The sequence below is a fragment of the Atractosteus spatula genome, chromosome 11 (assembly GCF_055471065.1).
Source record: "Atractosteus spatula isolate fAtrSpa1 chromosome 11, fAtrSpa1.hap1, whole genome shotgun sequence".
Classification (NCBI taxonomy): Eukaryota; Metazoa; Chordata; class Actinopteri; order Semionotiformes; family Lepisosteidae; genus Atractosteus; species Atractosteus spatula.
In genome coordinates, this window is record NC_142716.1 from 42,628,250 (window position 1) to 42,771,952 (window position 143,703).

Consider the following 143,703-nt stretch of genomic DNA (forward strand, 5'->3'; position numbering starts at 1 on the left):
GCAAAGTTGCTTGTTTAGGTGATGAAAGTCCAATCTTCAGCATTCCTTCTGATTTAGAGAGGTTAAAGGGAACTTAGAAGAGAAGTGTGGTGAATTTGTATCGAGCATTCCACAGAGACTGACAGGTAGCTAAAAAAACAAAAAGAGGAAATGCCGAAATAAATGTAATTGGTTCCTTAAATCTACCAAGTTTGTGCCTGAGACAGGAGTAAGACTAGCAGTATGTGTGCCACAAGAGACTGGGACAGTGGCATCTGGGAAATATATGAGAAGGAGATCCCTGTCACTATTACTGGGTAAGTACAGTATACAAAACACTTCTTCTGATCAGAACTTCTCATTGTAATCACTGCTTGGGCTACCTGAAACCTCACTTTGTGAGTGGATATTTTGTTTTTTGTGCACATAAATAATTCCAGTTAATGTCAAACACACCAAGCATGCAGTCATGTACAGTCTGCTTTATTTTTTATGTATTCTGCATGTTCTGTAATTAAAAATGCAAACTGTAAAAAATCCATTGATAATTACCTATCTTTCGAAATACCATAGGAGTGTAAAGAAAAGGGCTAATTAGTGGAAAAAAACACCACATTATGCAATGAGTATCAACTGACATACTGTATTATGTGGCAGAGATAGAGTATATAAGAGAATATATTCTTGCAATGAGGCACACATTGGCACTGTGACCATGACTTAGGGTATCAGAAAAGACAATTGCAAATATAGAGTAGCAGCAATATATGTTTTAATTGTTATACAGTATATGACAAAGATTTTAAATAAATCGGTTTGTTTTGTAATTACATAAAACATCCTTTTGAATATAATTGAAAATATGTTATTTTTGTAAAGCCATTTCATTTGATTGCCTTGCTCAGACAAGAGTAAAGTAAATAATTCCTAAAATGAGTAATGTGTTACACGGTACAGTATACAGTATATAAACTCAAGTATTGAGAACAGGATCAACAGACATATGAAGAACTATTATATATCTATTGCAACTTCTTGGACAATTCTGTGAGATATCTGACATGTTTCATGGAGAAACCTCTGTGAGGTGTGTGCATGTGTAGCATAAGAAGTACTTCATCAATGTGTCCGTCAAAACTCAAGTGTATCCCCAGCAACAGCTGCAATGTTTTCCCTGTCATAAATTGTTTTTCGTGGGCTAGTAAAATTAATATGATCATGATCCTGTGTTATTGGAAGAAAAGCTCCTCATGAGAAAATTGTGACTGCACTTGATCTGCAATGTTACAAAAATATAGAACTGAAAATTCAATTAAAATATCTCTTACTACAATAAGACATATAATCTACTTGCATTTATATAACTCATCCTGCGACACTTAAACTCTGCATCGGTCTCCCACATATTTCCTCCTCAAGCTGTTCCCCATGTATACTTGGTAAGTTGCCCTGGGCCAGCATGGTTCCAAACTGGCCTGACGAAGTTGGCTTCTGCTTATTTATGGTTGTAGATTCAGCTGGGGGTTACTGTATACTGACTTGCATAACGCAACTGTGTTGAAATCTAACCTGGAGTTAGGTTCCTGCTGTTTGTAGTTACACCTTGTGATGTTTTGGTGTCATTTTTGACTAGATGAATTGAGTTGATTTGAAAACCAAATGCCAGATATTTATTTTAGAGAATCAATTCTCTCATCTGACAGAGACAAATATGACCATGGAAATTAGAAGCCTCTTGCTGCTATAGTGAATATCTGAACCTATCCAAATGTCTGTGTGCAGGAGACAAATGTAACTGATTATCTGCTGATTGATTAAACTGTCTTGATCAGTGAGAAACAACAATTGCCGCACAACAGGCCCAAGGTCTGACTTCGGGTTAATTGTTGTGGCGTTGCCCGAGGCAACAAAACCACACCACTGTGACATCAGTGTAGGGCCCTGTCATGGGGTTAGTCACTCAGAAACAGGCCTGGAGAAGCAGGCCTGTCTTTGGCCTGGGAAGTCAGGATGTCTGAGCAAGCCAAGCTGCTGTACCCATGGAGACAGGACAGCAGGAAGGATGTTTATTGCTGAGGTGCTGTGTAGAAACTGGGACAGATCCTGCAGAGAGGAATGTTTTAAACTCAGGTTTACTTGTCTTGGATTTCTGGTGGCTTTTATATTCATTTAAAAATATATATATATAAAAAGTAGAGTCAACAGAACATTCAGCCAACTCTACCTTTAATATTAACTTTCCTCTGGACTTCACCTCCACGATTTTTGGGTGTGTGGTCTTTTCTTCTCTTTAAAAAAAAATATAAATGGGTTATTTTGCACATTCTTAACTATCAACCCGAAATGCCATCTTGAATTGTGCACACACCATTGCTGTAACTCACATGTTAAGTGGAGGACAAAGGCAAATGATCTTACTTTCTAGTCAAATCTTCCAGATTCCTGGGAGAACAGGGTCACACCTGGCTTGTCTTATCCTAATACCACTGTCAGTATTACTGAGCAGGAAACTGCTGGAATAAACCAGATCCAGAAGCTGATTCCTTTCACCTCTGAGTAATGTAAATGAGACACCCCTCCAGACTGGAGGTACAGCTTTATCTTAAGTTAATTAAGATAAAGAATTAAGACTTCCTTTGTGCTGGCTTTTTTGCACATTTTACTTTTTTGGTAAATAAAAATAGGGAAACACTAGGGATTTAGAAGTCACACACAATAATTTGTTTAGACCTTTCTGGGATTGCTGAATAGCAGTGAATAATAATAAATAATTGCTGAATAATAACAGCTGCTGATTATAGTACAAAGCACATTAGATTATTAATTTGATCTATCCATCCATTTTAGTTCAATACAGGGTCATGGTGAATCAGAGTCTATCCCAGCAGAAAATGCGTAAAGGTAGGATATATCCTGGATAGGACACTAGTGAACACACGCAAACAAGGGGCAATTTAGATAGGCGAATTATAGCATATCTCTGGACTGTGGGAGGAAAACAGAGCACCCAGTGAAAATCTATGAGAACACAGAGAGACCGTGCAAATCTCTACACAGGAGGGTCTCTAGGTCGGAATGGAGCCCAGCACCCAAAAGCTGTGAGACAGCAGCACTAACTGTTGCATCACTGTACCGCCCTTGATTCATTTCAATTATTGTCAAACCTAATTTCTAGTCAAATACTGTAGCATCAATCTATCCACAATAAAACTAAAATATTCAACGAAAATTATATTTTGGGTGCAAAAGCCTTGGACAATGTGGTCCGTAATTTTCCAGTGAAATTTCTATATATGCAGAATTTCTGAAGTCTGTGCATTTTCAAAAGGTCTTGTTGCAATAAATGCTGCTCTGTTTTTTTAAAAAGGTGTCCAGGGGATGAGATGGCCAATCTATTGGTGCCTGCAACATCCTTGTAGCATGTTGGAACACTTACTGTGTAACTAGTAATTTTAGTCTTATTTTAGCACTTCTAGCAGTAATTTTACGATTAGGTGTAAGACTGGGATTAGGAATATTTACATATACTCAAATCTAGTATCTAGCAATGATGCCGACAATTACTTTGACTGCAAACATTTTTTGTACCAGGCAGAGCAACAGTGTTCTACTGAAACCAGAACAAAACATTCTGTATTTCCATAAATGCCACTAGAGTGTGCTAAATGGTCATTGTTTTTCCATCTACGCATCTAAAATGATTTTTTTCTAATGAACATATAGTCAGAGACTGGATACATGTTAGAAGACACTGACAGCAGAATTACTACCGCGTAACTTGACAGACCTTGTCATGAGGTCAGAAGATAAGCAAGGTTGGGCCCGGTCAGTACTGGGTTAGGAGACCTTGAAGGAAAACCAGGCTTTTGCTGTAACTTTTGTTGGTGGGCTATTAGGTGGCACACCTTTCTGTGGTCCAGAAATTCCCTAAAACAAAATCACATAGTGTGGCACTGTGCTGTAGGAGGTGCAATCCTTCAGATGAGATGTTAAACCAACTGTGTGGTCACTAAAGCTTCCACTTGCTTGACTAGCTGAATTGCTGCCTGGCTAATTTCTCTGGGCTTGCCTTGGCCTGTCTAAAGTTCTCAGTTCAGTTGAGCATGCAGTCACTACTTCACCTAGCAACTGTGCATCACCCAGATGGGGACCGCCATTCAGTAGTGGATGAAATCAGTTCCCTCCTACTCTATATTTGAATCAGTCCATGGATTCAGTGACATACTGCAAGAGCTCCTTTCCAGGTTAGTACTAATGTGATTTGTACTCTTATTTATTGTGATACTGTGCTGCTACTGTATATATGAACAGACAGCATTCAAGAACTTCTCTCTACTTTAGAACATTATTTAAACTCTTATCATTTAACCCTTCTAACATGAGTGCTGTATCTCTTGTCCAGTTTTGATCAGGAGCAGAATGTTGGCTTAGAGGAGGAGCTGCAGTTGGAGCACCTGCAATGGCTAAAGGAAGCGTTTGCCAGTCACGTGCCTAGAGATCCCAGGCCTGGCGAGGGAGGGGCAGGCTGGAAGGATGAAAAGGGGTGGCGATCAAGCCGTGGACCCAAGCAACAGGCAGGCAGTATGAGCCTGGAAGAGTTCCAGTCTGCCTTGGGTACCATGCTGGGCTCGGAGCGCTGGGCCAGTCAAATGGAATTGCTTTTTAACAAGGTAAGGAGCCTGGTACAGTAGCTCCAACACCACAGGATAAGAGACATAGGAATCCTTTGATGTTTTGGGTTCGGTGTTTACTGTTGTTGGTGTAGCACTTTGGTACACATCTTCAATTTTCTTCCAAGACAGTTTTAATTATATCATTTCTTTAGTCTAAAAGGAGCTCTCAAGGAAGAATTACATTTTCTTTTATACAGATATAAGGCCTTTCATCATAACCAGGAACCTCAGAGTACCTCCCAATAGAAGGGTAGCAGAACAGGTTTTCATTAACTGAAATGTCTTCAGGGAGTAAGCTACTATTTTGTGCAAATTAAGCACAGGGCTCCAGTGCTGGATTCCAGTATTACCTTGAGCAGATATGAGACATAAGCGTTAATTAACCTTATCCCCAGGCAGATGAAACACATGCCACCTAGCACACCCTGTACTTTGCATTGGAAATTTCTAAATATTACAGTTCTTCAAACTTTTTGCAGTGTAATGTTTTGTTTCCTCGTGTCAGCTTAAAGCAGCTGTTCTAAATTTGAATTTACAATTTTCAAAATAAACACAAAATAGTGAACTTTGTGAAAATACTGTACAGTCATCATGCTTTCAAGCATTTGTGCAAATTGTGATGTAAAGCGGCCCTTCCTGCTCACTAGTCACTGTAATCACTAGTGAAATGCAATGTCCAAATGAATAAGTACAGATTGTGCAGCAGACATCTCGTCACAGAAAGATTCTGACATGATCTGCATGCAGAGTTAACAAGTAAGTAGTATTTGTCTGCAAAACAGTCTCAAAGTTGAGAGCAATATTTCTATTTGATTAAAAGAGATGTATTCACAAGCCTGCTTGTTTATAATGTAATAGGGCCACTGCACCTCACTGGATGTTTTTTGCCTCATTCTGAATCACTGACAATGACAGCAATATGGCGCTGTGCATACCTGGAAATGTATCTATTTTTTAATGTGAATTGCAGGTTTTACAAGTTACTGTGTACATTTTACTTTCATTGTGGTCTGAAATGCACTCATCAATGCCAATTTTTTCTAACTGTAAAATATAAAAATAACATTGCAGTTTGCCTTTAACTTGAGTGGTGTGGTGGTTCAGTGGTTAGCATTGCTATCTCACAGCCCTGGAGCATTGGGTTCAATTCCAGATCTGGGTTGCTAACTGCATGGAGTATTTATATGTTCTCCATGTACTGTATTTGGGTGAGTTTCTTCTGGGTGCTCCGGTTTCCTCCCACAATCCAAAGACATACTGGTAGATTAATTGGCTTCTGGGAAAAATTGGCCCTGGTGTGAGTGTGTTTCTATCTGTATGGAGTCCTGTTCAGGGCGCCTCACACCAATTTGCTTGCTGGGCTAGGCTCTGAGTCCCCTGTAACCCTGAATTGGAATTAGAGTTTAGAAAATGGATAGATGCATATTTTAAACCTCTCTGCTGGCAGGTCGATACTTCCTGTGATGGCTATGTGGACTGGGAAGAGTTCTGCACCTACCTGCTGCTACAGTACAAGGAGAAAGACTACACCGGCCGTCAGAGAGAAACTTTTCTCAGCACACAGCCAGTCATTAGACACTGTCTGTACAACAAGGTAACCTTGGTACTAACACAGACATTAAAAGCATTACACACACATGTTACAAAAACTGGCACACTCCGTCACAAGAAAAAAACTTTTTGGAAGTCTTCCATCCATACAGTACATGTATTTCAAAATGTTGATATCTGATTTTGAAAATACACAAACAGAATAATAATGGTGCATTTAAGTACAATATGTGGTGGAAAACATCTTCAGGTGAAACAAAGCTGAATCTTGGTAATGTAATCTTTTAAGATTTAAAAAGAAAAGAGTAAGAATAAAACGAAAAGAAGCCCCCTTCAGCATTCACTTTCCATGCAGTTGAAATGTGACTAAGGATATAGTTCTCCCAAAGAAATAGAAATGTTTTATTACATAGATTCCATGCATTTACGTTCATTCTGATGTTTCATGCCTTCTGGTACATCATCATGTCGTCCTGATTGTACTGTGCTTACCATGCTTTTATCATGGTAATTCACAGGTACCAGTCGACACCCCGATTTACAGGCATTGCTTTGCAAAGTGTTTTAAAAGGTCAGATTTTAAATTTGGAGGCCTAATTCACACATACTAGTGTAAAAAGGAAGCAGGGACATCCCTCGCATCATTCTTAACTTCTTTGTTTGAATTCCCATTTGGTAGCAAGAGCCCACCATCCGCATGCTGGCAGTGCCCCACCCTCAGCCACTGCGCTTCCTCAGTGTCAGCAAGGAGGGAACTCTGACCATCTGGGACAGCAACCTGCGCATTCTCAAGTCACAAGAGGTCAGAAGAGGCACTTGTCTTCATTGACCTGGGGTTCAAAGCCAAACTGGGATTTATGGTTACTTTATGCCGAATTCCCAGCTCGGGGACATGCTGTTATTATGCTTTTTTGTGCATAGAAATCCAAGTACCAGTGAAACATGATTTATACAGTTTTTGCTACTCAGGCCAAACTCAAAAAGTACAAGGTGATGAACAATTTAGATGAGTTATATAATCCAGTATGAAGACATAGGTAAGGGTCAATGATCCTGTTTAAGTGTACTGTGTGTTAATGTATAGATATTTTTTAAATTATGTCTGATATCTTGAGAATGAAAGTCATGGACATTAAATGTTTTTGGTACTTGTTGTTTGAAACCAACTCACAACTTTAGCATCACCCTCCCGAGAAGACAGTGCACCTGGGTGTTAACGCTTCACTGCTGCAGTGGTTATAAACAAATATAGACTGTATACAACAGCGATACCCTGTTTTTATTTAAGGACTGAACAAAAATGTTTCTAATGTCTACTCCCTTCTAAAGGCTTCTCCATTTGAAATGCGAGTAACAGAAAAATTAAAAGTATTTTCTGAAATCCAGGTCTCCTTGGAGTCCAGTGAGATCGCAGGAAGCAGGAGCAGGATCAGGAAATGGACTACAGATGCTGTTTGCATGTCCGATGTCCACAAGATTGCACTGGCAACGACCAGCAGGGACATCCACTTTTTTGACATTTCTACAGCCAGCTGTTTTGAGGAGTTTTACTTGTTTGGTACTTGTTTCTCTTTTCAGAAGATGCAAAATAAATATGTTTTTATTTAAAGGTGTTCCAAATTGATACCCATTCTTGTTTCTTTGCGGTTTTGTCACAGGAATTGCCAATGTGCCAACCTGCTTATGCTACTGGTATGACACCAAGGTAAGGCCCTTTGGTCGATCTTTGACAGGGAATGTCTCAGGGTACCTAGTGCTGCCTCATCCTTAAACCTACTGTTGCAAGATGTTTCAAACCATCAAAATTGACAACTCTGAACATATTAGTACTTCCATGTCCAAGATGTTTGACAGAGAAGGTACTTTACTGTCATTCCAGTATGAACACAATGAACATGCCAAGCCTTGTGTTAAAACTAGCCACTTTTAGGAGACCTTTCAAAGATGGCAATATGTACAGTATTAAGAGTACAAAGAGTATATCCATCCATAACCACTTTATCCAGTACAGTGTCATGGGGGAGCCAGAGCCTATCCCAGCAAATAATGGGCACAAGGCAGGATACACCATGGATGCGACACCAGTCCATCACAGGGAACACATACGAACAAAGGGAAACACACAAACTCCACACAGATAGCACCCCAGGTCTGGAATTGAACCCAGGGCCCCAGAGCTGAGAGGCAGCAATACTAACCACTGCTCCACCATTCACCCTACAATAGTATGTGTATGAGAAATAATTGTTTTAAGTAGTTCAGGTGGGTAGCTGTGTCAGCATGCGTAGGCTGCAAAGGAACAAGTAATAGGTTTATTCCATGCTGAAAAGAGAAGAAAGGAAACACAACATTTTGGCTGTGGAGCCTTCTTCGGGTGTGACACAGAATAAACCTGTAATTGTTTTAAACTGATTTGTTTCCAGGTAAGATTGCCTTGTCATAGCAACCATTATTTCTATTTTTCTGAAAGGCTGCATTAATTGTATGACAAATACAATGGTTGCTGACATATTATCTGCTATGAAACATTTGACAACTGTTCAAGCGCTAACAGGTGTGTTTCCTGGGTTCGCAGGCACCAGGAAGCCCTTCTGTGCTCCTGTGGGGGGATGATGCAGGGAACGTGAACGTACTGTGGTTCCTCCACCCCCATTCAGGCATGTTTGAGACTCCCTTCACTGAGGAGAAAGGACCTCAGAGAGTCTTCATGCAGGTGAGTTCAGGCAATTGTGCCCTTAACACAGCGGGTAACCTGTGGATTTTCCCTATCACTGATACTGTTGCATATAGTGTGTAACACATTGTGTGTACTGTAGTATATAGTACATAGAATATACACTTTAGAATATAATATATAGTATACAGTCACATCTGCTGCTTGGATAATACTTCTTTTATCTTTTTAAATTTTATCCATGCAGATAGCAACTCCAACTTGGGAAAGAATAATTCCACTTAGTGATATTAAAAATAATAATGAAAAACAACCGAGGGGCTTGTCCAGTAAAGCAGTGATCAGACTGAGCTTTACATGGCCCAAGACCTCCCTATTTCAAGCTTGAATTATGTTTCTAGCCAATGAGAATCACCCTATCAATGCTCCCAGTCAGCCATTCCATTTATTTCCTGAGTATTTCCTTAAGATCACATTTTCTAAACCTTACTGTATGGAAGAGCACATTACACCTTTTAGTCGTGGTGTGAAAATCATTTCAGTAAACCTGATGACATTGCTAGGGTTTTCTCAACAGCAGGCACTCTCTGATCTTGACCATAAAATTCAAGTTCACTGATTAAGCAATTTATATGTCATTAGAAAAATTGAAAAGGTGTGAAGAATCCCTCCGGTTGAGGGTCACTGCTGAATGTTTGTCACTGGCCTCATGCAGGATATCCGCGATCACATCCGGTTGGTCTCCTATCAGCTCATTCCTGGGGTTCACAGGGAGGCCATCTGCAGGATCTGCTACGAGCGCAGTGGCGATCTCATCATCACGTCATCGGGGAGTTCCTCCACCTCGGTGGTCATCATGGACGCTCACCGCAAAAAGAAGAGCTACACCTGGAAAATCAACAAGGTGAGCTTGGCAGGACATGAACATAAAAACGGTTACAAACGAGGGGAAGAAAACTAACCCAACTAGCTTGTTTTGTTGTTAGTAGCTAATAGATCCAAGGATTTCATCCAGCTATTTCTTTAAAGAAGCCTGGATATTGACTTCAGCAACATGGTGGGATAACATGTTCCATACTCCCATAACTCTTTGGATAGAGAAGAATGCCATGTTCTTGGTTTTAAAAGTCACTTCCACTAATAAAGTAGAAAAAAGACTTCAACTAAATAATTTACTAATAACTGTCTTGACATACAGTAGGTGACACTGAGATACTGAGATAATTCCCAGTGTGTAGCTGAGCATACATTTGCATATCATGCAAGGTGCCATGCAATAGGCTGACAATAGGCCACAGCAGCAGTGCTCTTGGAAAACTGGACGGTTTATGGGAGTGCTCGTTTGAATTGGACAGACACCGCCTTTTCATAACTACTAAATTTTCCTTCGTTTTAATGATGCCACCTACACATTTCTGGCATTGTTACTTACAAGACTGGGGAAAGAGTGGTACAAATAACTTTCTATCTCACACTGCCAGCAAAGTCTGTTTGAAAACATTTGACATTTGGACGGCAATCAAGGCTGAAATGGTCACACAAGGGCACCCTGCACTTGACAGCAAGTAACATCACTGACTGAAAAGTAGCAAGTTCAGCACATTTCATCTAAGTCATGAACAGATACTGAATAAGAAACAAAAAGAAACATAGGAAGGATCATGAATAATCAAACCATAACTTCACAAATTATTGCTAGTAAAGCAATGCAAACTATGTCTGGGTGTGTACAGTGAATAACAGTTAAGACAAGACAAAAACACAGTAGTACTCATGCAGTAATGAAGGAGCAAATTTTTACAATAACCTTGTTGTAGTAAAGGGATTTTAAAAAATATTTAATACAGGAAAACTGTACCGAGAGACATTAAAAATGCAACTAATGAGTATTTGAGACAAGAGATTTAATTGTAGTTTTAATGCCTCACAGTATAGCAGTGCATCTAATTATCGTTTAGTATTTGAAAATATTTGCATTGTTTCTTTATGGCTCTTACAGTTTTTTAAACACATACATATGCAACTCAAATAAATGGGACACTGAATAATTCCAACACAAATTCTTCTTTTGCGAAATGCAGGGCTGCACACATACTTGAATTACCTCCTCTGGGAACTATAAGGAATCCTGAGGGTCTGAACGTTTTCCAAAATATTGCTTTCTGTTGGCAAATGAGCACTAACTGGAAACATACCTTGATCATGCTGTGCATTTTACACAAACAATTAATAACTGATCACATAGTATGAGGCAAAACCAATTAAATAGCACAGAACACTTCAATGTCAAAAAGATATTACAATAACAATTAGTTGTTATTAATATTCCAGATGTCAAAGAATTGTTCAGTGAGTGGACTAGAGAAAGGAGAGCAAGAGAAATTAGAGGAGAGCGATATGGGGGAAATAAGGACATGTTCTTTGAATTGTTGGCTGTTTACTGGGAAATCATTTTTCTTTATTTGGACATGGAAAATGGTACAAAAGCATTCTTTTGTTTTTCCATGGATAAAAAAAAAACGTTGCTGGCAGCCAGGAGATACTTTTTTAGCAAAACAATTTCCAATGAGAATAAATCATCAGTCTGATTCAGATACCAAAGCAGTTCCCAGCATTATCCTTTAAAACCATTAGACAGCATAGGTAAACATCACCAACCAAGATCAATTAAAACTGAGCTATACTTTTAATAAGAAACACACTCGCAGGTTAAACTGTGTATTGCTCCTTGAGGGAATAGCCATGGGAAGTAAAAATGTTAGCAATAAAACATGCATTTCAGTCCTTCAATCTATTTTTAACTTTCTTCACTTTGAGTAGGAGTAGGAGAAAAACAGAAATCCTGAGAATAAGTGTTGCATTTTTAATAAAAGAAAAATCAAAGAATTAAATAGGCACTCTCTTGGACTTTTTGTAAATGCTGCAGGAATACCTAACTGTTCTGAAACTTACTGTACATAATAAATGGAAAAAGATAATAAATACAGATTCTCCTGCATTGTGCTCTGATTCTAGTATCTTACTCTTTCTTATCGATAGTCATAGAAAATCTAACCATCTACCTGTGTCTTTTCAGGGAGTCACATGCTTTGACTTCTGTAAGTCCCTGAATCTGCTGGTGACAGGGGGGGTGGATCATACTGTCCGCCTGTGGAACCAATACGTGACAAGTCGCCCTGTGGCCACTCTGCAGGGACACTACATGGCAGTGCTGGACGTGGTCATCTACGAGCCCCTGGGCCAGATATTTAGCTACTCCAAAGATGCTGTAAGGTTTTGGTTCCTGGGATTAACACACTTTAAGCACACTATTGTAAACTCTAACACTATCAAATATACACAAACGCAATAAGATTGGCCAGGTTGATCTTGAGAAGCTGGAAGTCAAGCAATAACAGTCACTTCTTCCTAACATACCAATACTGTACATTGCGATGAATACAGAAATCTCCTAGACTATGTAATGAGCGACCTGAACGATTCTATTCACATTACTGAAATCACATGCTGATTTCATGCATCTATTAATAAAAAATAATATTATCTGCAAACTAAAGTGATTCACCAGCTTCAAACATACAAGGGTTTCATGGGTAAAATCTGCATTTGGCAACCAGTCAATGAATGACTCAATCAGCCAGTCAATATCTGTTATATTTAGTGCCTAAATATCTCAAAGTACCTGCTGATTAGAAGACACGAATGATCAAAAACAAACATTGGAAAAAATCGCCCCTGTCACTGACAAAAATGTCTCTCTGTTCTGGCATTGGTGTTGGCAGGTGCTGAAAGTTTGGGACATCTCCTCACTGTGCTGCCTGAGGACTCTGCTTCTGAAGTTCCCCTGTGTGCAGGCTGGCCACGCTGTTGAGCACGGAGACTTCCCCTTCCTGCTGCTGACATCTGCACCCCATGTGCTTCTGGTGTCATGTGGGGACTACTTGGCCCTGCTGCGACTGCAGAGCGGGGGTGCTGAGGGAGACCGGCTCCTCACACACAGTGCACCGCTGTCCTGCGCTCTCTACAACCCCTTCTTCAAACAGGTCTGCACCATGCCCCTCCCTTCTTCATCTGATAAGTGCAGCTGGGAGGTAGAGCTGTTTCACATCTCCACTGTTAACTCTGCTGAATATGTAGTACATACACATTTGTATGTAGGACTGCATGTTTACATCCCAACAGGGCTGGTATAATGGATACAGTAGTGAACTGAATTGACTTCATAAGAGATGATTCCTAATTGGGGTAATAAAAAGAAAAAATCTGTATTTTTTAGAAGCCATATAAGTGTCTTTTGTGCTTTTGCTAGGTGGTTACAGGCAGTGATGATTCCACAGTTGCTGTGTGGGATGTGGAGACTGGGACGAAGTGTCTCCAGCTAAGCAATGTCCATGGACAAGAGGAGATCACATGCATGGCCTTGGACAGCACACAGCGCAGGCTGATCACTGGGGCACGCAATGGGACCATCAAGGTACAACACTGCCTACCCCCAGTCCCCATCCCTGTTCCCTTCTACAACAAACACAAGATGTCCTGCAGTCCTGCTCAAACTACTCTGCTCACTGTCAACTATCTATATGAAAGGGATAAAGCACATGGGAAATACAGTATATCCACACTGCATACTATACTATAGGTTGTTTTGCAAAACTTAATAAGGGTTGTTATGAGAGTTTATATAATACAGATGCTTTGTATAAAAGGAAAGGAAAAAACCTACAAACAAGAGGAGACCATTCAACCCATCTAAAATGTTTGGTTGCTTGTGCTGTAGATGACTGACCTAGTGATTTGAGTCCTGGAACAAGGATTCCAGTCACTTTTTGACAGAAACCAGGGTGTCATCTTCAGCAATGCGGCTGGGTGGCTTGTTCAAGATTCCTACAACTCTTTGGGTAAAAATGTGCTTCATCTTAAAATGATGTTCCCGTTAGTTTACACTTGTTTTTCACTGTTGAGCTTGAAGAGGTCCATTAAGTTTGTTTTTGTCTGCACCTTTGAAAATTTACAACGCTTCAGCTAGTCCCCTTGTGATGCTCTCAATGAGTTTATAGTATCTTAAACGTGCCGGGATCCATGATCACTTTGCTTCAAGACAAACATATTTCTTCCAATGTAGCTTGCAATGCATCTGTCCTAACACGGGAATACAGATGTAATTCACAAAACCCATGAACAGAAAATGTTTTGTGAATCACAAATTCTGTCCTTTTGGACAATGAGAGTATGATGTCTGATCCCTAGATAAAAACATAAAAATTCTTAATTTTTTAAAAAGGTCTTAATTAATACCATCCATCTCTAAATCCTTTCAGAAATACCCCTTTGCAACAACATGTTTGGGATCCAACTTTAAAATGTAATTACGCTAATGAAAATACAGTACACATGAAAAAACTGACAACAATTTTCAGACTTTTGGGCATAAGCCAATGTTACCCAACACTGCCAAATTCCATATCCCAACTAGAAGGCATTTCAGCTGTGCAAAGGCACTTATATTTCCAGTCAAAATAAAGTATACAGCACTGGAGACCTGGCCATAAGAAACAATTTATGTCAGCGGTCCCTCTTCTCCATACAGGTATGGAACATCCAGAATGGACACAATCTTCACAAACTGGAGGCTATAGCTGAAGCAGAAGTCACAGGGGTCATCTGTTTCCAGGACAACAAACTCCTGACTGTGGGATGGAGTCGAAAGCTAGCCCTTTACAGCATCACAGACCCTGGGGTGAGAGAGTGTACTTGTATACAGCACAGATTTTCAAAATTGTCAATTCGTTAACGTTAAGGTAATGTTAATGTTAAGTTAAATTTACAGTTTTGAAATTTTACATTGTCTTGGAAGTGGCAAATGTTTATGAAGCAGAAAATAATGTTTAGCAAGAACAAACACATCAACAGTATTTCATATCAAAGCATGACTGGAAAACAAGCAGTACTCACACTCCTCTCTGGTTTACCAAATATGTGTTCTGGTTTGTTGAAGTGGACAGATTTATTAAAAACATTGACATTCTCTCCATCTAAATGTTTGATGTGCAAAACCAGGCTACACAGGGAAACGTCTCTGTTCTGTGGTCTTTCAGAAGACCTATGTGCATGCAGACCTGTCCTGGAAGGGAGGCCAGGTACACTCTGATGATATCTTGGCTGTGGACTACTGTCCTTCTCTGGGGCTGCTTGCCACAGCCAGCTTCGATGGAGAGCTTATCGTCTGGACCCTGGATACACAGAGATCCTTTGTCTACCTCCGCAGGGCACCACACACAGCGTGAGTGTGGCACAAGACAACCAAGATCACTGCAGAACAGCTACAGCATTCAACACTTACAGGGATCAGACTCCTGCAGTACAAATACTCTGTTGCTCTACAGTTTCACATTACATTCTTAAATTCAAACAGATTTTTTCTTTGCTCCGCAGACTTTATCTAATTGTGTCACTCTAGAATCTAGAAGTTTACATTGCTAATAATATAAATTGCAATCCTGAAATATATTTGAAGTACATTTTAAAAATGTTACAGTGAATTCAGTGATAAATGTTAAAAGGGATGTACAAACACACAATGGAATTTGTACCAGGATACTGTGGATAATGCGAATCAATGAGATTTTTAAAAGAACAAATATTCAGATCCTTAGTTTAAATGTCTCATCCAAAGCACATCACCTCCTACAACACATTAGCTCTTATTAGGGCTTTGCTTTTGTTGGAAATTCTGGTCATGAGGGGTGATTGTCACCTACTAGTACACCAACACCACTTGCAGCAGCTTAGTTTTCCACACAGGGCTCCCATTCCATTACTGAGCAGGCTCTGCCCCACAACCTATTTATCTTGTGCAGAGACAGCCCTGGCATGACTGACAACACCTCAGATGAGCCCACCAGCAAAACGACGCAGCCCAGACCCAACTCCCGACACCGAAGAGCTCAAGCCTGGGACGAGGGGTAAAGTAAAGAGTTAGAAATTGAAATCAGAAAGAAGCCCACTTATGACTAAAACTAAGAGACACAGCTTGCACAAAACGTCATGGGGGTCTCTCTTGTGTCCTTTACACATTGGCAAGACAATGCCACTAAACTGGACTAATTCAACTTTGTGTTGTACTGAAAAAATAATGAAAGTGGAGCAGTAACCCATCTGCTACTATAGGCTGAACCCCCAAAATACAAAGCCTGCTAAGTGTTCTGGAAAATAAATACTGAATTGATGGCAGAAGCAGGTAAAGATACAGCACCTTGTTCACTTTCTCAGCCTCCCATACTTTCCATTTTCATGTGATTCTCTGCTGTCAGGGTCCAGCCTCCAGTGGATAAGCTGTTGTTTCTGAAGTTCCGTGCCGAGGACAGGAAGTGCAGAAATGGGCCGCTCCTCATCAGCTCAGAGGCGGGCTTCCTCTGTTGGTGGAGTGTGATGGGATCACCTCGTAAACACGGTAACTCAAGGAGAAGCTGCACACTGAACACTGCAGAGTCAACACCAAAGTGAATGCCAAATACACTGAGCTCTACACGGGTGAAGATGTGGAGCCCATGAATAAACTGACTGGTCAACATGTGGTATCAAAGAGGTCAATGAAAAACAACAGGAGATTAGTCCTATTTTTGATAAAAGAGGCAGGGAGTGATACAAATGTCACTGCCGAATTTCTGCAATGATTGGTTTGGCCTCTTTTAAAGTTAAATTTAACAAGTTCTGAAATCGCCCCTATCTCACCTGTTATCCCCCACTTTATAAAACAGAAGAAAATCTTTTCAAATTTTAAGTTTCTGCTTTCATCTGATTCAGTCAATCAAAATGCATCTTAAACAGATTATCACTGATGGCACTATGATATCCTATTGCAGGGCAGTTCTATGCCCCAAAGAGAACAGATGAGTCTGTTCTGGGGTTGTGTACAGACCAGGAGAACATGCTCCTCATGTCTGGGGACACTGCAGGCTTCATACAGGTGTGGGACATCTCTGAGTTCGGGCTACAGCCTGGCGATAAGGTGAGAATGCTCACAAGTCATTACATATAGTAAAAGAAGTAAAAACAACATTTAGTCCTCTCAATTTACTTCCTGTCTGTACGTATTGCACTGTCCCATGTGGGCTGAAGAATAACAGTGTACAACAGAATGGGTTGGTCAACTACATAAGACTGAAGAGCTTATGATTTTACCTAAGACATAATGTACATCACACACATATACCTCCTCAAGGACACTGAATTATACTAATTGGTTTTACACAGTAAGATCAACTTCTGTAATGTGTGTGCATTTGTAAATAAATGCTTACAGGTTTGCAGCTCATGCAATGAGGTAAACTGCTTTTATAATTATTACATTTTAAGAGTCTTTAATTTTTGAGTTTATCTACTACCATTATTACACAAAACTCCACAGGAAAGATGAAAGTGGTACCTTCCTACACAATATTTACTGTATTTCCCCTAAGCATGCCTCTGCAAATCTTAGTAGCAAAAAAAGTATACTGTACCTCAAGCCCCTGTCATAAAACAACCCTGACCTGTTCCCACCAGGCAGTCAATGGCTGCCCTCCCCTGCTGTACTGCTGGAGAGCCCATGACAGCACAGTGGTCAGCATGGAGCTGCTGCTCTTTGGCTCCCAGCTCTTCCTGGTCAGTGCCTCCTCAGACCAGACTGCCCGGCTGTGGTCCTGCAATGGGTGTTACGTGGGCACATTTGGACAGAAGAAGAAATGGAACCTGAAAAACCCCTCTACATATCAGCACCCCAGGTACCTGGACTATAGCACAGTCACTTTCCCTGCCATCTCACCTGCTGCTTAAACAGTTATTTAACTACATTACATCTACTCTAAACCCCAGTGGGTGTAGACCTCAGTGGAAAAGATTGTGAGTACCTGCAGGCATTAATCCACTTATATAGACAGTAAATTATTGTGCTAGAAAAACAAATACAAACAAAAATACTACAAACACACAGTAGTATTTGAGTCCTAATCATGTTCAGCCACACTGAACAACACATGCTCTTGAAATTTCATTTGTAACTACAAATAAGAAAAAAAATGCAACTTTTATCTCTTGTAGGTAATTGATAAAGAGTTAATGAAATTCGGAGACTAGTGTGAAAATAAAAAACTTATTTGAATGACTCATGAGATAATGGACCACTAATCCTTTAAACTCCCTGATCGAATCTTCGGGCGTGGTTTCAATCTTGGTAGCTCAGCTCTACATTGCATCACTGCAACTGCTGTGGGAATGTTCTGTCTGACATGAGTCAAAATGGGCAAAAAGCACAAAAACAACACAAAAACAGATCTAACCCCAAACAATGGGAGTGACAGACAGCAGAGCTTTCGTGATAACTGCCAAAACAGAAAAAAAAAACCCTGTCACTGCAGCCAGACGACTCAAACAAATACACTTGTAGAGTACTGTAAGTGTTGTGATGGTCTAGCAATAATTACAGTTAATTGGAACCAGATGGGGGAGCAGAGGCTGTCAGTAGGTGTGGATGGAGAAAGTTACCCATTGTAACTGGCCTTGTTATTAATGTGGTATAATGTTCCAGTTTTTTCCTGCAATTCTGTGGCTTGTCTGATAGGAGTAAAAGCACAACTGCTGGTACCTGCGGTCCACATAAAAACTTAATATTTCAACCGCACACACCCACGGGTGGCCCAGATAATCAGTCCACACTGCCTGAGAGGTACAGTGATTGCCAGCATGTGGGCACTGACCACAGCAGGAAAACAGCTGTGCCCCTCAGGGACAAAAGTTCCTGGTTATGGCAGCCTACAGTATGGTGCAATAAAGTGAAGAAATGAAATAACATAGCTGTACCTGTACTCCACAAAGTGCAGTATCAAAGACTTCTACCCCTCAATCAACAGCACTCACACCAGGTGATAAATAAACCCCCAGAATTGTAAGCAGAGTACTTTTTTGGCCGAGAAAGGAATGGTTAGTCTCCCTCATGACTCAACATGTATGCTTGATCAAAATACAGGTTGAGCCCCAGTGTCCAGAGGTTATTGGTCCAAGTCTGGGTTATGTCAGCAAGTGACTATGATGAGGATTTCCGCAGTGGTTCTGCACAAGTGGTTGAGAGGGGTTAGTCTGCTAGGGCTCTCTTGGTTTTCTGGCAAAGACCTGCTGGGTACCTTCATCCTTGCAGTGACTGAGAAATGCACTGATACTTTCAGGTATTGTGGAACTTGCAATGACTGCAAAGCATCAAACGGGTTTGTAGGTGGGCCCGATCAAGCAGCATATCTGTGTGCCACAATGCCATCTAAGAGTTACAGGAGCAGCAGTCACAAATCTGAGTTGTATACAACTTGTGATCCAGAATGGATTGAATTGGTAGAAAAATAAAAGTGATTGTCAAATTCTTACAGTATGTATAAGAACAAAAAAGAAGGCAGGATCACCTCATTTTATTTTACTAGCTTCTAGAATATAGGTCATCAGGATTACCCAGGAATATTGGAGTATGGGATTGGAGGGCACCCTCATGATCTTCAGTCCTTCTCTGTGAGAAGATGGAAGATGAAAAAGGTCCTTGTTGGGTAGAAAAGACAGGGAAAAACATAACTGAAAGCTGTATCAAAATTAAATAGTTGGTCAACATTTGGGGCTTTTCTTTAATGGTTATTTTTCTCATCGCTGCTACTGTACGTCTTGCAGAGACCCCTGGAGAGATACCAGGGAAATAGAGAAAGAGGAGGAAGAAGAGGAGAAGACTGGTGTTAGACAGCAGTCTGTCAGTGGCCTGTCTCTGAGTAAAGAGCAAAGATTGATTCAGGACGAGGCATCAGGCCAGAGTGAGGAGACAAGCTGGAAGGGTGGAGCCCAGCAAGAGGAAGACTCTGAACATTGTGCAGGCACAGTAAAACAGATCTGACAAATGTGTTTTTTTTCCACCTTCCTTACTAACACTCTACCTTTCTACATCTCTCTGTGTATCTCTCTGGGCTATATTGCCAAATTATTTTTGTTATTCCATGCCTTGCTCTTGACAAAGGGAATTTTTGAAGTTTTAGTATTTGGTCAAAGGTTAAACTGATCACAAAAAAAAATTAAACACAGGACTGTTTACTGAAGAGGCTCTGACAACCTTACATTAACGCCAGCTCTTCCCAACCATGACATGAATATCCTGTCACAAACCTATTTACATATACAGTATAAGGAGTAATACTTTGTTAAAAAAATCAAAACTTAGGTTTAAATCTTTGTTCACATTTACTTATGTCAGGATCATACAAACAGTGTGAAGAGAGCATTAGGAAGAATCTTACAATCTGAAAAAATGTCAACAGTACACATAACAACATTTCTTAGAAATACGCAGCTTTGGAAAAATACAGATCAAAAAAGGAAGAGCTGAAAGTATTTTGACTGGGCTCCGTTGAAACATCGGGAAAAAGATGTTGACAGCTCAGAGAACCATTTCCTATTGGGCATCCCACAGGGTCCAGCTGCAACAGTAAGGCAATCCAAGATATGGAATTAATAAAACCATCGGAGCAGCTCAAAAACCGGCAATATTGTTCTTGGAAAGCTTTTGCTCAATCTTTTACTCAGAGTTCAAGATTTTTTTTTTTAATTTAACATCTGTGTGTAATAGAAACTGCAGCAAAGGGGTTGTGAAGGATGTGAAAAACAGAACCTGTCAAAATATTACTGCCAGCCACAATCTGCGTGACAGCTGCAGAGAAAACTGGGACCCCTCCCTCCTGGCCAGTCAGGTCCCTTCGGTCGCTCAGAAGCCTGGCCTTTTATAAACAGTCCCACATTCACGGGAAACACAACCGCAAATGTCTTCAATAGCATAGTGCTCATTTACCATTACAATCAACCACACTAACAACTCATTTGGTTTCAGTAAGATGCTGAAGTTGGGGCTCGAGGCAGCATGTGCAATTTTAAATGCGTCACAGTGACAGGGTGGGGAAACTTCTGTCCTTAATGAACCTCATCACTGATACAGACTAACCAAGCATACTCTATCTACTTTAGGCTTGTTGTGTGTTACACATTTCCTGCACATCCAGGTGTAGATTACTTTTACACTATGAAAAGGAAATGGGCCTAACAGACACTCATTGATTTTTTTGTTCATTCATTGGAAAAAACACTATATTCTAAACCAATTTGACAAATGAAAAAGAACGATAAGCTATAAGGAGTAAGTTATAATTAACTGATAACTATAGATGAATATAAATAATACAGCTATCAAGAGAGGTTTTCACTAGGCTGAATATTAGCCATCAATTTTAAATTCTGTCACTCCTTCAACTGCGTGTGATGTTCTGTAATGGCCTCAGGTGAAAAGCAAATTAAAGTCCCCCCCACCCCCATCAGACAGACACGGGTTTGTAGGGGAACTTCCTGTGCTGTTTCCTGGTTCTTTGGTCTGCCAAAAAAAGCTATTGGTGGGAGCCGAGACAGTCCTGGAAGGAGAGTGGCAGGTTAGGAAAGCAACTTGGAGAAAAACTGTGAAACGACATTCGTGGCAGAGAGATGAAATTAGCAGGGTGTGCACTACTGCTTCTTAATGTCTAGACACAGTTTGGAGTGAATTAGGTGTCTGGGTTCATGGCTCAGATTACCTCTTAGAACTGGGTGATGTGTGTCATTTTTAAACAGATAATCCTAGTCAGCCCCAACTGCAGGATGTTTACTTCAGAGTTGCAAAACCCTGTGTTAAAATGTCTAACGAGGCAGCTCAGCAAAAAATATGGGGGAGGTTTATGAGGTTTCTTTTTTGTCTTACTGGCAAAGCTCAGGACACAGTAAAGCCTACTCAGATTAGATTAAGCAATGACAAAAAAGTTTGCAAAACATTTTTTTTCGAGTAGCTTTATCTATACGATATTCACCATTCTTTAATTCATTGATTAGTGAATGCAGTGTCCATGAAGTTGCTAAATTGGGTGACATAGGAACACAATTCTATATTTCTATGGTAAGCTAAGGTTTGTGTTACAATTTCCAGGCTTCACACAGTCTTTCATTTCTTCACTGGACTCCAGGGAGGCAGAGAGCCCAGCCTCCGGCCTCTTGGACAATCCTGCCAAGGCACCACACACCAAGGTGAGAATATACCCTGGTTCCACCTAAAATGCTGTTAGCACAGTTTGTGCCCTAAAGCATAAACCCCAAATTGCAGTGTGGTACAGTTGCTTTAATAGTCTTTAACCCAGGGTCAGTTCAGTGCAGAGGTGACTCCCAGGTTCCTGCAAGCCTGGAACGATGTCAGTGAGAGATGTGATGCTCTTCTGATTGGCCTGATAGACGCTAGTAATTCCAAATGTGATTCTAGCGTCATCAATGAAATGCCTCACAATTTTAGCCCGACACAAAGTGAGATACTATATGTAATTTTCAAAATACATTTTTTAAAAAGAGTATTCAACGAACATTCGGCAGGGATGACAACAACCAAGGTCTCTTTCATCTCAGCTGCCCTAACTGGTAATCATCCTTGACATCATTTCCCAAAGGCTATAAATACCTTGAGTAAACCTCTCTTCCTCAAATTTGTCTTATGCATCCCTCCTCCACCCAGCTACATTTGCATCTCCCCTTTAGTCAGTTTCTCTATCATGTTTGGGAGTTCTAATTTCCTCGTCTTACAGCCAGCATTGGCCCTCAACCAAGTGGGTTAAGCCAAAACTTCCCATGCCTAACCACTCAATAAATATCGTGTGGTTAGGCATGGTTTCGTTGTTCCTTTTAAAGGTAAAAATGGATCAAATAAATCAAATAAAGAGTGGAATACAGTTATTACTTAAAGAGTCATTGCTCTTTATTGAGTACTAACATATGATAATGTACTTATTTTTAAATCTGCAACACATTTTCCACAACATCATGAAATCATCATAAAAATGTGTTCTGACATGTTAATGAGGGATGTAAAATATTGAAATTTTAATGAAATCTTACGTTTCTACACTGTATCATACATTGTACAAGCTAAGGGCTTTATCATACTTTTAAAAAGGCTTAAATTATGGTAAATTGGTAGTAGTTATTATATTCAATAAATAGTAGTAATATTGAATGGAAGAAGCTTCAAGGTGGAATGAGTGCTATTTCAGTCCTGATTGATTCATATCTTGAGAACTGGGCCAGAGTCTCAGGCCTTCTGCTGTCACTTTTCCCAGAGTGCTCTGGGAGTGCAGGTTGAACAGGGTCTTCTGAGGAAGACAGTGGCTCGACTTGAGCGTCGCCTGGCATTCGGAGACATTGACTCCAGGAAGCTCGCCCGCGTTGGGAGTGTCTGCACGCCCTTCCAAGCTCTGGCTACTCCAGTGAGTCCCACGAACGAACCTTTGATCTCTTTTCCTCTTGATCTGTTCACAAATCCAGTTTCCTCTGTGCAACCCTGTCAATAACAATGACCATAAAGACTGCGGAGGAGGAGGTGTAGCATTGCTCTGTGCTCTTTCACACACAGCAAATAACTGATGGATTGAGAACCAGTGTAAAAAGAAATGCACTAATTTAGTGGACTGTCAGGGCCATCTTAGAGATTATAATAGTCATCCATAAGTATACTGTAAGTCCATGTTGTTGTTTAGCAATAGCTTTATGCAGTTAGAGAACTAGCTGGTTGTCTATCTGTTGCTGTAGCTCCATACACAAAAGGTTTATTTGTTCAGTGCTCTGATAAGAAATGGCTAGATAAGACTGTCAGATTTATAGGTTACTACATGAGCAAGAGGGAGCAAAATGCGTCTTTTTTACTGCCTCTGTTGTACTTATGCAAGTCAAGGTCTGGTATATTAGATGTACATCTAGGGCAAATCTTGGTCTCACTGGCAGAGAAAGAGAGAGTGGAAAAACAGATAAAAGATTTATTCTCTAGGCTGTGAGCAAAGAGGAATGAATGTGACAAATTTCTGATCCATTTTCTCAGCTCTTCTTCAGCCTTTGCTTGCGTCTGCAAGCACTGCTGTCAGCTATAAGACCACCACCGAAGTCTTGCAATAAAATCCAATCGGGCATTGCTGTGGCGTAATATAATAAAATAGAATAATTACATGTGTCAAACCTAGAACAGAAATGCACAAACAGAAATTAAAATGTATTTTGAAATCTTTCCTGTTGACATGTCTCTGATTTTGGAACGTTAAGGCTGTTGGGAAGAACTTTGCCCAGATCTGAAATCCTGCCGCGTTTAAAAGAGAATTGAGCAAAGAAAGCACAGCCTCCTGAGAATACATGGACATGCTGTATAGGGGGTCAACACACAATAATTCCCCCCTTGCTCTCTTTCTTCCATTAGGAATGCCAGGAGCTGCAGCTGCCCTGTGATTTACCCATGAGCCCTTGGATGCTGAGCAAAGGGCTGAAGTGTGTAAATGAGGCTGATCTGAAGTCTCTGCCACTGACAAGTCGTAGCTCGGATAATGACCAATGTGAAGACCCGGACAGAACCATTGTCAGGAGCAGGCTGCCTCTGGACTAAAGAAAGCTAAGGTCTTGAGCCACTCCACCACCCTCTTCCTTATGTACACACCTCAGCAGCTGGCTCAAGGCAGAGTGAACCACTTCAATGGCAGACAATCCACCACAGAAAACCTGTATGAACTCTGAGAACCGCTGTGTCTTTCATCATATGACAGCTGTGGATTAAAAAAAAAAAACTCTTTTGTATTTTATTGACTGAGGTTCCTCAGCAGTATATTCAGTTTCAAATCTGTTGTCATGAAATTCCTCAGGGACTCTATTTTTGGAACTCTCTTAAGAGTTGCCATGTTTGAAGAGTCAAACACTACTCACATTTGGTAAGAAAAATCACATTACTGTAGAACAGTTGATTGCCGAAAACAAACTGTACAATGTATTCCAATACTGGTGCCCCTCAAATGCAAATGTACAATTCAATTAAATTTAGGATAGAAGATTTGTGAAATGAATACCAAAGTTGCTTCTTTATATATAATTTATATTATTTATATAAACCTAGCAATATCCTTACTTTTCATATGCAGAAGATCTGAAACATTCACAGATACTTTCTTGTCTTATTATTTTATGTCTTTATGGAAGATCAAGTGAGCTCAGACAGAATTATTAATGACAAAGTCGTCATTCAGAATCTCACAAACATGGTGGCAGTCTGAAATTTGTGTCACATCTGTGAGATTATACGGTAATTTAAAATTTAAGTACAAGGTTCTTATAAAAGTTAGTTGACCCACTTCAAACAACTGTTTTGTGAAAACTATGCACTGCAGCGCAAAGACATCTGGTACGCAAATAGTTTTCCTCCCCATGATCCAACTATTGACAATGACTGTGGACCTGAACTCACTTTTACAGTAGTGTACCATGTCCTTCCATTCACATAAGCCATCATACACAGTGTTCAGACTGAGCTGATGTAGTTCCCTTGGATTTGTGTTGTAGTTGTCCATTTCAACAAATTCTCCATGGTTCCATTTGTCTGTGATCCACATATTAGTCCTCCAAAGTGCTGATTTTTAACAATACTGTTTGTTGTATTAGGTCAACTTATAAACCAGCTCTAATACTGGCACAATCCCAATCAATCCAGTAATGGTCTTGACCACCTTGTTAGTGAAGGTGGTATGTAGGGTACCTGACTGGGGTAAAATGAGACAGGTGTTGAGGACCCAGAAGGCTCAATGGAGATTTAAAATGTGTTCTACCCACAAGATCAACTACTACTGCCGGCATGGGCTCCTTATGTGGTCTTGCACAGAACCAAAGCCAGTCTGACTTTCCTGAACTTGCTCCCCAGCGTCTATTTAAAGACGGAAGTGGCTGGAACCGAGCAAGACTGAAACGGAATATACAGCCTGCCCACCCACGCTGCAAGATTCCACATGTGAGAGAAATCACATTCTACACTGCTGATAAAAAAACATTACGGTTATGATTACAAATGCACTGCAGAAATATAGTTCACAGAACGCTAATATGTTGTTTACAAGCTTATGCCTGTTTGGTGCTGTGCTTGTAACATATAATTTCATAATGTACAATTTCAAATGCAGAATGTGTTTCTTTCAATGACGCAGTAACAGGTGCCAAACAGTAGTCATTTACTATAAGATTATTATATTTTCTATGCCTTTCTTAGTAACACACTTGAACAAAAATTCTTGTCTAGTTGTGACAGGTCTTTTAGCAACACTTGAAAAGAGAAAATGTGATTTATTACTCAACACCGGGTGCAGCAGATGGGGATTTTCTAGTTCAATAGAGCTCTACTAAATTGCACATAAATAAGCAGTTCACCCAACAGCTCCTGATATTGTACATCATATCCAAATCTTAATTAAAAGTTACAGCAAAATGCATCTGCTGACCAAAATATTAGGAGGTCTCAGTCCAACAAATAGACACTCTTAATAGCAGGTGACCCATGGCTGGTGTGAAGAACATTATACAGACCTGCACCAAAATGCATATTTAAGTACATTGCAGTATCTTAAACCACTTAAGATATCTTAAGATACTGTGTATACGCAGTATCTTAAACCTCTCTCTCATATGGATCTCTCTTCAGCTTCTTCTTTCTGAGTGGATGTTATTTCTAATCCCCCAAAATACACAGGCGTTTTTGGTGGAAAAAGCCAAGATGAAATATGTTGTGCTGGCTTCATCCCAGTTTAATTTTTTTACTGCCAGCACCTCTGACGATGAATATTTTTGGCTTTTTATATCTAGGGCTGTAGTTTAAAAGAATGTTGGGTTGCTTTCCACTCTTGGAATACATACATATGATTCAGTTTTCAGATGCCTTTGCTGCAAAACCATTTTAGAAGGTGAAATGTCTCCCCTAGTCCCCCCAGGACATGACAAAACCCTCCTGACCAGGTCTCGCTCTGTTCTTTTTTAAGCTGTTTCTTATGACAGCACTGCACAGGCACACTGTCCTCAATCCACCTATCATGCCCAGGCCACGCTGACTGAATAATCAGTCTAAAAACATCGATCACCATTGATCAAAAGCAAGAATCACCAGTTCACCAGTTCTTCAGAATCACCAGTTCATTTTTTAAAACTCCTCCCCCCCATTCAGAATCACAATTAAACAAAAATTCTGTCTTATTTTCTTTGCTGCTTTTTGCCTTTTCCAAGGTACTGTACAACCAATGTATAGTAAAAAGCAATGAATCGAGCTAATTAAGACACAAAGCATCAGACTGTTCTGTTTCAGTTTTTGCACTAGAAAAATATGAAATGGTAGCACTTCTTTCCATGAGAACATTGTCTGTAAATACACACAAAAAAGCATGATCTAAGGGAATCTCTGTCTCCACCCAGCCTCATGAAACAGATGTTTAGCCACACAGCAAAAATGATCGTGCTCTTAAAATCGATAGTAATCTTGCAATCACCATCAAGAACAAGCAATAAGGAATCAGCTCAGCTATACTACTAAACTCCTCACATAAAGGGGTAGTAATGAAGTCTTTGCATGTTCTCTTCAGTTGTGCCATCTGTGATTTATCACGAGATCCTCAGCCACTACAGCATATTTAGCATTGACTGGAGGAATGACGCAGCTTTCACCAGCAACACTTTCAGGCTCACTGGCAACTTTCGGGGGTTCCTATTGATTCAGGCTGAAACCTGGCCTCACCCTGTAGTCGGAAGAACTTTTACTGAGTGAGCCACTGGAGAACCCCAATAGATTCATCCAAAACAAAAACAAAAATTAGTTAATGAACTGATACGAGAGTGGGCAACATCATTCAAAGCAGTGCTTCTCTAAATAAAAATAGCCTATACTGCAAAGTGGGAAAGGACAAGAAAAAAAAAACCAGGAAGTCACAAAAAACCACAGCTGAAGCTGCCCTCAAGAGCTGGAGTGAGAACAAGGCATGTGCCCCCTTTTAAAAAAAATCCTTTTTAAATCATTTCTCATTTACAAGGATGACCAGGAGACTGCATTTATCTTGCAAGGCATTTACTGGAGCAATTGGAATGTACAGTATCTTGTTTAAAGGTACATTACAAGAATCTCAGGTAATGCCCAGTTAGTTAATGTTAGAGTCAGATAATTTAATTGGGGGGTCCTCTAAGTAAAATCCTTTTAGCTTAAACACTAAAAAAAATGGCCTCCTATCTAACATCAAGTCCAGATGTCCATCCATTATGAGTCACTTATCCTGATCAGGGTCTTGGAAACCAAAAGCATCAAATGCAGGATGGGCTTAAAAGCAGATGGCTGCACCACCTCTGGACCTCAGGATTACAGAGTAGTGGACAGTTTAGAACAGCCTGTCACACCTAGCCAGTGTATCACTGGGAGCTGCGAGGAAGAACTTCGAAGAAAGCCCATGTGAACTCAGACTCTACACATAAATGATTATTTTTTTTCTGGCACCATATGTGTAGTAGAAGGTGAAAAAGCCCCCTCAGGATCTTGGATAGTGTGGAAATGTCCCCTATAATTCGACACAACCCTTGGATGTAGCAGAGTCTTGAAGCTGTCTTGGGAGTGATGTTTAGATTAGTGGCTGTGATCAAATCCCTGAAGGGGCAGAGGAGCACCTGTCAAACAAACTTTATGTTTGTTTGGATAAAGTCCAGTCAGGAAAATGGCTGACTGGAATGTGTGGCCTGGGAAGCCAGGAGCTGTGAGGCTGACTGGAAGCCTAGAGAATAAAGGCAGACAGGGCAGCCTGCTGCAGTGTAGCTGACAGGACAGGAATGGCGCTAACTTCAGGAGATTCTGGAAGTCGAAATAAAAGTGGCATTTCGGAGAATCAGAGTCGCATAAAGACAGGTGCATGAAGCAGGCAGGGATTGGCACTGTTCCAGGTAGCTCAATGTCAGAGCACTGTATCAGTGGAGTTTTTTGGCTTAAATGTAGTGATTAATTAGATCAATGACTAGATGATTGGGTCCCTGATTGAAAGACAAGGGATGTGCAGACAGACAGCCTGACCTAGTCCTCAGGGGCTGGGCTGGAATGTGAGTGCTCATGGGAATGTTGAAGTTACCCATGGCAACTGCAGGCAGTGGGCAGCTCCCAGCCCAGGAGTGACACCACGTTGATGGACATCTAAAAGTGAAATGAGAGATCCATCAATGTGTCAGTGCCATAAAGCAGTGACAAAAATGTCACACTAGACTTTTGTATGCTGCTTTGGTTTTGTGTGCAGCAAATGTCTTGGTGAGACCCTGTAGTCTGTGTAATTTTCCTCTGTGTGTGTGCCATTCTGAGAGCCTGAAAATAAGTGGCCAAACTGGAATCTATTTTGCATAAAGTGTTAGCCTCTGACCTCATAAGAAACCTTCGAAGAAGAATAAAGTCCCAGGCACTTGTCATCAGCTTTGACAATGAAACTATTCAGTGAAAATAGACTCCTAATAACCATAAAACATTCCACACTGCAAAGACTTGCCACAGCTCTCACGATCAGCACTTGATAATCAGAGGTCTACCCAAACTGCACACCTGGCAATTATGAATTATTCTTTGATCTATGACTGGGAAATCATTGCATCATATAAAGGAATTTCCTTCTGCAGCAGAAGATAAACATTTGTATTTCATTTAAAAAAATACAATAAGGTACAAAATATTTACTAGCATATTTAATGCTTTCAAAGTGCAGTAAAATATGTAGCGATATATGAATTATCTACTTGAAATTGTTTTGTGTTAATGGATTAACGTTTAACAGAAAGTGCTATGAATTGTAAAAAGGTCATGATCTTTTCTAATTTGAATATTTACAAATCATGCTTCTTTTCTTATTACTGTTACTTACTGTACTTGTTTTCAGTGCTATAGTACTTTAAGCACCTTGGGGCAACCTTGCTGTAAAAGGCGCTATATAAAAATAAATTGAATTCAATTGAAAATGTAATACTATGTTATTCTACAATATATAGCTTAACCATCCCATTCAATACCTTCATTATTCTTAACTGTCCCAATACATACAGTAACATTTGACTAGGTTAAGGCATAGAATTAATGTCACTAAGAAATGATATGCTGAAGATCAATTGTATTCTTTTTTTCAAGAAGAATAACACCAGGAACAATGACAACATAAGATCCACCTCTGTACATGTTCTTGCTTGACACTCCCAAGATGACAAATGGCATTCCAAACTTAGAAGTGTGTTTTGTGCCTCTCAGTTGCCAAAAACGAACATTTGTACAGCGCATACACTTCTGAGGAAGCTAAAGAGGGAAAAAAATGAGTAGAAAGGAAAGAATAGAAGGTGCTAATCTAAACCAGAGGCAATGCTGGATCTCACAAACACGCTGAAAAAACAAAGAAGAAAAACTTTGCCCTCATCGCTGGAGATCCTGGTTTGCTCATTTCCCTGTTTGCTTGCAATCCACCAGCCCTTTGATTTCGCCTAGTTCCTCCTGCCGTCTCTCTGACTGGCTCGCAGTGCGAACGGGGGCTGAGTCTACAGGGAAGTGGGAAGGTGCAGCTGGAATGTTGCCTAGGAGCTGCGAAATGCTGCTGCTGCTGCTGCTGTCTCAGTACAGTCTGGCAGGACAGAAGCGCTGGATGCCAGATCAGGAATGCTAGCAGGGGGAAGCCAGAGAGTCTGCAGAGAGCCGAACACACCACGATCATGTGGATGAGAAGAGATAGGCTGCTGGTGTCTGCCATCCTCACTACCATTCTCACTGCCGACATTTACTTTGTCCTTCTGCCCAAACTGCGGGAGAAGTACTTTGGGAATGAATGCACTTGTCGGGATTCCCCGGGCGGCAGCACTGGCGACAAGCTCACGGGTCACTGGCACAACACTTCCATGACTGCCAGAAGTCCTCCACAGGGATCAGATGGGGTGCCAACTTCCCCCGAGTCTCAGACGGTGAGATCGGGATCCAAACTGGAGCAGCTTTTCACCCACCCATTATACAACATCCGCACTCCTCGCCTAGGGCCAGACGAAACCCTGCTCCAGCCACAGGAATCGATGAGCTACTACAAGAGGAAAGTGTCCCGATGGAACAGGTACAGGGCCATTCTCACCCTCTTAAAACAACCTCATTCTAATCTCCAGGGAGAATCTTTAAACAATACATTCCACAGGTCGCAGCTCTTCCAAAGCAGGTGAAACAAGTAACGCTTTAAGCATGAAGGGTGAGTGCACAGTAATGGATGTTTGATCAAGAAAATAAAAATACCTTTTTAGACCCTTTTCTCCAAACTTTAGTCCATGTTCAAACAGTACTGATAAAAGCAGTAGCACAGCTAAAGATAAATATTAACTCTTTGCTTTTCTGGAAGGTGAATCATTCTTGGGTTCATAATTCTCTATTTGGGCAATACAATTACACTTCCTGTATTAATGTCTACCCAAAGCTGGAAGCACAAAAATACTGTCAGTGGAATATGCATACATATACGGCACAGTGGTACAGTAGGTACAGCAAGGGAGAGGGAGCAGGAAAGAACTGGTATAACTGGTGTAACAGATAACATGACTCTTAACAAAAGAGCAGTACATCAGGATCCGGCTTTTCTTTGCTGCAGGATTTCATTTAGACAATACTGTAGAAATCTAATATATGTACCACGGATGTGGAAGTAAAATCGGTCCTAGGTGTGAGTGTGTGCCCTGTGATGGACCGGTGTCCCATCCAGGGTGTACCCTGCCTTGTGCCTGTTGCTTAGCCGGATAGGCTCCAGCTCTCCTGTGACCCGGAATTGGATGGTGTACTGTAGTTAGAAAATGGATGGATGTGTGTAAAACTAAACCGTACCTAGAATAAAATATAGATTCATTGATAACGTTTATACATAGGTAGATTTATTAAAGTTCACCTTTCTTTGGTTGGTTCTTTCTCTGCACACAAAAGAACTGCAGTTTATGGGTTTTGAGCATTGATGGAGGAAGATGAGGCTGGCTGTGGATCTATAGGCCTACATCAGCACCAACGTCAGCAGGCCATAAGGATGCTTCAGGGGGCAGGACCCTCCTTCTGTATTCCACTCTTTTTGAATGATTTGCAGTAGTCCTGTAGCCTTTTTCTCCACTATCTGTACATCCTAAATCTAGCCAGTGGGTCTGCTTTTCCTCTCTCTGCTGAACAATATAACATAATCACGCATATCTCCCAGTTTACTGCTTTTCGCTCTGCTTATTTATCGGCGATGGTAGCTGAAATGTGATCTACTCCCTCTATCCTGGACACTATTCCTACTGTATACCCCCACACAAAGTTATCTTACCAGCTACTTATCTATTTGTTATTAGCCTCATCAACGAGTTTCCAAAATCTCATCCTGTGCCTGCAGGCTTGAAGTCTCCTGCTATCACACTGGTGTGAGATACAACTCGCCAGTCCAGCCAAGTGCTTAACAACCTCCACCATTTACCTTTTCCTAAAAAAAAAAACTGTCACAGGAGGTAGCAGCTCAATTATAATCTTATTGTGCACTTAATGAGCTCTTAAAAGGTCAGGGCACATTAGTGATACTAGCAGTCCCCTTCATTGGCATTGGTTTGGTTCTATTTGAAAGCCAGCAGCTAATTAGTTAATCATGGCTGATGTTCTTCACTTACTCAGGATGTTCCACAGGGTTCTGTGCTGGAACATCAGTATTTACATGATGCCCCCAGGTCATATTATTTGTTATCATTTGGGTATCGCTGCTATGCTGATGACTCTCATATCTAATTCCAAAACATCTATATACTCATACTGTATCTGTTTACCACCGCAACATTTGCTGATCTGTCTAACATTAAGATGAGGATGCAGCCAAGCTCTTAGTCTTAGGGTAAAGTGAAAGACCAAGGTTTTCCTCAAATACTCCCATCATCAGCATCACAGTATTGCTTTCTTTAATGTCGTTTTTGGCTGTGCTGAAATTTGAGGTGAATATTAGAAATGTCACAGGGACATCTTACATAATATTGTTCAGTTAAAGCCATGGTGTGACCATGAGCTATGCCTCGTCTTAATCGATTTTATTAAAGGTCTACTACTGTTATGAGTTGTTTACTCGGGTATACTATACCTAAAGTACAAAATAGGTTTCAGAATATGATCAGAATTCAACCATCTTTGTATTAATTTAAGTAGTCTGCATGAACACATGTCTCTCTTCTTCCATAAAATTAACGGGGTTCCAGGAAAACATGGAATTGCCTATCTAATTCTTTGGCATACGTGTAAGGTGCTAGATGGTTTAAAACAAGATGAAGGATTTACTTACCAGTCTGGAGGAGGCTCCACACAAAAGGTGCCTTACCATTCACTCAAAACCAATTTACAAAGTTACCCTTGGTTTCAGTAAGTCAATTCACTGCGCTTTTTCTTTCACTTTCTTTTTGCTTCTGTTTCATATGTTGTGTGCTATTGTACCATGCTTGGAGTTTCTCAAAAAGTACTAATAAATCAAATAAATACATTTACATGCTTTCTCATTGTGGTGAGGAGCCAATGAGGGCAGGGTCATTGACTCTCAGGAAGTGGCTCCTTCCTGGCACATGTTACACAGCTGTGATGTTGGTCACCAAGCAGGGACTCACTCATCTGGCCAGAATCCCAGCATTCCAGTTCAGAACAAGATACCATAAAGATTCATAATCTCTGCTCTCTGTAGTCTCTGCTATTTTTAAAGAAATGCAGCGTTATTCAGTTTGCTTGTCAATCTTGCTCTTGAAAAACAACAATAGGGGAAAAAAGGAACTGTAAAGACTGTAAAATTAAAAGCATGGGATTGTCCTGTTACAGGAAATCATTCTTTCAACTAACCTTGTTAGGTGATGTTCCAATGTTGCAGAGAAATGGGCTAAGAAAAGCTTCTCCTTGACTTTCTCTGTTCAACGCTATAAGGGTGTCCATTAAGTAGGCTAACTTACAACATCTGAGGGGAGAAGTCCGGGGCACTTTAGTCAAAATGGGACCCTGATTTCAACTCTGACTACTTTATATTGCTTTACTGTGCTCACAAGGGTGATGCAGCAATGTCACCATGCATGCCTTTGGCTCTCTGTATTTCACACACCCAGTATGCACAAGGAAACCAAACCCTGACCTGTGCTTTAGAATTACACAGCTTGCTGCACCATGAGAGCAGGAAAGGGAGGGAATTAGGTTGATTTCGCCTCTCCAGGGATCCTAAAAGTTTGTGTGATATAGAAAAACAGAGAAAAAACACGATCTTGGAAGGGAGCTAAAACCCATGTGATACATTTGAGGATCAGAAGACAAAACAAACTAGGTAGATCTTTAACACTTTCCCCATTTTAGGTTCATTCAGAAATGGTATCTGACGTTTTTTAATAACTGTGGGTTATTCATTCTGTACAAAGAAGGCATTATGACCACTCTGTCTCCTTTGAAAGAAACATAATGCCAAATTTTCTTCAGGTGTGGTACAGCAGATAGCAGATCTGGCAAATGGGATATATCCTGCACTTCAGACATCTCTTGACAGTCCTGTTAGAGTTTTTCTGCACTGTGTTAGGAGTTACTAGAACAAACACAAAAGGCAGAAGCATCAGTTTAACAATCACACACTCTCGGGATTTAAAATAGAGATTTAGAATGGGATTTTTAATATAGAGACGACCTACAAAACTACAGAATACGAAAACAGTATGTACAAACACATAATGAATTCACTTTGTGAATTGTCATATCAGGAATGAAATCCCCTCTCACAAAGTGCTATGATCAACCCCAAACTGAAAATATACTACAAAAGTACAGGAGTAACCCAACATTCAGAGTGGTACTTTTGGAATCACAGCACATGTATGGAAGACGCATGTGCAGTGTGCTGATTGCAGTTAAAATATGTCCCACTTACACAAGTCAAGTAAATTAAACCACAGACCTGGCTTCAGCAATAGTACAACACACAAGTAGTGGAATGCTTTTCCATTGTGAAGCAGGGAATCTGGATAAACATGTAAATTAGGACATGTTGTGCAATCTCTCAGTATTGTGAGAGGAGCCTGTTTTGTGACCTGTGGCAAAAATGTTTCTAATTGCCAGGGCAGCCACAAGGGACTGTAAAGCAGTATGGCTAGACTTCTTCCAAAACAAACATGCAACATTGTGCTCTTGCAAAGAGCAAAAACATGTTATCGAAAAACTGGAATTTTAATTTTGAACTTATTCCCTTCTACATTTGTCACATTGCTTCCCCTCTGCAGTACTTGAAGTTTGAAAATAGTGTTAATAAATAACTAGGGAGAAATGAGATATTTGGCCCTTCCAATTGAAAATATAGCTATGGTAATCCTGGAGTAGGTGAAATGCTTTCTGAGAAGTCAGAGCTGAGGGTTTAGAAGCTTAATCAGGAACATTGGTGATTTTAAGATTAGGATTGTATCCACAAGTGTTTGAAGTAAAATCACACAAGGTGATCGAATGAGAAAAACAAAACCGAATGACCTCAAATAAATTGCATGGAAAGTGAAAGGGGGACAGTTTGTCTCCAAACCCCATAAAAGAATAATGTTATGGTTAAACTGTGGAAGTTCTTGACCATGTCTTTGACCATACACAAATTCTAAAAAAGAGCTCATAAGCATTTCCCTATGTGTAGTCTCTGTGTAGAAAACATGTATTCTGTGAAAACATGTGAGAACTCTAGGGAAAGCACCTTTCTAAGTGTTTCAGTTTCTGTGTGGGCTCCCAATACATCGCCACTAAAAATACATCCCGTGCAAAAATGTATGTTTATCTTCAGTGGGTTTTTTTTAATTGATATAATTATCGCAATTGTGCTAAGGTACAGCATAAGCAAAACCCTTTAAAAATAACCTTAAGAAGAAGCTGCCAGTAACTGGTGTGTATGTGTGTGTGAAATCCATTGTGACCACACCGTGCTGTGGTTCTGACAGAGAGAGCTGTGCCGATTAGGACTGGCCATGAAGACAGGACTGCAGCAGGCCATGTCCTGTTTCGAGTGGGTACAACTAGTCATTTTGTGACTCACTGCATTGCACTTACTTGGAGGACATAATAAACGTGTTGCAGCATAGATGTAATTTTTGTAATCTGTCTGCGGTATTGCGTCCAGGTAATGTGCAATCAGACTGAACTCTTCCTACTCTTAATAGTATAGGGGGGAAAGATCACAGTAGATGTGAACAGTGCCAGTCTGCCCTGAGATCATCCCTGAGGCCAGCCTGTGGATTGCATTGCAAAATCCAGAAATCCAGAAATCTCAAACTAAACATGTCAAAAGATATTTTTGGGCTTAGTACAAATGACAACAGATTATTTTACAATCGTGTTTAACTGCAGACCTAAGAAATCCAAAAACAAATCTAGCCTTGTAATGGCAAAGAGGGAAAATGTATTGTGAAGTCTAAAGCTCAGAGTAGTTGTTTTTGAACACCACAAATGTCAAGAATGTACATTGAGGATGAATGGCTTTCAGAGCTTCAGAGTACAAGAAGCTAAATCAAGATGAAAGTATTGGGCACAAGTCAAAGTGTACCGCGGCCTTAAAAATTAGCACAGACTTGAGGACAAAACAATTCTATGCCAGGGCACATGAAAAAATCAGAGCAAATCAATGCTCTTCAAAGCATTACTAGTGTCCATTAGTCTTTCCTCATTTCACTGATTGTCATTTAGTTTAATCAAGCACTGAAACAACAGTAGTTGATGTAGCCACCGCATCTCTCATAAACTAGCATTCTTCAAATGCAGGTGCTCCAGGTGTTTATACAAATGGAGGAGGCCATTTGTCCCATTGAGTTTGTTTGGTTACTAACAGCCACTGTAATTGATCCAAGGATCTTGAATAGCCACGACTTGCAAAAAGTCAGGAGATCAATTTCAACAACATGACCGGATAGCTTGTTTCAAATGCCCACCACCCTTTGTTTTAAAAAATGGTTCCTGTGTTGAGTTTTTAATTCGTTTCCATTTACGTCCTATGATTTGTGTGCTCCTGCTGTTTCTGAAGTCTCTAGTGTCACAGGTCTTTGTCAAAATGAGATAACGTTTTGGTCCCTGACAGCATTGTCCCTTACACCGCCTGTGGAAATATTCTTGTGTTTCTCTTTCCTCAACAGACATCAGAAGTATTACAGTGCAGCGGCAGCAGCTATCAATATTTCCTTCCCCTCTAATACCGTGACCTTTGACCCTGAAGCCAGCTGGGTAAAGTTCCACCTGGGAATAAACCGCTATGCTCTGTACTCCCGTGACGACCCCAGTATTGATCAGCTGCTGCAAGACATGGGGAGCACCCCCATTATCAGCGCAGGTGAGAAAGTCCAGTCTGCCCTGCCGAAAACAGAGAGAAACAGACACTGAATCATCTTGGAACAAAGCAAGGTTAATTCACACTGAAAACAAATATCCCGGCTCCCAGCACAACTCCCAGGTCAAACCATATTGAATATTGATAGTCCCTCTTACAGCATTCTGCAGTTACTTCAGTCAGCTCTTTGTTTTAAACCATTAAACCATTTTGATTAATTTAAACTTCTCTTAAATGTTAGACACATTTTCCAGAATTTGGTATATTACCACTAATGTATCAGATACAGCAGTCAATCTAAGATTGCACATTTATGTGTATATTTTAGCATACTAAAGCATGCTTTCTTTTGGTAAAAATATGAAAATACATGTCTCTGAGGCAGCATGACAGATTTTCTTCACATGCCAGATTAAATTCTAAGTTTATGTGGGTACTTTGTAATACAAATACCCCTCTTTCAGCTTCCTGCAGGAGTCAGAGTTTGAGATTGTCGTCAGCAAGGTGATCTGACTGGTGTCCCATATCTAGACATATACACCAGTGTTCACCTACAGGTTACACTAGACTGTATTTCAAAAGAAGTGTACATGGTTAGTTTTCTATGGTGTCCAAAATAAACATGGTCCACATTAATAATGATCCCCTTTCCAAATAATTTTTTTCTTTCTCACACAGATTACACTCAAGATGAGAAAATTCTCAAAGGCATGTGTGACTGCTCTCAAGGTAAAAAGCCTTTGTGAGACATTAAGGTTTCCAGAGAAACTAATATCTTTTAGATTATCTAGATACTGTCTTCAAAAACATTCTTCAATTTTAAAGTAGAAATTGAAACCAAACCAATTCTTCAATTTTTAACTAGATTACAGATTGCATTTTTTTCATAAAAATAAGTTTTATTTAGATTTATAATTTTTTAGCAGAATTATTTTTCAGAACATGAACAACTTTCATTAGAAAGCTTGGACAACATCTAGAGTGCTGTTAGAATTTTTAAAGTATCCAGATACTAGGGAAATGTGAAACAATAGAAATACTACTGTTGTATACATTAATCAACTGTAAGCATTCCTGACGTTAAGTATGATCTAAAATCAAATATCCTTGGCATCTTCTGAATAAGATACTTAATATTATTTCTGAGTGGTGTTGTGGTTAGCATTATTTTCTCACAGTTCTGGGGGCCCTGGTTCAATACAGTAGGTTAATTGGCTTGTGGTAAAATTGGCTCTGGTGTGAGTGTGTTTGTCTGTACAGTATGTGCCCTGCAATGGACTGAAATGTGACTGTACATTGGGTAACAGCTGAGTGCCCACATGATTATAATGGCAGCTTTAAGATTTTATTTTCCCTCTCCGAAAATCTGGTCTTTAAATTCTGACCCTGATCAGTGTGAGCGTGTGAGAGGACAATTCCTCCTGCTTATGCAGGATTCTCCTTCACTGTCTTCCACACGAGAGAAAACCCTGCTGGCACTATCTCTCAAACTGCAGTCACGCACAAATGAATATGAGCTGAGCATGTGAAGGCATTCCAAGCCTGAGAAGTTTAGCTCCACTGCCAGTTTTCCTTAAATTAAAGTCCCTCTTCCAAGCCACAGTTATATCAAAGACTGATGAGTATTTTTGGGGATGTCTTTCACCCTTCAACCAAAGCTGAGATCCAATCTCACCAAGCAGTAATGTACATTTCAATGCATATTGGTACGTTGTTTTTTGCTTTTAAATCAAGTATGTAAACTATCAAGGCAATAAAGTGTTCAGACAACACCACAGCCCCAGGCCCCTATGTGGTAAGTAGCAGAAGCACGCAATATCTTTTGACAAAACCAAAAAAAGAGCAAACAAATGAAAATGCCAGTGAGTGAAGTGATTATCATTGTGAAGTTTAGACATGTCTGGTACAAGAATAGGATGAAAGAATGAATGTTCCATTAAATTGGCCGTATTTAGTGAAAAGCAAGTACAGTTTGTATTACATAATAATCTAGCGGCTAGCTGTCATACAGGTATCACCCTGCAACTCACAACTGAAAACTAAGGTTGCTGCTGCAAGCGGTGTTAGTGGGGCCAGCAGGGGGCGCTCACCCTGTGGTCTGTGTGGGTCCTAATGCCCCAGTATAGTGACAGGGACACTATACTGTAAAAGTGCTGTCCTCTCGATGGGACGTAGAACTGACTCTCTGTGGGCACTAAAAATCCTATGGCTTTTCTTGAAAAGAGTAGAGGTGTAACCCCGGCATCCTGGCCAAAGTTCCCATTGGCCCTTACCAATCATGGCTTCCTAATAAGCCCCATCAATGAACTGGCTTCGTTACTCTGTTCTCCTCCACACTGATAGCTGGTGTGTGGTGAGTGTTCTGGTGCACTATGGCTGCCGTCGGATCATCCAGGTGGATGCCGCACATTGCTGGTGGAGGAGGGGAGTCCCCATTACCTGTAAAGCGCTTTGAGTGGAGTGTCCAGAAAAGCATTATATAAGTGTTAGCAATTATTATTATTATTACTGTATATGAATGATTGTTGAGTACAGTATTATAAAGCAATGGCTAGAATTAAAAATAAAACATTGGAATTGTATTCTTTGATTAGTAACATAACGTTTTAAAAACAGGAAATACTGAAAGAGAGCTGAATGGATATGAATACAGGAGACCAAGTGTCAGGAGAACCTGTTCTTATGGTCTCATTGTGTCTTCCCCCAGTGGTGAAGCCAAGTGGGCACCACCTGAAGCTGGCCCTGAAGTTCCAGGACTTCAGCAAGGCCATGTTCAAACCCAGAAGGTACGCTCTCCTTGAGAAAAGAACCAGTTTATCTCTGCCCTAAAGATATAGGAGGTCAGATTTATGTCAGGAAATACTCAGAATGGAACTTTAAATCCTTAAACATATTGACACTATTAAAGTCTCAATCTTCAGATTTATGAAACACAATCAGCCAATTCAAGCAAGTAATATAGGCATTTCATTGTTCTACTATTCCCAGTATAGAAATATTGTAGTCCTGCATAACTACTAGTTCTGGATCCCTTGTGAAGCTAGCACACATTGGCAGGTTTGTTTCAGCCTTCATAGTGTTAGAATTTGGTTTACAACTCAGAAGGCTCCCACCTCCAGCCCTTAGCGCTCCAAATCCATTTTAGAGGCTTAAACCAATAACTTAGCTGTGAAGAAAGGATAAACTAATCCAGTCAGAACATCCAGTAAATGGCTTTCACCGTTTGGTAAAGAACTGCAAAACTGCTTACAACTTCAAGAGGCCCAGTAAGCATGTTAGATTCCAGAGCCTGAGGAACAAACTCCTGCTAGGTAGGCATCCAGCGTAGGGCATCTGGATGATGTTTCAACCATTAAACAGTTCAGTCGAACCTTGAATCATTACAATAAAAAACAATCCTAGCTAACTTGATCAGAACTGTAAGTATTTGTCTACTGCTGCCTGATATGAGCACCAACCACCATAGATCAAATTTGCTGTGCTCAAGGCCTCATAACTCTCTTCTTACTCAGGCAGGAAAGAGATGAGGAGACCCCAGAGGACTTCTTTTATTTTGTGGACTTTCAAAGACACAATGCTGAAATAGCTGCTTTTCACCTGGACAGGTAATCTCCCTCTCACCTTTATACTGGAAAAACCCTTTATTATTCCTAAATTCACAAGCCTGTCACTTAATTTCAAATTCACTTTCCAAAAGATATTGTACCATGAAATTCACTTTTTACAATATTCTTAGGAAAGTCTCTCATGAAATACACTGGACAAAAATTGAAAATCATTCATTAAAAGTTTTAATTTCTGAGTTGCATAAAAATAATGAAAACTTGCAACCCCAGAAAATGTGCTGGTCATTACTGCATCTTCATACTTACCTTTAATACAAAATCTCAAAACAAAATTGATACTCATAATGGTATTCCTGATCACAATAGTTCATAATGGTCAAGTATATTATATTTAAGTGTTTGGAATACAAATGAATACATACTATATACAGTATCTAGGCATTCATATCCTTCAAAATGCCATTTTAATATTGGGTTTTTAATACCTCAGGTCCTGATTAAAAATGTCCATAGCTGAATCATTTCATTAGGATGCTGGTTATGACAAACCTGCTTTGTTAAATGGCTGGTCTCTATTACATTGTCTTCTACAATTATTAAAATGAGCTAGGAATCCACTGCCACTTAACTAAGGGTTTAATGTTTCTGGTAAAACATTACCGCAGCATGACACAGTAAAACCAATTTGAAGTGTGGTAAAATAATTGGCGTAATTTGTATTTTCTCCCTGTGTGTGCATGGGTTTCTACCTGTGTTCCAGTTTTCTTCCACAGTCCAAAGACATACTGGTATGTAAATTGGCTTCTGGGAAGACTGGCCCTTTCCTTTTGGTGTGAATGTGTGCATGTCTGTGTTTGTATCTGTGGCTGGCCTGTGATGGACTGGCATCCTGTCCAGGGTGTATCCTGCCTTGTGTCTGTCGTTTGCTGGGATAGGTTTTGGCTCGTCCATGATCCTGAAATTGGAAGACGTGGTTAGAAATGGATGGATAAAATAAGTTGGCATTCAAAGGCAAATACATACACTTAAAAATATTTAAAAGAACTTTTCTGCACTAAATCTATGCAATAAGACAGATTTGTTATGCATGCATAAATCCTTGATTTTTAGGAGCAGGTACCCTTTAATTTCATTTCCTGTCATTTTTAATACACTTCTCTTTTATTAGCAGACTTCTGGTTCTTTGCTATACCACAATTATACATTTGTGAAAATAAACTAGAGGGCCAATATAAGAATTAAGAAGGTGAGATAATAAGGTGAAAAGAATCTAAAAGCTTTTGGGGGTTTCATCTTTTGGGATTAAGTGTTACCAGGAACACTTAATATCAATAAGTGTTAGCAATTAATTTATGGCTGTGTTTCTTGAAACACTTTCAGAAGCTCATTGCTATTATTTTACCACGGGGAATTCAGCAATAGTTGTAGTTTTGGCAAGCATCACTAGCACGGAAAGACAGCACTAAGGATGAAGAATGAAAGAAAACAAAGCTTGACAAAAACTAAAAAGACAATGGATTTCATTAAATGATAAATATAAGAATATGACACACTTAGTTGCTCACCACTCCAATTTTCAGCTCAGTCGATACCTATCCAACCACTCTGATGATGAACAAATACTACTAGTCGAGTGAGGCTGTTGTGACTCTCAGTAGTTAGGTAGACCTTGGTGTCAAGAGGTCTCCAGCCCATCATGTAAGTCAGATGAAACGTTCCTGATTCAAAAGTGATGGCATACAGCAGGCTTGCATGTAGGACATGCAAGGAATGATTCTTACAATTTCTCCACTATCTATCTACTTCCGATACCTATCAGTCATATCACCCTGCAGCTCTCAACTGGCTACCCACTGAAGCTAAGCAGGGTTGAGCCTGGTCAGTTTCTGTTTGGGAGACCTCCTGGGAAAAACTAAGGTTGATGCTGGAAGTGGTGTTAGTGGGACCAGTGTGGGGCACCCACTCTGCTGTCTGTGTGGGTCCTAATGCCCCGGTATAGTGGCAAGGACACTATACTGTAATGGGTGCTGTCGTTTGGATGAGACATGAAACCAAAATCCTGACTCTCAGTGGTCATTAAAGAACCCCGGGCATTTCTCGATAAGAGTAGGGAGTTATCCTGGTGGCTAGGCCAAATTTACCCCTCGGCCTTTACCGTGGCCTCCAAATTGTCCCCATGTATGATTGGCTTGCACTTTCCCTGCGACGATTCTAATTGTTGTGAATTCAGGAAATCATTTATCGTTTCTCATAGGATAGGTTGCTTTACAGCCTAAAGAATATTGTTCTTTCAAGACTTCAATTTTCTGTAGATTTTAAAGGTCATGCACAATTCTTTACATAGTGTTCCAGGTCTAGATGATCGTGACCCAACCAGTTAGTGCAAAAGTCAGAAATCAGGTGTACATGTGATCTAATACACTGGTCTCAGCATAGGATTCTGGATTAGGTTTGATACATAAATATACAATATGAGGCTTTTCAAATGTTCCACCACATAGTGTAAAACCTGGCATGAATTACAGCACTATTCAAGATCTGCCCCTTCCCACACCCTACAAAAATAAAATAGAACATGACTGGAAGGCATGGCTGATGTGACTGAGATTTATGGCGAGGAGGAAGTGTGGTGTAATGGCTTTTGTACTTTCATGCACTGAATTACAATAGTGATACTAAAGAGGCAAGCCAAGGCAAAGGTTTCCACACCAACACTCAGGGCTGGAATAAATACATCTGAGGAGAGAGATTAGGAGCTCTGTGCCAGGCAGCATCTAATTAACTTCTCAGGCTGGCAGCTCTCACAATGCAACTCACATCCCTGGTGCTTATAGCAAGAACATGAAAAAAAATATCTAATGTCTTAGACAAAATGTCAGCATGCACTAAGTGAACCTATACTGTACAGTCTAAGAAGTGGAAATTCGCAAATGGACTACACGGATATAATTTGAATGCTGTCTCCTTGGCTTCCAGTTTACTTAACTGTCTGCAAACCAATCTGGAAAAAGTATACCCTACCAAAATATTAGAGAATGCTTAATTCCACAAGACCCATCCTGCCCAAAATAGTGGGAAAGGGCCAGTATGTGCTGTGTCTCATGATTCCTGTAAATAGAAAAGCAGCAGCAGACCAGTAAAGTTTCCTCAGTGTGCAGTGCCATGGAGAAAATGGCAGAGTTAAGAGATCTTATGAGGCCTGATTGTTGGTACATGTGTCTTTGGAGAAACATAGAACACAATAGCAGACCTAGCAAATGAGTCACTTTGCACGACTTCAAATGTTCGTGGACAGTGGTTGCTGGACTAAAAACACTACAGGAAGAGCAATTCAGACCACATGAAGGTTTTGTACTGCTATCCACATCTCATGAAGAGCTCCATCAGCTGCTGTTGGCTGAGTGGATATCTGTGAAGATTTAATGGTATTGATGTGGCAGTCTGTCGCAGTACATACTGTATAATGATGCCTACTGTAATATGCCTGCTATTAAGGATATTCTCTAATGCACTGGTGGGACAGGCAGGACATGTATTGACCTACAGTATATAAACACACAACCCCTACCCTGGGACTCATCACCATGTCAGTAAAGGAAAAAGAATCACAATCTGGTGTCTTTAGGTGACTAAGGTCTTTGTTGTTTCTCTTTTCTTCTCCCCGACAGAATACTAGACTTTCGCAGAGTGCCGCCCGTGGCTGGGAGATTGGTTAACATTACGAAAGAAATCCTCTACACAACACGGAATGAAGACCTGAGGAGTGTCTTCTTCACCTCTCCTGGTGAGTTTTGGCAAATCTATCTGGATGTTAACAACCACCTCCCCTACCACAGTCCTGCCCAGGCTGTGTACTTTATTCCCTCTGTTCATGTGTGCTTAATCAATGTAGGGCACAGTGGGCTCTAACACAAAGCTATAGGTCATCTACGTACTACTGATTAATCTTTATTCTTGCAACTCAAATGGGTTCTCATTGGCTTCTATAGAACACAGTCTCCTTTGGTAAAGACCCTGAATTCTGACTCATGGATAAACTGGTTTACTTTGCAAATGAACTTGTTTACATTACTAAAGTACAACTGAATCCCATTTCAGCTGGCCCATTTCTGACCATATTCTGATGTGGCGAAAGACTGAGTGACCTCAGCAAATTGATACAGCCTTTAGAGCAAACAGAGAAGTTAAAGAATAACCAGAAGAATTACATAAAGGCCAGAAATACATCTTTAGTGTTAAGTGCTTTGAAAAGACCCACAGATAAATCTGTAACATGTGCAATGTTTTGCCTCAAGCAAAAGGATTATAGAAAGATTATATATTTTTAGGAAAACCTCAGATCCCCAGATCCCCCCAAAAATAATTTCATGCAAATCTGCGCTGTAGTTTTTGGTTTGAAGGCTGACCTTGGTTCTGTAATTTAATCAACTGGGGCAGAAAAGATTAGTAGTTGGCTAGACTTGCATTGACTGAACCAGCATTTTGAAAAACGTAGCTGGATGAGCCAGAAACAGGTAGACCTGGGGATCACAATTTATGCCTGATCATCTGCTGAAGTGCCCTGATTTAGAAATGGACATGGATAGGGGACAAACTGAGAAATCAGTCACCAATCCCCAACTTTCTGTGCTTCTGTGGGCCCATTTTGAAAAGTGGTAAAGCTGGACTTAAAACAGCAGTCTAAATAGAAGCATGCAAGAACAGACCTTCTGTACTTTACCCCGCTTGGCCCCAAAGCAGTTTAAAGTGCAGTCATTGTCTAATTCTACTCCCCCTCTTACAGCCAACAACACCTGCTTCTTTGCGAAGTGCCTGTACGTGTGCAAGACGGAGTACGCTGTGTGTGGGAATCCCGACATGCTGGAGGGCTCCTTGTCGGCCTACTTGCCTGGGCTGACCATCGCTCCCCGCCTTTCCATCCCCAATCCCTGGATCAGATCCTATAACTTTGCAGGAAAAGAAGAGTAAGGGCTAGCAAAATAAACCGAAGCTATTGCCTTAAAAGCACTCCTCACAAGAAGCTTCAGCAAACACTCCCTGCATGTCACCAATCCTAAACCCATACGAACTCCTGCAGGGAACACAGCCTACAGCTCTAACAGATCGTATTCTCACACATTATGAGATCATCAGGTCTTAACATGTGAACATTTTAAAGTAAGCCTTCACAATCATGTTACAGCAATGCTATACTTTTGTTCTTTATTTGTTTCTGACTTTTATAGTAACATTTCTTTGAAAGATCTACTTTTACTCCAAAACAAAATAATAACTCTCTTTCAAGGTAGCATCTGAATTTATTTGAAGTGATACAAAACGAGCACTCTACAATTCACAAACCTCAAGAACCAGTTGCAAGGTCAAATTATCCCCATTTTCCATTTCTGCAGAAGACAAAATGTGGGGTTGAGTGTGAGGTCAGCTATTCTTGTTTGATGGTACAATTATGTCACAGCTTGCACTCTTTGAGCAACTCCATGAATGTACCTGCCCTGATGTGTGTTTGGAATCACTTAAAAAGTCATATTTGCATCACTGCATTTAAAATCTCTTATGCCTGTCTTTTTCCAGATGGGAAGTGAATCCATTCTACTGTGATGTTGTCAAGCAACTCTACCCGTACAACACTGGAAATAGACTGCTGAACATCATTGACATGGCCATATTTGACTTCCTAATAGGTACACAATGCAACAGGAACTGTAGATGATTCTCAATCATCTGCCAAGAGACTTATGAATAATGTGCACTGCAAAACCAACCACTGAACATAGCATATAGTAAACTTTTTACTGAAAAAGTGAGTTTGGCTTCTCTGTGTTATTTACCAGTGTTCATTCTGAAATGATATTCCTCTCCTTAAATGGTAGTTACAATCATTGACTGCCCTCTGTGCATAGAAAGGTGCTTCTATCATTATCCATTATCTATCCTTCCATCTTCTAACTGCTTTATCCAGTTCAGGTTTGGGGAGGGGGCAGAGTTCATCCCAGCAAGTAACAGGTGCACAGTAGTATACACCTTGGAGAACATACACACTCCTTGAGGACAGCACCTCAGGCCCAGAATTGCTCACCACTGTGCTACCCTTAACCACTATCAGTTATTTTAAATGTTGTAGTTGTGATTAGTGTACCATACCTTCTTCTCTATTCTGATGAAAATGATATTGTCGGGACTCTTCGTTCAACACTTTGTGAAAATAAATGCTCAACAGTTAACATATCACTAGCAAGCAAGATGAGTAAAAGTTGCTCTAGCACTGTAAGAGATTGAGAAGGCAAAACACAGTGGATGACCAGTAGTAAAATTATTCTCATATTATAATTATCAGAATTTAGCATCTTTTTGAAATGGTTAAAGTTAAATTTAATAGAATAACATATGCTAAAAACATTTAACACCAAAAACATGGAACATAACTATAGGAACACTGAAATATACCAGCTTTAACTATATTTTTTATTTTAATGTTTTTCATGTTGTTGAGTTAATTCAGGTGGGTAGCTGCGTCAGCACGCGTAGGCTGCAAAGGAACAAGTAATAGGTTTATTCCATGCTGAAAAGAGAAGAAAGAAAACATGTTTCTTCTCTTTGCAGCATGGAATAAACCTATTACTTGTTCCTTTGTTGAGTCAATGTCAGTCATTTGTGGCCAGCAACAGTTAATCTTCATTTCCATTCTAACTCCAACAAGCAGTAACATTTTAGTTGGCTGTGATATTAACCTTGGCTTCTTTTGTTTTCCCCTAGGAAATATGGACCGCCACCACTATGAGATCTTCACAAAGTTTGGAGATGACGGGTTTCTCCTTCACTTTGACAATGCCAGAGGGTATGTAGATCAATAAACTCATGGTCCAATGTTCTTTGCCTGCTTTGTTTTCAAATACCCTACAGCCTCCCTGTTGTGATGTACTGACATGTATTGATTACAGATTTGGCAGACATTCCCGTGATGAGATCTCAATCTTAGCTCCCCTGATTCAGTGCTGCGTGTAAGTACTGTAATTCTAAGCTCTTTTAATTTATGACAATATAATTGAAATTTTTCTGAACATTTTTCGAAAGGCTTCTGGGAGTGTGTGTGATTGTGTCTGCGTGTGCCCCGTGATAGACTACCATCTCATCCAGGGTGTATCCTGCCTTGCACCCGTTCTCCCTCAACCCTGAATTATAATAATAATATCCTCACACTTATATAGCGCTTTTCTGGACACTCCACTCAAAGCGCTTTACAGCCAATGGGGACTCCCCTACACCACCGCCAGTGTGCAGCATCCATCTAGATGTTGCGATGGCAGCTATTGTGTGCTAGTATGCTCACCACACACCAGCTACCACGGAGGAAGAGAACAGAGCGATGAAGCTAATTCATTGGATAAAGTGGTTAGAAAATGGAAGGCAGGATGAATGATTTTTTTTAAAATAACCACTTTGTGTGACTCTTAATGGACACGACTTTCACTTCTTACAATTGTCACGTAAGGCAATTGAAGTGCAGGTGTTCAAACAGAAGCACATTCTTTAAGAGATTACCAATACTATGCTCTTAGCACGTGAACCAACCTCAGAGCCTGCCTGGTGTGACCTCCTCTCCCGCCCTTTGTGTGCCAGAATCAAGCGGTCCACTCTGCTGCGCCTGAAGCTGCTGTCGCAGCCGCAGTACCGGCTGAGTGACGTCATGCGGGAGTCACTGCTACAGGACGCCCTCCGCCCCATCTTGACCGAGCCTCACCTCATCGCGCTGGACCGCCGTCTGCAGTATGTTCTCAGGACGGTGCAGAAGTGTGTGAAAAGGCTGGGCGAGGCACAAGTAGTGGCTGAGGACTTCATTGAATCGAAGAGGACAGTGAACCCCATCAGCAGATAGCACTGACCAAGAGGAAGAAGCGGAGGATCGTGGGAAACAGGACTATCCCCTTTGTTAGTAAGCACCAAGAACAAGCACTGGATAACTTAAGACATCTCCATTTTATTCTAATTTTTATTACCTCAAACCCTTATCAAATGTGTTGGATTTCAGATTTTTCAATTGCTCTGCAGCCCGGAACCCCAGAAAGATTTAATTTAATTTTAAAAGCACAGTCAACAGTTTCTTACTGTTCTGGGAGCAGGCTGTTATGTGGGAAGTGGGAACAGGAAGTGATAAAATAAAAATGTCAATTTAAGTTCAGTCTGTGCCCATTTAATATGCTTTCTGAATTCCTTCACCTCTAATGAGAAAGGTTTTCGCATGCCAGCCCAAGGGGTCCAGAGAAATAAGCCATACTTCAATTCTTCTCTGTTACGCAATGGTCTACACAAAACATACAATTTCAAAAACTAAAGTACTACTAAAGCAATAGAACAAACAAAAAGCAGCCACTTTATTCTCTCATCACTGCAGTATACAGAAGTACTGTGGGCACAGTAATTCTTAATAAGCTGGAGAAACAGAATTGTTACAGCACGTCATACTATCACAGTAAAACCACACCCGAAAAACTGTGGTTCTTGCATTGCCCAAACAAAGCAACTGAGCTTTGGCCAAGATTTAGTAAACAGGAAAAACAGTTGAGTATCATACCAGAGTTTTCAGAAAACATTAACCTGAGGTGACAGCAAATACTTAGTCTTAAAACCAAAAAATAGATTTCCACGAAATGCTCCATGATGAAACATCTCAGTTAAGTGCAGCTGGCTACATTTGTTTCCATACTGTTAAACTCCATTTTCTGCCATGTTGCCATGGTTTTCAATGTTACTGAACCATAAAATGCAGTAGTTAGACTTTTTAAAAATTATGACAGGCTCTTCTCCACAAGAAGCAAGAAAAGGTAAAAATGTATAAAAGCATTAGTTAAGAGTCTAGTCTCCCTGGGAAAGTGTTAGCTATTAAACATCTTGCAGTGTAATGTTTTATGGGTTCCAGACAGACTGAAGCCGCTAATTCCTAGCTGACTCATCAAAAAAGAGCCCTGGGGTTTAGTGTGGTATCAAAAACACCTCGTTGCAAAACATTTAATTCCAAAGCAGAAAAACTGTGGTTCAAGCACTGTTTGTTAACCAAGGTCCTATACTGTAAGTCTCTCAATGTTTTTTTTTTCTGCTGTGGTGGTTGCTTTTTTGTTACAATGCAAGCTCTGAACAAAAGCTGAGCTCTGCTCTTTTCCTTGCCATTTTTAATTCCTGATATTTAAAGATATGAACATAAGGAAAAATGGAAGAAACAATTCTGACACGGGCTGCCACTACGACAGTTACTGCAACTTTGTCTTCAACAAGTAAGAGCCTTCTTTATACAAGCTGTGTTGCTACTGTTTAAATTAACATTTAAATAATTACCAGAATACTGCATACAATTTTGGTCATGTCATGAAAAAGATGTGACTGTTCTAAAATCAGTTCAAATACGAACCAGACACATTCCTGATCTTAAAAGTAACACCCTAGACTGAGAGATTAAAATAACTGAATCTTTTTTTATGCTTGAATGTAGAAGACTGAAAAGACACTAGCAAACAGCCCAACGGACTTCTTCAAAATAAACAGCAAACACGAACCAGAAGATGGGCATTTAAAACTGCAAATGGGTGGCAGTTCTTTTGACAGAGGGCTGTGGAAGTAATGGACATGTTACTGATACTAATAAAGTGGCTTCAAACAAGAAACAACTAACATGTACAAGAAAATTAGCAATGCTTTAATACTGGGCAGAAAGTCTTAATTAATTCTGACAGAACAGCACAGAAATAATACATTTACGCCATTTATGAAAACCATCAGAACAGAACACTGAGTCCGAATTGAATTATATGACAGCTGAATTTTGTAATGTAAGTTTGGTGTATAAAATCTTATGTGATGTGACCACTTTTTACGAACGTAATTCGTTCCCAGAAACCCGTTCGTGTAGCAAAAAACATTTTAAAAACCTATTCTATTATTTCTTATAGTCCGTTCTGGATCTCAGAAATGTCTCGGCTATTTTTACTTTTTTCACCAAAAAATGATCAAATAATAATATTCATACTGTTAGCGTTTTTTGTAATAAAAACACCACTTACGTAGTTAGACCTCATTAATCACATCTATACACAGTAAGGCTTAATATTGTCTTCATTTTGTAGGAAGCACTTTTGATACCTTTGTCTTTGACCAAAGCCTTTTTGAATTTAACTGTTTATTTGCTTCTATTGTGGTTGTGAGAGGCCATATTAAAAGTGGCTTTCCTGAAAAATACTAACAAAGGAGGTCAAATGCTTTAACAGATATAAGGATATGACTACCGTTATTACCGTTTGCACTAGTTAAAAAGTAAGGTGGACATTAAACTAAAAAAAAAAACATCATAGTAAAATGTCTGTCCTGGAAGTTAAATTGCTGATTCATCCACTACATTTTATTCATGAGCACGTATTCAGAAAAAAAAGGCATGTTATTGCTTTATCCTTTTTTGAAAAACGAGAAAAGGTACAAAACCATTTCGTATACATAAAAAAACATCAAATATGCATAGATAGTGAATATTGTTAAAACCAGAGGTACACATTAAGCATACAATGCTTATATTCTGCTGCCATCTAGTGGTGTGCCTGAGCGCACACATACCACTACAACTTCAAAAATGCAAAGTTCACTTAAAATCTAGTTCTATGAAGTATGCAGAATAAAAAATCCAGGCCTTAACATGAAATTTAATGAAGGAAGCATATACAGATGGGGAAATATGAAAATATTTTAACAAGAAGACACGCAGCCACGTAACATCCCAGACAACAATAAAAATACTAACTTGTTTTAGTGTAAGAATCTTGGTACAGGTGACACACTAACCATAAAAGCACCACAAAGACGAATAATGCATAAATGAACAAATAAAGACGGTCTAGACTTAAGAATTTAAATCTTTTTTTATTGCTTGACCTGCCATTAGGACAATCTATACCAAAAGGATTATAATTTGAGCACATACAGTTAAACAAACCTTATACAGTCATTGGATAACAATAGAAAAAATGGTCCTCTGATTACCAGCAGCTCTCAGGACTGCAGGCTTCACAAACTTGTTGAAGGATGGGCTAGCAGGATTTTCTAAGCCCTGATTACATTAGCTAAGGCAAACTATGTCCATTTTTGTTTTTGTACTTACATACTTGGATTGCACAGACTGGTAAAGCTATAACTGCGATTAATAATGAACTAAAAAAATGCAACGGCTGCTTCATCATAAAATCGTTTAAATAAAGACTAGGAGTGAATAGCAAGCCGACAAAAAGGACAAAACAAAAGAAAATGAAAATATCTCCACTAAGGGGAAAAAATGCTTAAATATTCATGATAATCATCTTTCAATTTGTCATGTTTATTGTATTCTACAGTTTATTTTACTGCACATCTGTTCATATAAAAGGAGGTAAATACAACTGCGTAAAACCAATATAACAACCAAGTTATCAGGACCACAAGTATCCCAGGAAAACTTGGTAAGAATTTGGATTTCTGATAAAAACTACTTTGGACAAAAGTATTGATTTTAATTCTTGAAACTGTGTAACAGAGACTTTGATATTTCTCCCATCATTTGTAAAGGTACTTCAAGCATTACCCTCTTTGAATACTCAAAAGAGTATTTCATTAAACCGCATCCAGCTGTTATCTCCATCATATCACTTTCACATTTACAAAAGTATTTATGTAACAGAACTCTAGCTTGTTCCATCTGATGACTTCTGGACTAACTGACATCTTTCTTTGCCATAATAAACACTTTTTTTTCCAGTAGACCCCAATCTCCACAAGGGTCTAGATCACATACAGAAGAACAACTGAAATGTATTTCAACATTTCTCAACTGATGTTATATTTAATATGGATAATTCTCATTTATTTTAACACAGTTTAGTTCAAATTTTGGTGTCAGAAAATAAACATTAAAAATAATAATAAAAATGACCTTTTCTTAAAAATGCGCTTTACTGGTAAAAGTTTTCTTCAGTTCTGACAGCAGAATAATCATCCTATTCTGCACGCAACATACTGTCTACATAGAACATGATCTGGTGGAATACAAAGTTTTGTTTTACTTAAATGCTAATTTCACAGTTTTTATTACTTCTCCATCACTTATGATATTTAGCAAGAAAAAATATCCCAAACACTTGGAGGTTAAGTTTTAATAAAATAAGTCATGAATAAATGTGCATAAAAATTGACCCATGACTGACAAAGATGTAACTACATGATGTGATTTTCCTTTGCTGATAACAGACCTAATATTGTTTAGTAAAGTCATGGCACTGGGCACATAAAATATAATTTATGGAAAAATAAGCATTTTTTAAAAAAACTTTAAACTTTTCACTGAGTTGCTTATAGCTTGCTGTCACTCCCAACTACAATCCTACTCTAAATCACTCTATATGCAATAATAAAAGTATATATCATGATTACACATATTACAGGACTGTGGAATATGATAAAAACTGCTCATCATTTGGTACATACTGAGAAAAGTAACACAAAAATCGGTAAATACTGAAATAACATTTAAGACTCAATGATGAGTTTTTCCTTCTTTTTGACAACAGTAAGATGAAATTAATCATCTTAAACATTTAATAAAAACTTTCAATCTAAGTTTTTACTCTTAAGCTTATGTGTATAACCTTTTCATTGTTGTCAATGATAAGTTTGGGGGGGTGCCTCTTTTCTTAATCTTTGATCTTTTCCTCACTATAATCAGTCACATTATTTCATTTTAAATCAGCCAATATGCCTTAGCCAATAAAATGCCAAAGCCACAGAAACACGATAAGATGTCAGTTCTCTATTCTTACAGTATGGTGCTCATTGTTTATTACAGTAAAGGAACTATTGCCATCAGCCAACTTGTACTCCTTTAATATTTTCTCTACTTTTCTAACATCTGTTCTTCTGCCATAAATACAGCAGAGCAAAATGTATATACTGCCCCTTTCTATCAGATCCTGGTTTGCATCATTGCTAAGAACCATCATTTAATATTTGGCACTAGCATGGTAGCTATACATTTTATACCTAAAATATTCTGTTCGGTTAGATGTTACTGACTCAAGCCAAAAAACAACATACAGGAAATATTAAAATTAGACACCCTTTCCTCTCTCTTCAGGATCTATGAATAGAAAAAAGAATGGGTAACTTGTTTAAACAAATTACAATAAGAACCCAAGTATGACATGAAGGAGGCAATATTTAAAAGCATACATTTATGCGTTTAGATGACACAACATTAGTACAATATTAACTAACTGCAAAAATGAAAATAAGCAGGTGCAAAACACTGTATGCATTTTCTTTTTTATACCACTGGAACTGTGCAAAAATATTGATTATGGTTATTTAAACCATTATATATATATATGTGTGTGTGCATACAACTATTAAAATAAAATGGCAGAGTATGTCACCAAGGTCATACTGGTGTCACTTCTAGTACCCTTAAAACAAACCATTATAAAACATGAAAAGACAGTGGTTCACTTGCTTTTAGCTACAGATGCCAAATTTCAAAATACTAAACAGTAACATTACTTCAAAAGATTCTTAAAAAGTTTTTAGCCTTGAAACACTTAACAGTTTTAAAATATCTGCCCTGTCCCTCTCTATGTCTGCTTCTTCTAATGTAGCTTCTATCAGCAATATCACTCGTTCAAACCAAGTCAAACAGATCTGACACTGTACTCATCTGCACATTGATGAAAAGAAATGGTGGGAAAGATTTGTTGAGGTTTTGTTAATTTTTTAAAGAATGCTAGAAATGCTGTCATGTGGGAAAGACACAATGCATATAAATGTATTATGTTGCGCTGGGTACGTGTAAACACAGACAGACAAAGCAGTGATGCTGGTGGAAAGCTGGGCGTCGAAAAATGTGAAACAAACAAAAATAAAGCAGATTGCATTGGTGGACCCTGTATGAAGGGAAGAAGCTATCCTCAGACAGACAATGATACAAAGCTGTTGTACTGTTGGATGTTTCGCTTTAGAATATCTGAACACGGACCCAGGACTCTTTCAAACCGAGGTCGGTCAAGCTTCACACACTTCAAAGGCCCACGGGCAACCACAGTGGCAGCACGAGGACGATTCATTAACAGAGCTATCTCCCCTGTAATTAACAAAACACAGAAAATTAAGCCTTAAAAAAGTGGATGACACAAGCACTTTCAAGGAATAAATTTTAAACCACTAATGTATTTCTTCATAGATTAATACAAAAGTATTTATTCACAAAGTATTGTAACGCAACGGGGCCGTCAGGTACTGTGTAAGAGCCGGCGTACCAGAGCAGGTGACGTCACCGCCCTTCCCTATGATAGCAGGACTACAGCTACTGGGCTGGATAGAGATCTCTCTTTAGCTCACGGGGCTAGGTCGCTGCAGAGAGACGCGGAAGTCCCGGGTTCGAGCCTCAGTCGGGATGGGGCCGACCAGATGCGGCAAGGGCGCCCGCCTGAGCCCCCGTTGCGTTACATTGGTGTCAGAAGCGGGGTGGGATAGCCCTTCGCCGGGGACGGCGATTTAAGCGGGGGAGAGTGTAACGCTTACGGCCGTCAGGTACTGTGTAAGAGCCGGCGTACCAGAGCAGGTGACGTCACCGCCCTTCCCTATGATAGCAGGACTACAGCTACTGGGCTGGATAGAGATCTCTCTTTAGCTCACGGGGCTAGGTCGCTGCAGAGAGACGCGGAAGTCCCGGGTTCGAGCCTCAGTCGGGATGGGGCCGACCAGATGCGGCAAGGGCGCCCGCCGGAGCCCCCGTTGCGTTACAGTATTCATTTAGTATTTAGAGTTTGTGGTTTACTTACAGCCTTTAAGTACTAAAAAATGGTATATACCAAGTATATATGCACATGTCAATGTTGAGCATAATAGAATGTGAAATACATTTCCATTAAAAGATGAAAATCCTTTTCATTTTTCTGCCATTTATAAAATTCAAGCATTCCAATAACAAAAAGAGTATACTCAAAGAAATTCTCACCAAAATAATCTGAAGGACCCAGCCTTCCGACTTCCACAAACTCTTCATTTTCTGACCTGCGCTGCAACACAGCTGCAGTACCCTGTAAAAGCAATTCAAAATAAAATGAAAGAACATTTTAAAACTGGATTTTCAACCATAACATAAAAGGATCCCTGTGACTTACACATATGCCAGTGAGCCAATTAATCAGTAATACCCACAGCACTACAACATGTCAGAGATCACCAATTTGTTCGCACACAGTCCCATACAGGATGATGGTTAGCCTTACTTCAAATGGAAGGGGAAAAAAGGTAAAAAAACTAAAAAATTGAAATAATCTACTATATATACCATGTAAGAGAGAACAGTTTTAATTCGCTAGTGAGAAAAACAAATGCTCAATTCAAAGCGCAATACCTCCAGAATGATGAAAAATTCATCTCCAGGCTCTCCCTGAACCACAATCTTTTGTCCATCCTCAAACTGTACAGGTTCCAAGGCGTCTGCCACTGTCAAGCGCTCCCATTTATCCAAAGACTCTGTGAAAAAAAGGAGAAGAGCTATAAATAAGAGTACTATCTATAGCACTCATGCTAGAGTGTAATACCATCAGCACCCCTTTGGACAGCTGGCATTGATTGTATTAGAAATGATTTTTTTTATATTTATACCAAAATGTTTTTTATATTTTATTAGCTTAAATGTTTTTTGCTAATAAAAATCACGTGTCTCAGACAGCCATAAAACAGCTATTCATATGAACAGGAAGAAAACTTAAGACTAGAGCTTTCATTTGATTCACTGCATTTTTGTTACACGTTTAAACACACAAAGCCAAAGCAATATTTATAAGAGTATATTCTTACCTAAAATTGACACTTTACTAAGGAATTCTTCATACATTTTCCTCTTTCTCAAAGTGCTTCCCTGCAAAATGAACATTTTATTCAACCCAACTGAAACAATGATGTCCTAATGTTAAAAAAATAGAATTTAGCAAATTCACATTTTGACCTACCATTAAATCCATCTAGTAAATCTCTCAATTGTCTCTATTTCATTTAGATAATATCCTTCCACAAACACTCAGAGACACAGACCCTCACTTTATGGTTTATGGTCCAATTTCTGATATAATTCTACAACTCCAATAAAGTCAATGTATGATAAGCTCTTATTATTTATATATAGTTTTGACCTTTTCCAATGTCTGCAACTTATTAACACAAAAGTACCATAACAAAACAAAGGCATGATGATTCACACAAATCTTTTATTTATCCAATACATTTGACTAAGAAGTAAAAACCAGACATACAACTGTTAAAAAAACAGCTAGGTTGTTATGGAATAAACTTAAACTTAAAATAAAAGTTCTACTTAATTGAGCATAAGATGAAATAATCACCTCCATTTCAATGCTATACTAGCATTTATCACAAAGACCCCAAAGGCTGTTGCTTTGCCAGAGCAACTAAAGAAACTGATTCAAGGCCACGTCCGTTTCATGATGAGAAGCTCTTAATGTATATCTGATCGATATTACAAGCTCTCTTATGTTCGTGCCAGCATAAACAAAATGGAGAACTTCAAAGTTAGGCTGTTTAAAAAAAATCCTTGACTGAAAAAACTTCAAGTTATAAAAGACCTAGCACAAATTTTAAATGACCACATTAAATCTTTACCATCAATATTCTCCTGTAGCTGTCTCTGTCAATGCCCCATAGCTTTACATTGGTCTTTGCTCTCACAGTGGCCGCCCTGGGAGTGCCGTAGATCAGGGCCAGCTCTCCAAAACTGCCTCCCTCCCCAATGCTGGTCACCCATTCGTTGTTTACATACACCTACAGTAAGAGCAAAGAATTAGTAGACATGCAAGACATTCTGAGCATTTTAAATTCCTTCTGTATTGACAACTGTGCTTTAAAGTAATACTTCTGTTTACAATCCACAAATAACTACACAGAGAAATGACAAAACTGCTCATAAGATTTACGGTTAACTCAGGCAAGACATCTTTATCTAAACAGAACAGGCCTGAGTCAAGATTTAAAATGGAAATTCATTAAGTATTTAGACCACAGCAGTAACAGTGGACTTCTATGAGCCTTGTGTCATTTTTCTTCAACTTGAAAATGTTAGCATGTGAAATGATGGAAAACTTTTAAGTTTGGCTAACAAAAAAAAAACTTACATCCATTTCACCTTGGTCAATGACATAGAAGTTATCACCTTCATCGCCTAAAGGAAATAAAAATAAATGGTAAACGGTACTGTGCAGGCTATACAAATGTATAATCCAAGACTTTTTTTTGTCATTGAATTTGAAAGGGATTCGACCAAACCATAAAGAATGAACTTTACAGTGTCCACGCATTTAAAAAGCAACTTACCTTGCTGAATAACGGTCTCTCCTGCAATATAGGTGACTGGAAACATGGCATCAAAGATGTCACTAAAATCAAGTGAAGCAGTGTGAATTATTGCAATGAGTATCACTACAGGCAGTATTTGCACTCTTATTAAAACACAGCATCCACTTACCTTCTCTCATTATCATCAAGATGTGCAAAAAGTACATTCTTTTCAATGGCTTTAGCCAGAGCTGCCATTGTTTTGTAGTCTTTTGGAATAACCTGAAAATGTTGAATGTACAAATTAAAAACTACATTACAATTTCAGTCTTCAATTGCAGATTTTATTTTTATCAGGTAACAAACATTATATTGCTCATGTCTACTGTTTTATTGCCTTTTGTGTTCCAAAGTAACACTGATTTTGAAAACCTACCACACAGCTTATTTACAATGATAATTTTAAAGTGAGAGTTGTAATTTGAAATGAATCTATCACTGATGGTTAACTGTACATACAGCACACCTGAGGAAGCAAGTCTGTTCCTTACTGACCGTCATTTATCATGGTTACCTTTCTGACGTAGGAGGCAGCGTCCTCCTCGGTGTAGACCTCAGCACTGATAGCCCCGCGACGTCGGCGACCCTTCACGACAGGGTTCATCGGAGGAGAAATCTCATCCTCCCGCGAATCTGAGCGAGAGCTTGACTTCTGCTGGCTGAGAATCTGCTTTGCCTCCTCCTAAAAAGCGATAAACCGCCATTAGCTCAGCTGAGGAATTAGAACATTCTTGAATTTTTTGTACTCTTATGTTCAACTAATTTATCCAACTTCATAAAAAAAGCTATTATTCAGTTTGCCTGTCCAATTGATAAAATTAATATACAGACATTTTTAATATAATAGTACACAACAATGGAAACCTTCACTGGCAATTAAGGAATTTGAAAGTCAAATTCAATTCATGTATTTGAAAGAGAGGGCATGCTCAACATGTTCTTCCCCCTACCGATAATCCCTTAAAAGAATTTTAGCCAGTGACACAAAGGGTTCGCACAAAAAAAATGAAACTCATTAGCTTAGCTTACATGTATTACTTCTAAGATTGCTTTATGATCTTTTTACTCATTTGGTTATTCATTTAGCCTCACAATAGGAATCATTCATGCACAGCTTGAGCACAACGAGAGTGCTGACCTTCTCAAGTCTCTCGAAGTAGTCTCTGAGGAAGGCCATGGGCCGGTCGGGCCGAGAAGTGCACAGCTGGACAATGCAGTCCTTGAGCAGCTGCTGGATGTTGTGTTTCTGCACATAGAGCTCACACTCCCGCAGGCTCCTCTCCTCATCGCTGCTCGTGCTGCCAGACGCCATGGTTGCCTCCTGATCAGATCAGACCAGCAACAAATAAAACACCCAAAGAGTGAAAGGGAAATCCACAACACAGCCTGGCATCCTTGTATCCTTCTCTTTACATGAACACAACAATACAAAACAGGGGAAAGAAATTCAGTTCTAATTTAATGCAAGAACCATAACTTCAAAATCAAATGTAGTTATTACTTATTCCTTTACTAAAATCCTTCATACAAAGAGTGAAAGTATTTAAGAAGAAAATTATTCATGTAGCCTTACATATGAAGTTTAAAAGTGTGCTCAGGTTTGAAACGTACTGCTGTAATTTAGACTGCAAGATCTTTGGTGAGAATCTAAACACAAAATACTATCAAAAATGTGGCTTTCAGATCAGCATGTTAATAAATGCATCATTTCTTTCCATTGAACATCTCTCTTCTATCTATTAACCACAGAAGTCAACCAACAGCATGAATGTGCAGTACATCCGGAGCTACTATCAACCAAAAAAGGAAACAGCTCTTTTTTAACTGCTCCATACCAGGATAGATTTAATGGTGGCCTCAACTATTTACCCATGATCTCTGTAAGCTCTTGAACATATGCCAGAGAAGGCCTCTTTTTCACATTTTAGCTTTGTTTGCAACAAAGTGAACTGTGCTGAAACGTCATTAGAAATGTTGAAGACCTGCTTGTCTTTACTGGTTTGTCTTAATATTCTTAATATTTAAACCCAAAAGCAGCTCTTTTAAAACCAATGAAAATATTTCCATAACTTCCAAGTCAATAAGCAGAAATTAAGAAATTACTTCTTTTGTTTGAACATAATACTAAAACAAAACCGATAAAGCGAGTGTACTAATTCATTCTGTTCCTCAACAGATCATTATTAGAGCAACACCTTGCCTAACAGTGCACTGCTGCTTGGATTCAGGTCAATACAAATCTCTTTAAGATTATTAGCTTATTTATGTACATAGTCAAAAAATAAAATTTAGATAATGTATTAAAAGTTCTTAAACCACTTTTCTTAAATCAAATATAAGAAACTGTTAAGAAGTTACAAAAGATTAAAAGCACTACAGAGAGGATGAAATAAGTATAGAAAAATGCTGAAGCAGGGCTGCAAACATTTTAAATCTTTGCTCAGTTTCCAGCCTTACACAAAATAATTGTCTATGCCAATCAGTAACGATATATGCAAGTGAATATATATATACACATGTGTATATAACGTCACATGTTCAAATACAACATAGTAAGCACATGTAAATGCAAGGTCTGCTTCCTCTGAACTTGTGTTTCTTGCTTAGAGTGGGTAAAACGTGTCAGAAAACTCCCACCAAAAGTAGAATTCAATTTATGTACACCTAAATTACACATAAGCCTTTGTGTTAATTGATCATATTCACAGATATATCTAGACAAAAAATGACACTTAAATTTAAAATATTTTCTATTTTCAAATATTCACAATCTTGCCATTTGCTGCTGTTATTTTTGCAAAGAAAAATGAGATAATCTTGTTCCAGATCGTTATGTACACTTCAACACTGGAATGCATACAAAAACATTTTCTCTTTGTGTTGATGTTGTTGCACCTGCAGGTAAGATCCTATAAATAGGAAAAAACATTTTTTTTTGTTTAGCTCAATTTAATTAGTTGCTTTAACCTATGACCATTACTTTATATTAAGGAACAAAAATGTATTTTAAAAATCAAAGGATCATTAATGCAAGTATCACATATATAAACAAAACTAAACACTGCCAACTCTGTCTCCAAACAAACATGGATTTAATGCAACATGAAGTTACATGTACTTATAAATGCTACATTGATTTCACAAATAAGACTTGTGAATGAAATGTAGACTTTCCATTTGTAATACGAAGGCTGTGGGCTTAAATCACAGGTGAGACACCGCTGTCTTACCTTTGTGCAAGGTATTTCATATATACTGTTCCAGCAAAATACCCAGCTGTATAAACAGGTGCAAACAAGTTGCTTTGGGTAAAAATGGAAGCCACATAAGTCAGTACTAAATTAGGAAACTACAGAGGATTCCTTCATTGCAGGAATATTTATTAACAAACCCTCTTGATTTACTTAATATCAAAAAGTTAATCTTTAAAATAAATTTAAAAAAAGCTAATTTCATTAAACAGTTTTAAATCAATTTTAGTTTTCCTGCACAAAAAAACCAAAGAGAACTAAAAGAGCTGGAATGCTAAAACACCTGACAAATACAGGAAAAAAATATGGAAATCTTGAAAATAGATTAAAAATAGTTGAAAATCCATTTAAATACTGATACTCTGCCCTCTCTCCGTTATATTTAGAAACAATTTTTATTAAATAAGTAAAGGTCATTACAGTTTGAACTGTCTAACTGCCCCTCATGCTCCATCTTATTAGTAAAGGGGGCTGTGTTGTTTTAAATATTCCAGTTTTATTTTCCTATCACACCAATTTGCTACAGAATAAAAATCTGACTTTCCGATCTGTTATACCACGATATCACAAGACCTGGCCACCAGACCTCTAGCTGCAAATCTGGATCTGTTTAAAAACAAAATATTTGACTAATTTGCACGATATAACTTTTCCAAACGAATAAAGAATTTAATGATCAGACAGGCCACGAATCCCAGCACTGTATATCAAAGCTCGCCAAACTGATCTTAACACCATACAACAAAACTGAAACACACAACATGCAGAATATCAAAAGTTATACGTCACTTGCACGTTTGTGTAACTCGACTTTGCATATTAAACTGGGTTCTATCTTATAATTTCAACAAAACCGGTGTCAGCTGTAAGCGTTTATGTGACTGTCACAAAGCATTTAAAGTGATTATAAACTTGAATAATTAGCATAAAATGTAAACCCATGATAAGCAAAAACATCAATGACTTGCCAATTACTTGTTTTTTTGTGGTTAACACAATGGAAAAAACACACTCCTAAATTTCAATGGGTACTGATGCCATTATAAAAATCTATACAGCAAACGAGGAAAAAGTTAACCAACACACTGCTCTGTGCATGTAAGACAATCATGAACATCGAGATCACTCCACATCAAATATAAAACAGGAGGCATTAGGGTCTCCAAGGCAGTATAAACGTTAGGTAATTTCAACGGTCGCGATTTCCGAAATAAAATGGGGCACAGTGGAGAGTCTTTGACCGAACTGACAACATAGCGGTGAGCGTCTGTAAACAGCATCTGACAGCAGGCTCTCTTCTCGCTATCAAACAAGGGAGTATCAAATTCACGGAAGAAACGCCATCTTCAGTAGGACACGTAACTATCCAATAAATGTACAAATCCTTTTAGAGGTTTCTTACGTGAAGGCTCGCGAGGGTAAAGAGAACTTTGAGAGTCGCGTAAACATATTTTGGGGCCGCAGAGCCCTCTTCCTAGTGACGCCATCTTGAAAAGCTATCATAACAAACGGGAGGCGCAGACGACACAACTAGCGGTTTCTCGCAATTCGCTCTCGTACATAACTCCAGTATCTGACAAAGAAGCCTTACAAAACAGACGCCCAACGACTTACCCAAGCCGTTAGAATTTACGTTTCCCTTCGTTGGCCTATATTTTCTCACTGACACTGAGAAAAACTCCTCGCTTCTCTTTTCCCCAGTCCTTGGATGGCTGCCCCACCGGAAACGTGGCAGGACCAATCACAAGCGACCATTGACGTCAATTGGCCTCGTTCTGACACGATAGCCGTAACCCTTAGCAACCTTAAAGGGCACGTTTGAACGAATTCATGACGTCAGAACAAGCAACCCGGCGTCAGGATTTGTACCGGAAGTGGTAAAACACAGCGATGGTTAATGTATATTATTATTGCCCTTCTTGTGGAGACGAAAAACGTGGTTCTCCGTTGGAAATATATTTTTTAATCTCTCTCATTTTATTGAAAATACATACGCTGTGATTCAACTCTAAAGAAGACTCTTTTAACCATTTACCCAATCCCATAATAACAGAGCAAGGTTAACTGAGGTAGTGTTGACATTTAGATATCACCTTTACTTACCGACAAAACCACTGGAAAACAGCATTATGCAATATATACCTATTCTTTAAAAATGTTTTAATGCATGTTTACAACATTTCAAGCCACATTTGTCATATTTGTCCTATGAAACTGACCTGCCTATAACTTTATAGCAGTCAAATTATTAAATTACATCTGAGGAATCTATTTCAATCTACTCGGAAGAAGGAATTTTTCTTAAACAGATTTGAAAATCCTTCCTTGGGGGTGATTCATATTCCCAGGCCAAAATGTTCTGAGTGTTCTTCTCTAAAATGCAAAAAGAAATTATTTAAACATTTTTTTTTAGTTGAACAGAGAAAACTACAAAGAGACCAGGCTGAAATATTCACATGCTTTTAAAGTCATCCCAATGGACTACAGAGCAACACAGAAACACATACCAGAGACTATAAATAGACACTTTGAGGAAGTTCATAAACAGTTGATTTAGTCTTCGGCGTTTACCATGCTGCTACTGGCATTCCTGTCAGAATTATATTCTTTTACTTGTACTTAAACACACCACTCCTCCTCTTGGCAAATTCCAGGAGCTTGCTGAGGGCTGAAAACACAACCCCCTCCTTCTCTTCCCCTCTCTCTCCTCCCTCACGACTGCCTGTGCTAGCCCGTCCCTGCACACACCTCCATTCCTATTGACTGTCTGGAGTCCAGGAATACAGCCCAACCACAGAAATTCTCAGGTGTGCGGAAATTAGGCAAACCAGTGTCCTCAGCATTACTGACTCAGTCACTCCACTGGCATACAGCCGCCGTCCCTGCAGGGTGAGTGCCACTACCATTTCATGTTCTTTTGCAAATTGTGTCTGCTTCTGGGGAGGTAAGCAATTCTTTTGAAATCCACACGAACAATACTCTTTTTTATCTTAGGTGCATGTAAAACACCTACTTACAGTGTGCTGTGTTCCCTTAGTGAAGTGTGACTGTGTCGAACTACCCGGTCCATGTTTATGGGTCTGTCGGGCTGATAAGGCAGCACAGTGCATTTATATTAATACCCAGTTTGGTGCAGTGGCTCTGTGGCTAAGGATTTGCACCTGTGGCTGGAAGGTTGCTGGTTCATATCTCGCGGCTGGCAGGGGAATCCTACTCCGTTGGGCCCCTGAGCAAAGCCCTTAACCATAACTGCTCCAGGGGCACTGTGTAAGTGGCTGACCCAGTGCTCTGACCCCAAGCTTCTCTCCTTGTCTGTGTGTCTCATGGAGAGCAAGTTGGGGTATGCGAAAAGACAAATTCCTTGTACAGGAAATGTTATATGGCCAATTAAGTATTTTCTGTGGATCTTGTGACAATTAAATGATCTTATCACACAATACATTAGGGTCTTAGTTCTAAAGAAGTAAGGATCAATATAAAAGAAACATCGCAGAGTAGTGAGATAAGAAAGCACCATGAAGATTTAAGCTACACAGCTTTGACTAATTTAAAAATATATAGATATACCATTCAATGCTCTGAAATCTAAATTCACAGTTATGAAATGGTGGTTAGCCTGCTTTTTAACAGGGCGCAAGAAAAAGCAAAGTTTGAGAAGAACTGGCACAATCTTATCATTGGAAAAACACAGGGAAAAAAAACAGGTGTGTCGTTCTGTCTGAAAGGCAACTCGATCTCAGTGCCTCAGAATCTCCCAGCTTTGCACTAAAGATCTGTTGAATGTAAATTTGGAATGAAGACCCAATGTATGATATCCAAGTAATAGTTTCTAACCCAATTGACCCAACTTTTTTTGCTTTGTCATGAAAAGTAAGAACTGTGTAAAAACAGCTATACCACTGTCACTAGAGCCAAGAATGCTGCAGCTTACACTTGTATGCAATGGAACACAAGTGTATTATTCAGGTTGGTTATAAATAGACCACTATAAAGGTCTTTTTATATTTCTTAAACGTTTAATTTCCCTCAACAGGAGCTAAATTTTACACACAATAGTCTTAAACAGTTATATTTTCCATGCTGATGTGAAAGACTCACTGAATACAAAAATATGCTCATGAAGTTCTAAAGCTATGCAGGGTGCTGTCAAAAGTAGGCAGGGTTCCTTGTTTTATTGATGTGCTTCTCTGTGCTCTTGCTGCAGGGTGCTCAAAATCCCGGACAACACATTCCAAGAGCCTCCCTTGTTGAAACATGTCTCTGTACAGCTTCGGACTTGATCCGTTGTCATGTCATGCCTGGAATAAAGACCGAACTCGTAAGTAAAAAAAACTGGTCGAGCAGCTTCATCCTACTCCAGTCTTAGGGGTCCATCCTCTATGCATTGTGCAATGATTTTGCCTGTGTAATACCTATCTACCCATCTATTTTCTAACTGCTGTATCCAATACAGAGTCGCAAGGGAGCCTGAGCCTATTCCTGCTAGTGTGTAACATCCACGTAATATCCAGCACCACCATTTTAGGTCTTTGCTCAACACTTTTGTCTGTATCTTTCTATTTGGGCCATAAATAGTTTCTGTTACATGTCTATGTCTTTCTGTCTTGACAGACATTTAGGAGGTCTATGAGTATGTTTTCTCATGAAAAATTTTAGATGGTTTACTTATAAGGGAAAAGTAGCCTTAAACTAAATAGATTTTATTCTGTTGGTGAGGAAAAGTGTTTAAAAGTCTCATCTTTCTTTTTCCGGGTGGTGACTAGTGAACTTGATATCACACTTTTAATGGGCTAAAATGCCACGACGTGAGAGCCAGAATCGTTAGTTCAGTAAATACTGTACTGTATGTAAGTAATATAATATGTTTAATATTTTTTTCCCTTGCAGAAATCGCCATCAGTCCCAACAATAATGAAGTCCACATTTACCAGAAAAGGGGGAAAGAATGGAATAAGATCCATGAGCTGAAAGAACACAGTGGTCGCATCACAGGTAGTGCAACTTTGGAGAAGAATCTATGACTGAATCAACATTACCTTTAAAATAGTTAATTGTTTGAAGCAGTGTGGCCTCTGTGCATCACAGAGCAGCAACCAAATACATAGAAAATCAAAACATGCAGCAGTTGCATCCTTATATAAAGGTAGCTGAAACATTTTCATATACTGTATACAGTACATATGCAATTGTGAATAAAGTCTCAAGTTTTAAATAAAGAAACAAAATTAAAAAATAGTCATGGAAGTCAGGACTGTAATGTTTCTCATTATGTATAACCTTGCTATCTTTTAAAACATAAATTCCTTTTCTGTCAGTTTTGGACACAGCATTCTCTCTTGCACAGAGTACATTCTTCAGCACTTTATTTTGACTTCTATTCAATCAGTTCACACATACTGTACATACAGCATGTGTTTTTACATTTCAAGTCTTCACTGCACTTTATTGTAAACATGGGAGAATGTAAAAAATGTTAATGATCAAGAGGTAGAAACAGACTCTTTCAAGAACATAAAACTTTCAGAACAGGCTGTCTGTTTGTCCCAAGTAACTTCTTAGTTGCTAGCAGGTGATAGATCAGAGGACCCTATCCATGTATTTCTATTTAAATCAGGGAATCAACATCAATTTTGCTGAGTGTATTATGTTTTGAAAATGAAATAAAAGTTTTGTGGTTGGGTGGCTTGTTCCAGTTCCCTACAACCCTTTGTGTACAGCCAAGTGCTTTTAATTCTTACACTAACTTCCCCTTGGTGGTATTCACTGATGTCTTCTGGGTCATGTTTCACAGTTGTCTGTGAAGACGTCCATTGATTTGACTTTGTCATTACCTTCGAGAATTTTGAATACTTAAATCAAGAACCCTCACACTTGAATTTATTTGAGACTGAAGAAATTCAGTTTCTCTAACCTCTTCCGACTGACTCCAGTGTAGATATGTCCTTTTTGAAATGTAATGACTAACCCTGTGTACAGTATTCTAAATGAGGTCTTTCAAATGCATTACATAATTTAACATCATTGCCCTGTTAACGTCAAAAAGCCTTCTTTTGGTATCATGATTGTATGTAACTTTTCATTCTCTGACTGCATTCATTACTGGGACTAACTCATGATCAGCTATGATCATAGCACTGGGGCAATGTTATAGGTTTAGCCTGTGTGTGTGCTTTCAGGTATAGACTGGGCTCCCGAGTCCAACCTCATTGTGACCTGTGCCTCTGACAGAAATGCCTATGTGTGGACCCTGAAGGAGGAGGGTATGGTATGGAAGCCCACCCTGGTGCTGGTTCGCATCAATAGGGCCGCCACCTGTGTCAAGTGGTCTCCACTAGGGAACAAATTTGCTCTGGGCAGCGGGGCGAGAATCATCTCTGTTTGTTACTTTGAGAAGGGGAACAACTGGTGAGTGTGATGAAGACGGTGTGTGATTTTCTTCACCTCTGTTTTTTGTCACCTGTTTTTAAGCTGGCAGACATGCAGACTCTGCTACTGCGTTCTGACATACTGCCACACTGTTTGCAAAGAAGAACACGCATTCTGTTTTAGCTGTGATTTCAGTCTTTCTTTTTTACTGTTGTAAATTCTAGCCATCTGTGCCTCTTGATATTCACAGATAATGTCTTCATTTGATCTCCAGGTGGCTGAGCAAGCACATCAAGAAACCTATCTGCTCCACAGTTCTGAGTCTTGACTGGCACCCCAATAATTTCCTCCTGGCTGCTGGCTCTGCAGACTTTCACTGCAGGTCAGGGTCTCAGAGCTCCCCCACCACAACAGCACAAAACAGGGAAGGAAATGTAGATTCATGTTGTTGCTGGAGCACCATTGCTAAGGACTCAATCACACTGCTGTGCAAAGTCATAGACATCTTACTGACAAACAGGGTTACATGTGTTCCAAGCATCAATGAAACAAGCTTGTCATGCAGCAATCTTTAATTCACATTGGCTCTACATTGAAATGGCTAAAATCTCAGCAGAAGATTACCCACTGATTGTGGTTTAAAGCAGGAAAGGCATTGAGTGAAAAAAGCTGGAGGACAGGATGCTACATGCCTCTTTGCACAGGAGCGTTCGTCACCTGTGACTTGATTTCTTTTAATGTGATTTGCAACATGATGAGGGTAACTGGTGATTCTGTCTTCTGTGCTACACTGACAGGGTTTTCTCAGCTTACATCAAGGACATTGAGGAAAAGCCGAGCCCCACAGCCTGGGGTTCCAAGATGCCATTCGGGGAGGTGCTCCTGGACCAGAGGGACTGTGGGGGATGGGTGCACAGCGTCTGCTTCTCACCCTCTGGGAATAGCCTGGCCTATGTCAGTCACAACAGCAACATCAGTGTGGCTGATGCATCTAAGGGCAAGGAGTGAGTACAGGCACTGTTCTGCTCCCTCCAATTAGACCTGTTTTCAGTTTTCAGGCTGGATGCTGCATTTCCTTTCATTTCACTGCTAAATTATCAACAACAGACAACAGACTGTTCAAACACAGAAGCAAAAGAGTTGAAAGAGTAACAGGTGTGATGAACACACATGCAGAGAGTAGGCTGTATATCTCAACTTTGATAAGCTTTCCTATCATGTGGCAGGTCAAATCCCCCCTCTTCTGAGTGAGTGTCTATTTTACAGGATAAGCTAAGGGGACTATGAACAAAACATGTTATTTGAAGACTGATCTCTAATTTAGGAAGAAATGTCAAGAATGGTGAAACTAGTCAGGTCATTTTTTCAAGAAAACAACAGGTGTATTCCAAGGACTTGTTTCCATAATAGAATCATTCTGTTTAACATCCTAGTTGGTCTTACTTGGCTCATTATTTTCTATCCCTTTAAATTCCTGAATCAGAAGGGGATTTTTCTGGACACTCCACTCAAAGAACTTTACAGTTAATGGGACTCCCCTCTGCCACCACTAGTGTGTAGCCCCCACTTGAATGATGAGATGGCAGCCAAAGGCCACCAGTCCCCTCAGCACACATCTGCGATCAGTGGGGAGGAGAACAGAGTGATGAAGCCAATTCATAGATGGGAATTCATAGTCATGATTGGTAAAGACCAGGGGGAATATGACCAGGACACTGGGGTAATATCCCTACTTTTTTTCAGAAATGCCCTGAATACCAAAACACTTAAGAAATGCAACATGTTTGCATGCTCAAAGGTGATGTGTGAACACCAGTAGTCCTGAGTACTTGTCTGCACATATAGGTACATATGAAGACATGCAGACTTATGAATTTTATTGAGGCTGTAGTTATGCCTTGACTCATTGTGAGAGAGAGGGAACTCACTCTGGGAATGGGAACGATGTGTTGATTTAATGCCTCTGCACTTTCTACATCAACATCCACCTAGCTGCTGGCAAAGGGTGGCATTCTCTGATGACTCCCGATTCTTCTTCTTTCATGTGATGTTGGAAGAGCATATGGAGTAGACCAGAGAAACCTTAAAGCTCTGATTGAGGTCTTGGCAAGGGAATGACATTTTTTTGCTGGCAGTAGCATAACTGTGCATGGACTCTGTTGGCAGACCAATAGATGGCGCTCTCCCCTCTTGATAGAATATAGATAGATAAGACTTCATTGATCCCGAAGGGAAATTGAGGTACACATCAACACATCAGTACAGCGATAGGGAACAAGTAGTTTATCACTTATTAGTATAGATTTTTTTTTTAATTTAAAAAAGATCAGGACAGGGAAAGGACATGTTTCATTGCTACACAACAGTTACTATCCATCCTACATTCCTTGTACAGTATATATTGGAATAGAAAACTAGACTGAAAAATAAAACTTTACACCAAAAACAAAAGCAGCAGAGAATCTCACTGAAGGCACATTTTAAAAATGCAGCACGTTCAGTATTCAACTCCCAGTGTCTATTTTTACCGGATTTAATTGAAATGATTTTCTTTGTCTGTGCTATGTGTTTCAGGGTGACCCAGCTCAACACAGAACATCTCCCTCTTCTCAGTGTGCTGTACCTCAGTGAGACTGAGATTGTGGCTGCGGTAAGACTGACTCAAACACTAGATCTAGTGCAGCTATTCACTATTTTGGGTCCACTAAAATATAGTAAGCAGGCTTCCAGATTAATAAATGGTAAGTTCACTAGTCCAGGTGGATGTACAAACATTCCATATGTACCATCATCTGTTTGTGTGGATTGTTACTTGAAAAACTACAAACACCCCACAGCATAAGGGGGATAAAAGCAAAATCAGTCTTTCTGTAGTTGTTACAATGCAAAAGGCATGGGACATTTTCTCTGGTGTGATCAGCAAATAGGTTTTTAACTAATACACTAACTCCTGTCTTCTTGAACATTACTATTCAAATTTATCATTGTTTCACAGGGACAACTTGTTGTAAGTCACTTCTTTAAAGGTTTCTAGACTCAAAACAGTTCTAGTCACTTTATTTCCCCATCTGAAAAGATGGAAAAGAGGAAGCTGGAGTCAGTAACAGTTCTCACTCATTATTCAGTGTATAATGATCTAAGGATATCTTTTACCTTTGTTTTGCTTCTTACTGATACATGGGATGAAACTGTAGTTGTCCTAATTCTTTTCCATCTATCCAGTATGCAAAATATTATCTGTCATAATTCTCTTTTCCTTTGTCCCAGGGACATGACTGCTACCCTCATCAGTTCTCCTACACAGGAGTGGGCTCCCTGAAGTTTGTTAAGAAGCTGACTGTCCCCAAGCAGAGCTCCAAAGCCAGCATGTCAGCTATGCAGCACTTCCGCAATCTGGACAAGAAAGCCACCACTGAGGAGGACAATAACGAACAGGAGACTCTGCACCAGAATAGCATCACGTGAGAGGCAGCATGTCTTTTTCTACCACATTGCTTTAAAAAGAAAAGGGAAGATTCACAATCACAAGTTATATATACATTATATATTTAAATTAATATGTACTGAAAGCACCTTAGGGCATGCAATTCCAAATATTTTCATCAGTAAAGGTCAAGTTCATTCAGGTCAGTTGAAGAAACATGATGCATTAAAGTATTCCAGCAGAAAAGACATGAGTGCCTCAATCCAAATTTAAAAATCCTCTGTTTAGTAAAAAAAACAATTTTGAGGAAGCAGAAAAATCAAAGTAAAGTGTATGCCAAACACATTCGCATACGATATTCACACATTGGACTTAATATTGGTTTAAAATAAAACTGGTTTTATGTTTTTCTCCCTTCTTCTTTTCCTGATGTTCTATATCTTTGCATTTGACAACCTCAAAGAGATTTGTTCACCAAAAGGTGATTTAAGCAGTGAATGCATTTCACTACAAGATTGTTTTTAAACTTTTGATCTTTGACCAGATTTGATTGACAGGCTTAGCAAAAACAGAAAAATTGGGCCAAATTAATTTTTCAAAGAAATAACACTTTTACTGCTTTTCGTGTGTGTCCCAGAGCACAGCAAATGCATCACAACATGTCTAGGTGTTGTTCAAACCCTAGCTCAGGCACTTCTGCAACATACTGTGTATCAAAAACCTTGCCTTGAAAAACTGTGTTCAAAAAGTTACCCAAATTACTCCAAAGTAGTCCAACATGCTTAAAGTGGCAGTTTGACGACCTTTTAAAAGTAACTGCTGTGAATCTGCTTTAATCTTCCTGTATTTCTTTCACGCATTACCAGCTACTAGAATGGCAAATAGAAATTAACATGTTTGGGACCGTCTGCAGGTCAGGAGTACAAATAACACTCAAGTTACTCAAGTTACTCTTGAAACATTAAATGTACAAGTTAAAAAGCAATGACCATTGTGACCATTTTCAAGTCTGGTCAGTCTGCGATTTTCGCCTGGTTTCTAAAGCAGCAGTTGTTCTCAACAATTGAGAGTCCAGGCACTCTGTCCTGTAATTACAGTGGAAACATCAAGGGCAATCTGGCAATTCTTATATGGGTCCCAGCCAATCCTGTCTTGCTCACATCCGTGGCTCCACCAGTGTTGCAATGGCCCTCCTGTCAGGGGATGTTTAAGTTTTTAATATCAAATTAAAAAGGCAACATAGCAGGATTGGAATCAAGTTTGCGTCTTAGGTAGGGACACTGATGCTGTCCCCTTGATCAAGGTACTGTACTTCACCCAGATTCATCCAGCAAACCCAGATGTGTAAACTGGTGCTATCATTTGTGTGCAGATTACAGTAAGTAATTTAACCTCTGTGCATCACTTTGGATAAAAAATAACTTTGGTGTGGTTCTCTGTTGCAGTCAGCTGTGTATTGTCAAGGGGGAGAAATCCAAGGTGGAGACGTTCAGTAGTGTGGGTCTGGATGGAGCCATGGTGGTCTGGGATTTTAAGGTAAGCTCTCCTAAAATGGATGATGCCCCTGTGAGTTCACACATTTGCGCTAAAGTTTTGTGTTGCAGTGGTTGGGTAAGCTAGAGGTGTACGTGTTTGTCCACAGCTCGTTGACTAGTGAAACTTCACTTTCAAAGGAAAGGGAAGGTTAGCTTTAAACTCCTGCTTTTCAAAAGCATGACATTAAACATGACATGAAACCCTGCTTACGAGAGACTGCGTTGCCACTCTGCTGCAATTTACTTTGGATTAGATGGTGTGATACACTCCGTGTGATCACAACACTTGTGTTCAGAATATACTAATCCCACCTCTTTTTTTCCACAGCACTGAACATTTAAAAGGCTCGATCAATGAGATGCTGCTGTACTCCTAGAGGCCAAATTCCATCTTCTGAGGCTACAAATATTAGAAGCTAAGAATGGCTTTATAACTTTGATGAAATAAGAGGAACAACATAGAGTGTTTTTGGAAATTTGAACTTGTTATGTATGTGGAGTTTTACAGTAAGTTGTAGATTTTCTGTTGCTTTTCGAAATACAAAAATAAATGTCTAATATTTTCCAAGGAAAATGTCTCCAAAGACTAAAAATAAAAAAACTTTCAAAGACAATACAACCATGAAAGTAATCTTTAATTTCTTTCTTAACTGGATCACAGCACTATTCTGATCAATCTTGAATTTACTGTATGCTTCTAACAATGGAAATGTGATTGATAGCTTTTATAAATCAATTAATCTTAACATAAAAATCTAATAATGAGATAAATAATTTAAGGACTACACAATTACCTTTGTCAATAGACCACCTTGTTATCAGTATTTACAGTGTAAACACAGTCAAAACAAAATGGAACGGGAACCACAAAAAGTGCATCTTGAGCCACATTTTCCCTTACTGGATACTGGAAGAGATCAAATAGCAGGGTTTCCAAATGCTAAATAAAAGTATTTACTATTGTATGTTGCTTTTAAAACATTTGCATACAAGAACAAATGTTTTTTTATTCATCTACTCGTTGTAGAAACCTATGATAAAACATAACGAATGTGGATTTGGCTTATGTAAATGGGAGGGTCTCATGTCACATTATAATCAGTTTTATAATTGTTCTATACCTGTGTATAATACAATACATATTGTATATAAAGTAGAGTACTGAGAGCTGGTGTGTGGTGAGCGATCTGGCGCACTATGGCTGCCGTCGCATCATCCAGGTGGGGCTGCACACTGGTGGTGGAGGAGGGGAGTCCCCATTACCTGTAAAGCGCTTTGAGTGGAGTGTCCAGAAAAGCACTATATAAGTGTAAGCAATTATTATTATTATTATTAGTAGTAGTAGTAGTAGTAGTATGTTGTCTTACTGTATATTCAGTGCCATAACATAACCGTGTTCTGTGTTTTCTTCTTCTAGAGCTCTCAGTAACAGATTTGGTCTAAATATTCAATAATCGTCAGAACTGTAAAATTACTATTTTATGCAGTTAACATTGTGCGTGTTGAAGGATACGAATGCGGAAGATAAATTATTTTGCCATAAACGGAAGTCATATCCGAAGGAAACCTTAACTTTCTTCCACTCTCTGGGGCGCGATTTTTGTCTGTCGGTGCGCAGGCACAGTACTCTCTGTTGTGAAAGCGTCCGTTTATCAGGTTTAAATACGTACTAAAATGATTTATGTAACGAACGAGCAAAATGAATGTGCACAGGCTTAATTAATGTGAAAGATTTATTGGAGCCAGTTTTAATCGGCATGGGAGACAGTTTCACACAATGTCATGTATGTCTATGGCGACTTGCCGTACTTAAGGGGAAAAAAACTGGGGGGAGATACTACGCTCTCAAGTTACGTCGTATGTGACCTTACCTATCCCCTTTATTGCACAAGACACCCACAAAACAAACTTCAATGTCTCTGCGAACTGTGCATCACTTATGCTCAGCTCATAATACAGGTGTTGAGCTGTTTTTCCTCTCTCCTTTGATGTTTGAATTGTTTACTCTTCCCAGTGTCACTATCTAAAATCTAAGAGACGCTTCTAGGTCACCTAATGCCAGGCGTCACACTACAAGACTTTTCCTAGGATTTTCAGTCGTAGCCTTCATTTACATAATCGTAAGAAAATCACAGAGTTTAGAGAGTCGCAGCGCGCGCCCGTTACCGTCAAGTGTGTAGTGTGACACCCCCAGCGACTCAGTCAAAGCGCTCTTAACTGGTTTGATTTTCTCGTGGAGTCGCAAGTCGTAGGGGTGGGCAGTCAGCCAGATGTGTACTTGTGAGATAATGTGCCCATTATATTACATGTTATAGCGCAAAATTAATTTGTTTACAATATTTGTTTTAAAGGTGCTTTATATTTTTAACTGTGTTTTATTTTTGTAAACTTGTTCTATATTTATAAAGAAGAATGACATTTTTGAAGATGATTATTTGTGGAAAACAACGTGTGTGTTACATTTTTCAAGATGTTTACGTGCTTGTTCTCTGTGTTGTTTGTTTACTTTTGTGCGGTGCTCCTCCTCTTATTCCGGTGTGCTCCACGTTGATAGGCTGCCAAAATGAGGCCACCTCGTGGTACTTTCGTGGCGCAATACGAGATTTGGAACCGTGATGAAAAGTCGTAGTCACCCCCTGCGATTCCTAGTCGTATAATTTGACACCCTCTATGATAGAAAAGGCAGTGAGATTCAGCAATTGCAGTCATTAAATTTGACATGCTGTCCGACTAGAAGTCGTGTCGAGTCGTGTAGTGTGATACCGGCTTAAAGCTGTAACAATATTTTAGATCTTGTGCAAGATTTTTTACATTTCCAATTCAATTTTACATTCTCATCAGGTTTGTCAGGTTGGTTCAGAAGCAGACATGTTGCCATTAGAAGACCTGGTAGCTCAATGCATTGCACTGCTGGAAAACGTGGGTTCTTTATTCGAGAGAATCACTGAACAGCGCAGAGAAAGAAACAGGAGTCGGAGGGAGAAAAAGAACCGGCAACTTTTAAAGTTGGAGACAAGGTGCATCGACAAGATGCCAGAGGTCAGCAAAGAAAAGGAAGGAAATTAGATCAGGATTTCTTGTCATCGCAAACATTGGTGAGAAATATATTGACCTGTTACAGGAGAAAGGGGGAAAGTATATATTAAGTTAATCGTTGAGCATTTGATTCATTATGTGGAAACATCCGAGAGGATTCCTCACAGACTAAAGGTTGCAACAAAAGACACAGGATCAATGGAAGTCTCTGTAACCAGGGAGCTGTGTGACACACAGTCAGTGGATGCAGGCAGCTGTATGATTCAGCTTCAGTGGAAGACTGGAATTTCAGGAGCCACAAACAGTGTAAGTAATGTAAAATAGGAACTTGCCATTTCTAAAACTTCAATTGCAGACATCAGGCACAGGTAAAGACGCATGAACAAAATACTGTAAGATTAAATTATGAGAATTAAACGTTATTGAAGATCTTACAACTTCAGTACTTGAAAACGTAGCTAATTGTTTTTATGAGTTTGTGAGGTGTCAATAACTCATTACAAGTAGAACAGCACAACAGGAAATCACTGAAAAAGACTTGTGTTTTGCATCAAAAACAAGGGCAGTAAACCTAAATAACCAACAAAACATTTCTGCACTATGATTTGGAAAGAAAGCGGGTGTGTTCTTGGCACATTTGATATCGGATGTGTTTCTTGAGATGCAACACTTTGCACAAAACTTATCTTCTTCTTTTTCCATTTTTGTGTTACAGGTTGTGTGTGATGCCTGCAGTCTCTTGTTCCACGTGTATTGTCTGGGAATTAAAAATGGCAACTTTTTGGATTTTACTGTTGAAGCAACTAAAGCAATAAATAAAACAATTAACAAAGTATAATTATGTTTTGTTTCTAAGGTGTAGTGTAGGTAACAATTATACAGGCGGACTGTGCGATATTAGCAGCTGTCTGAAAGCGTATCCCATGAGTATTTTAGGACTGACAGGCCCAATCTGGCTAAAATTTGCTGTGAGCATGTAGGATCGGAGCTGTATTTGCTGTGCGAGTTTCTTTTGGAGGAGAGAGCTGTATTTAAATCTGAAGGGGATAACAATGTATGCCGATGAGATTAGTTTAATTTTTATGCTTACGGTTAAATTATTTTTTTTTAAAAAAAGAACAAAGCAAACTGTCTTATCCTGTTTACTTAGGTTTCCCTCTACCATTTAGATTGTATAATTAAGACAAAACAGAAGAACAATATTACTGATTATTACTTATTTTCTCAAAAATATCGGGAAAATAAGATTACAGAGTCACACAGGCAGCGAGCGTGTTAAACCTGTCTCACAGTGTAAGTCTTACCTATGAATAAATACTTAAGTTACCTTTCTTCAAGACAGGGAAAACCAAAAGAGTGCAGACAGACTGTGGTGTCTCCCTTTCTTGTAAGTTACATTCATATCATTTTAATACCGCGCCTGTGCACCGGCAGACAGACAAATCATGCGCCCCCGACAGTGGAAGAAAGATTTTCACTGCATTAGCGCATTTAAAAAGGCGGATACCGCTTTCCACTTTAAATAAGACACCGGCATATTAATTCAGTGTCTCCTTGTTCCCCCGAACCACAAAAATGGCGCAAAGGTGGGCCCCCAAAACATCCCTGGCATCCTGAATCCGAGGGGATCCCCTTCCCTACTTAGGAGTACTAGATCTCAGTTGCAATTATTTTTTAGAAATATCCGCTGTTGCTTATAATGCTCCACCCTCGATACTGCTTAAAAATAAGTATTTTCATTCGCCACGTAGCGTGCAAGTCGCTTTCCGTAATCGAAGGGATTTTACTGTTGATGCAACTAAAGCGTCCGGCTGTATCTGACACTATAAAGCAACACGTTTACGGAAATAGCGATGGCCAACTGTAGCGCTCCGACATTTTTGCTTTCCTAGGTTTAAGTCTAAAATTTCAGGTTCCACAAATTGAAATACAGTGAAAAGCCCCCATCTGATTCTTTCAGAGTATTGAAATTCCCCAGGACAAATGTCTTAATTCATTAATGCTTGGTACAACTACCGGGCTCTTCGATTACTTATCTTAAACTTGTCGGCTACAAAAATACCAGGTAACCAAAACAAAGCCTCGTGCCGGGACTGGAATCATTCTCGGCAAATCGAAATCAGCCCTGCTGGAATGGGCGGGACTAACCAACTCAACTCCCCCTTCACCTTCATAGTCACATCTTGGCCAATCGGAACAGCGTTTGGTTAGGCTTGGCCAATCAGAATCCTTCGCAAAAGGTAGGCGGGTGACTTCCCTCCCCAGCCAACAGCAGCGTGACCCTTAAAGTGATGTCACAAGCTGTCAGCTGTTTTTGTTTTGCTGCAGTTCATTTTTGCCTCTTCTAGTTATGCTTCTGGAGTTCTGAAATAAAATATATATATAGACCAAAAATAAGGGCGTTCTCGTACCGTATCTGTCTGGCTCCAGTAAACCAGAGAATAAAGCAAGGGTCTGTAACGTAAGATCGCTAGTCATTGGTGGATCTCCAACTGGAAGTGATTTTGAAAAAAAGCCGAACCGATCCCAGGCCTCCGATCCGAGGCGGAGGTAGGGAGGGTGGGAGCTGGGAATCGGCATGGAGGCAGGAGAGGGGGCTGCAGGTCCCGGCGGGGTGGCGGGGTTGATCTGCGCTTCCTTCAATCAAGACACCACGTAAGACTCAATTTCGCTAGTGCTGACACAGACTCAGCTGATTCTCATTAGTTTAGACAGCAGTTGCATAATACAGCTGACAGTAAAATTCTGTATTTAATTACAGAGTACACATAACCGCGAGTGTGAAATTATTCTATAATGGCTAAGTGGTCAAAATCTATTGCTATGTCTTGTAGGGGAACTGGCTGATTCAATACATAAACCCGAAGAAAACTATTGTTACATAACCTGTTTTAAAGGATTAATAGTTCGGATTGATGTCTGATGTCTGAAAGTGAGAAGCAACGCAAATGCAGTTTCGTTTACTCTGTATACAGTACGAAATCGTTCCGAAGCTTGTCTGTCAGCTTTTTTGAAATAATATGCATGCCTGGTCTCACTACATCGCTTTGATCAGGGATTTCCGTACATGGAGTTTTGTCACGTTATGCGTTTCCAAATATTAACTGATCATACAAGTCTCATTGTATTCTCTGCACGAGAAATCAAACCTCTCTGCTTGATGGGGCTTTTTTCCTCACACCCCACTAGAACTTTTAAGTTCTGATGTGGGCTTATTTCACACCTTCCCAATTGTCCATACACCAGATCTTTGAGAATGGGAACATTTGAGTATTTTCTATTGTTTTTTTTTTGCCTTTCCATGGCACATTGTAAACTTCACCAGGGGAATCAGTGATTTATGAATAATTATTGAGTATTTAAGTATAAACGTTTTGGTTTGACCTGCCTGGCTAAGGGGCAGCTTCCTGGTTATAGGATGAGGAAGCACATCCCCTTTCTGGGTGAGAAGTTAACCAAGGGAGAACTACAAATGTGGAAATGAGGTGTAGGAGGGATACCTGAGGCAAAAAAACAAAAACAAAAAAGAAGTGTTTCCATTAAAGATCTAAATATAGCTCATTTTGGTAATGCTTATAATTTGAAACAGCAGGGTGAAATTGGCTTGTTTGTCATTCTCTCTCCCAAACGTCAGTTATTAAGTTCCAGTTATTGGATTCGCTTAATGTGTTACTAGCTTCTCAAAAAATTTCTTCCGTGAAAATGGAAGAGATCCTTCAGCCTGAAGTTGATAAAACCAGGCAGAGGAGAATCTCAGTGCTGTGCTGGCTTCAGTAGGCACTGTGGTTTCAATAGTAGTACTTCTCTAGCACATACATGTTTAGAGACAGAAAGTTTTAGAAGATCTTTAAAGCAAATACTGTATTTTTTTTCTGGATCTGTTTTTTACCATGAACAATGAGAATCTAAGAAGAAAAGACAAGAGGTTCCTGTAATGAAACATAGGAGTAGCCAGTCATTTAAGGATTCAATAGCTATGAAGTTCAGGGCTTGGAGAAGTGGTCATTGACTGTTTGCACCCATTCTGATCTAGATCACTGGCTGTTGGGACCAAGAATGGCTACAAGCTCTTTTCCGTTACTGCTGTGGATGGTCTGGACCTTATTCATGAAAGCAGTAAGTACTTCTGCTTCTTTCACAAGTTGCAACCCTTCTCCCTCCCCTTCGATATCAGGTTGATCACACTTTTTTTTTTACATATTTCCACACTGGCTTCAACCGACAGGCAGCGTCAGTGTGCAGTATGGCGGCTGTTGATGAAGGAGGTCTCCCCTTCGAAGTGACATGTGGCTCAGCTGCAGAGTTCTTGCTCAAGGGAGTGTGGCGGTGCCACACTGTTATGATAAGAGCACAGAAAAGCCTCTGTTCTTTGGATGCCGGCAAGTTCACAGCTGTACCAGTGATGTGCTCATTATGGATACAACACAACTAATCATTTTATTTTACTTTTCCCTTCTGCCCTTAGCTCGAGAAAACTGAGACAAGGTCAGATCTACAGAAGTCTTTTTCATTAAGACACTATGCCCAAGCTGTTCATGGTGGATGGGCTGTTGGTTTAGCTGGTGACAATATGCACCCTCACCTCTTGGTTCGGCTGCAAGGTGTGAAACAGGCTGGGGAGGGAGATTCTTGTGGGCTTAATTCGTGTTGCACTTTCATTAGAAAATCTGTTTTTCTGTGGCTTTTATTGCTGTGGGTTGTACACTCTGCAGGTGTCTTTTACGTTATAGCAAACGCATGCTGCTCTGAGCTCAGAGGTCATTCTTGTGTCGTACATCTTACTTTGCAAGACAGTTTTCTTGTGCCTTCCATTTCTAATTAACTGGCATGAGAGTGCTGAATTGTTTCGCATGTGTTTTACATTCCTTTATGCTATCGACTCATGTTCATAAATATTTATGTGGAAAAAATAAATGTATAAATCAGATGTGCACAATTCCAGTGCTGGAGGGCCAGAAGGTTCCAAGTTTACTTCCACCTGAGCCCTTAATTACTTAATTACTCATTATCCTGAACCGGACAGCGGAAGCCTTTCTTTGTTCTTGAGAAGCTGGAAACCTAAAAAACCTGCTGGACAACAGTCCTTAAGGCCCGAAGTTGGGCACCGTTAATGTAAACTTTTATGGATTCTACCGAGATTTGTATTAAGAACATATGAAAGATCTGCCTGGCTCCTTTGATTGCACATACATAGCTGATTTACTTAAGAATCTCATCTAGCTGTTTCCTGAAGGATCTGAGGAAATGGGCCTCCACAGGATGGTTGAATAGATGATTCAACAGCTCTGCATGTAAAGAACTATTGCATCTTCAATCCTAAATGCACATTGTTTTCCACTTGTGCCTTCAGTTCCTGCTTTCATTTTTTGTTGGGTCGGTGGGGTTTATTTCATGTACAGTCTTGTTGCTTGGTAGTCAGACCTGATAGGATAAGCAAGGCTGGCTCTGGTCAGTACTGGGATGAGAGATCAGGTTGCTAATGTTAGTGGTGTAGGTGAAGCAGTAAGTGGTACTTTGTGCCCTGGGCTAGAACTTCCAGACCAGTACCCCATTGCAGTGTCTTAGGCCACTGTGGTGTATGAGGTACTATTCCCCAGATAACACTTTAAAATTATTTCTGAGTGCTTGATCATTAAAGATCTCCTGGAAATCTTCAAAAAGGGTGGGATGGCTAACTTCCTGGCTAAACACCTCGTTGGCCTCCCCAATACAATTGGTAAAATTAATTTTCAGTTCTCTGCCTGAGTAGTGCTGTGTAGTGGGACTACTAGCATGTAATGGCTGCTGCACATCCCCTACAGTAGATGGGTGCCGTAGTTCACTGGTGGAAGCAGTGGGATCACTCCTACGTGTGAAGCATTTGGGGATTCTTTAGACTGTAACAGTACTATGCAAATGGAAGTAATTAAAACTGTTAATGCAGACAGTACAGTAGTCTGTATCGAACCAGAGTTGAAGTTTGTTTAAAATGAATTGTGTGAAGCTGTGGGTCGTGCCTATGTGGTGATGGTATGCAGTATTTGAGGCTGATGGCCTGTCGGTTGCCTCCCTGCTTAGCAGAAACCCCTGAGGTCTACATTGTGGAGCGCCTCTTCTCTAGCAGTCTGGTGGTGGTGGTCAGCCTGTCCATGCCTCGCCGCATGAACGTCTATCACTTCAAGAAAGGCACAGAGATCTGCAACTATAGCTACTCCAACAACATCCTGGCTGTGAGGCTGAACCGGCAGGTAGGATCTCCAGAGTCCGGAGTCGCTCTGTGTATGTGAAACCACTGGGTAGCATGCTATCTCTTAGCTGGTCTTGGTGCTCTACCATGGGTGAGACACACACCAGACATAAAGGGGCGATTGTGCTTCTTTTTTTTTTGAGACAAGATATTTTGTTTCTTCCCTAAACAAAAAGCAAAGCTACCCAATTCCAAAAATGATTACTGTTTTTACTGTTAATTATTTTCACATTTGAAGCTACCTACATATGATGGCCTGTCTGTTTGAATGATCAGATGCAACTACTTACTTGTGTGTCAAATGTGAATAGTAGATATGGAACATCACTTAAGGGCTTCATTCATTCTTAGACAGTTTCTACCATGTCCAAAGTCTAGGCATTGACAAGCTTGTACTGCTTTAAGTGTCCAAATTTAACTCAGTTCTGTCTCATTGATGCAACTGAATTGTCATGCTGACATGACAGCTTTATTGACCTGCAGTTCCTTTTTTAAATGAATCTCCTGACTATCTGAAATACTGATGGCCCAGCCCTTAAGAGCAGATTTGACTTCAGTGCACAAATAGAATCATTTGAAACAAGCAGCCGAAACAGATTCCAATGAAGTAGATTCATTGCCTGGAAAAGATGAGCAATTCACCGCTGCAACCGTTCCAGACTTTTAACTACTGAGTCAAAATGGAAGAAAACTTCAGCTCTAAGGGCCTGTTTATTTTGCACAGCACAGCTTTTACACACTAACAGAGAAATGTAAGTAAAACCTCTTGCGTTACCTAGTACTGGTATTCAAATATCCAGATCAAGAATAATGACAGTTTCATTTTCGAAAGTAAGGAAGTCCCCCTGAACCATTTCCTTTACCCAGTCCAACCCACCTGCAGAAACGTTTTCTAATTTATTTTTGTCCTAATTTAAGCCTATTTCTAATCCTGGTAGCATTAAAAATACATTTACTTAAACATGCAGTGCAGTACAGTCTCTTAAAAGCAGCAAGTACACTTTATTTTAATAAAGGAAAATGTAAAATACTTGAGTGACTCATTAGGCCAGAGCTCATCCTGGTTTCATTAATGTTAAGTGCACTAGAGATCACATGACTACCTCCAGGGTGGGAGGCAGGGGTTACCCACAACTTTGCTGGTTCCTAAGAAGACAAATGGGGTTAAGTACCACACTCAAGTTACATCAACAGTGTCCCCAGCAGTGGGGAGAGAAACCAACTGCTTGTCAGTTAAAAGTTCAAAGGCTTATACACTATGCTGTACTGTCCCTGCTTTTTCAAAAATCTATATTTTCTAATCTGTTACTTGACATTAAACTTAAAAACAGAATATTATTCAGAAATACCCTGGACTTATCACTTGTTCCGGATCAAGTATTCATATTACATCTTGGTATTTATTATGGTTCCTGATTTAGTTAGTGGCCACTGCCAAGTGGTTTTTGGTAATATTTCTATGTTATCTTAAAGAAAAGCTATGAATCTGTTTTGGTGAAGATTGAGAATATAACAGCGGACTTTGGCAGTACTGTGAAGTGCATATAACTCTGCTCACTGCTGTAGCAGACTGTGAACATGAGGTCTTGGTTACACGCGTCTCTTCAATCTCCCTGCTTATTCCAAAGTCAGTAAGAGGAAAGTTGTGCCTGGACCTGTTGTGGAATCCATTTAAATTAGACTGAACACGGTGAACAGTATTTCACTTTCCTGTGAACACCTGGTATGACCCAGACCTGCCTAACGAACTGCACATCTCCAGCAGGATTTTTTCTCCTGCTTGAACAAGAAAATGCAAATGATGGAAGTTTGAACTTTTTTTTCAGCCTGGAATCATCTGGAAGATATCCATTGCTCTGTCAGGAATTTATTACACCTCTGCCCTATCTGTAGTACATACTCTCCAGAGGTCTGTCAGATCCAAGTAGCCATTTACAGCAGGCATTTTCTCTGAATAACCAAACATCACAGGTCTCACAGCAGAGCTGGAGCAGAGCTGGCACTTTAAGGGACACTCCTGAGGCACAATTTCCTTAAGAGAGCCCATTACTTTTATGATATTGTTTCAGATTGTTGGGTGCTTGAACACTTTATTTTGGGTTCTTTTTGTAACAGAGGCTGATAGTTTGTCTGGAAGAATCCATTTACATTCACAACATTAAGGACATGAAGCTTCTGAAAACCCTCCTCAACACTCCTCCCAGTCCAACAGGTATGTAACTGTACCCATGCTGCATTGCTACGGTCAAACAGAAAACAACATGAAGGCAGCTTGCTTGGTTGTAAGCAAATATCCCAACAAGCTTTGCCAGAACGCCCCCGCTGGACATTGTGGAAGTCATGATGTCAAGCACAACCGCTAAACCATGAGAAGAAAGCAAAAACATTCTCAGGCATGCTCGAAGCAGAACACTAACCAGGGTTCAGTCTAAACAGGCATTCAAATACCATATTACAAATAATTAAACCTTAATTGTCAAGCCACCTTTATCATATCTGTAGCACCTTGGTATTTTGAAGTTGTATGTCAGAAGGTTGGGAATAAAAAAATCTCTCGTACTTTTTGGTCATTTATTACATCGATCATTCCTGGTTTAAGAGTGAGACAACTTGGACGTGTGAATTATGTGTTAATGAAAAAAACAAGTTGCTCCCTTTCTCCCCCAGCTCAGCTTGTTATAGTGACATCAGTGACATTTAATACACTACATAGACACTGGAGCTCCAGTTCGGGGTCAGCAGGCCAAGCCTCCCTCTGCTTCAGCTTCAGAGTGCACCTGGGAAAAATGCGCATCATGATGTGATGCCCTCCCCTCCTGGCAGTGAGAGCCCTCTTCTTGTGTCCCCAGGTCTGTGCGCTCTCTCCACTAACCATTCCAACTCCTACCTGGCTTACCCTGGCAGTTCCACCATTGGAGAGATCATCGTGTACGATGCCAACAACCTGGTGAGTATGGCTTACTAGGGTATAGAAATTCCGTGCAGCTGAGGCTTTCCTGGAAAATCCTTCAGATATAGTAGAAAAAGGAAATGGGCTTGGCACTGTGCAAATGGTTTAAAGGAGAGCGAGTGAATTTGGTAATTAAGCATGGAGGTTTGCGTTGCAATATGCTGCGAGATTCATGACAAATGCCATAGTGCCCTTGCTCGTGTAAAACATAAAACTAACAACAGTATCATCCAAACAGAACTCAGGATTTTACACAGTTAAAAAGCCATATATGGAGTAATTCTATGCAAAGACAGTGGGACGTGCGTACTGATGGCCTCTGGGGTTGTCGATCTGTCTCCACAGAGCACTGTGACCATGATTCCAGCCCATGATAGTCCCCTCGCTGCTGTGACCTTCAGCTCCTCGGGCACCAAGCTGGGCAGTGCCTCAGAAAGGGTAAGGGAGACCCCTGCCCCTTCCTTTCCTCTGTTCTTCCTCATCTTCAATCTTTCGGTCTTGTTCTGCTTTCTCGCTGGAGCACAACCCTGTTGAGGCCTTTCTCCCGCCTTTTTTTTTTGCATTTGCAGGCCCTGAGATTTGATTTAACAGAGAGCTTTTGGCTAATGGCTTCTCTCCTTTTGACCCTGATTTAAGAAGCAAAGGGCTGCTACTGCTTTACATTGAAGGAGGGATATATGGGACTTCTTGAGCTATTTCCCCACACCCTTTAAAACCCTGTCTCCTCCGTAAACCCCACGGTCAGTAAGTGCTCCCCAGCAGTATGCAGCAGCGTGCTTGGTGGCGGATCGTTAGCGTGTTAAGAAGCGTGTTGTAACTGCTGCGTTGCTGTCGCAGGGCACTGTGATCAGAGTCTTCACCATCCCCGAGGGACAAAAGCTGTTCGAGTTCCGTCGAGGGATGAAAAGGTCAGTCACAAGAGATAAGAGGTGGACACACACTAGTTTAGACAAACTCTCTACAGATTGACTTGATTATGTGGTTACAATAATAATAATAATAATAATTCTTACACTTACATAGAACTTTTCTGGTCACTCCACTGAAAGCACTTTACAGGTAAAGGAGACCCCTCCTCCACCACCAACGTGTAGCCCCACCTGCATGATGTGATGGCAGCCATACTGCACCAGTACGCTCCCCACGCACCAGCTATCATTGGGTCGAGAACAGAGTGATGAAGCCAGTTCATAGATGGGGATTTGGCCAGGACACTGGCCGGGGTTAAAACCCTTACTGTTTCCAAGAAATACCCTGGGAAACGCTTTGGCTAACAGCTAATATAAACTGCAGAGTTAAAAAAAATCGTGGTGAGTGTTTCATTGTTTGGATTTATGTAGGATTTGGAACTCTGTTATTTAGCCTGCTCTAGTGGTTTGTTGTCTGCGGACATTTTTGAGCTTTTGAGCTTCAGAAGCTATTTCAGCCTGCAGCTCACAACTGGCAACCCGCTGAAGCTCAGCAGCTGTGAGCCTTGGCAGTACCTGGATGGGGACCTCCTGGGAAAACCTATGGTTGCTGCTGGAAGAGGTGTTAGTGGGACCAGTAGGGAGTGGTCACCATGCACCTCTGTGGGTCCTAATGGCCCAGTATAGTGACAGGGGACACTATACAGTAAAAAAAGGTACCATCCTTCAGATGAGATGTAAAACTAAAGTTCTGACTCTCTGTGGTCTTTAAAAATCCTAAGGCAAAAGTGTAGAGGTGTTACCCCAGTGTCCTGACTAAATTCCCCCCTAGCCATTACCGATCATGGCCGCCTAAAAATCCCCATCTATGAATTGGCTTCTGTGTTTCCATCCCCACTGATAGCTGGTGTGTGGTGAGCATACTGGTGCACTTTGTCTCATTTGATCTCATCATCCAGGAGGGGGCTACACATTGGTGTTGGTGGAGAGGAGTCCCCATGGTTCTGTTGTTCTTTACTGTTATGATCCAGTATGACATGAAAGAGAAGTAGGAGAAGCCATCCTCTCCTCATCTCAGCCTGGCTGATCAGTAGTTGTTTCTGTAGGTACGTGAACATCAGCTCCCTATCCTTCAGCGCAGATGCTCAATTCCTGTGTGCTTCCAGCAACACTGAGACGGTGCACATTTTCAAACTGGAGCAGCACAGTCCCAGGTAGACACTTCCCTATTTTCTCTCTCTCTGCCTTGGCTTGTTTTTATTTCTGAATGTATCCAAGCAAGGGTAATGTGTCCTTTACTGCACAATAAATCAGAATTATGTGCAAGAGATCATTTTGAATAAGACTAGGAGCGTTGCTTATATGCGTTGACATGGCGATGGTGTGTTTCATAGCCACAAGGGGGCAGGAATGAGTAGGCTTGGCACAGTTCTTTCTGGGAAAACCCGGGAAACTGCCTCTTCCTGCTCAGTTTATTGTAAATACAATATTTACGATAACTCTTTGCCTGTCGAGATCATCAAACCCAAGCCCAAACCCTGGGCGGCTGATCCCATCCTATAATTAATCAGTTAGCATGAAAAAGAACCCTGAATGGTACCTTTCAGAGTTTTTTTTAAACCTGCACACCATTTGCACAATGTAAAAGAAAAAATCTCCTCCACACAAAAATTCTCCACACAGAAAAAGGTCTCAGTCATATGAGAAGCTACCCAGTCAGCTAATTGTAGCTGATACTCTGGCTTCTTAAAAAAACAGATCCTCTGACCAATCTTCTACTAGAAATCAGATGGAACCCATAGTTCAAATGGCCTCCTCATTTTTGCACCCTGTCTTATGTTGTTATGAGTGACGTGCCCTTGTTCCATGGTTTGCTGCTTCTCTCCTCGCTGACCTGCCCTGGCACTGGCCGCGTGTCATTTCAGCTGCGAGGAAGAGTCTCCCACCTGGTCTGCCTACGTGGGCAAGATGTTCTCAGCGGCCAGCAACTACCTCCCGGCGCAGGTGTCCGACATGATGAATCAAGACCGCGCCTTTGCCACTGTGCGGCTCAACATTTTTGGCCAGAAGAATGTCTGTGCCCTCGCCACGTGAGTCACCCCCCCCTCATCCAAGCTAGAACTCCACGCTCCCGTGTCTGTGCCCGTACCCCCACCCCTGAATCAAGCACCCCACTCTTTATCCTCCATCTCTGGCCCTAATCCTTTTGATGGTGTTTCCTGCCCTGCTTTCTTTGTGCTGCTTCCCAACAGCCGAGAGGACAGTTGGCTGTGTTGTGACCTTGACCCTTACTGTACTACCACATACACACACATGTCCAGTTTAGTGAATTTCAGTGACCTGTTCACAAAAGTGGTCTGTTTAGACACACCCTTCCAAAGTGTGTCAGCCAAACTCTGCTCCTTAGTAGTCATCATACTGTAACAGATTATAGATCCCTCTATGCAACCTGTGTCATGTTGCATAATTTTTAAACAGCTACATTACCACCTCGTAATCAAGAAGCTATGCAAGGCTGGGCCAAGTCAGGACACAGTGCCTCATAACGCATGTATTGTGCCCACATTGCTTCTCCTTCTATCTGCAAATTGTTTTCATTTTTGCATGAAATAAGGGGTCCCTTCACCCAAGGAGATAATGGCAGACCTGAGCGTGCTAATCCTGGCTTTTCTAATGTGATGGGAGCAGAATGCACCACATTAGAGCCTGCTACTCTCATCTGGAACCACACAGCAAGCTGCAGCCTTATCAGCCTTATTACCTTATCTTATCAGTCATTTTGGAGGAAATTTCTTCATAACTTGTGGAACATTTAAGTCATGCCCATTTGAGAAATGTTTGCTACTAGTTAGTTTCCTTTTTTTGGTTCCTCTGATTACTTGGCATTGCTGCTCACTTAACTGACGATGTAATCTGGTTTGGTCAAATGCTTTCCACAACACGTGTTACTTTCAGTCAAAGCCTGACCTGCTCTTTCTAAATGACCATGTAGCGGTTCCCAAAGGTGGTAGCTTCTTGTCTTGGGTTGAAGGTTGTAAAGGTCTTTCTGTGATTTTCAGGATCCAGAAGCTGCCACGCCTGTTGGTTGCCTCCTCTGACGGACACCTGTACATCTACAACCTAGACCCCCAGGATGGGGGTGAGTGCATGCTGGTGAAGAAACACAGGTAAAACTTGCCCGTCACCCTCAGTAAATGATGGCCACAGTGAAGAAGTCCACAGCATTGTCACAGTTTACCCAAGTCTACTGCCCTTGTAACGTGCATTTTAATGTCAGCACTGTGGTTTCCCGGAACTGGTGTTACACATCTCTAAGTACCACAGTGCTTTATTGCAATTTAAGCTGTTTTTGCTGCACTGTACCATGGTGAACTTGAATAAAGGAAAACAAGAAAAGTTACTGAAGAAAGCAGTCAGGAAAGTAAGCCTAAACCCCAGTTTGCTATTCACTCGTCACTTAACAAACCCTTTCCTTGAAAGAACAAATCAGTAACTGCTGCTTCACCCCCCAGTTTTTTCCTCCAAGTCTGTGTAAAGATGTGTTAACTATTGTCAGGTTCTGAACCTACTGCCCCCTTTGTTTCTGCTTTCATGTATGTTTCTAACTGAATACTTGCAGGCTTACAGAGGAGACGAAACTTCCTTAAATGGCTTCTCTACGCATCTATCCCTCTTATGTTCTAGCTTCTTTGCTTATCATTGGTTGCTTCTTTAGCTCAGTTTCATCAATGTCTGCCCTCCAGGCTGCTTGGCTCAGACCAGGACTGGGCAGAGTCTGAGGAGTCTGAGAGCAGAGTGCCACCTCCAGCCTGCCAGTCCTATGCTGCCACTGTCGCCATCCCCACTGCAGTGCCTTCCTCCACAGCCCTCACAGGTAAGCCCAGGATCATTGACCTTTGACCCCTGCATCCCTACACGCAGTAGCAGGAGGGCAGTTTATAGCTACCGGTTGACAAACAGATGATTTTTATTCTTCAGAAAGTTTTGATTTTTATGACCATGGGTGGATGTGCTTCCAACCATAATGAAAAATGACATCTGGAAACAGGCCGCAGAAGACTTCAACAGACTTCAATTTGCAACAAATTCAATCAGAAAGATAAACCTAAGGAGCCATGCAAGTGATTCAGCCAGTAAAGGCACTTTTCTAACTGCAGGCTGAGCTCTGGGATCATGGGTTCGAGCCTGGGTTACGTCACTAGCTTGATCACGATTCACCTAACAGTGTTGTACAGTTGGCTAGATCCTGCCGAGAGTAGGGTGGAATTAGACTGGGCTCCCTCAGCAACACAGTACCCACAAAGCTGTAGGGGTGCTTTTATTGCCTCTTCTCCAGTAGATGCACCTTCGCAGGGCTGTGTTGCCTATGCTATGCTAAAAGACAGTTGTCTGGTAGGTGGACATCTTCATGGACTCCACCCACTCTCCCTCATTCTTTCCTGTGTGCAATGGCGGGTTCTAGCTCCTAGCGGAGACATGAAAAAAATAATTGGTGATTCCAAATTCAAAATTCTAAAAAGGGGGGAAAAAAACGAAATGAATAAAGGACAAAAGGAGAAAAGGCAGCTATGTTTATGCAAGAATAACTGAACTGAACTGGGAATAAAGAGTTTCTATTGCACTGAACCTGAGGAAAGAAAACTTCTTAGTTATATAGTTATACAAAAAAACAGAGAAAGCCCTGGGATTATTCAGTGCTTTGCCTGGTTTATGTATTGTAAAGTGATGATTAATGACTGAGGGGAATTGCTTGAATCCTGCCCCTAGCCTCAGGTGATTAAGCCATGTTCCTCGCCCAGGTTACTCGGAGGATGGGGGCACGAAGAAAGGAGAGGTGATCCCGGAGCATGAGTTCGCCGCTGGCCCGGTGTGCCTGGATGATGAGAATGAGTTTCCTCCTGTGAGCATTCTGAATAACTAACCCTGCCTGTGTCCACCAGCCTGCTGAACACTGCCTCCCCTCTCAGAGCCCCATTGCCCTGAGGCTCTCCATACCCCAAGCTACAGCTGGGCAGGAGAAGACCTACATACCCAGACTGCTTCTGTCCCTGGCCTTTGTAGTTACACCCCTCCCCTCTTGCCCACACAGCACAGACTGGAACAGAAAACCAGCGCTGTTCCTCAGCTTCCTTTGTACAATGTACCCTTAGGTGAAATGTACAGTACTGAGCTCCTACTGACCTCTTTGTTTTCTCTATATTATTTTTTATACTATAGCCCCAAAATACTATTTTATATTTGAGGATGGTTAACTGTCTGTACTTATCACAGACTTGATTTGCATTAGAGTTAAGAAATAAAGAGGTACAGGACGGAGGAAGCCAATGGCTACAGTGCCATTGTCTACAGTGCTGTCCATCAGCAGTGTTTGTATACAGGGAATTGTGCTCGTGTTGGTACTGTATATGTTACATTATTAATCTCTGTGGCAGGACATTTCAAGGCTGCACAATGTACCGTAGCATAGGTGAACAAACCTTTTTTAGGTGATGAACATGCACATCATAAAAGTAGAGTGATAACATTTTTACTTTTTCAAGCATACTATATGAAAAAGACATATGTATGGGAATAACTAAAGGGATTATTTGGGCTTGATTAATACTTGCTTTTGTAGTTTAGTTTATTAGTCAGGCAGCTAATCTAGCTAACATTTCCCACAGGGTGAAGGCGAATGGCAGTAAGTTAGGAGCTGAGGTCACAACAAGGACAGTCCATTAGCCTTTTCTTTGACTTTTTCAAGCAAAACGCCAAAGCCTAAAGAAAAGACCAAGCTCAGGGCTTCAGAATCGTCCACCAGGAAAGCCATTCATGAGTGCTGGCACTCCTCGTCTTCAGTGGGCATGTTAAAAACTATTGGAGAGTCAAAAACAGGTCATGCACACCTGTCATTTGTATTCAGCTAGAAAGCAGATGAAGCAGTTCTTATGGCATGCACAGGGAGTTGTGTTATCGGAAAGTTGCAGGTCTGATTCCTTGTGCACTAAGAGCCTAGGATAGGGACAGGATTAGAAGAGATGAACTGGACAGTGCACTTCCTGCTCCTGAGAACTGAAACCTTCTCAAGCATTATTACCTGTCAGGAACTGAGACAGGCCAGTACATAACACCTTATCCTGAGCACCATCTCTCAGGTGAACCCGTTCCACTGAAAGGCTTCATAAGCTTACAGGAAGCAGCTGACTGGAATCTGGACTGGAGAACAACAGTCTCATTAGTTGTTAAACATGTCATTTATACTTCCTGAATCAGTGAAAAAATACTGGAATTTAAACAGTTCTCCTTGTCTAAGTGAGAATATTTTTTATTTATGTGCATCTCGTGCTTGTGCGATGGTACCAAGTCCGAAATATTCACTACATCTGCTTCACACGTCAAGACACCACACTTTCATCCTTTTTTAAAAAAAGAGTTAAAAAAATTGGTTCAATTAAAATTTTTACAGTGCAGTGTTTAAACTAGGATCTCATGGATTGCAAGGAGGTATTGCATGGTCATATCACAATCACCCAGTATACTGTATATGAAACTTAAGGTTTTTTAAATATTGAGTTCAACATTGATTTGGAAGTTTTACTTAGTTGTAAAATATATCCCATTTGTAAATTCCTTTGGTATACTGACATGTTACTGTGGGCACTTATAAAAAAATATTTTTTAAAAAATGTACAGTACTTCATTGATTTGTGTAACAGTTAACATTCAGGAGGAAAGGAAAAAATGCCATGCTCATCTTGTCTGTCTCTGTGGAACTTATCTTCCATACCAACCAAATAATACAGAAAGGGAAATTCTACATTTTCTATGGTGGAATTCAAAGGTCAGTAAAACCAATGTGTTCAGGAAAACATATTTCATGAACTAAATGTGAACATTAATTTGTTTTTTTGTTTTCATCCTTTGGTTTGTTTGTCTGTGACCATGAGAAACGTCCGACCACTTTTCAAGTTAAGTTTGTCATTATTCTTATTGCACCTCTTGGATGAAGTACTGTAATACTCAGCCTATTGTCTTATTTTTTTGGCAAAGCCACTAGAAGGCGCTGAGGTATACACTCAGTTTACTCACAGGATGAAGAATGGATTCCTATGTATATTAATCTTAGAGACTGCTTTTAATTAATCTCTTCCCCTGTTTTCACAGAAACCTCATGAGAGAACTATAAACTGCAACTAGATGATTAAAACAAGCATTAAAAAAGGGTTTATGTACTTCAAAAGTGGTGGTTGTAATTAAAAAAGCACCCTATTAAAAATATTCCAGCCATTTTACATGGATTTTGGTACAAATATTTAAGACTTTAAAGACTGAGCCTGAGAGATGAGGGACATAAATAATGCTTCTTTAAACTTGTGGTTTTTTTTTTAGAACTACCAAGACATATCTGTTATTAGAGCAAAGACGGATGTTTTACTTTTTTCCATAGGAAAGTCCTGCTATCCTCATTGAACACTCACAAGGCTAATAACTTGGCCTTTAGGGGGTTTTGAGTCAATAGAAAGACTAGTGGCCCCTACCACAAATTCAGTCATAAAAGTGACTAACTGCACAGATGTAAAAAGAGACGTGGTTTAGCATAGAGACTGAAATAAGAAGAAAAGGGTTCACTAATTCTTATTTTATGAGACACCTGCATCAGATTTCATCAGAGGAGCTTATTGGTCAGTGAACTTCATTAACGCTCATGTTCAGTTAATCAATCTGATAATTAAGCTTTCCATCACCCTTATTATAAAAAAAAACTATCACCATTAAAAAATGGTGTCACCAGAAATTATCACCATTTTTTTTTATTTTTGAAAATAAAAAGTATATACATGCTGGGAACAAAAAGTAGGAAATTCAGATTAAAGCAACATTAAAAAAGTTCTTTTCATGAAATGAAAGTAATTTCTTGAATGCTTGTAACATATGTATCATACTTATAATAAAAATAATATATTTTTCATTTACCTGCATAAGAGGCAGGTACGTTAGAAACCTTTGGAAGAATGTCCATCAACAAGATGGTGTAAAGGAAAAAAAAACTCTTGTGGGCCACATATTTGATGCAAATATCTTTTCAGTGAAAGAACAGCACTCATGCCTGGGACAAGGATAATATCTCTTGTCCTTCCATAACAGACTGTGCTCAGACAATGTGTACTGAAACCAAAGCTTCTAGGCAACACACTGTTGCTTGGCTTTACATCCGAGCCGGAAGAAGTCAAGGTTACACTCCTCATGTTTACATCAAAGGGGGGATGGAAATGTGCTGCTGTCCTACTTTTCGACTGGACTCAAACTGTGTGCTGGCCCAAGGCCTCTCAGTGTTTATAACATCTCTGTATAACCCTAAAACTGGCGGTTTAAATTCATCCGTATTCCAAGAGAAGGGCATTTTTGAAATCGGCAAAACTTGTGTAATCTCTGTTAAAAACTATCCAGCTGCTGGAATAGTGATGTTTTACTCCTGACTCATACTGTCTCTCCCGTTTGTGTACATACTGTAGAGCGCCCGTCAGCATTTGTGGCTGGAAATATCTGCGTAAAGGACTTCACAAAATCTAAACCAGACTTTACAGTGTGAATCTATATCACCCTTCCTTACAGAGAATTAACTTCAATGAGGCATACACTAGGATTTTTGTATCTTTATTTTTGTCTTTTTAACCCCTCCCTATCAGCCATTATGTTCATTTATGAGAGTGGTTATTAGTGTTTTATTTATTATTTAGGGTCTTATTAAGAAGCCTGTCCTGGATTGCAATATCCAGGGATTAAGACTCTATGTGAAAAAATAAATTCTAGTCTCTCAGGCAACAGCTCAGTGAAGTCTCTATCAAGGAGAAAAAGGCACAAATTCTCCTTGAGCAAGTGAGCACACCCACTGTGCAAACAGGCAAAATCAGAGTGGGTAGGATTTCACTACTGTGCACTAATCTGTTTATAACACACCCTCGTGTTGGGGCTGTAGGAACAATAAAGCTCTGTTTTGGTTTTGGTAGATAAATTCGTGCCGTGACGGGACTCGGGCTGGCAAAGCGAGATGGACGTGAGATTAGAGGACATTTGACACCGGACAGAAGGCTAAACCTGAAGCCAGAAGATTGGCTATGCATGAGCCAGGGGGGAAAAAAGCAAATTTGCAGGGTGCTACATTTAAAAAAAACAAACAAGAAAATAGAGAAAAATAGTATCTTTTAAGACCAGACCTGGGTCTTTTAGCTCAACTCCAGACGGGTGTGTTATATGAATTAGGTGCATGACTGAACTGAATTATAACCATGTGTTAATAGTTACTTGACCAATATGTTTATAATTAGATAGTATTGATATTGTAATAGTATTTAATCAAAAGAATAAGGAATTAAACTTCAGTTTTTGCTCTGTATGTGTTTTTTAGCCTGTTTTGGTTACATTTCCATATGTCCCATTGTACACCACACTGGCGGATTGTTTTGTACACGTCTACAATGTTATTTGTAACTGTGCAAAAGTGTTTTGCAAGGACGTTGCACAAAACCAAAAAACGTGGAGCTCAAAATAGAAATAAAATGATGCAAATCCCTTGTTTGCCGTGATTGTGTTTTGTCTTTTTCCTTAATTGAACTTCTTTGAAGATGAAAAATGCTAATAATACTGAGACCGGAATGAACTGTAATAAGTTCCTGGGGCGCGATCTGCGTGGAGTTTGTATTTTCTCCTGTTTGTAGGGGTTTCCTCCGACAGTTCAAAGACAAACGGGTTGGTTAATTGGCTTCTGTAAAATTGGTCCTGGTTTGTGTCTGTCAATACTGGTCTCAGACAGATGGGGTCAGCTTTACCAAGGTGTTTGTGCTACAATACAGTATGATGTAAATCTATACTGGGTGCATTATAAAGGAAAGATAAAACAAAGTATTAGCTCCTACAATCAATAAGTCCATTTGACCGTTCACCCTAATTTATAATTCACTATAATTTAGTGTGTTCTATAAACAATTTGTAAGCTTCATGTGATTTGATTTTCACAAATAACATGGACAATTACTTGGACAAAATTCCTGATATTTGAATATGAATCCATCATGACCTACAGTATACAGGAAAAGAACATACAGAACCTGAAAAACGTGCCTAGCACCAAAAGCAAAAGAGTTTCTGTCCTAGGAGCTGTGTATTTTACAGCATGTGTAATTGTAGGCATATTCTTTTCAGAGGCGTGTTCGTGTGAACAGGGTGTTCTCATCAGATAACATGGTTCTTGAAATGGGCTTGGGTTTCCTGTTCAGCCCTGATGTCTTAACGTGAACCGGCTCAGCCAGAGCAGGACCAGCAAAGATAACAGCTCCTTCATGTGTAGCTTTTGATTAGCTTGTTGACATCAGTTGTTTACATTGAGTCTTCCTGACACAGGGGTTGTTATTTAGAAACAAACACCCATCTCAGTTCTCATCCTATAAACTATAAACCACACATTATTTCCACCTAAAAACTGCCCCATAGTACTGGGTGTGGAGAAGCAGGGGTCAAAAGGGATACTGGGCTAACCTAAAAAGGAAAAGAAAACACAGTCATTCACCAGATATACAGAACACTTAAAGCTTTAGTTCGTATTGACCAGTGTTGCGAACATTTTTCAGTTCTTTCATTTTTAGATTATTCAGATGGATTTAATACTAGGGAATGATGTAAAAGTGGTCTTCATTCATACTAGACTTCTCCTTTTGTGTGACCATGGAAGCTTACATCATGTTATGATCTGCAAATGCAAATACAGACAAAAGTTATTTTTTTCCTTAGGTCAAAATCTGACATTCTATTAAGCACTCAATACTTAACTAGGGGACAGTGGTCTTGAGTGTCCTTCTCATATATTTTAATGTTAAACAGCCATTTTTGCCTCCATGTCTTTTTTTAAAGTTACCAGTTAAATTCAGATTTAATTAACAGCTGGTTTACATTGACTCTACAAGTGTTCTTTGGTCCACATTTTAGTCTAGTACACAAATAAATGTAACAAGACAATTTGCATGCTATGCACGGTTCCCATATAAATGTATGGTGCAGATTATTTTCTCCTGAACGTGGTAGGGCATGAATTGTTAGCTGATGCATAGCTACAGATAGAATATGCTTAATACAAACAAAAGGGGTAACTTTCAATTCTTTCATAGTAGATAGGAAAGCCTCACTGAACACATTCAAGGCAAAAATGGACCACAACGGATAAGAATCATGTTGGACATAGACGTGGATCTTAAACAATATTTGGGAATTCTGTTTCTCCCCTTTTCCACTTAATATCTGGTATGTAATCAAAGGAATTTTGTAAAATCAATATCTCCTTTATCAAGTTTATTAAAGACTAGTAGTGCCATCCATTACCCATCATTTTCTTGTAAACCTGGCATTTCATAGGTGTCGTACAGAGACGTACTGTACCATTCTGAACTATAGGGTGTGGTGAGCTCATGTAAAATTGCATCATTGCTGGCAAGCTTTTGAGAAACATGAGGACCCTGGGATCAACTTGATTGCTATGTTCATGCTGTTACGTTTTTGAATAGCTCATTGAAAATGGAGGCTTTCCAGGTCCATTTTTCAAATTCAGAGCTTTTGTAAAGTTCTAAAAAAGAGGCTTTGCCAAGACTTTCCATAGTCTTGCCATGTCGTTTGCTGTGGGACAATGGTGGCATTCAGTCCAATACTGCCGGCAAGTCACTTTTGTTTGTTCAGCGAAGGCTACATAATTATCTTCCTTTCCAGTTGCCTATTTAACACTGTTCACTAAAACAACCAACATGAGTTCTTTTGTAGTCACTCAGTTCTACCTGTTTCTTATACTGGAGAAATCAATTAGTTCCATGTCAGTAGTATACTACAGTATTTGTCTTTAAAACAGTTACTAACTCGGAGACAATGGAGCACTAAACTTAATGACCACTAGTTTTCCCAAGCACTTACTCTTCTAGTTAATTCTTGCACCAGCCATGTCAAGTGTGCATTCAAACACGCTGTGAATGCCCCTTTTCTGTCAAGGCGCAGGCAGTATCCAAGATTCAACCTCCCTCATCTAGGCTCCACTCTTGCCTGCGAGAGAAAAGCACACTACTACACTGACAAATGATGCACAGGTACCACACACCCACCACCCAGCACCTGTGATGCACCTCAGTACAGTGCAAGGCTGTAATTTTTTCAGGTACCCTGAACTCACTGAGTCTCACATGCCTATAAAACAGCACAATTCATTATTAATGAATCACAAATCTATCACAAAGCCACCACTGACTACGTTACACATTGCACACTTTAACTAAAACAATAATTGTTAATGTGAGGTTTGTTTTGCTTTTGTATATCAAACGCTTTTTTAAAGAATCCTATGACAAAAGTTTGCAAAATCGTAGCCTTAATTTGATCAGCCTAGGTCCCCTCCATAGTTTCACCATCCCAGAACACCTCTGCTTTGTCTGTTTCTTTCACAGAACTCTGTATTCCAGATCTTTTTTTAACACAATGTCAGGTCAGGTTAATGTTCAGGTTTTCACTGAATGTGTTTTGTTAATGAGCATTCACTTAGAAACAAGCAAAGTCCAGTTTACTTAATCATTGGTTCTTCCTAAAGTTATGACACATTGCTTATTTGACACATGCTTTTTTCCACATGAATTTCACTAAGTGCTGTGAAAAAAAGGAGCCATCTTCCCTATCAACACAAAACACCCAGGGCCTATCAAATTATGTCAAGGACTTCTCAAAACCCTGAACTATGCAACCTTGAAACTAAACTACAATCTGGGAGTAAACAAAAGTTAATTCAAATTTGTATGTGGACAGACTCAAGAGGTTCAAAACACAGAAGTAATATAACAATATAATATTTTTTACAGTTTTCCACTATTATTTCAAATGCCAAAGCAGAACGTCTCATCAACATGGCTTATGCAGTTGTGCAAATATTGTACAAGACGATACTTTCTACTCAATATTTACTAGAATAATTAACAAAACTTGTAAATTAAAAAGGTTTGTTACAGGTACGAGCTGTCATCTGTAGTCCTGTTTTATTTTTCATTGGGTTCTTCCCTTGAAAACAGCGATGTGTAGATACACTTGTGCTTTTAAAAGCAGTTTTATAAGACAGAAATACAATACAGAGGACATTTTTTTTTCTGTGGAACCTTTTGCAGAAATGTTTCCTATAATAAGTGACCTGTAAAAGATTCAGGTAGCTTCTTGTCTTGCAGAAAGAGGACTTGCTTGTGTTATATTCATACGTAAACTGCTTCTTTCAAGACTTCCCTTAGTTTGAATAAATTGCCTTCACTTTCAGATTTATATTGCTCCACAACAGCCCAAGAAGTTAACACACTGGAGATTTATTTTTAATAATTAACAAGGCTTATGTCCACAACGGGAATCTGGAAACAAAGTCCAAGTCTTGATGATCTAACAGATGGAATACGTCACCACATATATCGTGTGACAGATTTATGGTATTTCTGTTACCAGACTTCATTTTGCTGCAATTTTGGCTGACTTCAAATGGAGTATTTCTTCCATGGTCTGGTCAGAGCACGACTCTTGGGAAAATGTCAGCTAAGACTTGAACTTCTTCCCAAATCTTGCTTACTCTAGGATCACATACTCCACCATACTGTGCATGGAACTGGATACACTACCTATTTCCTTATGTTAAATAATCTCTTCTGAGATTATTTGATTATCTGATGTTAATGCTCACTTGTAACTAATCTAACTACACCTGAGAGCTCAAACTCTATGGGATCCTCTAACCTTTTCCTCTTGGACTCCATGCTCAGGCATTCATATACTGCTGCAACTTGGCATACCATGGCTTTATCACGAGGAAGCCCTCTCCCTGAGACATGTCCTACTGTCACTCGAATTTAACAAGCCTGAAACTCCTTCCAGGAAACTTCTCAGCTACTGTACCTCCTGAGATCAGGGCTTTAGCTTCCTTGGTCACTGATTTAAGGAAAATTCCTTTATAATCACCTCACGCTTCACAAGGGCTTACCCACTGCGGAATCCCTTAACTCTTCGCTCATAGACTCAGAGTTTTGGGGTACTGACAGTCGCCTCCGGCATATAGTGGAATAAGGAGTAAGGAACCTTCTCCCTTCCTCAGTCTCACTAAGATACTTTCCCTGTCCTACACACCATGCAGTTTGTAACCGTAACTCATCTCACCTTGTCCCCTTCTGGGGTTAAGAGAAATACCTGTCTCATGCTCTGCTCTGGCATACTGATTTCTCTGAATTTCTCCCAGAAGTATCCCATTTTCCAAGGGATTTAATAGCATCTAATATTCACTATTGCTCTGCTGACCTTAACTCCCAATAGTTTTGGGAAGAGCTAACCTTTGCTCCTCCACCTTTTCGGAGTCACCCAGCTACTTGAGTCTGTTTTCCTGGAGATCTCCTAACACAGTCTGTATCAGAGACAAGATAACATTGCCAACTTGTAGTACTTTAGTCGAGACTGATCCTTTGTACAGTACTTCTCCATTTTAAGCTCCCTCTTGGGGAAAGCACAAATCCCATTCAAGACTTATAGGCAGCAGACGTTACTAACCATTCCCATTCCAGGGTTAGAGAGAATCACCTTACCTTGTCTCTGTGATCTTAATTGGCATAACAGTAACTGTGTAAGCTGTTATTAAACAGGTCTTGTTTGGCCAGGGCTACTGCTCGATAATAAGTGGAGAGTTTGCTACCTTTTTCCTCTATCAGGGGGAAATATCAGATAGTTGCTTTCCTTTCAACCACAGAAAAGAAAGACAGGAGCTTTTAAGCACTTAGAGCTACAGATGGCCTTGCCTGACTTCATTTCAGTCAGATCCAATTGGGTCCTTAGGGATTGCTTTCTGAATGTTGGCTAAACTAACTTCTGTTCTCATAACTGAGAGACACTTGTACTCCTTTTCTGTATGCTACAGACACAGGTGGCTACCCGCCTCTCAAAACTGATGGTCTAGTTATGGGTATTCTCTCCATAAGGTTCTCCTCAAATAATTGTCTCTCTCTCTGTCTCCATGCCTTGTTCACAAAGACCACAAACAAATTGCTGCACTGCCTGCATTTGCAATTGTGTTGCTCAAATCCCATGTGAAAATGTGCAGTCGTACCTCGCTCACACACATTTTTCCAATCCCTCTAGTACTCATATCTCATATTTCCTATGATTAACCTTCTACGTGGCACTCTCATAACTCCAGAAGCATAACTCGCAATACTTCACATGCCATCCTCAGATTGGCACATTCCTGCATCTTGTTTGTTCCATGCAAACAAGCTGTTTTGAAGGGAGGTTCGTTGCACTGGTCAATAAACTTTAATCATAAAATTGGAAATATCACCAGACCTGTACCTCCCAAACAGTGGTCCAAAGGTTATACTTGGTTTCGACTTGGAGACACAAGTGAATATTCTTGTACTATATATGTTGCCGAAATAATACAAGCTATATAATATTAAGAGCTTCACAGAATGCCTCTGGTTGAAATGTGACACTGACCAGCTGTGTCTCTATGTCCAGACCCTATTCTATGAGATATGTATTCTGTATATAGATAGTTCTGTTCTTAACATATAGGCTCTTTGTCTTCTAGTGCAGAATGTGAGGCAGTAAATCCAGCCAGAGTTTTCACTTTTTTTATAAGGTGCTTTTATTTAAAAAAATGAAGGAGCAAACATTTTAAAGTCCACAGAGTAAAGAGTAAAAAAAACCTAAAACCCACCTTCTTTTCTACTCATGCGTAGAAAAATGTTCAATTTAGCTTTTTATCAAATATTCTTTTCCTTTTTACATTTGTTCTATCACAAAAGAATTTGAGAACCTGGGAACAGGGACAGGTTTTGTGCCATAATCAGAGTTTTGACACTGTACTGTCACACACAAAAGACCCAAATATCATCTGTCTCATATGTATGCTAAACACAGTCTACTCCTTTTCCTACCTGTTTATATAAAGAGGAAGCAAAGGTATCAAGTTTAATGTATTATTTCTTTCAGTTGCTGTTAATTAAGAAAGTGCAACAATGTATTACCTGTTTTCAGCTCATGCTTTTTTTTAATATAGGGAGGAGTCACAATTTTGAGTAAGTACAAAAATATTGTTTGTCAAATTAAAAACATGTTGCAAAGGACTGAAGGAAGTAGTGACTGAAGTCTTTTAAATATTTGCGTTTTGTCACAAATACTTAAGAAGAGTTAACAGATTACTTGAGAACACTGGGTCTATCACAGCATGGCAGGGTTTGTAGGTTTGAAAAGGTCACATTAAATCTCCTGTTTCATAACCTACTCCTAACACGCCTCTCTCAGCCTGCTATCGTCAGCACTGCTAATGCAAGCCACAGAGAGCAAGGAAGATAAACATTTGAAGACTGTTTCCTTTTCAGAAGAACAACTTTCTCTTGGGAGTTTGCAGAGCTACGGCACCAGAGAAAACTGGCTCTGCTCAGAGGACTGTACTCGGACTGCACTGGGCATAAGAAGTGCAGAGAGCTGATTTATTTCTTATCAAGCAGGCACTTAAATTGCCAATACAGTGTCCATTCACCACTAAAAATCACAGTTTACTGCTGAATCGCATAACAAGGAAACTTCCTTAACAAAGCACTTGACCAGTGCCCAGTACCATGCCAAGCCCTCATTCCATTCCCCGACACCGGCAGGCGACGTGACTCCGGTCACAGCAGGGTGCGGCAGAGGGGTCGATGGCATAGTCGGCCCGGGACACATCGTCCATGGCAATGTCTGTCAGCACTGCCCGCCGTTCCTTCTCCACCCTCTCCAGGACCATGCTGTACTCTGCACTGCTGCTGTCCAAGGGCACACCTTCCCCTTTATCCTGGGACAGGTCAAAGATCAGAGGGGGGTCATGAACCATCTCCTGTCCTGTCCCCCCACCACAGGCCTCTGCTGCCCCTGAAAGAGAGAAGTTACCTGGTCACGCTCACCGTATTGCCTTTACCCTCTTCTCTTTCAATTACCTCATTCATGGCTTCCAGATTTCACTTCCTGAGGCTAAGAGAGCTCCCTAAATCAACATCTGCTTCACACCTCTCCAGGTGAGTTAAAATGGACAGCCCTGATAAAGCCCATACTGTACCTGTAATATAAAATGCCTTGTACTGCCCCAGCCTGACTGTCTGAAGATCTCCGAAGTGCCCTGCTGCACCACTGTTGGGGTGGAAAAGACTCTGTGGGGGCACACAGGGGAGAGAAAAAAGCACAGATTAAATGGAGCTCAAACACATGTGCATGATGACAGGAAAAACAACAGACAGGCTTGAGGACTGATTCCAAAAAAAGACCTTAAACTCAATCTACATTCCACATGATGTCCACCTCAGGCTTTAGTGTGCATAAAAACCTTGCACAAAAAGGGTCACAAAGGTACAGGTTATGAAAGAGAAATAATTCCATTCAGGTCACATGCAATACTCGACGTTTTTAAGCACATTCTACCTGAAAATCTGGTGTAACAGAGTTTAATCTAGCACAACAATGTAACTTGAATTAAGAAAAAAACTACCAATAAAGCTCAAACCTTTTTAGAAATGCAGGGGGTCTAAGTAATTTATTAAAGTGAGTTGGAAATTTACAGTGTGGAAATTTACTAAAACTATATTGCAATTAATTAGTAAGAAGCAATTTAAAAATCTAGTAAATGCAAGTGTCTGAGATGCCAGATAAATTAAGAGATTTTTACTTCAGTGAAGAACTTATCAAAAGTAAACAAAGCACATTTTCAAATGTTGCTCCAGGACTCTGTACTACATGATCCCTAGTGCAGAACCCTTCTAATTAACTCTTTGAGGATTCAGATTTAATGCAACATGATGTCACTAAACTGCTTCTTGTTTCCCATCTAGGTGCTGTTATCATTCACTCTTACCTACCTGTATCCTGACCCACAGACTAAATTGCTGTATTTCTTTATTTCATGTAGTAGGTTCAGCACTACAGCTAAGATAGACATTATGTATGTCCCTATTTGTACAAAATCTCTCTGTTCATCTATTCAATTAAACTTAAGCTTGTTTTTTGTCATGTTTATTTTTTCCAAAAAAGGGAAACAAATTCGAAGAACATACATCATTTGCATCTCTGTGCACGGTCCTAGCATTGCCCCAGAGTTCCCTACATAAATGTATGAAATGAAAAGCATTTGGTCCACAATTGTTTAAAGTGTCTCTTTCTTCAATTTTGTAGCATTGTCCTTCTCAGTTTCGCCCAGTGTCTTTTTTGAGTTGAATAAAAGTGTTAAGACCAACTTTGTCATTACTTAAAGACAATGACATGGTCAGTCAAAACAATTATTGTGCTTTGAGCTAAAAAAGGAGGCTTTGACCTGAGGACACAAGAGAAAACTGAGAAGGTACTTCTAAATGAGGCATTTGAGAAAAATAATTAATTTTATCCGTATTGTTCAAGGGAAGGCTTAATTAGGCAGTAAAATCAATAACCTTTCCCTCAGGTAATTTTATATGGAAACCACATCTTCTGAATAGCCTTCTCCTAACTGTAGTTTGGGTGTTGTGTTCTAAAAACGTGGAGCTGGTGAGAAACAGCATTTCTCTAACTAATAAATAGAGGAGCTGCTACTCCCTATTTTTGTAAAACCACAGAGAAATGTCTACAGATCAAATATCACCACCTCTTGTACAGTATATTGTTATCACAGGATCTTTAGTTGTGGCTTTTCCTACCCTAAATAAATGCACCCTGATAACATGAGTATTGGGAAATAACTTAAACAAAATAGGAGAAACACAGTGTTATGATCTGCACTTCAGTACAGTTACAACCTGGAACAGTCTTAAAGCAAATGGGCTTGTTGGGGTGTTGTTTGTCCATGAGCTTTACCTCGTGTCCGGTATCTGACTGGTGGAGTAAGACTTTAGTAACATCAATCCCATCATACTGTCTCTGCGAGGGTAGGCTTTCCCCAGCCAAAGACAACACAGTGGGGAAGATATCCAGACCGCTACGTGAGAGAAGTGTCCTGTCTTAAAAAATGGTGATGACATGCACACAGACAAAAACCCACAAACTCACATCACAGGCCACATAAAGTTTTTCAATTATGTCACTACATTTAAACACCTCCGGGATGTATGCAAATAATACTTCTGAAGGCTTGATTTTACTGAAGTAAGTACCGAGTTGTATTTCTACAGGTTTAACCATGATTCTGGACATACCAAGATTTCCATCTTCCAAGGAGATCTTGTTCCCAAATTCTAATGCTTTTGATAAATGTCCAGTCTTTGATTTATTAAAAGAAAAATCCTACTTCTTAAAGTATAATGTTTTACAAAAAATGTTTAAAAAAAATAAGCTACCATCAAACAATAACTGTAGGCAATCTACAGAAATAGGTAGATACATATCTTCATATTAAGCAACTGCTTTACCACATTCTAATTGGATATATGAACAGATCTATGAAGCAAAGGAAGGCTGACCTTGTCAGCTCTGTGGGACCACTAAGCAAAACCCGCCAGCTGCTCACAGTGTAGCAGTAGGTGGCGCTCTTTTTTATAAAACCAATTCTACAGTACGGTGACTGGGGACACCATTTTGTAGATGTTGCAGAAGGTGCTGTATGGCAGATGAGACATTAAACCGAAGTCCTGACTATGTGGGTCATTAAAGATACTACAGCATTTTTTGAAAGACTGGGAGTGCTAACCTTGGTGTCCTGGCTAAATAGCATTTTGGGCTTGTTCAAATCTGGCCTCCCTAAATTTCCATCTTAATATCATCGGTGAAGCAATTTGTCACTTCTCCATTTGATGTGCTGTGTACCGAGCAAAGAACAAGAAATTCATACTTGTCATGTCTTATCTGCAAGATCTGAAAAGCTTCAAATGTATATCTCTGCAGAATGCTAAGTGTTACAGTTTCAGACCCCCTTATCCAGACTCTGAGCTCACTACCTGAGCAGGGCACTACTGGTGACGTTGGCTGGTATCTTGCCTGGCCAGTATGCGATTGTGGGCACACGGTGCCCTCCTTCCCATGTAGTTCGCTTAGCTGAACTCCCACCTGGTAAACAAAAAATAAGAAAATGAAAAATAAGAATTTGGTTGGATGTCCATGTCTCTGTGACATAATAATTAATTTCAAATTTTTGACATATGACGACTGAGTATTTGAAGGCAAGTCTGGTACAGATTGTCTCAATCAGAAAGAAAAAATGTTTGTGTAACTGCCATTCCATGAAAATTCAGGACAGCCAAACCAAAGCACCATCATCGATACTTAACGAAACTCATTGGCTACACCGTATCCTCCAGAAAGCTCTAAACTTCATATTGTAATTTCATCCATCTATTTTCTAACTGCTTTATCCAATTTAGGGTCTGGGAGGTACCAGAGCCTATCCCACCAGTCCATCATAACTGCTGTTTCATTGACTGAAAGGTTGATGATGAGATTGATTTAAGATTTAGTTTTTTTTAACAAATTTGTAGGTCAACAGTCAAAGTCAAAGATAACTTTATTAAATCATTTAACTTCTGTCTTTTCATTTCTTCTTAGAACTTGGAATTCACTGTATTTGTTTTGCTTTGGCAACACTGGTTTTACTCATTGGTCATGCTAATAAAGCATCTTGAATTAAATTAAGTATCAACATTCAGGTGGTGTGAAGAGCAGTGAAGAAAGGTGTGAAGTCAAAACCTGCAAATGAATAGACAGGATTAGATGGAAACGAGCCTGTCGATGAGAGAAGGGGGAAGGTGTGATCCTAGTTTCAGGATAATTTTGGTTTTGCATGTCTTTCTGCGATTTGAGTTCTAAAACTCCTCTGTGAAAATGCAGACGGAGAGATCAGTATGATCATGGCCGTCCGAGGTGAAATGGGAGACTATGGGTTTGGAGAGCTCTTTGATCCTCACAGCCCTGACATGTTCCCTGAAGCGGTCTCCCAGTCTCCTTCCTGTTTCACCAATGTACAGTAAGTAGCTGGGCATTTTCTGCAAGAAGAGATTGGTAAATAAGGTTTCTGGATATACAACAACTTTTCTGAAAAGAAAATGTATTTTCATCACGGAATAAACCTTTACTTGTTCCAGTGTAATTTGTATAGAAGCTAGAAGCAAGGGTATATCGATTGAGAAGTTCCTTACTGAACCCAAAGGAAAAACAAGAGGCACAAATAAGTCAAGCAAGCTGTTCATTCTGGTTAGATGTAAAATACACACACAAGAACGTTAATTTAATAGGTCTGCGGAGTTTGCGCTAGCCCTGTGTTTTGGATTATTACTTTGAAGGCACTTCAGCAAAGTACTCTGACATAATTCCCAACCTCTGTACTTTACTTATACAGATAAAGAAGAGATTATCATATTCTTCTTCAATTTTTATTTTAACAAGAACTCTGCCCACAATCAAAATGAAACAGACTACTAATGCAGCTTTTATACTCCAAAATATATGTTTAATAAAATATATTTTAAAATATATATGTAACACAAAAAAACAATGTTGATTGGTGACAGGGAAATAAAGGCTTAATTTTACAAAACAATTTTCACTTATCACTGTATGAGTATATAAATTGTAATATAGTACTCTCTCTAACTATGAATACAGAATAATGGTAAGGGTGCAAACAGGTAATGGCTCCCAGATTTTCAACTGTCACTTCATAAAGCAGGGTTCCAGTATTTACCTCTATCTGTCTGCCACCTTCCCAAGAAAGGGCCCACGCTTCCTGAAAACTGGCATTTCTTTTCCCAGGGCCCATTGTCACCTGGGAAAGACAGAGACATGACAGAATCAGATGAGGAATATTATGACATTGTTTGTGATGTACCAGGATTATAAAATTAGTTTTAGTTACTAAAATTAAGCGCTTAAAATCCTTAAATAGTTATTGTCAACTACTTTGTTCATTTGTATACTTTGTAATTATGGACATAAATAAAAATTACCAAATGAACTTAGCATGAGTTCATATCAAAAGGTAACCATATTTCACTGAACCATTACTATTTAGGCATTAAAACAGGATTAGTAGAAAATCTATTTCAGGAGGTACAACTAAGTTATGCAAAAGTCCCTTAATCCAGCATTTGTTACCTTGGCAACTCACTTTACTATTTCCAAGGCAGTGGTCCTAATGCTTCTGTTTAAAATAAACCCAAAAAGAATGACTGAAGAATGAATGTTCAAGTAATTAATTTTTTAATCACTATCAAATATTACCAGATTAAAATGAATTAGTGGTTTACTAAAAAAGCTGTTGTAATGGAAAATGTGCCCCACATCTTCTATAACATGTTCGCACTGGAGATCATTCAATAAGCACTGTCACGCACAAAGAGTAACGATAGTACTGCTTGCAGGTGGAAATTAAAACATCTAAATTAAGTTGATATTCCGCATTAGATAAAAGAAGCTCAACATTAGTGAATAAATATTTTAAAAATTGAGAAATTCAACTGTTCATTCTGTAGCCCATAAAAGTGGGATCTATCAAAATATGACAGTATTTAGAATTTTGTGGTGACACCCATTGTCTTAGGACATGGCAGATTTGTAAGATTCATATGTTCATTTTCACACCTGCAAAAAAAATTCAAGAGCATTTGTTATTGTAATTCAAAGGATAACATCACTTTATTAACCCTTTACAATTTCTTGCATTAGGAATTATCTTTTCGCATACCCCAGCTTGCTCTCCATGAGACACACAGACAGGGAGAGAGAAGCCTGGGGTCAGAACGCAGGGTCAGCCATTGTACGGCGCCCCTGGAGTAGTTGGGGTTAAGGGCCTTGCTCAGGGGCCCAACGGAGCAGGATTCCTCTGCCGGCTGCGGGATTTGAACCGGCAACCTCCCAGCCACAGGCCCAGATCCTTGGCCACAGAGCAACAGGTTTCTACTATTTATTATTCTAAATTAATAAATACATTAATTTAACTTTTCAGAACCCCAGTGACTGCCGAGTTTTCATTCCAGCGAGTCTTGTTGGTTCCTATTATGGAACCTTAATTTAAGCGAACACACATTCTTAACCCAAAAGTTGTCCAAATGTCCATTTCTCTTTTAGCAGTAAAAAGCTCAAAGGGTTTACTAAGATTAAAAAAATAAGGACGGCCAGGACTGGTCTTCTAGTCTAACAAACCTTAAGTGACTCAAAAGCAAAAGAAGATGTGGGCTGTTAATGTACACACACTGTACCAGTAAACCAGATGAGCGTGTTTTCTTTATCGCTGGCATCAGAGGCTGTTTTTATCCTGCCGACAAAGCTGTCCATCTCTTCCAGACTGGCTGCATAGGGATCTATATGGGTTACGCTCGGCTCTCGAGAGGCTGCAGACAAAGGCACGTGCATGTGGGCCAGAGCGACATACAGGAAGAAGGGCCGACCGCTTGCCCTGCAGGAAACAGATCCCAAGGGATTCCCAGTCAACCACTGTAACACGTTCCACATTCTCAACAAATGGACGGCTGTTATCTCTGGAGCACCACTGGTTTGATTTCACACTCATGAATCACAGCATAGCTTGTGTACGATCAGGTATCTACATTTCAGCTGTAGAAAATATACAGGATGCACTGAGGCTGCATCCAATTTTTCCAGGAAGTGGTAGCAAGGTTTAGCTGGGAATGAATAGTTTAGGCTTAGTTTTGTCACTATCTTATTTTCCCACTGGCCTTCTGACTTGTATTGTACTGATCTGAGACTTCAATTAAAACAGGGCACAGAGTTGCAATCTCACTGTTGTCATTCAACAGCCTCTTTGGATAAAGGTGTCAAATGAATGACAAAAAAGAGGTTAGGGTGCAGTAGGACTGTAGCTGGTTTTGCTTAACACTTCTTTACACATTCAAGCTTTTCACACTTTTCAATTTGGATCGGAATGTGCTCTATGAATATAGAAGACTGCATGAAATCTATGTCAATGACGTCTGCCTCCCCGAATTAACACAGGCACCTGGGTTTATTCAGCTGCTGGTTTAAGTTTTCTTGCAAACATCAGCACTTAAATGAGGCTTTAGTTCTAGATCCTTCAAACAAAATGTTCATGCGAAGCCTTGGGAACTAAGTTATACATACAGCATTTTAGGAAAATTTAAAGGCCAAGTTTCCTTTTTTATTAAGTACAGAAACAGCCTGCTTCTGCTTTACACTATATGGAAAAACATGATATAATGTATAAAAATACACACCAGGGTTTTTATAGTGTAATGTTTTGTGTTTGGTTAATAACTCAGGACGGAAAAATAATGTACAGTCTGCATTTACAGTCTCATTAAACTAGGGGAAAAGATGATAAAATGTTTAAGGGATTTTCTATAAAGCTTTTTTTCTATGATGTTGTTTCTGATGGGGATTTCTATCGTATACCAGAGCTCTGACTGTGGCAGATTCCACAATCCAGTTCTGTTTCTCATCGCCGTTTATGGCAGTGAACAGCTGAGGTCTCAACAAGTGCAGGAGCGCTCCTGCCCGAAGCCCATGTTTCCTTTATCTTAGGAAATTATTTCAGCTGGAGGCAGACTTATTTAGACTGTATTTAGAGCCTATTCTTTTCTGTGAGCAGGCACCTCTCTCACAGAACCATGCAACTTCAGTACCTGACCAGTCATTGAACTGCTCAGTAAAAAGAAAAAGTTACACAAAATGACCTGTGCCAACTGAAGCAGGTCCTTTTTTTACTGCTTTCCTGGCTGGGGTTTGGAAAGATTAGTTAATGCTGTGAAACCATGGCAATGCTATCTTTGTAGTGCATACTGACGTTACGGACATCAGGAAACACAAATATAGGTTTGGTGGCAGTTTGATTTACTGTGGTGTGTGTGCATTTTGCATTTCTTAATCAAGGTTAAATTACAAACACTGAACAGGGACATGCTGTACAAGGCTGTACAGGAACACAGCCAAATTGCTGTGTTGTATTGTTGGTGATATTGGGAGCACCTCAAAAACTATGAAAGCCATTGATTTCTGCTAAAACAGAAATGAACATACTTAATTTATGCTTCATATTTATGGAATATGAGAGCATTAGATATTATTGAAAAATTAAAAATGTACAGTATATCAGGATAGTGTATGTTTTTCCAGCTGATAAAAATCTTCATGTACCTGCCCCTTACAATAATAGCACATTAATGTTGGTTCCATTAAGGTGCTATTATTGTAATCAAATGGTTCCATTACCATGAATGAAAACATGATTTATTCCCCCTTTAAAACTGGAATTAAAAATGTAACTTAAAAGGAAAGCAGTTGGGTTGTTGTTTTCTACAGTGATTTCCCCTGAAGTTCAAAAGTGATCTGAACAAGGATGTTAACCAAACAAGCTAGGTTAATTATATACAGTATAGTAAAGCAAAACAAATGAGCACTTGTGGCTTACATATATGTGGTATGTTGTTTTAACCTGAGCAGGTTTACTATAAAGTGTACAGGGACACCAGAACTGGAGATGAAAGACAGCATATAAATCTTTTCCAGAGTTTTGACAAGTTAAAGTGAAGCCTTTGGCTCCAGTACAAAAAATACAGATGATTTCCCAGAATTGGTGGCTGCTTACCATACAAGCTTACCTGGCATGGTGGATTATATCAATGGCTTTCTGTGTGTACTGTTCTGCCAGGTTCCACAGGTTAAGCGGTTGTTCCACAATCCTCAAATTCTCAAACAGAGGAAGTGCGATTCCGGAATAACATTCTTTGTGCTCATCACTAGAAGAAAATCATAAAGGTATTTTTTATTTTTTGACTGATTTTGGCCTCAGGTGAGACAAAATGTTGTCTCTTTTATTTTCCTTTCAGCATGGAATAAACCTTTACCTGTTCCTTTGCAACCTACTGACACAGCTACCTGGTTGAACTGCCTTAAACTTTATTAGCTATAAGAACTATAGAAACTATAAAAATTAGAGTCGTAATTCTGAGTTATACAATCATTACACAGGCATGCTAACTAACAGGGTATCTTAAGATTTGATAATGAAATCATGGGTCATAATACTGTGAGTCTATTTGAGGAGGATCTTAAATATAGGATTAGAAACAAGACACTGATAAAGGGTACATTGGAAAATTACTATTGTGTTTCAAAGGAAGGTATATACTTACATGTATACATTTTCATTTTTTATTCAGTCTCATAATTCAGTAGTTAGGAAAATGATTGTGCTTTTTTAATTAGAGCCTTTTAGGAAACCTCCTAACCAGCCCTTTTCACTAAGGTTCTTGTAGAGTACTCCTATTAGCTGAACACTTGAGAGCCTCCTGACAGAATTTTTGGCATTTAGTCAAACAGCTGTGACATAAAAGAACTGATTTAAACCCATGTGGCAAAAACACTTCAATTCCTCTCACTATGGAGGCATTGCTGTGTTAGTTATATGATACAGACATCTAATTGGCCACCAATGACAGAATTCTAAAGAATGCATGCTCACAATATAATAAATTGTCAGTCTCTCTCGGTGACAGGTAATGCACAGTGGAATCAATGGGAGAGATGTCCACCATTATTTACTAGGCGGGATACAATTCCCTAATCTCCGTGCTTTTGACAATTGTTAGGAACTGAAAAAACGTGCTTTGCAATCTCATACACCATTTCATTCATCACAACCTTACTTGAACACAATCCTACAAGATGAACTGAGCAGAACTGGGCTGCAAATATTTCACAATCTGGTGGAATGTGTGCCACAGCCTCTTCAAGCTGCTCTGACTGCTCACAGAGGCCCACACTATTCAGCTGAGGAGTACTAATGTTCAAGCCATTAAGAGTACAACTCTATTCTACCACAGGAATATTTCCAAAATCAGCAGGCTTGTCTATTGCAGCGTACCCGTCTAACAGTGGATCCCTGGCACACGGTGGGCAACTCGGAATGTCATAGCCTGGAGTGTCTGTGCAGCCCATGTCATTGCTGTAGGGAATTCCGAAATAGTAATCAAAACCTGCAGGAAACATAGAAGACTTCCTGTGACTGTCACTTGCATAACAGAACGAGTAAGAGAACGTGAAAAAGTAACAAATGAGGAGAGCTTGTGTCATAAACAGTTTGCAATTAAAGGCTAAGCTGTTCACAGAACAGTACATTATACTGGCAGTTTCAAACCTCTCAATTCACTGTTATAGAGGAATTGTTCAAATTTGAGGGACTTCACACACAAAATGTGGGACATTACTATATTAAATATGCATAGGTTTTTAAAACATTAAACTTAAAAACACAGTATTGGCATTGAAGTATTTAGTATAAAGACAGATCAAGAAATTTACAATTCAAACAAATGTTTTGTTGGTGTGCTGCCTTGTTGGAATGAATTCTGAGATGAAGGACAGAATTCAAACGCCAAAAGACTTTGTCCTAGTTCCAACAAAAACAAACAAATAAAAAAAAAAGATAAGCAGTTCTTTCATAGAAACCTTCGGTTCACAAAAACAATCCTCACACCAGTCAGATAAAAACAAAAACGTTGGGCACTGTCAATATCATCCTTCTCCCGGAACAATTCCAAACACTTATTTTGAAAGAGGGTGGTAATTCTATCACCAATCAGGAAGTGTTTATTAGAAAAAAAAACACTGGGGAACAAAACAAGTGAAGCGCTGGATTTTAACATGCATTCATTTGGTAACTAAGTTATGTTCCGAAGCCCAAAGCCAGTGCCAATGTTTTAAAAAGGGACTTTGATTACATAAAGAAAAAAATATTTCCTTTAACAATGTTAAATAAAAAATAGGTTTATCGGAAAAGCGCTGCCTTGTGAGAGAGGAATTACACACTCAAATTTTTAACTCACTCACCCCGGTGACTTGGATGATATGGGCCACGATGTCCTAGATGCCATTTCCCTGCAGAGATAAAAATATACAAAAGATGTTTTCTTTTAATATTACATGTGTGTACTTGCTTACGTCCATGTTGCAGCAACAGAGGGGGGGATCTCCAATCAAATTAACTGCTCGGCTGTGGCCAGAATCACTGGGATCACACTGACCTCAAACAGAGAAGGGTGAATCGGGAATAACATGCAAAAATCACATGACAAAAAAAGTAAGTCAAATTCAAAGAAATGTGATACGCTGGAAATGGGCTGATGCATTGCTCTTCTTTGTGCTACAGTTTTTTTTTTGATGTCACTGAAATAGGGGTGAGCAGCTCTTTAAAGACACAGGACTTAATCTGGATTTGATCTCTCACGGCACATCTGGACTGTCGATGAACACAAAAGCAGAATCTTTTGTATGTGAGCTATCCAAGGTGCTGAAGCCCATCGACTTGATATATCATATTAGCAGTGTATTGCTAATATTGCTGTGTTAGAGAAAAGATATCATAGTGATTTCAATGCAGCCCTTAGATTTTAAAAAAACGAAAAGGATGTCAATGTAACTCTGCCTTTTCAATCATCAGGCCAATTCCAGTATTAAACCAGCTGTTTTTAAAACACCACTCGTTAAAGCAAACCCAAGAGTTATTGCCTTGACTTACAACTGTTTTCAAGCCAACATCAACTTTAATATCATGTTGTGATACAATAGTTTTTCCCCACTCAACATTTCACTGGTGCTTCTGTTTCTGAATTCTTTCTTACAATTCTATTATCCGTGTTGAATGTTACCCTACTTTACTACTGTAATAAAATACACAGTGTAATAAACGAAATTGTCTTGTAAAATATTTGTACTAAAGATCTAAAGATCCTTGTATTTCAGTTTTTTCAGGATTTTGGATTAATCTATCCATCCATTTTTAAAGTCTTTATCCAATACAGGGTCACAGGGGAGCTGGAGCCCGTCCTGGAAAGCAACGGGCACAAGGCGGGGTACACCCTGGTCAAGATGCCAGTCTATCACAGGGCACACACAAACACACAGGGCCCCAGCGCTGCAAGGCAGCAATACTAACCACTGCACCACCATACCATTCTTTTGCGTTCATGAAAAATATTTCATATAATGTATTTGAGTGCTGTTCTGCATTGTGCTATCACAAACATTATTATATTCCTTAAACTAAATCTCAGCTATAGAGCTACATCAATGTGAAATATAAGGAGGGTGGGAAAAGGTCACAAAAACAGGGAGACAGTGTTGTCAGACTAGTTTATTTCTGTTAACTACAACCTGCAATTTTATATTTAACACCACTGCATTTTCTATGCACTGTATTACACACCAGCTGGCTTCTCACCAATCATGGCTGTGTAGTACCCAGCAGCCTGCAGGACCTCAGCGAGCACAGTCTCATTGAGGGGGAGCCCCCCTACTGACCCCACAGCGAAGTTGTGCGTCACCCCATTGCGCAGGCCATGTCTCCCCGTCAGCAGAGCAGCTCGTGAGGGAGAGCAGGTGGAGGCTGGGGAGTGAAAGTCCGTGAAGCTGAAAGGACAAGTAGACACGAGGGATGCTTGAGTTCTACCCAGCAGATCAACAGCTCTACAGCTGCTACGGATCCCAAATTCAGAAAAGACAAATGGTTTAAAGCATAAGCAGATCCGGCAAGGGATTATGAAGGGCTAACTTATAGAGTGCTAAACAAATCAGCCAGCCCTGGAATCCTTGTTGGATCACAAGCTTACACCAAACCTGGCTCCGAAAATAATAACCATTTGTGCGTGACACCAAACATCTTCTGCCAAAACGAAGAATTACAGTTTCAGTGATGTGATTTTAGAAGGGGGTTAATGGAAGCCAGGATCGATGCCTCAGGAATAAAAAGGCATAAGTAACAGAATCCTTGGAAACAAAACTGTTCGAAGACTGCATTATCACACAGGTAGCACTCTGGACTAACTGGATATTGATTAAGGCAAAGCAGTAGCCCTAAAAGAGGAGCTGCACATGTTTAGTGAACAGCATGCATAGTGCCCCCAAAAATATTGTATTCAAATGCATCCACCCATTTTGTAACTGTTTTTTTTCCAATTCAGGGTCACAGGGGAGTCGGAGCCTATTGCAACAAGCAACAGGCACAAAACACAGCACACCCTGGACGAACTCAAGTCTACTGCAGGGCAGACAGACACAAACACAGTCACCCACACCAGGGCCAATTTTCCCAGAGGCCAATTAAGCTGCCAGTATATGTTTGGACAGTGGGAGGAACTTGAAGAACATACAAGCTACATGCAGATGACACCCCTGAACCCTGGTCCCAGCTCTGCAAGGCCGCAGTGCTCACCACTGCTCCACCGCGTCACCAGTATTCAAATGCAGATCAAGACTTTCAGACCTGAGATTTACCTCTTCAAAACTAAGGTTTAGGGGTTCTCTATATTTGTATCCTCAAAATAAAACTTAAATTGGATATTGCTTCTATATTGCTATTACTTATCAATTCGCAATGAACAACACAACAGCTAGGCTAACACTTGAGAAAACTAAAATTTTTAAAACAAAGTCTAATATTTTCATGATACAAAATAACTGGATAAAAGGAATTTAGCAGTAAATTACAGCTTCACATCCTTTTATCTTTCTATTATGCACAGCCAAATCTGCATTTACCAACACAGAAGCCATAACATATTCTTCTCAAAGAAGCATTTATTTTACCTTTATAAAACATGAAGAAATTGTCAGATTCAGTGAAAAATTACAGTATTTCGATGTGGTAAGTAAAACACCCTGTTTCTCTGGTCACCACGGTCTTAATATTACATCTCTTTGCCAGATCTTACTCTTTCAACAGGCCCTTGCAGAGTTCGAACAGTTTGGGGATGAACTTAAACTGTGTGAAAAGCAATCAGTTGTACTGTATATAGCACTCTGCAGCTACAGGTTATTCTTGTCCTGAATGAAACAGTATACAGTACCCACCCCAAGCACTCATTCAGACGCTCACTGAGAAAGCGCTTTGCAACTAATATAGAACACACATTCACTCATGTGGAACACACATTCACTCAGATAACCCTGCCAACAGACCCGGAAGATCCCTTATCAAAAGCATCAATCATTTATAATAATTATTTTTAATAACTGAAGGCTTAATAATAGGTTTATTTTGAACCCTTTTACTTTCAGTTCCTAAACGTGTGGGAAGTTGCCTTTTAACTATTGTGTTTCTTAAAATCTCTAGTCTCTGGGCAGAAAAAAAACTTGCAGAGATTTTAACCAAGCAGGTTGTTAGTTCAATGAAGGATATATTTCAATAAAGACCACAGCTGCAATTAAAAACCAGCAGCTGAATATCAGAGAGAGGGAAACAATCATAGACCCAGACACTGCAGATTTCCTGGTTATAAAACCAAAAGCAACTCAAAAACCCCTAACTTAATTTCACAGCAGTAGATTTATAAAATAACCCCCTAAACAAATTCAACTACAGGTGTAAGTTTATGGGACAATGAAATTAACACAATGAGTCCCACTAGTGTTCAATACTTCACCTCATGCCTTCCTGGGCCATACGGTTCAGATTGGGGGTGTAGTTCATTCCCGGCCTGTTCAGTCCCAGATCTCCCCATCCGATGTCATCAGCCAGGACAATGATGAAGTTTGGTTTCTTTTTCAGGTAGCTGCCTGTGTCTTGTCTCCCAAGGTGGTTAGTGGTAAAGTACACAAGTGCAGTGAACACAGCTCCAGAGAGCAAGAGAGGTACTGAAACCCCTGGCATTTCTCTCTCTCTTCTGAGCAGCACTGGAACAGTCTGCTCTGTCACACACTGTTCTATCTAAATATTTCTTTCACTCTGATATTGATCCACTTCTTAAGGCAGGGTGAAACAAACCAGTCTCCCCTCATATGATTATCATTAGATAATGATGAAGCCTCAGGCCATCGGTCAGATGATTTTGTTGGTTAAGGTTTGTTTTACAGGAGGAACTTCACATCAGAAGATGTCAGATGTTTCTAGTAACTGACACTGACTTCTCTTCCATGGGATGTAGAATTGTTAGACGAGTCTGACGGGCAGGAGAAAGGATCACATCTCTTGTGCTGAAGGTCGGCACTCTCATTTAAGGTTTTTCTCCCCGGACTGTATACAGGATGTGTATATAAAATGTTACATTTTAAGTTCTGAAAAAAAGAAAAGAGAAAAATATTTTCTCGGATAACAATGTTTAGTAACATTGATTTTATACACTCAATTCTGGAACTGCCTATAAACCATAAAATAGCTGTAATAATACATACTGTAATTACCTCATATCACAAAAAAGTCAGTTGATTTAGTGATGACAGAAAAGAATACAATTAAACTTAACAGCCTATTTAATTCAAGGATAGAACTACCCTTGTAGCTCCATTCAGTTTTTCATGCTTACAAGCTCATTTTATTGCATTGTGTCAAACGTATTTCCTTTCCTAAAATTATGATGTCTTGGCAATTTAAATTAAGTTAATTTTGTTACAGTTAAATATACAGTCGCCACTCATGATAACACTCATTGTTAATCATCAATGTTTTTTTTTCCAAATGTACTCTTCTTAATTACTGGTAATATTCCTAGACTTTTCTGGCAATTTAATGTAACAAGGAAACCAACTGCAGATATTTCCAGTTAGCCTTCAATGGTTAACTGAAAACAGAGATGTAACAGAATTAGCATATTAGCAATTAGCATACAATTATTGTAAACAATAACTGCAAGCAATAACAAACAAGTGTAAACTATCTTTTTTAGTGAAATATTGTTTAAATAATCAGCACATAGTAGCAATTTCTGCAGTGAACTAGTGTGTCTGTGGTTCTGCTGTTGTCTGGTTTGTTTGTTTAGTCTGTAGTGCTTGGAAAGATAAAGAATAGCATCATGGGCAATATGGCATCAGTTGCCATGTACATGTGAGGCAAATACAGAAAACCACCTGAGACAAAATTGATTATTTTACAAAAATTATATTTGGTGCAAGTAAATACAGTAGTGTATTAGTGTCCAAATTAAAGTAGCTCTAACTGGACACTAATACACTACTGTATTAGACTACACTACTAATACACTACTGCTAAGGATAAAGATGGTTAAAACTGCAGTTTCCACTTACTGTACTAAATAGCAAGGGGTGACTGGAGTACAAAATAATAATAAAATGCTGATGATATCGATGAACTGTAGTGAAGAGGTGTGACAGCCTCTAGTTAGGTTTTCCAGGCACAAGCAAGCTAAACGGAAGCTACCCTTTTTTTAAAGACATATAACTTATGGAACAAAGTGACCTCTGACTGTTTCATCAGACCGCTCCAAGCATATGTTAAATGCTTCTCACTGAGAAAGTGCACAACTGCAACCTGACCCCAGCTGTTTCTAGAACATATCCTCCATGTAAATGAAGTTACTTTTTTTAACCCTATGTAAGTTACTTTACTCAACCCCACACTTGATCCCCCTTCAAGTAATCAGACAGCTAGCGAGAACTTTAAACAACCGGGCAAAGAGCTGCTTCTATCATTCATCAGGCAACAAAGGTAAGAGCTCAAGTTCAGATGACAATAATGAGAAATAAATGGTAATAGGCATTTCATGTCTTCTGGTTACAAAGAAAGGCCTGGGAATAATACACAGATAGTATATTACTAGGCACTTCTGGGTGAAAAAGTTTGAACTATATTAGGTTTAGTGTTTACAGTAAGAGTGGAGGTTTGTACAAAATCTTGATTGGTGTGTTTTCTCTAATGTAGCATTGGAGCTTACATGTCAATATATTCTTGTTTAATCCTGTAATTTAGTTTTTGTTTGTTTCTCAGAATATGCGCTGCAAGGATCTTTTGTGATATTTTTTTCTGCAGCTTACTGCATTTCTGTAAAACTGTCTGTCAAATGTCAAAATGGCTATTTTACACATGCAGCTGTGATAGTGGGCGGTACAGTGCGGTGGACCTGGGGAGCTGTCTGTGTGGAGTTTGCATGTTCTCCCTGTGTTCCTGTGGGTTTCCTCCCACAGTCCAAAGACATACAGGTACTGTAGGCTACATGGCTTTTGGGAAAATTGTCCCTGATGTGAGTGCGTGCATGTCTGTGTCAGTACAGCATGTGCCCTGTAATAGTCTGGTATCCCATCCAGACTTATGTCTGCCTTATGTCTGTTGCTTGCCAGGATTGGCTGTGGCTCCTACCTCAAACCTGAATCGAATAAGGACGTTAGAAAATGGATGGATGTAAATATGTAATTCACCACTGAGTACACTGCAATACAAAACACAGGAATGCCAATTTTCTATAGGACATATAACTGCCAGAATTCCCATACTTGTATTACCTGCCTAAGTAAAAGCAAGTGACTTTTTCCTTAATGAGTATTATTGCCACAGACTTCAGCAGAATGTTGCATTCTTTTTATCCTTCAGTTATTTTAACTGTCTAATCTCTGATTTCATCTATGCAAGGAAGTCTGCTTCCCAGTACTGGCATCATCCATCACACACCCTTCCCTCTGCTAAGTTCAAAGGACAGGAAGGAGTGGACGCTTCTTAAGAAATCTCTGTTTACAACTCCGGTTGACAACCTGCATACTGAACCTGCCCTCTAGCTAACATGCTGACTCATCATGACTGCATCCTTTGAACTTGTCTCCTGAGGAAGTACTGTAGCTGACACGTGCAATACTGTTCATAATGTGGGTGTAAACGTTACTGTACTAAACTGTACTAAACTCGCTGTATATTTCTGCTGGTAGGATAATACTATGAAACAGGAATTTCAAACCCTGGTGTTGGAGAGCCATTGCCCTGCAGGATTTAGAGGTATCATATTATTTCATAAACAGGACATTTTCCACAACCGTTAAACCCTCTTTACGGCTTCTTCAATTAATATTTGTTGACCATCAAGTAAATACAAATTTTAAGGTCGACCATTTTTTAAATTACAAAGGATTCTTCAATACAACCAATAGTACAACAACAACAACAACGACGACGACGACGACGACGTAATTTTGCAAGAATAAAAATTAGGGCTGATTTGAAACATGTTTAATATAGACCACCGTTTAACGATACGATATATGTCTGATCAGTATAAATCCTTGCAGTTTTCGAATTGCACAAAAAAAACACTGTGGGCAGAGATGTATACAGCAACAAGAAACGCGAACCTTTATTTAGAGTACGTTGTAACACAGACTTCCTGTTCCTTCTTGCTACAATTTATTTACACAATCGTGGCTAAATGTTGTCTTTCACACACCAGCTTCCAGTTAAGGAGCTGTCCACCAGTGAAATTGCAAGATTGCATTAAGGAAACAACATCTGCTAAAATATCGAGCGCGACAAGTGCAAAGATGGAACAGGTCAAGTAACAAACTGATATCTGCATAGAAGGGGAAAATGTATCTTTTTATTAATACAGTACACGTCGATAAGCTTTTCGCCGAGGACTGGAGTGCGGAACATTAAAATCTAGTTTTGCAAAGGTGTTTATAAACCACAGAGGCAATACATGACGTTAAAAGATAACCATCAGCAGCACACAAAGGTTCAGAATCGACTCTACGGCATATAAACGAAGAAATTCGTTATCAATATTTTTTTGCATGATCCACGGGGAGGGGTTTAAACCTCACTCGACGCATTTATTTACTTGTACAGTATCTCAAACTGGAACAAACCTGTTCTACCCGGACGACAGCTCACCACCTCGCTCGTTCAGACATCAGGCACCGGCTTCCTCCTCCCACTCGCAATGCGCGTTCCCGGCCGCGCCACGCTGGGAAGAGTTGCCTTAGCTGTGTCTGACTGGAGATGCCTTGTGTAGCCGTTCTGGATAAGGCTGACCTACTTTCTCACAGGCCCCCTTTCTTCCCACAGGGCCATGTGTCAACGCTGCCCAAAACAAACGCGTACACCTTTTCCTGCTGCACGGTGGAGGAAGTACGGATTCATGTTAATGGAGAAAAGCTCCCATTTGCTCTAGCCTAGAGGAGACACGTGTACAGTTTCTCATCGACTTCATTTTAAGGCATTTCAAACTGCACGCGAACTCCGAAGAAGGGGATAATACAAATTACATTAATAAAAAAAGTGTTCTTTTTTTTCCGAAACCTTGTACTCCTCCACTTAAAACGTCAAATGAATAAACAGCGACTTGATATCATGAACACCACCAGCTTTCAGGTATTCTGATATGTTCCTCTTTAAGATAGTTTCTCAATAATTAGGTATAGTTCCCAGGCTTGTTTATCCGATATTACATTAGGTAGTTAGTCCGATACCACGACTTGTGCTAAACAGGGTCTGTGAAAACCTTGGTCTCTGTAAAGAGCCCACTGTGACTAAACATGGTTGCTGAACTAACAAACAGGAACGTTTTTAGCAGTTTCATTTCCTGGTACTGATACTGCATTTTCTACCATGAATTCGTTATTTACCTACGCTGCTATATGAGATAATTTTGTTGTCTGTGCTATTATGTTGTATGTGTGCTCCTGGCAGTGGAAATTCAGGTTTATGGTACGCGAATCGCAGGGGTGGCTGAACTGCAGGCTACACTGCGCTGTGGCGCACTGTGAACAGCGCTGCGCGCTCTGCGGAGACAGCATCACAGGCGCGCTCCCGCGCGTGTATGTTGGACCGGCTTGAGCCGGTATAAAAAGCTATGAAACAAGAGAGAAAACAGAAATTCGGGGACATTGAAGGGAAGCCAGACCACGGGGAGGTTAGGTTTAATATAAAGAAGAAAGGTACAAACTGGAAGAATAACTTAATGATTTTTTTTGGGTGAAATTGCGGCATTTGGTAGTTTAAAACTAAAATATCCAGAGCATCCTTATTTTTTTTTGGAAAGGAAGGGGTTAAAATTACACCAGAATTGGGTAAAATGTTAACTTAATACAAGGCAGGGGCTATATAAAAGCATTTTGGCTCACTGTCCACTTCGTTGCTAATTTTGAAGCCGCTTACCCTTTCTCTCCCGAAGAGGTAAGTTAAATGACTGAACGTTACTTCGATTCTGAGATATGCAGAAAAGGAGATCAGAACTAAGGTTTCCTTTTCAATCTAATTCTTCCAACAAGGTTTTAGAATCACAGTTCCTATGAAAATGTCTGTATTTTGTGAGATTATTTTCTACGGAAGACGGGTTTGCAAAATGTGTGAAGCAAAAGTTCTTGAGGGGCACTGGCCACAGTACTTCAACGAGAGGCTGTTTGGGGAGCCAAGCGGTTTACATTGTCATGGCTATTTCAGCGTATTTTACTAACGAAATGACAAGCCAAGTGCGGTTGCTATTTAAAAATAATGATGGGCTGAAAATGTTCCGAATTGTACTGGTGCGGAGCCGGCAGCTATGTGTTCAGACTCGGCGGTGCCGGTTTTGTAATAATTGTTTCGTCCCGCAGTGACTGAGTGGCGCAACTTGCCGGAGTTTTGACATCATCAGTAGGACAGAGCAGCTTTGCCGCAGCAGCGCGTTGCTGCATTAAGTCATTGAACCGGAGTGACTATAAACCGTAGACGTCAAATATTGCCTTTAAATATTCTTTTGTTTATACGAAAGAGGGATGATTTTAGAGGATCTTTCAATGTATTATCTTACGGAGCCCTTTAACACCACATTACCGAAAATGTTCGTGTTTTAACAGCGTGCAAGCCCTCTCGTCCCGCTGAATAGAAAGTGACCGCGTGGGGTGTGTTTTAAGGATTGCTATGCATCACATGTAACAAATTTCAGTTTCAGGATACTTGTTTTTTTATCGAATCTGCTGTATTAGTAAGATGCTATCACTTTTATTTTTCGCCAACATATTTTCAGGGATTTTCATCACCAGTATGGTGATGGAAAAAGGAAAGTGATTCGTTCGTGTTGCCTAACGTGGCCTTTTATTAACTTATTTTGATATACACATTACAACAATCTTTACGAAGAAACACCTTCGTATATTAACGAAATATTATTATCCTGTTCATTTGGTTCAATCTGAAATTTGGTATTGTGTAACGTAAATTTGTTGGCTCCATAATTAAATATCTGGTCATTAACAATGTGTAGGAAATGAGTTGCAAATAAGTTTTTACACTTCAAAATGATGTGGCCGGTCTTTTCAGCAAGCAGGGAGGGTGATCGATTAATGCTTGTGATTGATGATTTTTATTTACTGGAATGAACTGGACTTATACATTCGTGCAATTATAAAACGTTCAATTTAATTGGAAGGTATCTGCTGTATGAACTCAATACATTCCATTGTTCAGCTTTGCTCGACACGTGTCTGTCGCATTAAGTACTGCGTCACCTGGGGGCGCCACTTTCGCTTCATGTGACCAGCAAGCCAAGCGCCACTTTACCTGTACAGGGGATCCGTAACTAACAATTCCTTGTAGTGTCTGTTCTTAAACTATGAGTCGGGTCCAGAGTGGACTGTGAACGCCATTCCCATAGAGGCAGCTGTCTGCCTGTGTTTTTCCTGTGTCAGCTTTTTTTTAAACCACACGAGGTAGTTGGGTGGAATGGTCTATCCCCATTTCTCTTTGTTATTCGGGCTTGTGCGGAACCAGCTCTGTAGAGGGTGTTAGAAAGACAGAACTGTGGGATGCTGCAGCTCTTGGGAGTGAGTGGAAAGATGTGGCTTGAGAAGGCTGTTCTTGTGTGTCCTTTGCTTACGTGTCTCACAGTATGGGAAAATTCACCTGTAGGAGGGTATAAAGTGGTGCCCCCCACCCCCCCTCGCACCCTGTGGCAAAACTGGAGTGCATTCTCTGCTTATGAATAGACTCTAAAAGCAACTAATAGTCTGTTCTCTTCACTTCCATTACTGTAAGGTATACCCTTTGTCTCTTTTAAGAGCTGAGAAGTCTAGAAGACTATTTTACTTCAGCCGTTGTGACAAAGGAGGAAATAAGGGAATTAGTGGTATGAAAAACTGTTGTCAGGATTGGAGAAGAGCCCTGATTTACATATTACAGTACAGCCCTGAGCACAGGCTGCTTGAGAATTGGAGAAACTTGAATACTCCTGTCTATAACGCAGGTTGTGCCGTAATTTGGGGAAAGGGAGCTTGGTTACATCAAGTAAAGCAGTTTAAATGGGACGATTGTGGAGGTATTCTTAGCCCCTTCTTTGAATAGCCAATGGCATGCTCCCTGCCTTTTTTTGCAAGATGCTATGTTTTGAATAAAGTCCTCTTTTTCACATTAACATAACACTGTCACAGCCCATTAGTACAAATATATGACAGTAGAATTTCTTCCATTCTTGTCCCCTGGCTAAATATGAATTTAGCTCATGTATAATGTTCTCATATGGTTTTCTGCTAATTAGAAAACTGGTGCTCTGATGCATTTTTAAATAGAGTAGACTGTAATAAGTGACTTGGATTTTCAAATAATAATGATCTGAATAGAGACTGGAATGTGCCATTTAAGACTTTGAAAAATATTAGATAAATTATGAATGAAGCTTTATACTACTTATACATATTTTCAAAAATTGGCCAGTATACTCCATTGTTCTGTGAGGTTTTCTTCTTTTTTTGTCAGTGTATATCTCTAAATAGTCCTAACAGGTCTGAAAAAACTTTAAATGCACCAAAATGCTAACTTGCAATCCAGGGTCTCCTTCAACTTATGCAATTTTCATTAGTTACATGACACATATTCACAGATCAAAAAAAAAAATAGTGCGTGGGGTTTCTTTGCATTATCTGTTGGTCAGAGCCATTCCTTGAACAACAAGAAACAGAACTCAGAAATTTTCATAACAGTTTCAATTTTTATGGGACATTTCAGTTGATCACACTACTCACATTCCCAAAAAATGGAACATTTGTTTTCCCTCATATCCTGATACTGGTACTTTGATATAATTGAAGTCTTTGGCTTGACAGAGTTTAGCTCTGGAGAAAACCTGCTGTACAGAACTGGTATGCAAGTACAGGAATTCATGTTTTCTAGGAAGTCAATCTTTCTGCTGCTTGTGACAAATTGTAGGTTACATCATCTGCCTGTGTTCTGTAATACAATTGTGGAGCTTACTACTTTGAGTAGGTTTTATGAAACTGCTCCAGGGGCAACTTACTGCTCTATAGAAGCCATACTGCAAATGGACACTTTTAGTTGAGCAAGCCATTTTGTGACACATGCTTGTGGTAAGTTGCTGGGTAAAAGGCTCCAGAACACTGCATTGTTAGATAATAGCTCTTTCACTGCATAACCTCACCTTACCCATTGTGCTCGGCACTAATGGCTTTGACTCAAACTGGCAGGTCTGAACTGCAGTAGCTCCAGGAAAAGATAGATCACTGTGCTGCAGCAGGCCCTCACCAGCTGGGCAGTTTTTGATTTTTACATAGCTTTGCGTTTGAAACATACTTATATGATTGATGCCATTGGAAAAAGCAAAGAAACACTTTAATTGCCTTCAGTATAGAAATGCAGGGCAGTGACAAAGCTGGATATGAAATCGCAGCCATGGTTCTATAATAGTTGGATATACCTGTATACCCTTGGTTTATCTAGTAACAAGATAAAGATCATTCTTTACTATACTTGCTACAGAAAAGACAAAAGATGTTAGGAATGTGGGATAGGACAGAGCACAGCCGACCACTGTAGTGTTAAAAAATAATGTTGAAGAATTAGGAATTCTGAGAGATTAGAAATGATGTTTGTTTTTTTTTCCGCATGGAAATCTGTTTTGATCCTTTTGGAAGCACCATCAGTTTACCCTGTTCTGTGTGTCTTCTTCCCCCAGCAGTTGAAGAGCCAAGCATGACGGGGTGGATAAACAAGGTGAAGAGGGGCATGGGGACCCATGTGTACTCTGAGGTCCCCGATGGAGGGTGGGGCTGGGTAGTGGCGGTGGCCTTCTTCATCGTGGAGGTCTTCACCTACGGTGTGATCAAGAGCTTCGGGATCTTCCTTCAGGACATCATGAGCCACTTCAACGAGTCAAACAGCCGGGTGTCCTGGGTCATCTCCATCTGCGTCTTCGTCATGACCTTCACAGGTGAGTCACCAAGTAACTAAAGACTCTTTTCCATAGAAAAAGAACAAAATAAGCTCCGGGTGCAAGGAAATCTCCGTGATCATCAGAGCATGTTGCCTTCAGTACCTGAAGTTCATCAACTGGACCACAGAACAGTATGTCTGCTATTTCCAGAGGAAGATGAGTTCATTATTTTTTTTAGATGAACACAAAATTGCTTTTGTGCTCTTTATAGGTCAGTGAGTCTCCCCACCTTAAGGACCAGCAGTCTTTGCATGCATTAATTACATTTAAAATGTACTGGCACTTGGGGATTGTGGGTGGAGCAGGAATACATCTCATTACTTGAGCCGAGTGGATTGGTGAATCATTCTATCCTGTTATCCTGTGATCTTTCAGTGATTCAGTGCAGTCCTTGAACATACATGTGATGTTTAATTGTCTTAAATAGTGCAGTTCGACCCAATGATCTCAGTAAAGCTTAGTGTGAAACCTGAACAGAAACAAGAACTAAAATGTATTGAACGTTGTGCAGTTTATTTACATGATTCAAGCTTATAAGAATACACAGAGGCTTGCCCTACAAGGGGACCTGATTCTTTGCATGACCACAAGTGCACCCTCACTGTCCCTAGTAAGCTGATCTAAGTCAGACAAGAGCTTTGCTGATCTCACCCAAGGCACACAAAGTGCTTTTCAGGGTCATTCACGTTTAAAAAGACAAAAGCACTCAGACCATCTGACTGTGGTGAATCCTTTTCTCTTCAGTCTAACAGTAATGCCAGCTGAATCATGTGGGAAACGCTGACTACACAAGCCAAAGTTTCCCAGAGTTAGCGTCAGGACAGTAGAGAATTGAAAAGCCTCCATCATCGATGACACCATACACCCAGTGTAGGTGGAACAGCTAGAAGGGTTATCAGGCATGCATGTCATCCCTACTCTGGCATGAGCTTTCTTTTGCTTGAATTTAGGCAAGAAGAACAGTTTACCTTTCCAGAAGTTTGTCTGTTCTTGGCTTTGTTTCCTTCCATCCGCATCCAAACATTCAACTAGTTGTTAGATTTCCCTTAAAATACTTTAGAAGGTTTTGGACATTGGGTGTTAGACTATGAGTAAGACCATCACTCCTGCGAAAAAGAGACACATTTTAAGATGCCAAAGCCAATTGTTTGTAATTTTTTTTGTAATTTAAGCTAATATATGACATGTAGTTCCATACCAAGTAACATTTTTTTTAAAAAATTTGTTTTAATATTTAGCCACATTGAGAAGTATTATTAGGAGTTAATATATTTAGATAAAACTGGAACTCTAGTAATGCTCAGGTGGAATCATTTTTCCATGTTTTCTTTTCTGTTTGACAATAATGAAAGGTATTATAGAAGCTTATTTTCAATGTGCAGGGAAAAAGCATGTCACAACAACAGACTAACAGCTCCCAGTTTACCTTTCATAGTGCACAGTCTAGATCACAGAGAAACACACATCAAACAGCTTTAGTGATCACTAATCATGGGATGGCCTTACACATTTCAGTTCATATACTATGCAAAGCTACCTCTCGTTTTGCTGTTACTAGTGTTACAGAACAGCGACATCTAGGGTTTCTCTTAGAATTAAATGATCTCCATAGAGCATATTCTTGCTGCCAGGCAACAGCTACAATGTTTTTACACGGCCACTGTGCACAATCAGTCACCCTGCAGAAATAAGTAGCTCAAAGCAAAACATGGTTCTTTGGCTAAATTACACTCAGACCACTTTCCAGGAAAAATGCAGTTCGCTTTGGAGATATGTGTACATATACTTTAAAATATACAAACAGCTAAAGAAGACCCTGAAGAAGGCTCCACGGCCGAAACGTTGTGTTCTCTTTCTTCTTTTTTTCAGCATGGAATAAACCTATTACTTGTTCCTAAACTTATTTAATATATATAAGAAAGTTCCAAATGTTTTAAAATCCATCAAGCCTTACCAGTGGCTTTTGGTCATACAGCTTTTTGAAACAAATAACCAATTAAAAAATAATAAAAATAACAAACTCTATAAAATAGAGTTTTTCACATTCTCAGTGTGAGTAAATCTGGGGGTTGCACTTACTTCATTAAGCTTGGAAAGCTTATAATTTCTTTGCATTTAGCAGATTCCTTTCTAGACACTTATTTCTTGGGACCGACAGGTCAGCATTTGACTATGGAGCTTGTTCACAGCTGTCATTACTTCCTGTTGCCAGAGATGAACTTTCTTATGGTGGCAGCCATAGCAACCAAGGGAATAGAAGAGGACGTCCCACTTCCTCTTCCTGTAGCCCGGTGTTCTACATCAGACACCAGTTTAAACTAGTTTTCTTGTGAAGATTGGAGCCATTCCCATGTTCTGCCATAAAGAACACGGCTGATGTCATTTCTCAGTCAGCACGTGCTAGCAGGCTGCATCTACTGCCAGCAAGCAGCCAGCAGAGATACAGCTGTGTTTTTATAGAGAATTTCCCTTGAATGGCTCCTGAGTTCCAGGACAAAATTATACCTGTAGCTTGGAAACACATTTAAAATGTTCAGACATGATGGGTTGTTTGTGGAAGTGTTTAAAAAACACTGCCAAGAGACTTAAAACTTACAGGATTGGTCTAACCTGTTGTTTGGTTATTTATTTGAGCCATCATTTGTTTCACTGCAGATCTTCACAGCAGTCCAAGTCTGAAGTCTTGACTTCTTGAATACAGGTCACTTCCTGTGAAGTGTTGCAGGAATTAGAATCAAACTAGGAGTCCTGTCGACGCCAATATACAAAGAAAGACTAGATGAAACTGTCAGGACTGCTAATAAGCTAGAGGGCCCAGTTTGAGCTGCAAGGCAAAAATGTGTTTTCTTCCTTCAGCATTTTTCTTTGTCAAGATTGTTTGAGTAATCACAGTTTTAACAAAAAACATCATGTTCTGTCATATCTCAGTATTTCAGTTCTTTTCATAATAGTACTTAAAGAAGGATATCTGATAGTCTTAAGTTCTTTGAAATGTCATAGATAATGCTTTTACTTTAATTGTATCCTGGTGAGTAAAACTGTAATGCAAGTAGGAAGGATAGTATAAACCCTCATACTTACATACAAGCAGTTTTAAAAGAACTGTGCAAAGGCTATTGTATTTTAATACTGATCGTTTTGGGAAGATGAACATGAATGCTGTTTATGTGTCTACTTCTAGCTTTCTTATGGCAGTGAGGTCCTACTGTGTTAGAATGGGTCTAACAGAAGTCTTAATAAGTCTATGAAAGAGTCTAAATTGAAGTGTCTTCTGCCTACAGCTCCCCTCTCCTCTGTAATGAGCAATCGTTTTGGATATCGGCCAGTTGTCATGCTGGGAGGATTTCTCATCAGCCTGGGCACGATTGCAGCTGCTTTCACCAACTCCATTGTGGAGATGTACATCGCAGTAGGAATCATTTCAGGTAAATAGACTGGGATGTCCAACCCTACTGTAGTGGGACCATATTATGTTAGACAGGTAGCAATCTCAAATGAAATCATCAATTTCATCAATAAATTATGGGCTGGGTGGATATATTAGAACATAGAGACAGGTTCTGGATGATAGGCAAATACTCCAGGCAGTATGTTTTCAATCTCTGTTACTCACTCGATCAGCCTCTGTGGTCTGTACATTGCAATGGCTTTAACTCAAAAACAGACCAATTTGGTCACAAAAGGCTAACTTTGACATAATCTGTTGTAGCATTACAGCAGATCTCTGAGTGATAAACTTAAACTGATTCCCATGTTTTGCAGGACTAACTAATGATCAAGTCTTCAGTCTCAAACACATTTACAGGTTCCATGGCAGCCATGTAAGAGAGATGCAGTGGCTCTAAAGGCTCTTGACGAATATTTTTGGTTAAATAACCCCTGGGTAGGGGAAGAGCATATGAATGAAACGGCACATCTATGATGGAACAGATTTACCAGCAAATGTGCTCCAAGTGTAATGTGCACCATTTCTGCATAGAAAAAATAATTAAAAAGCAACCAACAACATTTTGAAAAAAAAAACAGCCAACCTTAAACGTCTTGAATTCCATTATCAGCATTGCTTATTATTACTATTGGGAAGTTTGAAAATGTTTTCTTGTCATTAAATTTGGTGCAAATTACTCTTTTTTGTAGATCACTATTCATTTGAATCCCTTTTAATATAAATAATGATGCATTTTGTGCACTAAAAATAGTATGCATTGACATGGCTGTAAATAATTCTTTTTCAGAGTCCTGCTTAAATAACATACAACTTTTGTTTTTTTCAAAGGCGACAAACAACAGGAATGGGAAAGGACTATCTTTTCCCCCTTAATACTTGGGAATGAGCGCCTTAAAATTTATTTCTAAAAAAGCCATTGATTAGACATGAGTGAAGAAAGTTGTAGACGGTTCAGACCACACTGAAGAGGCACATTGTCAATTCTTGGTCTGCCCAGTACTTCTGGGAAGTCCAATGTGACAGAGAATGTGTTAGAGTAAGCAGATGTCTTTTAATTGCCTGCCAGGGAGATCAAATGGGATGATCAATATCTGAAAGCCATTTAAAGCTCAAAAGATTAAGAGTAATTTTACAGGGTATAGATTTTTTTACCTGGCATTAGCTTGATCTGAAGGAGATTGAGGATTCATGTATTAGAAAAGGAGCAGCTGACAAAGCATCCTGGGGATTCTCACTGGTCTGGGTCTACATGTGCATAGCACCAGCTTAGAATATTGGTGGACAGACCCAGATATAGATGAGAACATCTAACACCTACTATAGTCGCTTTCTAATTTGAAGAAAAGTTGCCTTATATGAATGTCTTTCATGGGAATCCTAGCAGTGCTGTGGGCTGATTTTGTTTGGCAGCTGTCTTTTCTGAATGTATTGATTTGTGGATATCACTTACTATCAATCAAAAACGTAACCTGCATGCACATTAATTAACTCCTTGCGGCCAGTACCCAGAGGTCTGGGTGGATACATACCAAGGCATTGGTATTAAAGCCGCAAGTTTTAACTGTTAAAAAATATGCTAAAACGAAGCCTAATTTAAAAGAATAAGACCTGTCTCCTCAATCCTGTACTGTTCATTTTGTTCTTTTTTAATAGCCTCTTTGGAGTTTGCAGTTACAATGCATTGCACTGCTAGATTTTCCAGGAATCAGATTTTTTGTTTCTTCCAATGGCTAATTCCTAACAACAGACTTTTCTTGTTTTTTTTCTTTTTTTGTCTCCTTTAATATAATTCTCTTTCAGGGTTTGTTCGCCTGTACTGGGAAGCAGCCACACAGCCCAAGGTTACAGCCCCAGTGTGATCCTGTGTTCCTGTGTAGAGACATGTTAGCGATAAAGTAGATGCGCTGCCTGCCTGCCTGCCTGCCGGCGCAGTGGCTGTCACCTTGCTCTCTCATGTCTGTTTACAGGCCTGGGATACTGCCTCACCTTCCTGCCCACCGTCACCATTCTCTCCCAGTACTTCACAAAGCGCCGCTCCCTCGTTACGGCAGTCGCGTCCACCGGAGAATCATTCTCCGTTTTTGCGTTCGCTCCAGGTGAGACAAGCTCTCCGGCACTGCTAGAGAATAAGCACGGGGAGAAGTCCTACAAATAAGTACTGCGCTACTCCTGCATGTAAATAAGGGTGTATATGTGATGCCTGTTAGTCATCTTTATTAATTTATAAAAAAACAGTTCTGAAAATTGAGGTCATATGGGGGTAGGCACAGGAGCGCAGTGGTTAGCAGTTCGTGTGGGTTTCCTCTGGGTGCTCCAGTTTCCTCCCGTGGTCCCAGATCATGCTGGTAGGTTGTCTTCCTGGAAACTGGCCCAGGTGTGAGAGTGTGTGTGATTGTGTCTGTGTGTGTTCTAGGATGGACTGGCATCCCATCCAGAGTGTATCCTGCCTTGCTTCCGTTTCTTCCTGGGATAGGCTCCTGACTTTCTTTTCTCTACGTTTTTCTGCATGACTTGTTTCTAACTTTATACCTCTGTGTACCCCGCCCTATACATGGGTGCTCTCTATGTCAGAACTGTAAATGAGCATTTACAATATGTTCTCAAATAACCATTTGTTAAAGTAAGGTTTTTATTCTTTCTTTTATCTATTATATAAAATGATCTGATCATTGAAATGGTGTTTTATAAGGATAGTTTCTGAGAGACTTTCTAACTGAAGTCTTTTCATATATATATGCAATTTGATACATTTGCACCAGGGGTTTAAATATCTCTGTTATCTTGAATGGCAATAAGGAGTACAAGCACTGTCACATTTTGAGATGTGTGCTCCAAGAATTGTCTCAGTAGACCCATCTACTGTATATATAATAGTTATGTTAAAAGGGATAAGCACATTCTAGAGCTTTTCTTTGTGGTTCTCAAACCTTTTCCTGTAACAGTTAAAGGAGTCTACATACATTTGCTTTTGTCCCGTTGTCTTCGGATACAACAATTTTGTCTTCATGCGTACCATACAAACAGAATGTTAGCAAAACACTTAGTCATTACTGTTGCCACCCTTTGTTTGATCCAGTTATTAAACGCATACATTTAATTATTATTTATTAAAATATTCATAGTTTTCCAAAGTTTACTATATGTTGATTCATCCTAGGAAGCAGTGTTAAATTTTCACATGACACAACATCTTTCAAATGCCTAGACCTCTCTTTTAAGTATGTATCCTCAGAGTCACTCGTGGTTTAATAATACTCTCATATTATATAAAAAGTTAGAGAATAGAGAGCAGTATGTTTTTAGGATGTGCTTTGGATTTTCTTTAACTCAGTTCCCTGTGGGTTTTCAGCCTTTACCGCCTTGAAAGACCAGATAGGCTGGCGTTACTGTCTGGTAGTGATTGGAGCCTTACAGTCCAGCATCATCCTCTGTGGGCTGCTGCTGCGACCAATTACCATTAAGCCTAAGCCTGTGGAGGAAGAGGAGTCCAAGGACCCCACAGTAAAGCAGATGGAGATGGAGTACATGCTGGAAAATGAGAACACAAGGTCCTCCATCGGCTCTGTGGACTCTGGTGTCCAGTCCTTATCTACCTCACGGACTGATCTGGCCGGGAGCCAGAAATCAGGTGGCCTGGAGGTGCAGGGGAAGAAGGTGGAGCTGGAAGAGGAAGCGAAGGGGATGCTTCCTGAGACCCCAGTGCTAGTGAAGCAGCCGGAGACCGAGCAGCCGAAGCCCCTTCGAGCCAAGCTGCTGGACTTCACTGTGCTGAAGGACTGCAGCTTCATCTTCTACGCTTTGTTTGGGCTCTTCGCCACGCTGGGCTTCTTCGCCCCCCAGCTGTACGTCATCGAGCTGAGCGTGAGCAGGGGCATCGAGAGGGAGCAGGCTGCCTACATGCTGTGTGCCATGGCCGTGGCAGAGATCTTCGGCCGGATCTCCATAGGCTGGGTCCTCAACAAGAGGCCCATCCGCAAGATTTACATCCTGCTGATCTGTGTGGTGCTGCTGGCCCTTGTGCTGTTGATCTTCACCTTCGTAACTGACTTCTGGGGACTGATGATCTGCTGTATGCTCTATGGCTTTCTACTGGGTACTGTGGCATCCACCCACATCCCTATGCTGGCAGAGGACGATGTGGTGGGCATTGACCGTATGCCCTCAGCTGTAGGGGTCTATGTCTTCATCCAGAGCTTCGCAGGGCTGGCAGGCCCACCCCTGGGAGGTAAGAGCCCAGATATCAGCTTGCTTTTCTTGTTTCTCGAGTATGTGTTCCTCAGAATACCCCCAGCTTTGAGGAAAAATGTAAAAAAATCAGATGATTGAATTCACAGGAAAGATAATATACATTTCTATTAAAATGATTGCAATTTGCCTGTATCCTGGAATCTTAACATAACATTTAAATTGATCTCACCTCCAATTATGGTGTATGCACATTTAATGATCATCCTACTCTACAGAAAAACACAGTCAAATCATAGCAATTGCTAAATCTTAGTTTGACTGCAGCTTAACTAAAGCTATCATTGATTGCAACAGAACTGACAATTTTTTTTTACTTACCTTTTCATCTAGGTTTCTTGGTGGACAAAACTCAGAATTATGGGTCTGCATTTTACTCATGTGCAGTGGGTATGGGCCTGGGGGCTGTGTTTCTGGGCTTTGTGCGTCCAGCAAAGACTGGTATGTGCCAGGCGAGGAGAGAGCGACGACGGAAGGAGAGCTTAAGGGCTCCCAGCCGTGATGGCGTTTCTCAGGACAGTAAAGTCTCCACGGACGTGCCCGAGGACTTCCTGGAAGTTGACCTCGCCTCAGAGGAAAGCCCTTGCAAAATTCAGCCGGAGGACAGTGTGGTCTGAGGATGCTCAAGACCTGCAGAAGTGATGCCCTTGAACACAGAAAGACTCCAGAAGCCTTGAGAAAAGAAAACACCACCTAAAGAAAACTTTCATGCAAAATCGTGCACAATTCTTAGGAAGAACTTGAAATAAGAACTTGCATGCCACCTGTCCAACAAAATGCTGTTTTATTCAAGCTACCACTTCAGAACTAGCAGCTTCAAATGGCATTTATGGATAAGTAAGAGATCAAACAGTAGAAGGACGCCCCATTTGGTCACTGATCTTGAAGTATAAAATGCTGAATCTACGTGTTTTTGATTTTTTCAGGGAATTAAGGCTGCTGAGGCAAACTGTTTTGCACATGACCAAAGGCATTGTAAAGTATGAGAGAGGCTACTGCCTCAATTATTTTGCACACACTGACCAAAGGGGACCCTGAAGAATCACTGTCTACTGCATGCCTGCAGCTCACGGTCCATGGTGACCTTCTGTTTATTGCCTTCATTTTCCCTGTGGTTGCTGTAAGGCTGCAGGCCAAACAACAGGCAGTCAGGGATTCTTTGACTGCTTGAAGGTAAATTAAAATTTTACATTACTGAAAATAATTTCACAGAGGAGAGCAACACTTTACAGAAAGCTCTCTGGAAGACCTTGCAAATATCTCATAAAAAGAGACCTGGCAAAAAAATCCAATAAATGCCATTTGAAGCTGTAGATTTTACAGACAGGCAGATTTTAAGTAAATGAAGAAACAAACAGGCTGCACACTGTGGTAGTTATCATTCATTTACATCCATGGTGAAGAGGATAAGGGCGTCTTTGATTCCCTATTCCACCGACAGCTCTCGAGAGTTTCACTTGGTGCAGTCTGACAGATACCAAAACTGGTTTCATGATGAATGTGATCTTAATGGCACTACGGCCAGAGTCAGATACATTAAGAACCAAGCAAGCTTATAAAAAGGCTCAAATCCCTCTTCTGTTCTAAAAGAACCAGTGAGAAATGTGTGAGTAAAGGCAGCAGTGTTGTGGTTTTTATTTGTTCTTTAAGCTGTTTGGACCAACCCCCATTTTGTGCTGTAACAGCACAGAAAAAGACTGGGTGCAGGAGTGTGTCCTGGAAAGGCTTTATCTGGTGTTTGAAATTGATCTGTATGGAATACTTGTTTGTTCAGATGTGTTGCTTTTAATATGCCTCATTTTCAGACACACCGTAACTTACGAAATAAGGTTATTCTGTGAGAAATCAAAACATACGTGTTGAAATTCAGTGTAGTTTTACCTGAATATCTCAGTTTAGTGTTGAAGCTGACCAATGCAGTAATGGTTTGACTTCAACAACAGGTGCCCAGTGGAGGCTATATAGATGGTGAATGATTTTATTCTTATTCTTAAGAGGTTTCACAATATTTTCAGAACTGATGCATTATACTGAACTCATTATTCGGTAGGTAAGCAGTTGTCATGTAGCCTGACTATCCAAGTTACTGTACTAGACGGAGGCTTCTACTAAAATGGTCACAGAAGTGGAAGTCTTCTAGACAGGGAAGCTGACTGACTTCGTTGCTGCATTTTTGTAATTTTTTGTAATCGTTTACAGGGTAATAAGTTGAACCAACACACATGGCCCATCTGAAAAACCAGCTCTATTTTCTCTAGGTATCATTCATTCAGACATCTGTATTTACAACCCGAGGAAAGGAACATTATCCACAACAACACAAGCAAAGTGAACATGTGGTCATATTGAAGATGAACCCATCCACTTTAAGGTTAAAATGGAAGATAATTGTTTTTGACTGTAGCTGCCTAAGAACGAAGTAGGCTACATGAATACAAAAAAAAAGTCAGATTATAGTTTAAAAAAGAAAGTAAATTCATGATGTATCCACAAAGTTCAGAGGTATTGTGAACAGGAAAAAGCAGGTAATTTGTGAAAAAAACAAAATGTCTTCTTTTTTAGTTTTAATGTTGACCACCGAGCTCTGAATATGCAGCACTTGAATTTCATATCTGTTATATTTATTATAGCGCTGAAGTGGACCAATAAGAACTCTTCAGTATTAATTTTTTAATCTTTTTAAATATATTTTACAGCCAAATGTTTTTTCTGTCTTGTTGACTGTAACTTTCCTTCTGCATAGGAAATAAGCTACACTACACTGGACAAAAACTATGAGGCAATATATTTAACAGTATTCATATAAAAATTGTACATTTTTAATTTATATTTTTTAATTGTGCTCAACTTGATTCTACTGCCGTCACCCTAAAGAAGAACAAATGTGTATTTATTAGCATTCACTATGATCCACAGATTTGAATTGTAGTATTAAAGTACTGCAGCTGCCATTATGTAGTAGAAGATGTTGTATACACATACCTCATACTCCCCAAGGCATGCCAACAAGAAAAGTTGTGTGTTGCAAGTCATTTTTAATAAGAACAGCAAGAAGTCGTAAGAGCATTAGGTTCAGTAGTTCAAACACTAAGGTGACTGACTACCCATCTGTAAGGAAGAGGTTGTCGGCGGCCTTCTTTAACTAAGAATGAGCAGGCAACTGCTGCACAAGCAAAAACGGGTTGGAGAGAGGGATGCAAAAACGAAACGCACAAGCAGGTTTTGTAGAAATAAGGAGAGATTAGAGTATGATCAACTCCCAGACATTTTTTAAACTCTTTTTGGGTGCAGTACTTTATCTACAGTTCAAACCAAATAAACCATGTGTGTTTAAGTCTATATCGTCTACGGGCACAGGGGCAAACTCGTTATTGGCTGAATTTTCCTCATGGGTTATTTGTACCTGTGCATAAAAGGTGGCAAGTGTAGATTTTATCTTTTTTGCTAGATTTTAATTCAGAAACACAGGCACATTATGTCATGGGCATTTTTATTTGTAAAAAGTGTAAAATGTGTTCTTAGACCTGGCATAATGCTGCACTGTTGACTACTGAACTTTTTCTTTTCCAATAAAAATGAAAAAACAGATCCAAAGAGATGTGTTCTTTTACTTAACATAAGACATCAACATAAGCCAATCAAAAACTAGGGTACATAACATACATATGTAATGGCAAATATGAGTTTTGACCAGAAATTACCTACTTAATAAAAGCGAGAAAAACGCACGTGTGACTTCACATGACACACTTATTTCCATTTCCACACTGGATGTTTCCTCCAGACAAACATCCACAGATAAACATCAATGAGATCCTGAGGTTAGGAAAACAATCATAGACCCAGTTAAATTACAGATGCGCTTAGTTTGCTAAAATAAAACACAAATCAGGAGTTCACTGTTCCCACAAAGCAATATATACAATTTCTCACATCATGTTTCTTCCACTCAGAATTCCATCTCTTTGGCAGGAATTGTATAAATAAACATTTAATTTCTTGCTTGCCTATGTTGGGAACAACCACAGAGTCCTTACTTCATAGATCAGTGGCACTTATGGAGTTTTAAATACTGTATGTTGAAGTTAGCCACTGTGATTTTTGGCAGCCATGTATTCTTCACAAGAAGGAAGTTAAATTTCCATACATGGGAGCAGTTTCTACATCTGTGGTGTTGGAAAGTTTGCAGAGTTTTTACATGTCGGTGGGGACAATCATCCAGATTTGTTAGAATGTGTGTCGAGCTTTGTAAAGGTAATAAGCAACTAGAATGAAATGAAGCAATCAAGGCCATTTCTGAATCACCCTGAACATCACTTTGCCTCCAGTCTAAAGTGAATCACGTTTTCCGGCAGGATATAGGCATAACAAATCTCAGAGATTTAAACCCTTAAAGAAAACAGACCAGCACATAAAATCACTGGAAAATATGTGAAGTGGCCTGTGAAACTTCTACAATTCAAAAGTAGTGTTTTTTTTCTTACTGGCTAAAAAAACAAAGCCGCATTCTTCCTTCATTACTCATAGGTAGACCTCCTGATCTTACTACAGACCTCCTGCAGTAAGGTCTGAACGTGTCATATCATATAAACATTCGGATATAGACAGTTTTCTGACTGAGATATCCAATTAATTGTTACTGAGACACGCAGTATAGAGGTCTCAATTTGCAATTCAAGGTGTTTCCCAGATGTTTCATCTTTGGTTCTTCTCCATTTGTGGAATATAAGGATTGCTCACTCCTTGGCATAGCACACAGACCAATGGGAGATCACGGAGACAAAAAGAGGATGTTACTAAGTCTCATACATCAGTGGCCAAGCTAGCGCTGCACCTTGTAGCTGGACACTGACTGACTCAGAACTGGGAAACTTGCTGCACATTTCAAACACAGAAATGGTGCTAAAAGATTTCGTCCTCCAACACTGACAAGCACTTCATCAGCCACTGCCGGGATGCCTCAAAAGCCTCTGAGGGTTTTGCCGAAGAGGTCCCTGCCTCCCCTGTGGTGGAGCCCTCTTCAATCCATCGCAGCAGGGCCTGCAAAGACATACCACAGCACAAACATAGCTTCCAGTTCCCTGTGACTACCAACTACCACACCTCCAAACTGGCCATGAGAACAGGGAAGGATGTGACTGAGAACAGACAGCTTCCTCATCTCTCTCACAACAGCACAGAACTGAAGCTGCCATCGCATACAAGAAACTAAACTGCTTCCACAAAGTCACTTCATTGCTAACGTTATTTGCTTCATATGGTCACATAAGAGAGCTGAAAGACTTAGGAGTCATTGGCTTCATTTTGAATGTTAAAGGAAAACATTTTACAAAGACGGAATGAAACGATTCCACATAAGATTTAAAAATAAAATTCAAATCATAAACAGGACCTATCATTCCTTTGACTTATCAGTTCTATAAAACTGGACACACATCAGCTCCAATAAATATCTATCAAATAATTGTGGATAATTGTTAAGAAATCAATAAAACTTGATTTGGTAGTGAATCAGCTCCATCAGTTACACACCAGATTTGATTTTACTGCATTGGATGAACTGTCTGATGCTCTGATGTTTCTCTATCATAGTCACCCACCTTGTACCTCTCAGCAATCTTAAATCCCATGGCTGTCTGTAGTTTGCGCAGACAAACAGGGCAGAGATCCAGGGGCCGGCGATCTGATTCCTCCAGGTGATTGGAGCCCTGCATCACACACTGCATCCACTGGCAGTGCTGAATCCCGAAGATGTGGCCAATCTCATGAGTGAGAGTCTATCAGGGACACAGAGGCACACCAGAACAGCAATAAGTCAAAATAATTTTGTGCTAAAAATATGAATACACCAAAACTTTCAAATTGTACATCCTACTTAAAGGTTTTATTAAAGGTAATTGATTGATTACATCTTTCTTAAAAGCAGGGTGTCTTGCCAATGAAACGGCTTTTATATTCTCTGGGATCAAACCTCACTGACTATTGCTGTAGGCCAGAAACTGATGTAGACAGATGGAAGCCAGCTTTCATCTGGCATTTTGACCCTTATCCATAACTCCTTCCTGCTGGCGGGTCAGCAGTGATAGCCAGTCTCAGCCATTCTCCTCCTAGCCTCCAGCTTAACTCCTCTCTCCTGTTCCAGAGCCAGAATGAGGCTCTCTCCTCTGCCTCTCCAAATCATCGAAAGGCTGTCTTTCTGTCCCTCCCAGTCAGCCCAACAGCACTTAGCATTCTCCACACTAATTGTGCGGGGACTCCTCTGCACTAACCTCCAAACAGGAAGAACGATGTCTGCCGCCCTTTCCTTCTACAGTCTTGTACTAGACCTTCATATTTTACACTTTTCCTCCGAAAAGCTTCCTCACATCCTTCCTTCCACATCACCATCAGCTTAATGAGGATGATCATTGTCACGTCAGGGGACCGCATCACCCTGGCCTCAGGGTTGTTTAAAGAACCTCAGAAAACTGCAGCCTTCCTCCAAGGTCCAACCTCATGTCCCACAAGGGAGCTTTATGCAAGACAGAATCTTTGATTTTACTTGACCTTGTTAGCTTCTCTCCTTCCAGATTGCTACCACTTTATTTTTAGACCTCCCTGAGTTTGCTGTGTCATCTGTCTCTCTTTCTCTACGAGTGTGATCAAGAACTTGTTTTGGTGCCATGGTGCTGTTGTGTGTTTCTGATACTTTCTCAGTCTGTCTTGACGAACCACTTTCCCAAGCATTTAATTGTATCTAGAGTACCTCTACAGTACTTTTCTGATTACCATGCATCTTAACTTCCTTAGTTTCAACTTAACTTTTTCCCAGGTTTTCATGTCCTCCAGTGCTTTCAAAAACCCACTACACTTGCACATGGGATGTAGTTGTTACAGTGAAATCATCCATGAACCCCGTAAGGACTTGTTGGCGGGTACCTGATTGCATTTGTGGTCCATGGGCTAGTTATCTTGCTGCTGTTATAAAGAGATTCGTTCCAATGATGAAGACAGGGAAGATTGTGCAGCCTGTTACAATTCCTTTTCTCTAACTCCTGTCATCTTGATGTAAATCGTGCTGACATAAACTGTAGCTTAATTCCCCCGAAACAGCTGGTAATGATTACTTTGAAGTGGGATATGGTAGTGCTCCGGTGCAACCCAAATTCAAACTTTGTGGAATGGACCCATATGCATTGGCCAGGTCCAGCCAGACAACCGCCAGGTCATGTATACTGTCAACTTTGTGGCCAAAATGGAGAGGAAAAGCTTCCCCGCCACACTTAGAAGTGAGATCACTAGAAGCGAGATTGTTCTGAACTGTCCAATGGCAGATGAGCTCTTTTCATTGGTAACGAAGCAGATCAATGCTTTCTTCAACCCCGATAGGATGGTCCCCTTCTGCCATAATAAAATAATAGGAATGAAATCTTATTTTGTCATTAAAAAAACAAACATTTTTTAAGGTTTCTTACTGGCTTACAGATAATTGAGAAAATGCAAAGACTGGACACAACTATTTATTCCACAAATTGATATCTTTTTTTACCGCTCCCAGAAAAAGCACACGTTTATAACTAAATTGGGTCAATGTCAATGAACCTCAAACCGCCAAGCGGCAGAACAGGTACACTTTATTTTAAGACTCTCACTTGAATCCTATAACTAATCACTTATCCACTCCAAGAATCTATAAGACAGTTAGAACTGGCTGAACTGGTGGCCAAGAACAAATTCCCAGATGCCTATGTTGTGCAGCAAGCCAATACCACTGTCAACTCATATCCAACCAACCCCGAAGGCACAACTGGGAGTTCTTGAACCTGAGCTATCAATGTCTGGTCTAACTTGCTTTCACAATAGCTCTTTTAGTAGACCTTTAGTAGTGTTATTGGGAATGTCTTCTAAGAGTAGTGTTATTCTTCATGTCTTTTAAACATGAAGAGTACTGTTTGGGGGCAGGCTGACCTTGCATGACCTCAGCAGCAGGGTGCTCGTGATTGGTGGAGTGTAGTAGCCATCGAACACAGAATAATCCTGTGGAGACATCTTTCTGCCCTTCTGCAGGCGGCCTTTGTAGCTCCTGCTGTAGAAGTTGTCATCATACCTGGCAAAACTGAAGATGCCCATTCCTGCAGAGAAGGAAATGGCACAAACTCAACAAGCTCTTGTGGAAATCACACTGGTACCGGTCTCTGAACTGCACCGTGGCTGAAGACAGATGTGCAGAATAGGAAATCTGGGAAAAGGATCAAGTGTCCATCTATCCATTTTCTAACCGCTTCCTCCAATTCAGGGTCACAGGAGAGCCACAGCCTATCCCAGCAAGCAACAGGCCCAAAGCAGGATACACCCTGGACTGGATGCTAGGCCATCACAGGCCAGCCACAGAGACACAAACACGTACACACAGAGACACAAACAAGTACACACTTACAAAAGGGCCAATTTTCCCAGAAGCTAATTAATCTACAAGTATATTATTTTTACTGTAGGAGGAGACTGGAGCACCCGGAGTACTGGGAATATTGGGAGGATTTAAAAGCTTTAAGCAGATAGCACCCCAGGTCCAAAATTGAATCCAGGACCCAGTGCCTCAAGCCACTGTGCCACTGTGCCGCCCTAGGAATGAGTATATTGCTGATTTATCTTTTCAGAAAAAATAAGTGATATCCTGAAAAAAAAATCTCAATTATTCTATACAGATCTTTTACAACCTATTACAATTTACTTTCATTTTGTAGTCACTGCCAGCCAAGCTAAGCTTTTATGACACCAACCTCTTTGTACCTGTCCATAGCTGTTTCCTGAATGCATGTCAGAAAAATGCACTGTAATAAGTTCTCCTGAAGGAATATGTTACGTTTAAAATGAGGAATGGACAACATCTACTCTGGAGGGTCTCATTCCGGCAGGTTTCAAAGGTGTATTTGGATTTGCAGCAGCTAAAAAAACTGGCCAAATGTGTTGAAATGGACTAATTAAGCCAAAGTGAGATCAGTTAAGTATCCAAGAGCTCAGGTGGAATTACAATTTGCCAGAACACTGAAAAAGTCCTTTGTGTATGCAAGTGGTCTCATTGTTTGACAATAGCTCCATCTCCTGTCCATGTGCGGTACCACATCTCATGTAAAAGAGCTAGTCAAAATAGCTCCAGTATCTTGCCCTCAGTAGCTCAACAGTACTCAACATTTGTCTTAAAGGTGTGAGGAATGCAAGTAATTTAGGATTTATTAAAGGGACTATTGACGGTACTGTACATCTAACATCACATATGCTTCACTCATCAACATTGATACGACCACTGATGTTGATTTACCCATCGATTATTGATAAGTGAGGCTTATGTGATAAGAGATTTATTCAGTCCTTTCATT

General features: G+C 39.9%; 8 protein-coding genes across 14 annotated transcripts in view; 5 read left to right on the top strand and 3 right to left on the bottom strand.

Moving 5' to 3' along the window:
* The first annotated feature begins 222 nt into the window (after positions 1–222).
* Positions 223–24,539, top strand: LOC148824089 (cilia- and flagella-associated protein 337). The gene is made up of 21 exons (XM_088927392.1): positions 223–296; positions 4,382–4,649; positions 6,100–6,246; positions 6,883–7,005; positions 7,590–7,761; positions 7,862–7,908; positions 8,779–8,916; positions 9,593–9,781; positions 11,954–12,145; positions 12,660–12,920; positions 13,187–13,351; positions 14,465–14,614; positions 14,973–15,157; positions 15,735–15,839; positions 16,188–16,327; positions 16,740–16,885; positions 17,422–17,639; positions 19,561–19,757; positions 21,878–21,975; positions 23,052–23,198; positions 24,176–24,539. Exons 1-21 carry the CDS (start codon positions 223–225, stop codon positions 24,356–24,358), a joined length of 3,345 nt encoding a protein of 1,114 aa, XP_088783518.1. The 3' UTR covers positions 24,359–24,539.
* A 5,848-nt stretch (positions 24,540–30,387) lies between these two features.
* Positions 30,388–48,838, top strand: fam20a (FAM20A golgi associated secretory pathway pseudokinase). Its single transcript, XM_088927393.1, has 11 exons — positions 30,388–30,866; positions 36,907–37,100; positions 37,776–37,826; positions 39,805–39,883; positions 40,610–40,702; positions 44,332–44,447; positions 45,447–45,627; positions 46,235–46,344; positions 47,417–47,498; positions 47,602–47,661; positions 48,281–48,838. The coding sequence occupies exons 1-11, from the start codon at positions 30,478–30,480 to the stop codon at positions 48,534–48,536; spliced, it is 1,611 nt and encodes a 536-aa protein (XP_088783519.1). The 5' UTR covers positions 30,388–30,477; the 3' UTR covers positions 48,537–48,838.
* A 2,701-nt stretch (positions 48,839–51,539) lies between these two features.
* On the bottom strand, positions 51,540–63,068 carry LOC148824091 (cAMP-dependent protein kinase type I-alpha regulatory subunit). Its single transcript, XM_088926586.1, has 11 exons — positions 62,938–63,068; positions 59,211–59,393; positions 58,587–58,754; positions 58,203–58,294; positions 58,052–58,113; positions 57,853–57,899; positions 57,344–57,502; positions 56,525–56,585; positions 56,076–56,197; positions 55,674–55,755; positions 51,540–54,797 (listed from the first exon to the last, which is right to left on the bottom strand). Exons 2-11 carry the CDS (start codon positions 59,382–59,384, stop codon positions 54,625–54,627), a joined length of 1,140 nt encoding a protein of 379 aa, XP_088782712.1. The 5' UTR covers positions 59,385–59,393; positions 62,938–63,068; the 3' UTR covers positions 51,540–54,624.
* A 997-nt stretch (positions 63,069–64,065) lies between these two features.
* On the top strand, positions 64,066–73,261 carry LOC148824092 (actin-related protein 2/3 complex subunit 1A-A). The gene is made up of 10 exons (XM_088927826.1): positions 64,066–64,212; positions 65,528–65,641; positions 66,211–66,315; positions 67,500–67,728; positions 67,964–68,071; positions 68,487–68,693; positions 70,264–70,339; positions 70,957–71,150; positions 72,559–72,649; positions 72,977–73,261. Exons 2-10 carry the CDS (start codon positions 65,578–65,580, stop codon positions 72,980–72,982), a joined length of 1,080 nt encoding a protein of 359 aa, XP_088783952.1. The 5' UTR covers positions 64,066–64,212; positions 65,528–65,577; the 3' UTR covers positions 72,983–73,261.
* A 4,734-nt stretch (positions 73,262–77,995) lies between these two features.
* wipi1 (WD repeat domain, phosphoinositide interacting 1) lies at positions 77,996–102,807 on the top strand. Of its 6 annotated transcripts, XM_088926908.1 has the most exons (14): positions 78,006–78,339; positions 79,718–79,800; positions 80,150–80,169; positions 81,745–81,911; positions 84,026–84,122; positions 84,760–84,857; positions 85,206–85,298; positions 85,698–85,768; positions 86,875–86,982; positions 87,694–87,858; positions 88,828–88,935; positions 89,512–89,642; positions 90,568–90,668; positions 94,756–95,317. In XM_088926908.1, exons 4-14 carry the CDS (start codon positions 81,813–81,815, stop codon positions 94,804–94,806), a joined length of 1,122 nt encoding a protein of 373 aa, XP_088783034.1. In that variant the 5' UTR covers positions 78,006–78,339; positions 79,718–79,800; positions 80,150–80,169; positions 81,745–81,812; the 3' UTR covers positions 94,807–95,317. The 6 variants fall into 6 exon arrangements, 5 of the variants coding, with proteins under 5 accessions (XP_088783035.1, XP_088783031.1, XP_088783032.1 ...); XR_016093720.1 differs by lacking the exon at positions 80,150–80,169 and having other exon boundaries at positions 77,996–78,339; positions 81,742–81,911; positions 90,568–92,715; XM_088926909.1 differs by lacking the exons at positions 80,150–80,169; positions 94,756–95,317 and adding an exon at positions 102,679–102,807 and having other exon boundaries at positions 77,996–78,339; positions 81,742–81,911.
* On the bottom strand, positions 101,402–121,406 carry arsg (arylsulfatase G). The gene is made up of 12 exons (XM_088926904.1): positions 121,319–121,406; positions 117,160–117,790; positions 114,960–115,147; positions 113,570–113,617; positions 112,605–112,716; positions 111,340–111,477; positions 108,964–109,160; positions 107,451–107,531; positions 105,712–105,820; positions 104,636–104,756; positions 102,876–102,966; positions 101,402–102,691 (listed from the first exon to the last, which is right to left on the bottom strand). The coding sequence occupies exons 2-12, from the start codon at positions 117,384–117,386 to the stop codon at positions 102,414–102,416; spliced, it is 1,590 nt and encodes a 529-aa protein (XP_088783030.1). The 5' UTR covers positions 117,387–117,790; positions 121,319–121,406; the 3' UTR covers positions 101,402–102,413.
* A 925-nt stretch (positions 121,407–122,331) lies between these two features.
* On the top strand, positions 122,332–137,941 carry LOC148824095 (monocarboxylate transporter 7-like). Its single transcript, XM_088927212.1, has 6 exons — positions 122,332–122,627; positions 126,397–126,651; positions 129,936–130,079; positions 132,070–132,198; positions 133,452–134,327; positions 134,681–137,941. Exons 2-6 carry the CDS (start codon positions 126,414–126,416, stop codon positions 134,962–134,964), a joined length of 1,671 nt encoding a protein of 556 aa, XP_088783338.1. The 5' UTR covers positions 122,332–122,627; positions 126,397–126,413; the 3' UTR covers positions 134,965–137,941.
* Positions 137,938–143,703, bottom strand: part of amz2 (archaelysin family metallopeptidase 2) — a 10,766-nt gene continuing 5,000 nt past the window's right edge. For both annotated transcript variants that reach the window (XM_088927213.1, XM_088927214.1), the window contains exons 5-7: positions 142,295–142,458; positions 139,948–140,124; positions 137,938–139,387 (exon numbers count right to left, since the gene is read on the bottom strand). In XM_088927213.1, the coding sequence (XP_088783339.1) occupies positions 139,250–139,387; positions 139,948–140,124; positions 142,295–142,458 (479 nt within the window). In that variant the 3' untranslated portion in view covers positions 137,938–139,249. The remainder of the gene's footprint in view (positions 139,388–139,947; positions 140,125–142,294; positions 142,459–143,703) is intronic.

Excerpts from the sequence above, each read along its gene's own strand:
- LOC148824092 (XM_088927826.1), top strand. The coding sequence starts at position 65,578 with ATGTCTCTGTACAGCTTCGGACTTGATCCGTTGTCATGTCATGCCTGG. Across the intron at positions 65,642-66,210 it reads CTGGAATAAAGACCGAACTC|AAATCGCCATCAGTCCCAAC; the intron begins GTAAGTAAAAAA and ends TTTCCCTTGCAG. Across the intron at positions 70,340-70,956 it reads AGACTGAGATTGTGGCTGCG|GGACATGACTGCTACCCTCA; the intron begins GTAAGACTGACT and ends CCTTTGTCCCAG.
- fam20a (XM_088927393.1), top strand. The coding sequence starts at position 30,478 with ATGTGGATGAGAAGAGATAGGCTGCTGGTGTCTGCCATCCTCACTACC. Across the intron at positions 37,827-39,804 it reads CATGTGTGACTGCTCTCAAG|TGGTGAAGCCAAGTGGGCAC; the intron begins GTAAAAAGCCTT and ends GTCTTCCCCCAG. Across the intron at positions 45,628-46,234 it reads AACTTTGCAGGAAAAGAAGA|ATGGGAAGTGAATCCATTCT; the intron begins GTAAGGGCTAGC and ends GTCTTTTTCCAG.
- arsg (XM_088926904.1), bottom strand. The coding sequence starts at position 117,386 with ATGCCAGGGGTTTCAGTACCTCTCTTGCTCTCTGGAGCTGTGTTCACT. Across the intron at positions 115,148-117,159 it reads ATGGCCCAGGAAGGCATGAG|CTTCACGGACTTTCACTCCC; the intron begins GTGAAGTATTGA and ends TTGTCCTTTCAG. Across the intron at positions 113,618-114,959 it reads GTACTACACAGCCATGATTG|GGAAATGGCATCTAGGACAT; the intron begins GTGAGAAGCCAG and ends TTATCTCTGCAG.
- wipi1 (XM_088926909.1), top strand. The coding sequence starts at position 78,263 with ATGGAGGCAGGAGAGGGGGCTGCAGGTCCCGGCGGGGTGGCGGGGTTG. Across the intron at positions 86,983-87,693 it reads CTGGAGCAGCACAGTCCCAG|CTGCGAGGAAGAGTCTCCCA; the intron begins GTAGACACTTCC and ends GTGTCATTTCAG. Across the intron at positions 89,643-90,567 it reads TTCCTCCACAGCCCTCACAG|GTTACTCGGAGGATGGGGGC; the intron begins GTAAGCCCAGGA and ends TTCCTCGCCCAG.
- LOC148824091 (XM_088926586.1), bottom strand. The coding sequence starts at position 59,384 with ATGGCGTCTGGCAGCACGAGCAGCGATGAGGAGAGGAGCCTGCGGGAG. Across the intron at positions 58,755-59,210 it reads ACTTCGAGAGACTTGAGAAG|GAGGAGGCAAAGCAGATTCT; the intron begins GTCAGCACTCTC and ends ATCGCTTTTTAG. Across the intron at positions 55,756-56,075 it reads AATTTTTCATCATTCTGGAG|GGTACTGCAGCTGTGTTGCA; the intron begins GTATTGCGCTTT and ends TTGCTTTTACAG.
- LOC148824095 (XM_088927212.1), top strand. The coding sequence starts at position 126,414 with ATGACGGGGTGGATAAACAAGGTGAAGAGGGGCATGGGGACCCATGTG. Across the intron at positions 126,652-129,935 it reads CTTCGTCATGACCTTCACAG|CTCCCCTCTCCTCTGTAATG; the intron begins GTGAGTCACCAA and ends TTCTGCCTACAG. Across the intron at positions 130,080-132,069 it reads CGCAGTAGGAATCATTTCAG|GCCTGGGATACTGCCTCACC; the intron begins GTAAATAGACTG and ends GTCTGTTTACAG.
- LOC148824089 (XM_088927392.1), top strand. The coding sequence starts at position 223 with ATGTGTGCCACAAGAGACTGGGACAGTGGCATCTGGGAAATATATGAG. Across the intron at positions 15,158-15,734 it reads CGCAGGGCACCACACACAGC|AGACAGCCCTGGCATGACTG; the intron begins GTGAGTGTGGCA and ends TATCTTGTGCAG. Across the intron at positions 23,199-24,175 it reads TCCAAGCTCTGGCTACTCCA|GAATGCCAGGAGCTGCAGCT; the intron begins GTGAGTCCCACG and ends TTCTTCCATTAG.